Source organism: Notolepis coatsorum, assembly GCF_963971535.1.
Source record: "Notolepis coatsorum genome assembly, chromosome: 15".
In the NCBI taxonomy this organism is placed as follows: domain Eukaryota; kingdom Metazoa; phylum Chordata; class Actinopteri; order Aulopiformes; family Paralepididae; genus Notolepis; species Notolepis coatsorum.
Window position 1 is genome coordinate 17,430,683 of NC_140179.1, and position 109,588 is coordinate 17,540,270.

Consider the following 109,588-nt stretch of genomic DNA (forward strand, 5'->3'; position numbering starts at 1 on the left):
TGCTGGGGCAGAGCGGCAGTCAGTCTAGTGCGGGGGACCTTGACCTTTGACCTGTGGCTGTTGGTTGTTTGTTTCCTGTTCCCCACACCTGTTTTTATACACCTGTTTTATACACCCGTTTTTATACACCTGCTTTTATACACCTGCTTTTATTTTATCACGTTTTTATTATTATTACTGGTCGAATTTTTATCATACGCTTACTTTTTAATTCATGATACGGACATAATAATTGTGAACGACTGAGAAACTGTCTGTCTGTACAGTATATGTGTATTGTGTGAGCTACGAGATACCCTGAATTTCCCCAAGGGGATGAATAAAGTATCTATCTATCTATCTATCTATCTGGGTTTAGGGTCTCTTTGTGTCAGGTCCTCTACAGAGACATCAGGGACACCTCACTCCTGTTCGATGGAACACAACATCATGGCTTTCATTAGGATAGAGCAGCGGTTCTCACCCAAATTGCATTGGCAAGATAAAATATATATATATTTTTTTATGTTCTGGCAACATATTTTGGCTGTATAAAGGTGTTACGGTTAGGCATTATAATAGTGGACAGACGAACCCAGGAGCAGACCAGCAGAGGAGAGACGAAGACAAAAGTTGACTAAATGCTGAAAAGTGAGCAATGCTCCTTTAATGTTGGAACGAGTAGCTTACAAACAAAAAGAGAGGGCAAGTCTCCAAACGTGCTACTTGCCCTACAAAACATAAATACAAATAACTAATTATATCCTCCGTGACAAGGAGCGATAGATACTTCGACAAGACAGATTAAGCTACTTACAAACAAAGATCAGTGGGCGGCTAACAAGCAAACAAACACAAGACAGGAACCAGGAACATAGTGTAATGACGCAACAGGGAAGACAGGAACACAGGCATATATACAGACACTGATTGACACAGGAGGGTAATTAGGTGATTAGACTCAGCTGGGGAGACAGAGTGACACAGAACATTACCAGGTTGAAATATAAATACACACAAAACCAACACAGATAGGGAAGACATTAGACCAGGGAGTGTAACATCACAGACATCAAATGTAAATGTACAGACAACAGATTGATAAGAATCACATGAAACACATTAATAAATAAAGACAAGAGCTGCACCACCTGAATTAGTCCACAGGATGGCACAGCAATCTGGGGAGCGTTACATAAAGGTGTATTTGTAACCGATGGTTTAGCTTGCGTTGTATTCTGGTGTACTGTCAATAATCAAGCAGGACTGGATCTCAGGTTGTTTATTCACCCTGTGAAAACCCAAATAACACAGGAATTAATGTCTTGTCTTATCCTTTTTGGCCACAAGATGGCGCCTTGGTTCTTAGATTCTCTTCAACCAGAGAGAAACTCCACTTTAATTCACATTGAAATAGCACATTGAGTGAATAATACAACTCAATACCAAAAATAATACAATATGGGTCACTCATCCATCTGTTAAAACAGATACAAAATAATACAATATGGGTCACTCATCCATCTGTTAAAACAGATACAAAATAATACAATATGGGTCACTCATCCATCTGTTAAAACAGATACAAAATAATACAATATGCCAATAATAAGTTTGACTCATTACCTATTAAACAAATACATTAAAATAATAAACAAAACCATTGATAAGATTCAATCTTTACCTGTGAAAACCCAAATAACACAGGAATTAATGTCTTGTCTTATCCTTTTTGGCCACAAGATGGCGCCTTGGTTCTTAGATTCTAATGGGAAGACATGCAACAGGTCAGGGTTGAAGCCTACTCAATGTGTTACACAGAAAAGATCGTCACTTCTAAATAACTCCACAGAAAGTGCACAAAAGTTACTCTTCACCATAGGTAGTTAATGTATATAATCTGGTTCATTGCCCAGCAACTTATCCATACATTTACACCACAATAATGCTCTTTTAACCCAAAGATATGTCTAGAACCACAGAGCAGTCCTTACCTCTTAACAACCAGAGAGAAACTGGCGCGAGAGGGACGCACGCTCAGAAATGAGAGACGCGAGGGGAAATACGTCACTTCGGCAGGAAGTGACGATGTTTCAAAACAAAATACTTTTGATAATAAAATAATAATAATAAACAAAACAATGAAAAAAGGGTGTTTTGGCGAAATTCACAAGTAGGACATATTAACCTGTTACATATTGATAGTTGTAATGAAATGTTCTAATAAATATGCATGATCAAGTTCAACAACGTGTGCTTTTATTTTGATATTCCTTAATTCCACGTTGAAATTACATGGTACATTAACACATTCAGCGCCAATCACGACTATAGTCGGGTTATCTCGCCAGCGGTTGAGCACCAGAACCCGACTATACTCGGGTTTTCATAGTTCGTTTTTTCTTTTATTCGCTTTTAATATTCTATACAGTCTCACGGACCTCGGTGTATCATTGGGACTCATTCTGAGACCTCGAGAGTGCAATGCCGGCCGAATCCTGCTAGGTGGCAGTATCACCTACCCTTTGAAAACGTATTTCACACTGTGTGTTACATTTTATATGGTCCGGGTGGAGAATGGGACCCGGGCAAGTGAAACGCTTCATTCGAGCCACTTGGAACACGTCCAGCATACTTGATGCATAGTTTGTCCCATTTCATGTCAGGGACCCGATGGACATCAATACTGGAAATCGCGATCAGACAATTAGAATATTCAGCGCTCCATAACTCAGCTTCCAGGAATTAGCCCGGATCACTCTGAAACTATACAATATTCACCACGGGATAACACGCAAATGTTGGACGAGAGATAGTGACTGTCAAATGAGCCATAGTATTGTCTCTGTAACTGAGGGGTACAATTCCCTGACTGTATTAATCAAGTATGGTATCATTAAACCACTACCGTCTTATGTACATTATACTGGCCATACCGTACACAAGTATATGATGAGAACACTTCCCCACAATGAATCGGTTCTACACAAAGTTGTCTTTAAGTATTTATTAGCAGCAAGAATACATAATATACTTTAATCGAATGCACTTGTAAGGCAAAGGAATGTGCGTAGGCAAATCAATAATGAATGTCCATTCTCATATTACGCATGAGATAAGAATACAACCTGAATACTAGGAATTATATCTAGGGGATACTGGTAGGGGGGTTCCTACCGGTTGTAAGCCAGCAGGGGGAGCAAATGTTCGAATGCAAAGTCTGGTTCCACAGGGACTCAATAAGCTCCTGCGAGGGAAGACGGTATATTACTCCCTGCTCGGCAGACGAAAGGCAGCTGTAATCCCAGTGTGCGCGCAGCACAGGTGGAAGCCGGTCAGCCTCTCCAATAGAGACGGGCTCGAGTGATGTCCTCACGGGCAGGTCCCACAGCAGTGGGTGTTGACGATTCTTCTCCGCTCTAACAGCCTGGTCCAAAGCAATAATAATAATCCAGTCGGAAAGGGGCTCCGCATTCACCGGTGCAGATCCTCCGGTGCGCGGTACTCCACACCAACCAAGTTGAACTTGACGTTACTCAACCAAGCTCTGATACTCCACTATCCTATTCGCACGCGGCTATAAGTGCTCTATTTAGACACACAATTGCTCACTTCACTTGGTCTTTGACTCGTGATGAAGGCTTTTACTAGTAAGGAGCGAACGATACGTTGAACAAACGTATTAGGATAAAAACAAGACTCTATTTTGGGGCAATACGGACCCACTTCACCGCACGTTGCATAGTGGGTGAGGCTTCACTTGGGTAACTCGAACTCGAACTGACTGCGGACTGAACTACTTCTGTATTCACCTGCGCCATATTTATATGTTGGGGGAACAAACTAGTACCAGCCTTATTCCTGTCTCGTAGTCCTGGGCAGAACCGGGCATGTTGAGACAAGCCTTGACGGTAGCTTTGAACTCGACTCTGGGGGTAAGACACTGGCGCTGGTGGCACGCCATCCAATAAGAGAACGAAATATTATGGTCTGTAGTAGGTTAAAGGGATATTCCGTGTATATGTACAAAGAATACACAAGGGATATCAAACGATATACAAATATTATGCAATATATATCAATCAATAAATACATATATTCGGTTTAATCTGACCCTTTGTAACAGCCGCCTCCTAATTAGTCCCACCTAATTAGCTAAGCAGAGACAGATTAACCGCACTGTCCACTACTCAATGTCCGTTGTGAGGGTAGGCAGTTCACAAAGTCAGGGGTCATGGTCGTCATTAAGCGAGTCGGGGAGCCTTGGCGACTCTATCAGCCTCGCCACGGGTCGGTTGTATGTCCGCCCTTGGCCGAGCACTTCTGCCACTCTGACCTTTCCGTCGGCACCAGTGGTCACTTTGCTTACGCGGCCGGCCGGCCACGCAGCTCGGGGTAGTGACTGGTCTATGGTCATGACGACTGGACGGGATGAAGGGGGGCTTAGGAGGAAGCGGGCCTGAGACTGCTTTGATCTGTGCTTGGCTGTGCCTCCTCCTCCTCCGTCTGTTTCTCTTGTTTGCTCTGTACCCCGTCTGAGGAGGGGCCGGTCCCGGCCGCCCCGTCAAGGAGTCGCTTGGGGTGCTGGGTTCGAGGTCAGCTACGTCTGAAGCGCAGCTGAGGGGGGTGGAGTTCCGAACTCCCTCTGGTGCCCACGGTTCTCTCACGGGCCTCTCGCTTAATGTCAATAGCCTCTGCTGTACGAGGGAGTGGCCGGTGTCGCTCGCCTTTGTGTGTAGGCAGCGTGTAGACGTGGGTTGACTGTCAAGTCCGTAGAGGGGGCCCTGGAGCGTCCATCCCAGTCGGGTCTGAACCGCGACTGGGCATCCTTTGGGTTCGATGTGGGCCGCCTCAATTGGGAGAATGAGGTCCGCATGGTCGGAGCCGATGAGCAGGGTCGGTGTGGCGCCGTCGATAAGCGGTATAGGTAGTTGACGTAGGTGCACATACTTAGCCATCAGCTGTGGGATGGGGTAGGTGTACTGAGACAGGCCTATGTCGTGGCTGGTGAAGACGTTGGTTATACTATACTGCTTCTCGGGCTGGTCCACCGCTGCTATCTTGAAGGAGACCCTTTCACCTTTTATGGTCTTCTGGTCCCTTCTGATGGTGCGTATGGTCATGGTATCTTTGACACCCCGCAGGCCCAACTGGGCTGCTGCGGAAGCGAGGAGGAGAGTCTTTTCAGACCCATCGTCCAGGACGGCGTAAGTGTCCAGGACCTTGTCCTCGTAGCTCAGGAGCACTCTGACCACTTTGAGGAGCACTCGGGGGGTCCCGCTATGCTGGTCAATGTGGAGCACTCCTGTTGGTCGGTTGCCTTGGACCTTCTGGTGGGCTCCGCACCGTGCTGCGCGGTAAGCGGCGCCCGCCTGGGCCGCCACTGCGCGGTAAGCGGCGCCCGCCTGGGCCGCCTCACGCCACTGGTCAACTTGGACGGGGTTCAGTGTCTTATATTCGGCACACTGTGCCAGCCAGTGTCCGCCGTCGCAGTAGGTACAGTAGGGAGCGGTCTGGTGGCTCTTCGGTACTGGTGCCACCGCCTCGGCATGGTACATTACCGCGACGGGCCCACTCTGTTGTCCTGGCTGACGCCTGTTGATGTCATGCAGGACCTCCAAGTGGGTGCCACCGCACCTGCTGCACTTCTTCTTCAAGCGGCACTCAGCTGCTAGGTGGCTGCGCACGCAGCGGAAGCAGCGGCGGTGGTCCTTGATCCACTGACTCACCTCGTCCGTGGTCAGCTTCCCGAAAGTGTCGCATTGGTACAGCCGATGTTCTCCCTCACAGTACTGGCACTCAATCTTCCACTGGTCCTCTTTCGTCGAGGGGGTGTGGTGGTTCTTGTGCTGCGGTACTGATTCGGCTTGGTGCATAACGGTCACCAACCGGCGGTTATCCGTTGATCCCCGAGGTCCGAGTCTTGGGCTTGGTCCACTCCATACGAACGTGTCGAGTCGTAGGTTACTGACCTCCCTGGCGAGGAACTCAGATAGGTCTAGGAGGGATGCCTCTGGACCGTTGGGGTCGCGGTAGTCTCTCTGCCGCCGAAAACGCTCTTGTCGGGCGGGAGGGAGCTTCTCTAGTATCCTCTCTACATTAGAGTTAGCGTACAGTTCATAGATCCCCTTTTCCTTTTGGGACCCCAGCATCCCTACCAGGGACTGTACCTTGATAGCGAGGTCATCTAATGCTCTGTTGTCTCTGGCTGGGGGGAGACGGTCAATGTCTCTTATCTCCTGTATCACGTAGTCCCATATGCGTCCATAACGTTGGTCGAGGGCTACTAGAGCCGCGGTGTATGGGGTAGTAGAGCTGGAATATGCCAGCGCTATATTGTGCGCTCTGGGCACCTTCAGGTGCTTGAGTAGGATAGCATACTTGTACGGTTCATCTGGTACGTCGGACAGCATAGTCTCTAGGCTCTGTGTACTGTGCTCTGTTCTCGTGTGTGAAGTCCGGGAACGTCGGTGTGCCAAGGTACGATGCCATGGATGACTGGCACATCGGTGAGCGTTGGGGGAGAGGCCTCCTAGGCGAGTCTCCTCTTACGTGTTGTCTTGGGCTGGTACTTGGTGGGTACCAAGGGCCGGGTACCCAGGTGCTGTTCCTCGGGGCTGGCGGTGCGTCAAACTCACCCGTGAGTTGAGTCGGGGGTTTGTAGCGCAGGGCCTCGGGACTGACGTCTGGGCTGTACTGAACCTCCTCGTCCAGAGTAGGTTGCTGCTGGTCGGGGCTGTACTGGGCCTCCTGGTCCAGAGTACGTTGCTGCTGGTCGGCTTGACATTCCTCCTCTTCCTCTTCCTCTTCCTCTGCTAGGACCTGGAGTCTTCTGTTCAGTCTCTCGGCGTGGTCCGGTTCTTCCCGGTTGCTGGGTCTCGTATGGACCGGCCGGGGAGGGGGTTCGGAGACGTGGACAGGAGCCTCCTGTTGGCGGGGTCCCGGGTCGCTTGGTCGGGTAGGGGAATGCGTCCTTGACCCTTGTCGTGACGATCTCCGGGAGCTCCGTGCGGAGAGAGGGGGTGTCGCCATGGCAACCAGTTTGTCCATCAGCTCCGCCTGCAGCCGGTCGCGCTCTGCCTCGCGCTGGGCATGGGCTGCGTCGCGCGCTGCTTCGCGCTGGGCATTGGCGGCGTCGCGCTGCGCATTGGCGCTGGCCTGGGCAGCGTCGCGCTGTGCGTTGGCGGCGTCGCGCTGGGCATTGGCGCTGGCATGGGCGGCGTGGAGCTGTGCATTTGCGACGTCGCGCTGTGCATTGGCGGCGGCGTGCTGTGCATCGGCGCGGCTTCTTTCAATGTTCTCTTCCGTCTGAAGGCGTCTGGTCTCCAGTCTTATGCGGTCGTCTTCACTCCTTTGTTGCGCCTGGAAGCGCTCTCGCTCGGCTGCAAAATGTTCGCGCTCGCACGTCTGTTGCGCTTGAAGTCGATCGCGTTCGGTGGAGGCTGCCAGGGTGGCGATGAGTGCCTGCGCCAGCATCTTGTCCGCCTCGCTGGGGGAAGACGCCGTTCGAGGCGATCGGCTCCCGGCAGTACTTGTTGGAGATCCGTTCTCCTGTCGCGTACCGAGGAGATCCATCTCCTGGGTGCGCGTCTCTTCTTGTGGTGGGTCGGGTTCCATCCCGGGAGGGCTTTCTTTATCCTGGAGCTCTCCGGGGACTACCTCGTCGACGTTGTCTGGGGGTAAAGTCATGTCATGTCCCTCCTGGTCCCCCCCGTGAGCTTGGTCAGTTACGTTAGAACCCACTGGGGTCTCTACTGGCGGGGTAGCCTGGTCGGTAGGGTTGGACATAATTTTACTATCCGCTTTAGTTATTTTATCCGCATTTAACTTCCCTTTAAAGCTAGGTATTGGACTGACAGTGTATGCCTCTAGATAGGGAGGTGGCTGTCGTCTGCGCTGCGGGCGTTCTAGCTCGGGAGAACCGTTTGTGGAGTGTTCATCATCGGCCATGTTAATATTAATATTATATTACGCTAATTCTTATCCGGCTCGAAGGACCAATTGTAACTGAGGGGTACAATTCCCTGACTGTATTAATCAAGTATGGTATCATTAAACCACTACCGTCTTATGTACATTATACTGGCCATACCGTACACGAGTATATGATGAGAACACTTCCCCACAATGAATCGGTTCTACACAAAGTTGTCTTTAAGTATTTATTAGCAGCAAGAATACATAATATACTTTAATCGAATGCACTTGTAAGGCAAAGGAATGTGCGTAGGCAAATCAATAATGAATGTCCATTCTCATATTACGCATGAGATAAGAATACAACCTGAATACTAGGAATTATATCTAGGGGATACTGGTAGGGGGGTTCCTACCGGTTGTAAGCCAGCAGGGGGAGCAAATGTTCGAATGCAAAGTCTGGTTCCACAGGGACTCAATAAGCTCCTGCGAGGGGAGACGGTATATTACTCCCTGCTCGGCAGACGAAAGGCAGCTGTAATCCCAGTGTGCGCGCAGCACAGGTGGAAGCCGGTCAGCCTCTCCAATAGAGACGGGCTCGAGTGATGTCCTCACAGGCAGGTCCCACAGCAGTGGGTGTTGACGATTCTTCTCCGCTCTAACAGCCTGGTCCAAAGCAATAATAATAATCCAGTCGGAAAGGGGCTCCGCATTCACCGGTGCAGATCCTCCGGTGCGCGGTACTCCACACCAACCAAGTTGAACTTGACGTTACTCAACCAAGCTCTGATACTCCACTATCCTATTCGCACGCGGCTATAAGTGCTCTATTTAGACACACAATTGCTCACTTCACTTGGTCTTTGACTCGTGATGAAGGCTTTTACTAGTAAGGAGCGAACGATACGTTGAACAAACGTATTAGGATAAAAACAAGACTCTATTTTGGGGCAATACGGACCCACTTCACCGCACGTTGCATAGTGGGTGAGGCTTCACTTGGGTAACTCGAACTCGAACTGACTGCGGACTGAACTACTTCTGTATTCACCTGCGCCATATTTATATGTTGGGGGAACAAACTAGTACCAGCCTTATTCCTGTCTCGTAGTCCTGGGCAGAACCGGGCATGTTGAGACAAGCCTTGACGGTAGCTTTGAACTCGACTCTGGGGGTAAGACACTGGCGCTGGTGGCACGCCATCCAATAAGAGAACGAAATATTATGGTCTGTAGTAGGTTAAAGGGATATTCCGTGTATATGTACAAAGAATACACAAGGGATATCAAACGATATACAAATATTATGCAATATATATCAATCAATAAATACATATATTCGGTTTAATCTGACCCTTTGTAACAGTCTCCATAGCTAGAATATAGAATATAGATATAGCTCTGCAAACATTGTGACGCACAGTGAAAATGCCTATATTTTAATGCCTGGCCCATTGACTACAGGGATGGGGATAATCGATGGAGCTGAATGAGTTAATACTAAATAAATTAAATAAGTAATCTGGCAACCCAAATTTGGTCCTTCCGCATGCGCACTAGTGCTTGGTAAGCTGTATGCCCCTCAAGCCGCTCCCAACAAGCTGTAAGCATTTCTAGGACCCTAGTTTTTTTATTATATATATTTTTTATTATATTTATCTTTGGGCTTTCTGTATTTTTTCACCCATCCCAATTTAGTTGTTATGCCAATTTCCTTCCTGGTTGTTGCGCGCATTGCCCCACTATCGGCCTGGGGAGGGTGTAGAACTACCACATGCCTCCTATACATCGGCAGTCGGCAGCCGCTTCTTTTCACCTGACAGCGAGGAGTTTCACTGGGGGAACGTAACTGGAGGTTTGCGCTATTTCCCGCTAACACTGCCAATTATGTTAGGGACGACTGACCAAGCCGGAGGTACCGCTGACAGCTGGATTCCATCCAGAGTCTCTGCGGTGGTAGGCGAGTGCTTAGTCCACTGCGCTACCCAGCCGCACCTTATTATAACTTTTTTGTTGTTTTTCATAAATCTATATTTCAAACTGTCAACATACACAGACAATATAAAATAAACACAATATCAAGCACATACACATGAAAGAGAAAAAACAAAAAGCAGTGACAAACAGAAAAAGACAACAAAGACCAAACGAATCTGGTCAAATAAAAACATTAAATAGAAATAAACATGTGAGTCTACTGTATGACAATAGGTTCAATTCAAAACTATTGCATACATGCTTTTTGGTTTTGTGAGGTAGAAATCCTTGACACATATTGTTCCATTTCCTTCATGAATACAAAGAATGTTGTCTTTTTGTTACTAAATGTACATGTGGAATTTGACAAGAAGTCAAATTAGATTCAATAGGGAAAATGCATTCTCATCTTTGTCACTAGTCATAGCAACCAAATATTTCCATAGTACAAAGTGAAATATGAGAACATTTTCTCAACTATAAAAGTATTAACATCTTTCCACAGTTCATATGTAAAATTACATCTATGTCACTCTTTAACCTTTGTAAGAAATGTTTCAAACATTTATTTTCCCTTATTTGGAACTTTTGTGGTGAGGACCAAACTTTTTACAGTCAATATTGCTAACAAACTTACTCCAATGAAATGTTGCTGTAGGCATAGTGACCATGTTGTCCTGAAACAAAGTCCCTTTGACCTTTGTGCACTGCAAATGCACATGGTAATGCCTTTAATCACACAACCTTAATGACACAGGTGAAACACTATAAATACACCATGAATATATTGAATCACACAACCTTAATGACACAGGTGAAACACTATAAATACACCATGAATATATTGAATCACACAACCTTAATCACACAACCTTAATGACACAGGTGAAACACTATAAATACACCATGAATATATTGAATCACACAACCTTAATGACACAGGTGAAACATTATAAATACACCATGAATATATTCAATCACACAACCTTAATGACACAGGTGAAACACTATAAATACACCATGAATATATTGAATCACACAACCTTAATGACACCGGTGAAACATTATAAATACACCATGAATATATTGAATCACACAACCTTAATGACACATGTGAAAGCCAAAATTATGGGAACTGCACTTAATTCTCCAGAGTCAGACCAGAAGATAGAGACCAACATCACGTCTTCTCCAGAGTCAGACTAGAAGATAGATACCAGCATCACGTCTTCTCCAGAGTCAGACTAGAAGATAGATACTAACATTACGTCTTCTCCAGAGTCAGTGTCTCTAAATGTGTCTCTGAAATGTGTCTCTAGATGTGTCTCTGAAATGTGTCTCTAAATGTGTCTCTGAAATGTGTCTCTAAATGTGTCTCTAAATGTGTCTCTAAATGTGTCCCTGAAATGTGTCTCTAAATGTGTCTCTAAATGTGTCTCTGAAATTTGTCTCTGAAATGTGTCTCTAAATGTGTCTCTAAATGTGTCTCTGAAATTTGTCTCTGAAATGTGTCTCTAAATGTGTCTCTGTGTTACTTAATGTTTATCATTACTGTATAGGCTACTTAATGTTTATCATTACTGTATAGGCTACTTAATGTTTATCATTACTGTATAGGTTACTTAATGTTTATCATTACTGTACTGTATAGGCTACTTAATGTTTATCATTACTGTATAGGCTACTTAATGTTTATCATTACTGTATAGGTTACTTAATGTTTATCATTACTGTACTGTATAGGCTACTTGATTGATTTGTATTATTATTATCTCTAGTATTATTCTGCATGTTACTCTACTACAGTAGTACATTCAGTACAGTCCACTGTACCTCCTTCCTGAAGCCTATTCATCTATTATCCTGTTCGTGTACAGTAGCCAAGAGCCGACCAGTTTCAACATGTATATTTTGATAAAGTAGATAAACTGAAGTGATTCATTATTAATTATGATTCTCATTGCCGGATTGTGTTGATTGAACCATTAAAAGTGGTAATTCCAACAAAATTTCCTCTGAGCTTTTCCATGTATTAAAATACTGACTCCCCAAAACACACTTCTAGTACGGATACAAAGAAATGTACTCAATAAAAAAAACAAATATACCCAAAATTTCATTATGGTTTATTCTTTCAGGGTACATAGAGAGGATGCTTTATAGACAACAATAATTAGAACCATCTGAAATAATTACATTAATAATAATCATATCTCAATATGATAAACAAATAGTACTGTTAAGATGTTAAGACAGGTCATCAATGATGCACACATCTGTACACAATACTGACTTGGCCAACAAGGAGACAGGCACTCGCTTTCTCATCATCATCTTCATCATCATCATAATCACAGCCACCATGAATCGCCATCACATTAGAACCTACAGCTACTGGAGATGCACTACCTTCCTCATCATCATCTGCATCATCATCATCACAGACACCGTACATCTTCATCACATTAGAACCTATAGCTACTGGAGATGCACTAGCTTCACGTCGCTCTGCTATGTCGTCAATGTGACCATAATGGAAATAAACATTGAAAGGAGGCATTCAAAACAATGTCAATAACTGCTGTGTACATCGACGATGGGTTGACCGTCTCTTAAAGGGGCGACCGTCACTTAAAGGCGCGACCTACCTCCACATTTTACACGTCTGTAATTTCTGTTCATCACTTTTCACAATATGGGGAAATGTTTTTAATTGTCCGTCAGCTAGCCAAAAACTGTTCCGTTAGCATTGTATCAATGGAGAACTGCATTGAAGGGGACATTAGGCTGGACTCCACCCAGACATCAGACCGAGACATCTGGGTACTTTGGCCACACCCACTTTTTGGGGAAAACACACACTGTTCCTATTAACCTCCATAGGCTCCATTGTATTTGTTCTGTATAAAAACTGTGGGCAGAACACTTAGATTGTTTGAAATGTTTGTTTTGTTACTGCATCAAGTCAACTAGTTCCTTTCCAACACTGGCCTCCATTGAGTTTCACACCACTGTGAAAAGTTAGGATTGCTCCGTTTTCAGTCTTTCTCCGTGTAGCTCAGCTCGTATTTCTCTCTCTAATGACTATTTCTGGGCGTTGGTGGTCTTCAGTGTGATTTATAGACATGTATTTAGTAGTTTTCAGTCTGATTTATAGTTGTAGTTTATGAACAAACACCATCTAATCCCTGTTTATTCCCCTGAGTTGTTTCCCCCCCAAAAGGGGCGTGGCTCAACCAAAATAGAGGCGTGAACATCAAGATTCAGTGCGGATGCCGTAATGGCGGTCTGATGTATACCCGTGCAATATGGCCCAATGTGTTTTCCAACAAAAAACACAAATTGTACTCTACATTAGGCTTACTGGACATCATTTGTTGATCAACATGAATGTAAACATGTAAATATAATTTGTACATATTTATAGACGGGAGTCCTAGTTAGGCGTTATTAATATTTGGATATTAACAGATTTTAGCCATCGTCAGACAAGAGAACAGAAATGTGGGTGGATTTAAGTAACATGCAGGCACTAAATGACATGTCTCTGTCTAAAACATTTCCCTGCTTCTTTACAAAATCACATTATTCGGGCGTAGAACATTTCGAGCTGAAAGTCCATAAAAACTGATAGAAGCAAACAGGACATTGCAAATGGTTGGGATTTAATGACATGCAGGACTCTTCTCCCTCTCTGGCAAACATCCCATCAGCAAAGATCCCTCATCTAGAGGAAATGTTCAATACGGCTGGAAAACTGACCCTGTCATTTCACAGCATGGAGCTGAAGAGGCAGATCCATCTAGAGCAGAGTGTCTGTGTTTCTGTCTGTGTTTCTGTCTGTCCCCATGAAAGTCGACCGACCACAGCTACGCAACGTCAATCACACTTCCACACGACGTCGATACATAGCTGTCGCTAGCCGTCTGGTTAAGCCACTAAAGCACCACACAACTACCTAAGCAACCCATGTGGTATTTGCTGCTATACCAAGTAAAGATGCAAAAGAAAGCCAAGCTATGCGATTGACAATGAATTGAAACACGTTTGTGAATCAGAATGTGTGTGCTTGTGTTACAGAATGTCACGTTAGCCTGCTGGTGCTAACGTTAGCAGCTAGCACCCACCATCAAGCTACCACTACAAGCTAATGTTGCCTCCCCAGCCTGTGTCTTTGCTGCAATATGGACGAATAAAGCGTGGCGCGTCCATGGTTCTGAAACAACAGCGTTGAAACAACAGCATTGAAACAACAATGTTGAATTCAGGTGTGCTGTAGATTATCAACGTTAGCAGCTTACATTAGCCAAGCTAACGGTATCGACGGTTGATAATGTTATCAACGTTAGCAGCTTACATTAGCCAAGCTAATGGCATCGACGGTTGATAATGTTATCAACGTTAGCAGCTTACATTAGCCAAGCTAACGGTATAGACGGTTGATAATGTTATCAACGTTAGCAGCTTACATTAGCCAAGCTAACGGTATTGACGGTTGATAATGTTTGCAACGTTAGCAACAGGCTGTTCACTTTATGCGAGGAGGCTTTGCAGCTACACTGTGTGTCCTAGCTAGAGGGAGCCGGGACAATATGGCTGACATCTGTCCAGGAGAGGAGAGTGTGACGTCACCTGTTCAGGAGAGGGGAGTGTGACGTCACCTGTCCAGGAGAGGGGAGTGTGACGTCACCTGTCCAGGAGAGGGGATTGTGACGTCACCTGTCCAGGAGAGGGGAGTGTGACGTCACCTGTCCAGGAGAGGGGAGTGTGACGTCACTGTGAAGAGAATCGTGCTATTTTGTGCTTCCGAGATTCACCAGATCTCAAATGACTCGACACGGACGGCGCTCACTCCGCCTCCATGTGGACGAAGATGAGACGGTTTGTGAGCGGTGGCGGTGGCGCTGAGCAGGAACAGCGGTCGATCTATGAAGTCACACTTATTATTGCTATGGCTCTGTCTAAATGCATGAAAACTAGTTTCTCCTATAAGCCAGCGACTGCATAAACAAGATTCCTTATCTTTAATAGTGGTCATTATCTTTAATAGTGGTCATTGTTAGTAGAACTATCTTTCCATTGGCAGTACTATCAAATCTGAACGGAAAATACACTAAGGTTCTGTGAGAGTCCTGGGTAGCGATACAGACACAGTGTGGCTGTATGGCATTGTGGATGGACTGTGCATTGTTGTTTTGGTGGCGGCTGATACAAGCGTAACTGTCTCTGGCCTTGGGAGAGTATATTGTATATATATCTACTAACTGTGTGTATGTGTGTGTGTGTGTGTGTGTGTGTGTGTGTGTGTGTTCATATGGATTGTGCTTGTCGTGACACAATCTCTCCTGGCGCCCCTCCTCCTCCTCCGGTCCGGACTGCTGTTGGTCGGCTCGATGGGGTTCTCGGTCCAGGCGAGGACTGTCTATTTTTTGAGGTTGGCCAACAGGTCACTGAACACGTTGAGGAACAGGTGCACGTGGTGCTCCTTGAAGACCAGCGCTGGGCGGAAGCGGATCGAGCGATCCCCACAGCCGCCCAGGAGCACGCCTGCCGTGACCAGAGAGAGAGAGGGGGGGACGTCAGTACATTACATTACACTGTAGTGTCATCATGCAGCACAAGTACAGTACCACGGAAATAAGTCTGGCATCCAACCAGAGTGCAAATGTAACGGTAAAGTGCAACAGCAATATACAATGTAGCAAGTGATTAAACATGATATATATATATATACTGTATATATAACAAGCTTGTGGTACTATATGTTAAACTGATGTATGTACAGTATAATTATGCTATACAGTGATACAGTTATAAATAGGTATACAGGTGCAGCTCAATAAATTAGAATATCGTGGAAAAGTCAATATATTTCGCTGTATTGATGCAGTAATGTGTGCAAAAGGAGCCCCAACCAAGTAGTGAGTGAACATACATGAACATACTTTTCATAAGGCCGACATTTCAATATAATAAAAAAATAATGATTGGTCTTATGTATTGAAATGTTTCACTTTGTGTGTAATGAATCTATAATCTATGAGAGTTTCGCTTTTTAAATTGAATTACTGAAATAAAATTGTCCACGATATTCTAATTTATTGAGCTGCATCTGTATAAGGTGGAACAGGTCATGTTGGCCAGTGGTATAACTATTAAGAGTAGGTATGGGATATATGCAGATATAGTACAGTATGTGTACGTTCTTCATGTTCTCTGCTCCCTCTGCCTGGAATGGACTTCAAAAAACGTTGAAAATAAAATAAATAAAATAAATAAAATAAATAAAATAAATAAAATAAATAAAATAAATAAAATAAATAAAATAAATAAAATAAATAAAATAAATCAAATAAATCAAATAAATCAAATAAATCAAATAAATAAAATAAATAAAATAAATAAAATAAATAAAATAAATAAAATAAATAAAATAAATAAAATAAATAACAAATAACAAATAATAAATAAATAAATAAATAAATAAATAACAAATAAAATAAATAAATAAATAAATAAAATAAAAAAATCACAACTAAACTTTGCCGCCTCACCGGTACCGACATGTCATATCTGGGCACTTGGCCCAAGGACTATCACTACCATATCTGATTTTAAAGTTCAAATTAAGGGCATTTTAAAGAATGAGATGGGAGAATGTCGATGCTTCACTGCATAACGTGGTGTTATATTTTATATTTTTAACTTGACCTTCTCTGCCCAGCGGAGCCTCACCTTCCATCCTCTTTCTGCCTTTTTACCCTGCCCTCCAATCTCCCCCAATCCCATTCAATCTTGTTTGCTGCAGCTCAGATGTATCCCCTTGTTGCCCCACTTTGCCTTTTATGTCTCTGTCTGTGTTTTGTGTATTTGTATGTTTGTTTTTGTTTTGCTGCCATTTTGGCCAGGTCTTGCTCGAAAAAGAGATCTTTGATCTCAAGTGACTACCTGGTAAAATAAATATATATATACAGATATAGTACAGTATGTATACATGTACAGTGTGTGAACAGGGATATATGCAGATATAGTACAGTATGTATACATGTACAGTGTGTGGACAGGGATATATGCAGATATAGTACAGTATGTATACATGTACAGTGTGTGAACAGGGATATATGCAGATATAGTACAGTATGTATACATGTACAGTGTGTGAACAGGGATATATGCAGATATAGTACAGTATGTATACATGTACAGTGTGTGGACAGGGATATATGCAGATATAGTACAGTATGTATACATGTACAGTGTCTGAACAGGGATATATGCAGATATAGTACATTAGGTATGTAATATATATGTACAGTGTGTGAACAGGGATATATACAGATATAGTACATTAGGTATGTAATATATATGTACAGTGTGTGAACAGGGATATATACAGATATAGTACATGCAGGTATGTATACCTGTACAGTGTGTCAACAGGGATATATGCAGATATATGCAACAGTTGTAGATACATATTATGTATGTTATATACAGTATAATATAATAATCGTATGTATAATTGTAATAACAGGTATGTGACAACATGGTGGGGTCTACATGTTGTGACTACATGGTTCTCACCCTTGTCCCTGGCCTTCTGGATGATGGAGTTACGTGTCGGGTCGTCGCAGATGTCGATGGCACAGAAGGTCCCCTGGCCTCGAGCTCGACTGAGCAGGCCCGGGTACTGAGCCTGGAAGCAGAGAGGGAGCAGGGTGAGAGCACGCACACACACACACACGCATATACACACACAACACACACACACACACACACACACATACTAGGGCTGTCCCCGACTAAGGATTTGGATGGTCGACTATGATTGGCCAAAATGTGCTGTTAGTCGACTATTGGTAAAAAAAAAAAAAAAAAAGTATAATTACATTTTTTATTTATTTTTTTTATCATTCCATTTGGGCTGTGGGGGGTGCTTAATGTCTGAAGGAGTCGACTGAAGGCTTCTTGTCCTCTGCAAAAGCATGCAATTGGTCCACTGATGGATACATCTTGATATTTGTCTAGTCTAGTGTGTTCTTTCAGTGCCTCTGTGCCTGTTTTCGTAGGCAGTTAGCCTCTGGTATGCGTGCCATTAGCGTTAGCCACGCTTCTAGGCCTCTTTTCTTTTGGAAAGAATGATAAAAAAAAATTAAAACAAATAATTTAATTTTTTTTTATTCAACTAAGAGGTTGGCAGTCGACTACGGCTCCTTTCGACCGATTAGTCGACTAATCAACTAATAGGGGTCAGCCCTAACACACACACAACATGTATGGCTTTTATCCATTGTGCCATAATACCTGGCAGGACAACAACCTAAAGATTGATTCTCTCATAACCTTTACAGTTTAGAACCATCATCACAAACCACCCGTTTCAGAGTTTTTTTTTAGCTTTAATTGTGTTTTATTTGATTTGTTCAGATTTTCCAACTGGGAGGTTCCGAATTTGAATGGAATGTGGGATAAACCAACTATTACCCCTAAACATTAACCATTACCCCTAACCACTAACCATTACCCCTAACCATTAACCATTACCCCTAACCATTAACCATTAACCCTAACCATTAACCATTACCCCTAACCATTAACCATTACCCCTAACCATTAACCATTAACCATTACCCCTAACCATTAACCATTAACCATTAACCATTAACCTCTAACCATTAACCATTAACCATTACCCCTAACCATTAACCATTAACCATTAACCATTAACCATTACCCCTAACCATTAACCATTACCCCTAACCATTAACCATTACCCCTAACCCCTAACCATTAACCATTACCCCTAACCATTAACCCTAACCATTAACCATTACCCCTAACCATTAACCATTAACCATTACCCCTAACCATTATCCATTAACCATGATCCCTAACCATTAACCCCTAACCATTAACCATTACCCCTAACCCCTAACCATTACCCCTAACCATTAACCCTAACCATTAACCATTACCCATTAACCTCTAACCATTAACCCCTACAATAACTCTGTCCCTGCAGCAAGGCCTACCTGTAGGTCATACAGTCCCTGTAACAAGGCCTACCTGTAGGTCACACAGTCCCTGTAGCAAGGCCTTCCTGTAGGTCATACAGTCCCTGTAGCAAGGCCTACCTGTAGGTCACACAGTCCCTGTAGCAAGGCCTACCTGTAGGTCATACAGTCCCTGTAGCAAGGCCTACCTGTAGGTCACACAGTCCCTGTAGCAAGGCCTTCCTGTAGGTCACACAGTCCCTGTAGCAAGGCCTACCTGTAGGTCATACAGTCCCTGTAGCAAGGCCTACCTGTAGGTCACACAGTCCCTGTAGCAAGGCCTTCCTGTAGGTCATAGAGTCCCTGTAGCAAGGCCTACCTGTAGGTCACACAGTCCCTGTAGCAAGGCCTTCCTGTAGGTCACACAGTCCCTGTAGAAAGGCCTACCTGTAGATCATATATAGACCATGTAGCAAGGCCTACCTGTAGGTCACACAGTCCCTGTAGCAAGGCCTTCCTGTAGGTCATACAGTCCCTGTAGCAAGGCCTACCTGTAGATCATATATAGACCATGTAGCAAGGCCTACCTGTAGGTCATACAGTCCCTGTAGCAAGACCTACCTGTAGGTAATATATAGACCATGCAGCAAGGCCTTCCTGTAGGTCATACAGTCCCTGTAGCAAGGCCTTCCTGTAGGTCATAGAGTCCCTGTAGCAAGGCCTACCTGTAGGTTATAGACTCCCTGTAGCAAGGCCTTCCTGTAGGTCATAGGGTCCCTGTAGCAAGGCCTTCCTGTAGATCATACAGTCCCTGTAGCAAGGCCTACCTGTAGGTCACACAGTCCCTGTAGCAAGGCCTTCCTGTAGGTCACACAGTACCTGGCCTGTAGCAAGGCCTTCCTGTAGGTCATAGGGTCCCTGTAGCAAGGCCTACCTGTAGGTCATATAGTCCCTGTAGCAAGGCCTTCCTGTAGGTCATAGAGTCCCTGTAGCAAGGCCTACCTGTAGGTCATAGAGTCCCTGTAGCAAGGCCTACCTGTAGATCATACAGTCCCTGTAGCAAGGCCTTCCTGTAGTTCATACAGTCCCTGTAGCAAGGCCTACCTGTAGGTCATATAGTCCCTGTAGCAAGGCCTACCTGTAGGTCATATAGTCCCTGTAGCAAGGCCTTCCTGTAGATCATACAGTCCCTGTAGCAAGGCCTACCTGTAGGTCATATAGTCCCTGTAGCAAGGCCTTCCTGTAGGTCATAGAGTCCCTGTAGCAAGCCCTACCTGTAGGTCATAGAGTCCCTGTAGCAAGGCCTACCTGTAGATCATACAGTTCCTGTAGCAAGGCCTACCTGTAGGTCATAGAGTCCCTGTAGCAAGCCCTACCTGTAGGTCATAGAGTCCCTGTAGCAAGGCCTACCTGTAGATCATAGAGTCCCTGTAGCAAGGCCTACCTGTAGGTCATAGAGTCCCTGTAGCAAGGCCTACCTGTAGGTCATAGAGTCCCTGTAGCAAGGCCTACCTGTAGGTCATAGAGTCCCTGTAGCAAGGCCTACCTGTAGGTCATAGAGTCCCTGTAGCAAGGCCTACCTGTAGGTCATAGAGTCCCTGTAGCAAGGCCTACCTGTAGGTCATAGAGTCCCTGTAGCAAGGCCTACCTGTAGGTCATAGAGTCCCTGTAGCAAGGCCTACCTGTAGGTCATAGAGTCCCTGTAGCAAGGCCTTCCCAGAGCGAGTCACTTGCTCCAGGAGGTTCTCTCTGCGAATCACGTTCAGGACCTCAGCCAGGAACAGGTTCTTTGAAGGGTCACCCATCCACGTGTTGAAGATACGATAGGGCTAGAGTACACAAAACACACACACACACGTGGTAAACAACATGAAAGTGTGATTGTCCTACTGACCGTGACCAGCAGGGGTCGACATTTCCTACATAAATAAGATGCTTGATAACAGCAAAGTGGTCCTTGAAGAAGAGTTCAGCTCGTTTCATCATACTGCATCATACTGCATCATACTTATTTTTTTTATTTGATTTTTTTACTTTTCCTCCTCCTTTTTTCTGTATTTTTCTCTCATCCCAATTTAGTCGTTATGCCAATCCCCCCCCCCCCTTCCTGGTCATTGCGCGCATTTGCCCCCCACTTGCCGGTCTAGGGAGCCCTGAAGTCTATCACATGTCTCCTCCGATACATGTGGAGGCAGCCAGCCGCTTCTTTTCACCTGGCAGCAAGGACTCTCATTGGGTGAGTGTAACGCGTGGGAGGATCACACTACATTTACATTACATTTACATTTAGTAATTTAGCTGACGCTTTTTTTCCAAAGCGACTTACAGGTTCTGTACGACAAATCATCAGGAAGGGCACAACTCTATCAGCTGAGTAACAATGTTCATCAAAGTGTTGAGTGCTACAGTGTAGGTTAGTTTATAAGGACAAGTGCACGACAGTACGGTTAGTTAGGGTTAGATATCTTTTTATTTCAGATAACCCAGATCCCTTACTCGCTGAGTCATAGGAGTCGCTGTTTACAACGACCAGGACCCACCCCACCGGCTTTCCACCCGCTGACACTGTCAATTGTGTCAGTATGGACGACCAACCAAGCCGGAGGTACCGCGGCAGCCGGATTCGATCCCACTGTCCCACTGGTGGTAGAAAGACGCTTAGTCTGCTGCGCTACCCGGCTGCCCTCATACTGCATCATACTTCATCATAAATAATAATAATAATAAAACATTTTATTTATAAAGCGCTTTTAAAAAACCCAAAGACGCTGACACATGAGCAAGACAAATGAACCGAGAAACAAAGAACCACAGGGAATCATACTACATGTCACAAGGTCCCAACACTCAGGTGGGTCGAGGTCCCAGTTTGCCAGTAGGTTCATTGAACCCTGAGCAATGAAGAACCTTATGAGAAGGGTTAGGGTTAGAGGTTAGAGGTCACCTCACCTTATCTGCCTTGAGCTCGTCTCTGTGGAAGTAGCCTCCCGTCAGCAGCTTCTTGCTGAAGGACACGATGTCCGCCGGGTCCTCCGCCCCCCAGTGCTCATGAGCCCAGAACTTTCCTGTACTGCCCCCCCCGGTCTGGACCTCATCCACATGGAACGCACTGCCATGCTAGAGAGAGAGAGAGAGAGAGAGAGAGAGAGAGAGAGAGAGAGAGAGAGAGAGAGAGAGAGAGAGAGAGAGAGAGAGAGAGAGAGAGAGAGAGAGAGAGAGAGAGAGAGACCTTGGTTAGGGACCTTGGTTAGGGACCTTGGTTAGGGACCTTGGTTAGGGACCTTGGTTAGGGACCTTGGTTAGGGGCCTTGGTTGGGGACCTTGGTTGGGGACCTTGGTTGGGGGCCTTGGTTAAGGACCTTGGTTAAGGACCTTGGTTAAGGACCTTGGTTAAGGACCTTGACTGTTGATGTGAGGATGAGTCCTACCTTGCGGGTGATGTGAGGATGAGTCCTACCTTGCGGGTGATGTGAGGATGAGTCCTACCTTGCGGGCGATGTGTGGATGAGTCCTACCTTGCGGGTGATGTGAGGATGAGTCCTACCTTGCGGGCGATGTGTGGATGAGTCCTACCTTGCGGGTGATGTGAGGATGAGTCCTACCTTGCGGGCGATGTGAGGATGAGTCCTACCTTGCGGGCGATGTGTGGATGAGTCCTACCTTGCGGGTGATGTGAGGATGAGTCCTACCTTGCGGGCGATGTGAGGATGAGTCCTACCTTGCGGGCGATGTGAGGATGAGTCCTACCTTGCGGGTGATGTGAGGATGAGTCCTACCTTGCGGGCGATGTGAGGATGAGTCCTACCTTGCGGGTGATGTGAGGATGAGTCCTACCTTGCGGGTGATGTGAGGATGAGTCCTACCTTGCGGGTGATGTGAGGATGAGTCCTACCTTGCGGGCGATGTGAGGATGAGTCCTACCTTGCGGGCGATGTGTGGATGAGTCCTACCTTGCGGGCGATGTGTGGATGAGTCCTACCTTGCGGGCAATGTTGCGCAGGCTCTTGAAGAATTCGGGGGAGGCGTGGTTGTCGCCCCCCTCGGCCTGGATGGGCTCGATCACGATACCGGCTACAGGTCGTCCCTTCTGCCTCCACCTCACGATCAGGTCCTCCACCTGAGGGGGGGGCGGAGTTACATCACACTCAGATACACACACACACACTCAGATACACACACACACTCAGATACACACACACACCTCCTCCAGGCAGAGCCCCCCCCCCCCCTCACCTCCTCCAGGCAGCGCCCCTCCTCCTGGGCGTTCTCCCTGGCGAACTGGTCCAGCGGGTACTGGAGTCTGGGGAAGGGGGCGATGGGCCAATCAAACGAGGGCACGTCCAGCTTGTGGATGGCCTTGGAGTGTGTCGTTGCCAGGCAACCTTAAAGAGGCGAGAGGGCGTTGTGTTGATGTAGCGTGCTCAAGGGGGTGGAAAGTAACAAAGTACTTTTACTCAAACACTACAAAGTACACAGAGGCCCTTAACACTTTGGGCGCCAGCAGATCTAGCCATCTTTGTACCTACTGCGCCACCGCTCTAAGAGATAGGGATTTTCACTGTGCGTGGCGGTGTTTGCAGGGCTATATCTATATTCTATATTATAGCTATGGAGACAATACTATGGCTCATTTGACATTAACTATACATCGTTCGACATGTGAAAAATAATAAAACTTTTCATGTATACATACGTTTGCGTGTTATACCGTGGTGAATATTGTATAGTTTCAGAGCGATCCTGGCTAATTCCTGAAAACGGCGCAATGGAGCGATATGTGAATTTTGCTACAAGCGTTGGCGTTGCTCGCCTGGACAGGCTACTATTTCCAAATCAACTGTATATAATAGGTATTATGTTTCATCATGAATGCATGAAAGGGGGGGTCGTTTTTTAATGCTTTGATCGTCAGCAACGGCATACGTTTTGGAGTATGTTACATATGATCGTTGCGATCGATGTGAAATCATGGTTGGATCAAAATAGGATTGATGTCATATAGTCCTTACCTTTACTAGGAGGTATCCCAAAAAGAATATACCAATTGTCTGATCGCGATTTCCAGTATTGGTGTTCATCGGGTCCCCGACATAATCCGGCACAACACATGCATTGAGGCGCCATGGACGCGTTCCAATGTGATCGGGGTGAACCGCTAGGCTTGCCTGGACCAAAATTCTCAGCCCGGAGGAAATTAGATGTAACACCCAGTGTGAAAAAAGGTTTCAAAGGGTGGGCGATACTGCCACCTAGCAGGATGCGGCCGGTATTGCACTCTAGTGATCGCAGAATGATTTCCTATGGTAACACCGAGGTCCGTGACATTGCATAGAATAAAAAAATCGAGTAAAAGAAAAAACGATGAAAACCCGACTATACTCGGGTATGGCGCTCAACCGCTGGCGAGATAACCCGATTATCATCGGGTATGGCGCTGAATGAGTTAAGGAACATAGTTTTATGCGGGGTTCCATGTTTCTCCATGAGGTCAGTGGATGTAAACAGCTGAATGTAAAGGGCTGAATATAGGGTGCAGCTCTATGTGTCTCTAGTGAGGTCTATGTGTGTCATCTATGTGTCTCTAGTGAGGTCTATGTGTCTCTATGTGAGGTCTATGTGTCTCTATGTGTCTCTATGTGAGGTCTATGTGTCTCTATGTGAGGTCTATGTGTCTCTATGTGAGGTCTATGTGTCTCTATGTGAGGTCTATGTGAGGTATAGAGGTCTATGTGAGGTATAGAGGTCTATGTGAGGTCTATGTGAGGTATAGAGGTCTATGTGAGGTATAGAGGTCTATGTGAGGTCTATGTGTCTCTATGTGAGGTCTATGTGAGGTATAGAGGTCTATGTGAGGTCTATGTGAGGTATAGAGGTCTATGTGAGGTCTATGTGTCTCTATGTGAGGTCTATGAGAGGTATAGAGGTCTATGTGAGGTATATGTGTCTCTATGAGAGGTATAGAGGTCTATGAGAGGTCTATGAGAGGTATATGTGAGGTATATGTGTCTCTATGAGAAGTCTATGTGAGGTATAGAGGTCTATGTGAGGTCTATGAGAGGTCTATGTGAGGTATATGTGTCTCTATGAGAGGTCTATGTGAGGTATATGTGAGGTATAGAGGTCTATGAGAGGTCTATGTGAGGTATAGAGGTCTATGTGAGGTATAGAGGTCTATGTGAGCAGCATGTCTCACCCAGGGTCCTCCCATGGAAGGCTCCCATGAAGGAGAGAATACTGAGATCTGGACAACCAGGCGTCTGAGAGAGAGAGAGAGAGAGAGAGAGAGAGAGAGAGAGAGAGACAGAGGGACAGAGGCAGCGAGAGAGAGAGAGAGGAGAGGGGGAGAGAGAGAAGGAGAAACATGTGTTACATGAGCTCTGCTTGCTTTGCTTGTACTTTTAGTCATTTTAGATTGAGAGAGAATGAAGTAATTTGTAGAACAATGTAAAGACAAGCTCAACAGCAACTATACAGTGTTAAAAAAGAAAGAAAACAAAACAAAAGAAGTGGAAGCTAGCAGCTGCAGTTGAAACAGAAACAGCTAAGCTAATCTTGGACCTTGGAAGCTAGCAGTGGATGCTAACAACAAACTGCAGACTTTTGGAGCTAACAGTGGATGCTAACTGTGAACTTTGGAAGCAAGCAGTGGATGATAACAACTAGCTTTGGATCCAGATTCAGATAAGTGAGACAATTGGAAGCTAACCAGGGATACAAACACTAGCAGTTGAAATCATATACTGTGTCTGTATGTGAACTGTGAACCTTGGAAGCTAATAGTTGCAGCTGAAACAGTTAAGCTAGGAGTGACAGCTAACAGTGGGTGCTAGCAGGAGCAGTTGGAAAGCAACATGAGTGACCTACAGGCACGTTGGAACTTTAAATCGGTAGGGGGTGCAGCCTTTGAGCCGCCGCGGGGGGGTCGCCAGATGATAATTAAAAAAATATATATATATATATATTTTGCAGTCAGGCCACTGAACTTAGAAGCAGGCCAGGCCAGTGTTTCTAGTTGCACCAGCGCAATAGTTAGATAACCTAGGTGGGGAACAACCAGGAGATCACTACAACTCACACAAGTTGGAGAACTATCTCTCTCTCTCTTGCTCTCACACACACACAAAGGGTGATTGGTGGAGGCGGGACACTTACAAAAAACTGCTAATCATTGACACATGCTAGCCTGTAATAATCCCCCCCAGAAAAACCTACTTTGCATTTGATATATTGCAAATATATGCCATCACACACACTGGCATTTAAAGGGTTAGAATTATAAAATGAATATGTGGTGTTATGATCAGGGCTGAAGTTGAATAAAATATTGTAGGCCTATTTATCAATTACAAAAAAAATGAAAATCCATAAAAATCTGTGTTGTTGCTAATCATACATATGCTAGCCTGTTTTTTAACAATAATTTGTGATGCCATCACAAACACTGGCATTTAAAGGGTACAAATAAAAAAAATCCTGCACCAGAATGCAGGAAATGAAGTCTTTGTAACAAAAAAAATCCTGGTGGGGGACCCCCAGACCCCCTGCTTAAAAAGTGGCCTGACTGGGGCTATATTTTGCACTATATTTCCTGGCCTGAATGATTTCAACCAGTCCGGCCCTGGTTAAAAGCCTCCAATGCTTATTAGTGTGTGTGTGTTTGAACGTTTGCATGTTTCAACCATACATTTCCATTTATTAAAAAAAAAAAAAATTCTGAGCTTCCAAGTTGTCATCGGCGAACTGTATATTACACGAGAATTGTGACATCAGTGGTTCCGTCAGCGCTCAAGCCAAAGAATGGGCTTTTGGATGCTTTGCCTCTAATTTGTCGCTGAATATCATGGGCAAACAGCTGTAAGATTTCGTTTAGGATGTTGTTGGACATCCAGTTGTCTCTCTTTTGGAGCCAATTCTTCAACTCGGGATCAGACTCGGTGCGCACTCTTTCCATCATGAGCTGCCATAACACCCCATCCCTATTTGCATCACCCCTCAGTGGAAGCCCCTGGCGCCCGAGGGGGGGTATAGGGGAACAGACTCAGTTAACTCTTCAATACCTGAAGCTGAGGCTGAACCTGTCGTCTCTGTCTCTCTCTGACGTTTATCAGATTTAGTGGGACTGTCACTGGGACCGGTGGGACGTTTAGAAAAGAAATCTGATATTTTTCTTTTCTGCGAGTGAGACATTCTGTGGTAGCCAGCAAAGTCTGACTACTAGCTCAAATGGACTGACTGCGCAAGCACTGTATCACAGTAGCTCAGTGGTTCGTGGCGCGTGGGAAGGGCGGGAGACGGGAGGTGAATACAATTAGTTGTTTCACCTGTCATTCAATCAGTCTGTGACAGTCTGTCATCACTCGAAAATCTACTCTGCTGCAATCTTGTCGGTTTTACACGTATGATTGTGTACGTACAGTAGTGTAATGAATGAATGAAAACTTTATTTAACAGATTGGAGAATGGCTACAATACAGTACGGCTCAATACACACAATATTAAAATGGTGAAGTGCTTTGAGCAGGATAAACTTATAATATACAGTGTTACAGTTATACAGTTACAGTATATAATATACAAATATATAAATACTGTCATAAAAAAAAACATTAAAAAAAATGATTTTTTTAATTATTTTTTTTGCAATAACTGAGGGGGGGTGCTGCAGCACCCCCCGCACCCCCCCTTCCAACGTGCCTGGTGACCTAATTAACATACACTACCCACCAGAAATAAAAAATTACACAGAGAGGAGTACTTACAAACTGGAGCTTCTTAACCCTTTCACTGCCACACGACAGCCGGTTAACCCTTTACTATCACACAACCGACGGCGATGCTCCATCATTAGCATCATTAGCATGATGGAGCATCTCCGTCGGTTGTGTGATAGTAAAGGGCTAACCTTCTGTATTGTCACAGTGAAAGGGTTAACCGGCTGTCGTGTGGCAGTGAAAGGGTTAAGGGACAACCAGAAACCCTCTTTGCTGATCTTTTTAAAAACGGAGAAATTAGTACTTATTTTCTATACGGAAAGACCTGAAATTTGGCACAGAGCCATTGCCAACCTCCACCCTTCAGTGGCAAAAAAGGGCAACAAAGAATATTGGCAGTTAAAGATCTCAGACCTAGAGGACCCTGACGCGTGAATACTTTCGGCAGCCAACATGCCCTTCCGCGTTGCTCTGACGCGCTCCTCAGCCAGGCAGGAATACTAAACTCCGCTTAATGCAATTTATACAAATGGAAGTATTGATTACGCCGTAACGAATCATTAAAAAAATATACCGTTAACTGGAATATGTTGTTTCTTTACACATATGTTGGATTATGTAATTGGTTTGTCATGACAAACCAATAAAAAATCACGAATTAACCGGTGGCTACAACAACACACAGTAACTACATGCATCATTGTTTACAATGAACGGTGGCGTTAATCGAAAAGACTAACCTAAAGTTAGTTGTTCACCAACAATCTACAGACACAAACAAACACAGAACCGGACTGTTATATTAAATTAATTGATTGCTGTTTAACGCATCCGTGTCCAGTCCTTTCGATTAACGCCACCGTTCATTGTAACTGAAAGCTGGAGTGAAGGGCTGATCACACCCATTTTCAAGAACAGAGACAAATATGATCCCAACAATTACAGAGGCATCTGTGTTAGTAGTAATCTGGGGAAATTATTTGGCAGCATCCTAAATTCAAGAATTATAGATTTCCTCAGTGAGCACAATGTCTTAAGCAAAAGTCTAATTGGATTCCTCCCAAACTATAGAACAGCTGACCACATTTTCACCCTACACACACTAATCGATAAATATGTAAATCAAAATAAAGGAAAAATTCATGCATGCTTTGTCGATTTCCAGAAAGCTTTTGACTCAGTCTGGCATAAGGGTTTACTTTTTAAATTAATAGAAAGTGGTATAAGGGGAAAGTCCTTTGATGTTATTAAATCCATATATGAAAATAACAAATTGGCTGTCAAAATTGGAGATAAACACACAGACTTCTTCCCACAAGGCAGAGGGGTGAAGCAAGGCTGCAACCTCAGCCCCACACTGTTCAATATCTATATGAATGAACTGGCATTATTATTAGAACAGTCAGCAGCACCTGGTCTCACTCTCAGATACAGAAATGAAGTGTCTCTTACTAGAGAAGGTCTTCAGCAAAGTTTGGACATTCTTCATCAGTACTGTCAGACCTGGGCCCTGACAGTGAATATGAAGAATTATGACCTTCCAAAAAAGATCCCAGTTACAGAGAAATTACCCAGAATTCAAAATAGGTGGGACCCAAATAGAACAAACAAATAGCTATACATATCTAGGTTTACAAATCAGTTCCACTGGAAATTTCTGTTCAGCTGTAAAGGAACTCGAAGGAGAAAGCAAAAAGGGCTTTCTATGCCATCAAGCGTTCAGTTCAAATCCAAATTCCAATCAGGACATGGCTCAAAATATTTAAATCAGTTATAGAATCGATTGCACTGTACGGCAGTGAGGTATGGGGCCCTTTATTAGTAACGGATTGGGCAAAATGGGACAAAAATCCAATTGAGATCCTGCATGTAGAGTTCTGCAAAACAATTCTCCGGGTACAAAGGAAAAGTCCAAACTCTGCATGCAGGGCTGAATTAGGACAATATCCGTTACTCATAAATATGCAAAAAATATCAATTAAATTCTGGAGCCATATTAAAAACAGTGACCCCGCCTGCTATCGTCATAAAGCCCTGGCCTGCCAAGAGCTGGACCTACAAAGGAGCCCCTTTTGAAACTTGCTGACATCTCACACTCTGACATCACAAACCCTAGCCAGCCTCAGAAGATTAGACCTAACCAAATTATAACCAAAGAAAAAGATAAATACATTACTTATTGGAATAAACTCACACAATCACAACACAAATTAGAAACATATTTGGCCCTAAACAGACTGTGTAATACTGTGGCAGACTACCTCAGCACAGTAACTGATAAGAATCTAAGAAAGACTCTGACAATGTACAGACTGAGTGACCATGGTTTGGCGATAGAGAAGGGCAGACACAGACAGACCTGGCTGCCCAGAGAGGAGAGGCTGTGCTGTCTTTGTGATGAGGGAGCCGTAGAGACAGCATTACACTTCCTAACACAATGTGAAAATTACAGAAATATTAGGGAGGAATTCTTTCCAAAATGTTTAATAATTTTCCCAGAATTCCAAAGTATGACAGAAGTGCAGAAATTGCCATTCCTCCTGGGGAACAGAAAGAATGTGCAGTTTTAGCTGCAAACTATGTCAATTCATGTCACAAGAAAAGGGACAACCAGTAGGACCCATATACTGTATATATATACATGTACCATGTTTTACTCACTGCACCATCTCCTGTATTTATTTGATCTTATATTGTTATGTTGTTTGTTGTTTATGTCATAATTGTGCTTTGGCAACATTTGTGAAATTTCATGCCAATAAAGCTTTTTAAATTGAATTGAATTGAATTGAGAGAGAGAGAGAGAGAGAGAGAGAGAGAGAGAGGGGGGGGGGGAGAGAGACAGAGACACAAAGAGAGAGAGACATACACAGAGAGAGAGGGGGAGAGAGAGAGAGAGGGGGGAGAGAGAGATACACAGAGAGAGACAGACAGAGCGAGAGAGAGAGAGAGAGAGAGAGAGAGAGAGAGAGAGAGAGAGAGAGAGAGAGAGAGAGAGACTGTTAGTATTAAGACTCGTTCACCTGGTTGATCATGCAGGAGCTGATGTCCTCTTCAGAAGGCGTGTTGTGACCCCTCTCCTTGTTCTGCACACACGCACACGCACACGCACACACACACACACACACACACACACACACACACACACACACACACACACACACGTCACAACTTCTACGTTTTCTGAATTCCATGGATTATTGGTGGATAACGTATGAATGGATTCCTTTCCAATAGCATTACATAGCAGCTGTAAATATGACCTTTGACCTTTAATAAGCACTAACTAGATCTAAAGAGGTCCTTTTGCTCGTCTGGATTCACTCAGGAGGCAGCCATGTGAGCGGCGCGGCGCGGGGAGCGGAGGGGGCGGTTTTGACGTGAGCGAGGAGTGGGTTTTAAAATGGGTCGGCGCGACATCCGGAGCGAGAGTTCTCCTCCGCTCCAATCCACTCCAGGCCGCTCACAGTGGTTTAACACTGATGTAATATACATGTAGTACAATGCCAAAGCAACAGATGGCGATGTACAAACATGAAGGCCATTTTCAACCAATGAGAAGGGTGAACCTGTGATATCCTGTTCAGGCTTTGTCACTCACATCCTGTTAGAATTTTTTAATTTTTTTTGACGCCATTGTTGTTGTCGTTAGCTTACATGCTAACGTTAATGGCAGCGACCATAGCAGTGTGGCTAGGCTAGCTATCATCGCTTAATAGAGCTAGTGAATGGATAAACAACGTTATTTAACATTGCAGAATTGGTACAATTACAATGCGGCTCAATACAAACAATTGTTAAGGGGCCCAGGGGGTGCAGACTGTTGTAGTTTGGTCAAATCAAGCTAATTTACATCATGCTCCAAAAAACATATTCTGCTGAGCGGGCCTGGAGCGCAGAGCGCTTGATGCGCAAATGAAGGTGAGCGCTGAGCGAGCGCTGATCGGCTTTGGGGGGGGGGGACAACATGAGCGAATGAGAGCGGAACTCAGCCGTCTAGAGCGAAGAGCGGATTTCTCTGCCGCTCCGCGCCGCTCACATGCTCTGGTACCGTATCGATTCCCATGCAGGTAAAAAGAAACATGTTCAGGGCTCGGTGTCCCGAACAGACCCACACGTAGGCCAGATGCAAGCCGCATTTTACAATAAACCTCCTTGGGGCTGCTTAAATTTCTTTATTATTATAATCGCAAATGTTATCGCAATCGCAATATCTGTCAGAAAATCGCAATTAGATTATTTCCCAAAATCGTGCAGCCCTAGACTGCAGACAGACAGATCTAGCGTTTAGACAGAACATGTGAACTCTTTACAGAACATGTGAACAGACAGAACATGTGAACAGACAGAACATGTGAACACACAGAACATGTGAACACACAGAACATGTGAACAGACAGAACATGTGAACACACAGAACATGTGAACTCTTTACAGAACATGTGAACACACAGAACATGTGAACACACAGAACATGTGAACACACAGAACATGTGAACTCTTTACAGAACATGTGAACACACAGAACATATGACCTCTTTACAGAACATGTGAACTCTTTACAGAACATGTGAACATACAGAACATGTGAACACACAGAACATGTGAACACACAGAACATGTGAACATACTCACCCTGTACCAGATGAACATGGCTTTGAATGCATTCTCATTAGAGCAAGAGCCACATGCCATGGTCTGCACACGGGTCATACCACTAGGAGCCACCTAGGAGAGGAGAGGAGGAGAGAGGAGAGGACAGGGGGAGAGGAGAGGAGGAGAGGGGAGGAGAGGGGAGGGAGAGGAGGGGAGAGGAGAGGAGAAGAGAGGGGAGGAAGAGGAAAGGGAGAGGAGAGAGGAGGGAGAGCAGAGGAGAGGGGAGGAGAGGAGGAGAGAAGAGGAGAGGAGAGGGGAGGAGAGGGGGAGAGAGGAGGAGATGGGAGGAGAGGAGAGAAGAGGAGAGGGGAGGGCAGGAGAGAGGAGAGGAGAGGGGAGGAGAGGGGAGGGAGAGGAGAGGGGAGGAGAGAGGAGAGGAGAGAGGAGAGGGGAGGAGAGGGGATGGAGAGGAGAGGGAGAGAGGAGGAGAGCAGAGGAGAGAGGAGAGGGGAGAGAGGAGAGAAGAGGGGAGAGAGGAGAGGGGGAGGGAGCGGAAGGGGAGGAGAGTGGAGGAGAGAGGAGAGGGGAGGGCAGGAGAGAGGAGAGAGGAGAGGGGGGAGGAGAGGAGAGGGGAGGGAGAGGAGAGGGGAGGAGAGAGGAGAGGAGAGAGGAGAGGGGATGAGAGGAGAGGGGAGGGAGAGGAGAGGGAGAGAGGAGGAGAGCAGAGGAGAGGAGAGAGGGGGAGAGGAGAGGGGAGAGAGGAGGAGAGGGGGAGGAGAGGAGAAGTGAGGAGAGACAAGAGGAGAGGAGAGGGGAGGAGAGAGGAGAGGAGAGACAAGGAGAGGAGAGGGGAGGAGAGGAGAGGAGGAGAGAAGAGGGGAGGAGAAGTGAGGAGAGGAGAGACAAGAGGAGATGAGAGGGGAGGAGAAGTGAGGAGAGTAGAGACAAGAGGAGAGGAGAGGAGAGAGGAGGAGAGGCAAGAGGAGAGGCAGAGGAGAGGAGAGGATGGAGGAGAGTTCGAGACAAGAGGAGAGGGGGGAAGAAAAGATGAGATGAGATGAGAGAAGAGAAGAGGGGAGGAGAGTGGAGAGAAGAGGAGAGAGGAGGGAAGATGTGAAGGGAGAGGAGGAATGTAGATAGAGGAAGAAAAGAGAGGGGAGCAGAGAATGGATGGAGTGGTAGAAGAGGGTTAAAACATGGTTATTATGTTTTTTTTATTATTATGGAGAAACACTATTCTCCTCTCTCTCTCTCTACAGACAATATTCTCCTCTCTCTCTCTCTCTCTACAGACAATATTCTCCTCTCTCTCTCTCTCTCTCTCTCTCTCTCTCTCTCTCTCTCTCTCTCTCTCTCTCTCTCTCTCTCTCTCTCTCTCTCTCAGAATCTCTCTGTATCTCTCTCTCTCTCTCTGGGGCACAGGAAGAACATACTGACTGAACTGTCCTCAGGAAGAACATACTGACTGAACTGTCCTGAGACACAGGAAGCACATACTGACTGAACTGTCCTGGGGCACAGGAAGAACATACTGACTGAACTGTCCTGGGGCACAGGAAGAACATACTGACTGAACTGTCCTCAGGAAGAACATACTGACTGAACTGTCCCTGGGGCACAGGAAGAACATTCCCCTCTGCATGCCTAGTCTAGGGCATGTTGGATGTAGAGTGTGTCACCACTTCTTGTCACCTAGATATTTCCCAGTCTATCCAGGGGACTCAAACCGACAACCTCCTGGTCGTGGGACTGCGGCATCTATTATGATTGTGTGTTACGTGTTTGAACCCTTTCACTGCCACACGGCAGAAGGTCCGCGGAGCTAATGATGCTAATGATGGAGCATCGCCGTCGGTTGTGTGATAGTAAAGGGCTAACCTTCTGTATTGTCACACTGTCACAGTGAAAGGGTTAACCCGCTGTCGTGTGGCAGTGAAAGGGTTAAAGGCTCAGTGTGTTTGATGCAGGTTGGGTGTTTAATGCAGGCTGGGTGTTTGATGCAGGTTGGGTGTTTGATGCAGGCTGGGTGTTTGATGCAGGTTGGGTGTTTGATGCAGGTTGGGTGTTTGATGCAGGTTGGGTGTTTGATGCAGGTTGGGTGTTTGATGCACGTTGGGTGTTTGATGCAGGTTGGGTGTTTGATGCAGGTTGGGTGTTTGATGCAGGCTGGGTGTTTGATGCAGGTTGGGTGTTTGATGCAGGTTGGGTGTTTGATGCACGTTGGGTGTTTGATGCAGGCTGGGTGTTTGATGCAGGTTGGGTGTTTGATGCAGGTTGGGTGTTTGATGCACGTTGGGTGTTTGATGAAGGTTGGGTGTTTGATGCACGTTGGGTGTTTTCTAACCGAGATCAGGCTTTCTGTCAGCTGGTCAGGAAAACTCTCTGGAGGCAGGATGCCAAGGGCTGGACGGTTCACAAGGTGCTCTGAGAGAGAGAGAGAGAGAGAGAGAGAGAGAGAGAGAGAGAGAGAGAGAGAGAGGAGAGAGAGAGAGAGAGAGAGGAGAGAGATACATGAGATGTTGGTTGTGCTGCATGGCCAGATGAATCCTAGGAGATCATCTCTCAACTCAATCTGTTTAGTCAGAAAACAACACAAGGTAAGAGTGTGGCAGGAAAACACATAAACACATATACCCACAGGTCTGCAAAACACACACAAGCATGCACGCACACACACAAGCATGCACGCACACACACACAAGCATGCATGCACACACACAAGCACGCACGCACGCACACACACACACAAGCACGCACACACACAAGCACGCACACACACACACAAGCATGCACACACACACACAAGCATGCACACACACAAGCATGCACACACACAAGCATGCACACACACAAGCATGCACACACACAAGCACGCACACACACAAGCGCGCACACACACCTTTCCAGCTGACTGGCTGTGAGTGAAATTGGATAACGTTGTTCTCGCTATAAATAATTAAATTGATCGACGCTCTCGTGGGTTGGATGACTTACCAGATTGTTGGGATTGGTCATCACTTTCAAGAGGGCGGGATGATTGTATCCTGAGAGAGTGAGAGAGAGAAGAGAGAGAGAGAGAGAGAGAGAGAGAGAGAGAGAGAGAGAGAGAGAGAGATAGAGACAGAGAGGCAGAGAGAGAGAATAAGGAAGATAGAGAGAGAAATAGAGAGAGAGAGACAATAAGGGAGAAAGAGCAGAATAAAAGCATGTGAATATGGAGATGGATGCTATTTCATTACTTAGCTTCACAAGGAGAACAGATCCATTAACTCTTGAACAGACAGGGGCTGTTAGTAGAGAAGTAGGAAGCCTCTATCTAACATGTAACAGGATGTTAGTAGAGAAGTAGGAAGCCTCTATCTAACATGTCTAAGGATGTTAGTAGAGAAGTAGGAAGCCTCTATCTAACATGTCTAAGGATGTCTACCTGCAGAACCCACAGGAATGAAGACGGGCATGGTTACACACCGTTAACCCGTTCTCTGCCATGCAACTGAACACCTGTGCCTGTACCTGAGCTTACATAGCCATCTTACATAAAAGCTCTGCAGTGCAGTACCCGCTCACAACAGCAGAGGGCACTGGCCTCAATGAAAACATGGGTAACCCCGGCTTGAGAAGCATTGTGTCACTTGACAACCAGAGCCTTGGGAACAAGAGGCCGTAGTTTAGAGTCACAAGTAAATCACAAAGACTTAACACTCGAGTCCCAGGCCCAGTCCCAGGTCCAGTCTCAGGTCAGGTCCAGTCCCAGGTCCAGTCTCAGATCAGGTCCCAGGTTAAATGACAGGTCAAGACCGATGAGTCTCAAGTCAACACCCAGTGAAGAAACCTTGTGTTTAGTTGAATAACTTGTTTACCAGGAATTATAGTTTTTTCAACATGGAAAGTGTTTTGATCCTCCATGTGAAATGTGGTGCCAATACACCTTTTCCTCAGTGAGTTAGAAATATGAACTATCCCTTTAAGTACTGGGACAAAATTATCTTCAACAGGGTGCCCAGTTTCAACTTAACGTCATTACTGTCCTCACTGTGTTCTCAGTAGAGTGGGTGGTCCAAGAGTTCCCTTCTAGAACCAAAGGCATTGAGTCCATTGTGTTTCAATTAGCTACTTCATGGGAAAATGCCAACATTCATGTTTACCAACCTTCAAGCAGTCATTACAAAGGCTTAAAGGAGAATGCCACCCATTTTAACAATTCACTTAAACTGTCTCGGGACAGTTCAGTCAGTATGTTCTTCCTGTGCCCCAGGACAGTTCAGTCAGTATTAGTGAACAAGTACCACTCCCTCCTAAAGCTAGAAGTCAGAGAGAGAGCGAACCCTCCCTCTGTGATGGAACTGGGATGTCAAATCCGGGGGGGCTCTGACTTTATGAGACCACTTGGCTCCTCTAACCACTTGGCTCCTCTAACCACTTGGCTCCTCTAACCTCTTGGCTCCTCTAACCACTTGGCTGCTCTAACCTCTTGGCTCCTCTAACCACTTGGCTCCTCTAACCACTTGGCTGCTCTAACCTCTTGGCTGCTCTAACCACTTGGCTCCTCTAACCACTTGGCTGCTCTAACCTCTTGGCTGCTCTAACCTCTTGGCTGCTCTAACCACTTGGCTGCTCTAACCACTTGGCTCCTCTAACCACTTGGCTCCTCTAACCACTTGGCTGCTCTAACCTCTTGGCTCCTCTAACCACTTGGCTGCTCTAACCTCTTGGCTCCTCTAACCACTTGGCTCCTCTAACCACTTGGCTGCTCTAACCTCTTGGCTGCTCTAACCACTTGGCTCCTCTAACCACTTGGCTGCTCTAACCTCTTGGCTGCTCTAACCTCTTGGCTGCTCTAACCACTTGGCTGCTCTAACCTCTTGGCTGCTCTAACCACTTGGCTCCTCTAACCACTTGGCTCCTCTAACCACTTGGCTGCTCTAACCACTTGGCTGCTCTAACCTCTTGGCTCCTCTAACCACTTGGCTCCTCTAACCACTTGGCTCCTCTAACCACTTGGCTCCTCTAACCACTTGGCTCCTCTAACCACTTGGCTGCTCTAACCACTTGGCTCCTCTAACCACTTGGCTGCTCTAACCTCTTGGCTGCTCTAACCTCTTGGCTGTTCTAACCACTTGGCTGCTCTAACCACTTAGACTGATCACTTGCGTTGCTCTAGAGCAGGGGTTCCCAAACTTTTCAGGCCGTGACCCCCAAATAACGGTGTCAGAGAGCCGCGACCCCCACTATTATAGGAGGTAAAAAAAAATAGAAAATAGAAAATAAAAATTATAATATTTTATTTTTATTTTTTATAAATGGAAATGTATGGTTGAAACATGCAAACGTTCAAACGCACACACACTAATAAGCATTGGAGGCTTTTAACCAGGGCCGGACTGGGGAAATCATTCAGGCCAGGAAATATACCTCCCTCATCTTTCTCTGCCGAAGACTTTGCGATCTTCTTTGAGGAAAAAGTGGAGAACATCCGCAGCTCCTTCTCCCAACCCCCACCCATTCCAAATGCTGAATCGAGAACCTCATCCTTCACTCTGTCATCTTTCTCTCCCATTACAGAAGCAGAGACCCTGACACTGGTAACGTCAAACCGTCCGACTACTTGCCAGCTGGACCAGCTACCCTCCCCACTCCTCCAGACCATAGCACCAGACATCCTCCCATTCCTAACTGCAACCATCAACTCCTCACTCAACTCGGGGGTGGTCCCCACCTCCCTAAAACAAGCCAGAGTCATGCCGCTCATAAAAAAACCAACCCTGAACCCTACCGTCATAGGCAACTACCGTCCTGTCTCTCTTCTCTCCTTCCTTTCTAAAACACTTGAACGTGCTGTATCCAACCAACTTACTACTTATCTCTTACAGAATGACCTCCTAGACCCTAATCAGTCAGGCTTCAGGACTGGTCACTCCACAGAGACAGCCCTCATTGCGGTCACAGAGGCACTTCACTTAGCAAAAGCGAAAGGCCTCTCCTCTGTCCTGATTCTCCTAGATCTATCTGCAGCCTTCGACACAGTCAACCACCAGATCCTCCTTGCGGCCCTCGCAGGAATGGGAGTGGCTGGCTCTGCGCTGACATGGCTGTCATCATACCTCAATGACCGCTCCTACCAAGTGTCATGGAGAGGGACCCTGTCGGCCACCCGCCCCCTGCGGACGGGTGTCCCCCAGGGCTCGGTTTTAGGACCCCTTCTCTTCTCCCTCTACACTAAATCACTGGGTAACATTATCACGTCTCATGGCTTCTCCTACCATTGTTATGCAGACGATACTCAACTCTTCCTCTCCTTCCCTCCCTCAGATATCCACGTCTCTGTGCGGATCTCGGCCTGTCTGTCCGACATCTCAGCCTGGATGACGTCCAACCACCTCAAACTGAACCTAAGCAAAACAGAATTGCTCCACCTGCCGGCCAAATCCTCCCCCCTAACCGACCTTTCAATCACAGTCGAGAATGCAGCTGTGACTGCGTCCCCGACCGCCAAGAACCTTGGTGTTGTCCTCGACGACCAGTTGAACTTCTCTGCTCACATCGCAGCGACGACCAGAACCTGCCGATTCCTCCTGAGCAACGTCAGAAGGATACGCCCCTTCCTGACAAAAGAAGCCACCCAACTCCTCGTCCAATCAACAGTCATCTCCCGCCTCGACTACTGCAATGCACTGCTCGCTGGCCTCCCGGCCACTGCCACTAAGCCTCTTCAACTCATTCAGAACGCAGCGGCCCGCCTGATCTCAAACCTACCGAAGTCGGCCCATGTCACCCCACTTCTTAGGGACCTGCACTGGCTCCCCATTGCTGCACGAATCCGCTTCAAGGCCCTCGACCTAGCATACCGTGCGGCAAAGGGAACTGCTCCCGCCTACCTCCGGTCAATGGTCTCTAACTACACACCCTCAAGACCCCTACACTCTGCATCTTCTGGCCGCCTCAGACCTACTCCTATCCAAGCTCCGGGAGGGTCATCAAAGAGAAGTCGCCTATTCTCAGTCCTTGCCCCACAATGGTGGAATGAACTACCCACCCCAGTTAGGACAGCCGAATCACGTCCAATCTTTCGCCGTCGACTAAAGACGCACTTCTTCAACCATTATCTGAATAAAAAAAAAGAAAAAAAAAAAAAAAATCTAACCCTAACTAACCGTACTGTCATGCACTTGTCCTAATAAACTAACCTACACTGTAGCACTCAACACTTTGATGAACATTGTTGCTCAGCTGATAGAGTTGTGCCCTTCCTGATGGCTTGTCGTACAGAACTTTTAGCTAAATGACTAAATGTAAATGTAATGTATATAGTGCAAAATATAGCCCCAGTCAGGCCACTTTTTAAGCAGGGGGTCTGGGGGTCCCCCACCAGGAAATTTTCTGTTACAAAGACTTAATTTCCTGCATTCTATTACAGGCTAGCATGTGTCAATGATTAGCAACAACAGTTTTTTGTAAGGGTCCCGCCTCCACCAATCACATGCGGCTCACTTTGTGTGTGTGTGAGAGCAAGAGAGAGAGAGAGAGAGATAGTTCTCCAACTTGTGTGAGTTGCAGTGATCTCCTGGTTGTTCCCCACCTAGGTTATCTAACTATTGCGCTGCTGCAACTAGAAACACTGGCCTGGCCTGCTTCTAAGTTCAGTGGCCTGACTGCATACATTATTATTATTATATATTTTTGAAATTCTTACTTTTAATTAAAAAAGATATATAAATGTTTTTTGTTTTTGTTTTGGGAAATCATCTGGCGACCCCCCCTCGGCGGCTCGTGACCCCAACTCCATGACGGATCCATATGCAGATGTTCTAGGGTTAGGGTTAACCCTACTGATCCACATGCAGATGTTTTAGGGTTAGGGTCAGGGTTAACCCTACTGATCCACATGCAGATGTTTTAGGGTTAGGGTCAGGGTTAACCCTACTGATCCACATGCAGATGTTCTAGGGTTAGGGTTAACCCTACTGATCCACATGCAGATGTTTTAGGGTCAGGGTTAACCCTACTGATCCACATGCAGATGTTTTAGGGTTAGGGTCAGGGTTAACCCTACTGATCCAACAGAACGTAGTGCTCACCAATGGGGATGGAGGAGATCTGAGTGTAGACGTCCAGCATGCGGTTTCCGTCCACGTCCACCAGGTAGTTGCCCCTGCTCTCCTCGTAGTTGCAGAAGAAGTGGACGGCGCCCACGTTCTGCGGAGACACGCGGGACACTGGAGTGAGAAGAGGACTTAGCAGCTTGGAATGTAGACACATTATGTTGGGTTGACAATTCAACTGAACATATATATTTCACAAATGTTTCCCCTCTATTAATTCCCCCGAGATGTGTGGTGATGTTTGGTGATGTTTGGTGATGTTTGGTGATGTTTGGTGATGTGTGGTGATGTTTGGTGATGTGTGGTGATGTTTGGTGATGTTTGGTGATGTGTGGTGGGGGGATGAGTCTATGGTGATGTTTGGTGGGGGGATGAGTCTATGGTGATGTTTGGTGGGGGGATGAGTCTATGGTGATGTTTGGTGGGGGATGAGTCTATGGTGATGTTTGGTGGGGGGATGAGTCTATGGTTGGACGTGGTGATGTTTGGTGGGGGGTGAGTCTATGGCTGGACGTGGTGATGTTTGGTGGGGGGATGAGTCTATGGTGATGTTTGGTGGGGGGATGAGTCTATGGCTGGATGTGGTGATGTTTGGTGGGGGATGAGTCTATGGCTGGACGTGGTGATGTTTGGTGGGGGGATGAGTCTATGGTGATGTTTGGTGGGGGGATGAGTCTATGGCTGGACGTGGTGGTGTTTGGTGGGGGGATGAGTCTATGGCTGGACGTGGTGATGTTTGGTGGGGGGATGAGTCTATGGTGATGTTTGGTGGGGGGATGAGTCTATGGCTGGACGTGGTGGTGTTTGGTGGGGGATGAGTCTATGGTGATGTTTGGTGGGGGGATGAGTCTATGGTGATGTTTGGTGGGGGGATGAGTCTATGGCTGGACGTGGTGATGTTTGGTGGGGGGATGAGTCTATGGTGATGTTTGGTGGGAGATGAGTCTATGGTGATGTTTGGTGGGGGGATGAGTCTATGGTGATGTTTGGTGGGGGGATGAGTCTATGGCTGGACGTGGTGATGTTTGGTGGGGGGATGAGTCTATGGTGATGTTTGGTGGGGGGATGAGTCTATGGCTGGACGTGGTGGTGTTTGGTGGGGGATGAGTCTATGGTGATGTTTGGTGGGGGGATGAGTCTATGGTGATGTTTGGTGGGGGGATGAGTCTATGGCTGGACGTGGTGATGTTTGGTGGGGAGATGAGTCTATGGTGATGTTTGGTGGGGGATGAGTCTATGGTGATGTTTGGTGGGGGGATGAGTCTATGGTGATGTTTGGTGGGGGATGAGTCTATGGTGATGTTTGGTGGGGGGATGAGTCTATGGTGATGTTTGGTGGGGGGATGAGTCTATGATTGGACGTGGTGATGTTTGGTGGGGGGATGAGTCTATGGCTGGACGTGGTGATGTTTGGTGGGGGGATGAGTCTATGGTGATGTTTGGTGGGGGGATGAGTCTATGGCTGGACGTGGTGATGTTTGGTGGGGGGATGAGTCTATGGTGATGTTTGGTGGGGGGATGAGTCTATGGCTGGACGTGGTGATGTTTGGTGGGGGGATGAGTCTATGGTGATGTTTGGTGGGGGGATGAGTCTATGGTGATGTTTGGTGGGGGGATGAGTCTATGGTGATGTTTGGTGGGGGGATGAGTCTATGGTGATGTTTGGTGGGGGGATGAGTCTATGGCTGGACGTGCTCCTCATAAATGGTGCATTTATATTATATCTCTTTTATCCAAAGCGCTTCACAACTTGTGCCTCACATTCACCGTTTGCTGCTCTGCCCCCTAGTGGTGACTCACTGTTTGCTGCTCTGCCCCCTAGTGGTGACTCACTGTTAGCTGCTCTGCCAACTCACTCAACTCACGGGCCATAAGCTTCACATCTATGACACTCTGCCCGTATCGACCGATACTGAATGCCCGCCAATTTACTTCCCTAAGCGCTATATATACACACTATCCAGACCATAAGTAGATAGGAGCACTATGGCGTCCATTAGGACCCCCCCCCAGGGCTTCACAGTAACTACTACATGGAGACATGCGTGTTGCTCTAACATACATGGAGACATGCGTGTTGCTCTAACATACATGGAGACATGCGTGTTGCTCTAACATACATGGAGACATGCGTGTTGCTCTAACATACATGGAGACATGCGTGTTGCTCTAACATACATGGAGACATGCGTGTTGCTCTAACATACATGGAGACATGCGTGTTGCTATAACATACATGGAGACATGCGTGTTGCTCTAACATACATGGAGACATGCGTGTTGCTCTAACATACATGGAGACATGCGTGTTGCTCTAACATACATGGAGACATGCGTGTTGCTCTAACATACATGGAGACATGCGTGTAGCTCTAACATACATGGAGACATGCGTGTTGCTCTAACATACATGGAGACATGCGTGTTGCTCTAACATACATGGAGACATGCGTGTTGCTCTAACATACATGGAGACATGCGTGTTGCTCTAACATACATGGAGACATGCGTGTTGCTCTAACATACATGGAGACATGCGTGTTGCTCTAACATACATGGAGACATGCGTGTAGCTCTAACATACATGGAGACATGCGTGTTGCTCTAACATACATGGAGACATGCGTGTAGCTCTAACATACATGGAGACATGCGTGTTGCTCTAACATACATGGAGACATGCGTGTTGCTCTAACATACATGGAGACATGCGTGTTGCTCTAACATACATGGAGACATGTGTGTTGCTCTAACATACATGGAGACATGCGTGTAGCTCTAACATACATGGAGACATGCGTGTTGCTCTAACATACATGGAGACATGCGTGTAGCTCTAACATACATGGAGACATGCGTGTTGCTCTAACATACATGGAGACATGCGTGTTGCTCTAACATACATGGAGACATGCGTGTAGCTCTAACATACATGGAGACATGCGTGTTGCTCTAACATACATGGAGACATGCGTGTTGCTCTAACATACATGGAGACATGCGTGTTGCTCTAACATACATGGAGACATGCGTGTTGCTCTAACATACATGGAGACATGCGTGTTGCTCTAACATACATGGAGACATGCGTGTTGCTCTAACATACATGGAGACATGCGTGTTGTCCATTTAAGGCCTATATGGACAATGGTCCTCATTCTCGAACGTGTTCGTTAGTGCCTTGGTAAATATATTGGTAAAAATGTCATACCAATCCTCCGGATTCCTGAACGCGTGAAGCGGTCTCCGTAACTCGTCAAAATCTTCGCAACTGGCCCCGCCAGCTCCTTATAAGGCGAATGAGGCGTGTGCAAAACAGCAGAGGTTTGGCATTGCCCGCCTGCACCATGCTGGTCCATTAAACAGGGAGCCGGAAGTGATTTGCGACTGATCTCAAAATGAGATTAGGTTCAAATGTATTGTTATTATACAGTACAATACATCATCCAACCATAGTGGATAAATAAATGCTCCATAAATAAATAAATGCGTGGAGAAACGGCCGAGCACACACACACACACACACACACACGCGCGCGCACACGCACACACACACACGCACACACACACACACACACACACACACAGTATAATTATCATTATAATTATTTAATTCCACGGATGTCTGTAGAGCCATGTCAAGAGCCAATCGTGCAGTCGTACCTGACCTCTCTCCCACAAGGTGACCTCTCTCTGACCTCTCTCTGACCTCTCTCCCACAAGGTGACCTCTCTCTGACCTCTCTCCCACAAGGTGACCTCTCTCTGACCTCTCTCCCACAAGGTGACCTCTCTCTGACCTCTCTCCCACAAGGTGACCTCTCTCTGACCTCTCTCCCACAAGGTGACCTCTCTCTGACCTCTCTCCCACAAGGTGACCTCTCTCTGACCTCTCTCCCACAAGGTGACCTCTCTCTGACCTCTCTCCCACAAGGTGACTTCTCTCTCTGACCTCTCTCCCACAAGGTGACCTCTCTCCCACAAGGTGACCTCTCTCTGACCTCTCTCCCACAAGGTGACCTCTCTCTGACCTCTCTCCCACAAGGTGACCTCTCTCTGACCTCTCTCCCACAAGGTGACCTCTCTCCCACAAGGTGACCGTGACTTCCTCCTGCGACCGTGACTTCCTGCTGCAACCGTGACTTCCTGCTGCGACCGTGACTTCCTGCTGCGACCGTGACTTCCTGCTGCGACCGTGACTTCCTGCTGCGACCGTGACTTCCTGCTGCGACCGTGACTTCCTGCTGCGACCGTGACTTCCTGCTGCGACCGTGACTTCCTGCTGCGACCGTGAATTCCTGCTGCGACCGTGACTTCCTGCTGCGACCGTGACTTCCTGCTGCGACCGTGACTTCCTGCTGCGACCGTGACTTCCTGCTGCGACCGTGACTTCCTGCTGCGACCGTGACTTCCTGCTGCGACCGTGACTTCCTTCATTCAGAGTGACGCTTTGTAATGAAGTACTAGTGGGTAGGGAACCAACTGGGAAAGTGCCTCAGAAAGTAATCAGAAGGTTAGACAGTGTCTCAGGAGGTAGAGCAGGTCGTCTGGTAATCAGAAGGTTAGGGTTAGACGGTGTCTCAGGAGGTAGAGCGGCCATCTGGTAATCAGAAGGTTCCCGGTTCAATTCCAGCCTCTCCCGGCAGCGTGTCAAGGTGTCCTAGAGCAAGACACTTAATACATCAAGTGCCGTCCAGCAGGGGGCACTGTGGGCCATCAGTGCCAACGCTCTGTTCAATGAGATAAATGCCGGTGTTTTGCAGTGCTAAACCTATATTACATATTATAGCTATGGATCTAATAACGCTGTCGATTGTCAGTGAGTTTCTTCCGGTCAACATGCCAAGAAACAGATAATTTTTTTCATCAATACATTTCCGTTTTATACCGTGGTGAACACGAGCATAGTTCCAGAGCTATTCTGTGTAATCCCAGGAAACGCAGTCAAAACAGCGTTTATCTGCATTTCATTTTAAATCGTTTAATTTCTCGCCTGATTATTGAATCGATCTGAAATCAATGCTAGATTATCGGTATTATGTTTCATCATGCATCCACGAAAGGGTGTGTGTGGGGGGGGGGGGGTACTAAGCTTCGAGCGCCACCAACGGCAAACGCTACACAGTACATTACAGACACAACCTGCGATTGCGGCGAAAAAATCATCATAACATATAGTCCTTACCTTGTCTCTGATGTACTGCAAAAAGAATAATCCAATTATCTGATCGCCATTCCAAATATTCATCGCAATCGTTTGTCCGACGTTATCCAGCATTGCAGATGATCTGGCGGGCGGGGACCCTCGTCGAGGCAACTGTGGTGACCGCTTGTCTTGCCGGAGTGTTTAGAACCCGCCCCCACGCCGCAGCTCGGCCAAGAAAACAAACCACATCGTTTCAAATGGAGTGCAATGGCGGCCGCAAGGCGTTAGTATTGGCCATTCAGGACAGCCTACACAAGGTGCCTCGATTGATTATGAATTGCAATAGCGAATAAAAGAAATAACGAAACAGAAACGTAGATCTACATTTCTGGCACTCAACCGCTGGGCCACAGAAACGTAGATCTACGTTAACGGCACCCAATGTGTTAACCCCTAATTGCTCCAGATGAGCAGGTCGGCACCTTGCATGGTCACCTCTGCTGTCGGTGTGTGAATGTGTGAGTGAATGGGTGAATGTGAGGCATAAATTGTAAAACACTTTGGATAAAAGCTTGATATAAATGCACCTTTTACCTTTGACCATTTACCTCTCATAGAAGCACACACGCTGCTTACCTGGATCTCGCCCAGTTGTTTGGTCAGCTCCTAGGGGAAAGAGAGAGAGAAAGAGAGGATGTTACTAGGTACAAGGCACATAGTGTCCTGTTCTATAAGAGCTGGGATGTGTGTGTGTGTGTGTGTGTGTGTGTGTGTGTGTGTGTGTGTGTGTGTGTGTGTGTGTGTGTGTGTGTGTGTGTGTGTGTGTGTTACCTTGGACCGTGGCCCAGGGACCTCTGTCTTCATGGAAGGCCCATCGTACTCAAACTCCACCTGGGTCTGAGGGGCCGCCTTGCTGACATACCTGCAACCTGGGAGCAGAGATTGATTGATTGATTGATTGAAAACTTTAATGAACAGATTGCAGAATGGGTACAGTACAGTACGGCTCAATACACACAATTGTTAACACATCGAGTGCCACGGACGCTTTTTGTTGTTAGTTCATGCCGACCTTTGAGTGCCCCAGACGCTATAAAGCGTTTTTTTATTTTTTTTTTTACTTTATTTTTTAGCGTTTATCGCTTTTCTGGTCAAGCATGACCGACAGATACAGGGTGAAACGGGATATAGAGCAGGGGAAGACATTCTGGCAAATGACGGCGGGTCCGGGAATCGAACTCGGAGTCCACCAGATCCGTGACGCATCACGGTTTTCCCCGACGCAGAAATAGCGCCGAGATATGCGGTGAGCTATTGGAGCCCCCCTGTTGTTTATTTTTTTTATTGGCGATTTGAATTCATATTTCATCAATCGAGCCTCGGGTTAGTGCTGCAGAGTCTCTCTGAGCTCAATTGGGAAGATACCGCCCCCTATCGTCTCTCCCTGTGTAACTGCACCCCATTACTTTAGACTGATGCAGGGGGAGTGGTCAGTTTGCTCATTTAACTTTTCCGTCAAGCCAACTGAAGAGACCACGTGATCGCCGGCCATCAGAACAGCGTGGATTATGTATTTACAGTACCAACACTGTAATCAATAAGCGTGATCGATATTTGGAATGGCGATCAGGAATTGGAATAATCTTTTGGATAACATCTGATCTCAGGTAAGGAATTTATTTTACCAGTCTTAGGATAATCAGACCTGTTTTCACAGAAATATAAGCTTTTGCCCTATGCGTGTGTGTGTGTGTGTGCGCGGTGATCGCTGATGAGGAAATGAGACAATATATTTTTCAGCCCGCCTCTATAGCGTGCATAAGTAGATACATTTGAAAGTGCGCATGCGTCGCCTGAGACGGCCGCTGCTGCAGATCGCTCTACCAGTTTTGTACTTTTTGTCAAGTTCTACGTCTTTATTGTACATATTCTTTTTACCTGGACACTAGTCCTTATTTATTTAAGTCGTGCCCTTCTAGACATGCAGTTTAGAATAGTTTTAGAAAAGTTTTTGTCCATCTGGCTGATGGGGGAACTACTCTTTCAACTCTCGAGCGGACAACAGCTGACCGGAGCGTCCTTTGTTTACACAAGAGATCAGCTGTTGTCGCTATGCAACCAGCCGGCGCGCTGCAACCAGCTAACCAACCCGGAGTTATCAAACATATTCCCGGAGGAGATACTAAGGACTAACGGTGGCTTTCGGGGATGTCGAGGAAGAGGGCGACGTGCGAGACAGAAGAGGGCTGAAGCAAGGAGAGAGAGAGAAGGAGATATAAACCATATCTCCCCTCCGTCGTCATGGGCAACGTGAGGTCTCTGGCAAATAAGATGGATGAGCTGGCCGTGCTTACCGGCAGTCAGAAGGAATACCGTGAGTGTAGCATTATGTGTTTTTCTGAGACATGGTTGCACACAGATATTCCCGATAGCAATGTCTCTATAGACGGGTTTCAGATTGTGCGCTCTGATCGCAACAGCGGGAGCGGCAAGCGAAAAGGAGGGGGGCTTGCTTTATTTATTAATAAGAAATGGTGTAACCCCAGCCATATTACGATCAAAGAGCGACACTGTGACCCGGATATAGAGATGTTAGCTGTAGGACTCAGACCATATTATTTGCCAAGAGAAATCCCCCACGTTATCATGATGGCCGTTTACATCCCCCCCTCTGCAAACCCGACGGCCCCGTGTGACGTCATCCACGGCGCAATTGCACGTTTAACCATGTTAAACTGGACAAATCACTACCAAACTTCAAACAATATGTCAGCTGCCACACCAGGGAGAACAGGACCCTGGACCTGCTGTATGCTAACATCAAGGAAGCATACAGCTCCTCACCACTACCACAGCTGGGCCGGTTGGACCACAACCTGGTTCACCTCAACCCCTGTTATGTGCCTCTGGTCAGAAGACAGCCTGCGACCAAAATAACTGTAAGAAGGTCGGAGGAGGCTCAAGAGGCACTACAGGGCTGCTTTGAGGTCACAGACTGGAAGGCACTGTGTGAGCCCCACGGAGAGGACATTGATGGGCTCACAGAGTGCATCACAGACTACATCAACTTTTGTGTGGACTCCAATGTTCCATCTAGGACTGTTACCTGCTACCCAAATTACAAGCCATGGGTCACTAAGGACATCAAAGCCCTTCTGAACGAGAAGAAGAGGGCTTTCAACGCAGGAAACAGGGAGGAGGTCAAAAGAGTTCAGGGGCGTCTGAGAATTAAACTCAGAGAGGGCAAAGATAATTATAGGAGGAAGTTGGAAGGGCAGCTGGAGAACAATAACATCAAGCAAGTGTGGTCTGGAATGCAGACAATAACCGGCATCAAACCAGCGGGGGGAAGGGGAGTGGATGGAGACGTGGACCGGGCTAATGAGCTAAACCTGTTTTACAACAGGTTTGACACAGCGGCCCCGGCAAGTCTGCCCCCCCCCCCCCCCCCCCCTACCGACACTTCAGTTGCCCTGCTCACCCCCACACCTCTCAGCCCTTCAACTCGAGCTACCCCCCCCCCCCCCTCCATCCCCCCAACTGCCCACGCCCCCTCATCTCTGGTGCAGCCTGTCTGCCCCCCGCGGCTTGAAGACCCGCTCACCCCCCCCCCCCCCAACACCTGAGATCCCCACAGCATGGCTCTCTGCAGACCAGGTGAGTACACAGCTGAGCAAGTTACACGCAGGCAAGGCTGCAGGTCCTGATGGGGTGAGCCCAAAGGTACTCAAAACCTGTGCCTCTCAGCTGTGTGATGTGCTCCAGTTCATATTCTGAGGCTGCAGAGAGTCCCGACACTGTGGAAAACCTCCTGTGTGGTCCCTGTCCCCAAGTGCCCGCGTCCCAGCACGTCCAAGGACTACAGGCCGGTGGCTCTAACCTCTCATATAATGAAGACCATGGAGAGGTTAGTCCTGGAGCAACTCCGCCCGGTGACCAAACCCCACCTAGACCCACTCCAGTTCGCCTACCAGCCCCGATATTTTAAACAATATAATGAATTAAAGTTTTGTTTTATTTGTCACATATAAGGTACATGTACATTACAGTGAAACACTTGGTTCTGTATGAGCTTCATGAGATTGTGCTTCATACATTTTAAAAATTTTCTTTTTTGCAGGCATGATGACTTGACGTGTTTGGTGTCCGTGTCGGACTGAGTGCGATACGGGGAGCGCGTAGACGTCTTGGCTGGAAATATGGCCAGACAAAATTCTGGCCAATGATTCGGGAACAGAACAAAGAATTACGACTTGCACAAGCTCACCTATGGCGTGACACATGTGAAACGTGGCCAAGGAATAAAGGAAAGGAAAGGAACCCCCCCCCAACAAAACCAGCCCTGTCCATCTGCCTCCGGGGACTCAGACCAATTTGACCACCAGTCAAACTCAGCGGAACCAGATCCGACCGGATTGGCAGTAGATCATTGATTGGCCGGTGCAGCCTGGAGCGATCACTCCCCTCGGCCAGAAGTCACCGTTATCAGTCTCCTGGATGTGTGTCACTGTGTTCCGGGGGTCTATGTGTAGCGTGTGTTTCCAGACCCTGTCTCACTGTCTAGTAGGGGTGTAACTAGGAACGTCCGATATTATCGGCCGATATTGGCATTAAAATGTGATATCGGAAATTATCTGTATAAATTTTTTTTTTTTTTTTTTTTAACCTTTATTTAACCTTTATTTACCCAGGCAAGCAAGTAAGAACAAATTATGATTTTATTTATTGTCAAAAGTATGCATAATATTGTGTTAATTCCACAACAAGAGATATGTAATGTTAATTACCTGAAAAAACCCTGCATATATCGGTATCGGTTGATATAGGTATCGGAAATTAAGAGTTGGACAATATTGGTAAACGTTTTTTGAAGTCACGGTTCGCTGCGGGTTTTCGGTACAGTGGGGGAAAGTTTGGCTGTAGTGTGCAGTAACTAATTGTACTTGTAGGGCTGTCAACGAATATTCTATATTGAAATTAATAATCGACTTGTAAAAAAATTAAAATAATAATTATTATTATATTAGATTGTGAAAAAAACAGCCCCCGGTGGGCGGTCGTTAGTGGTTAACATACCGTTGTGTTCGTTCGGTACACAGCCGTTCGGTACGGATACGTGTACCTTTACACCCCTACTGTCTAGCTCCTGCAGTTCTATGTGTAGCGTGTGATTCCAGACCCTGCCTCACTGTCTAGCTCCTGCAGTTCTATGTGTAGCGTGTGATTCCAGACCCTGCCTCACTGTCTAGCTCCTGCAGTTCTTTTTTTTTTTATATTTTTATTTTTTGCACAAATCTCTCCAACATTCCAAACATCTCTTTCCACATCATCATATTCATTTTCCAGGATTTGCCTTTTTCTTTTTTGTAAGAACATACAAAACATGTAAAGGACTCATACAAATACATTAATAACTGACATGGAAAATAAAAAAAGACTTACGAAAAAAGAAACATACTATACTATACATTATGCGTATACATTCCTGATATATATACCTTGCATGTAGACCGAACTACCTTCGAGCAGGTATGTGCTGCATCCTCTATCGGGATGCCACCCTTCTCCATATTGCATGTGAGAGAAAGCGCCCCAGACATATGCAGTTGTGCATGATAACATGCATGCACGCATGTCTCCGACACATGTATGTGGGTACGTGTATCACGTAAGCATGAATGAATGAATGAATGAATGAATGAATGAATGAAAACTTTATTTAACAGATTGCAGAATGGGTACAATACAGTACGGCTCAATACATACAATTGTTAAGGGGATGCAGACCTGAGAAAGACGTTTGTCTTGTTTCCATCAGGGTCCCCCATGTGTGCATGTGTGTACATGCCTCATATGTGTGTGTGTGCATCTTCCTGGTATGTGACTGTACTCCTATCTCTTGTGTGTGTTTAGCTCCTGCAGTTCTATGTGTAGCGTGTGATTCCAGACCCTGCCTCACTGTCTAGCTCCTGCAGTTCTATGTGTAGCGTGTGTTTCCAGACCATGTCTCCCTGTCTAGCTCCTGCAGTTCTATGTGTAGCGTGTGTTTCCAGCCCCTGTCTCACTGTCTAGCTCCTGCAGTTCTATGTGTAGTGTGACTTGCTATACAAACCAGCTCATCGTCTTTAGAAAGACATTAGAATGAACTAGAACACTAAATCTAAATCAGCTAAATCAGCAAGCTAGCAGAACACACACACGCACGCGCACACGCACATGCACACACATGCACGCACACACACACACAGTGAGAAGCTAGCAGTGTCCTTGTTGCCTGAGAGTGACTTGAAGTGAGTGAGCATCACAGACTACATCAACTTTTGTGTGGACTCCAATGTTCCATCTAGGACTGTTACCTGCTACCCAAATTACAAGCCATGGGTCACTAAGGACATCAAAGCCCTTCTGAACGAGAAGAAGAGGGCTTTCAACGCAGGAAACAGGGAGGAGGTCAAAAGAGTTCAGGGGCGTCTGAGAATTAAACTCAGAGAGGGCAAAGATAATTATAGGAGGAAGTTGGAAGGGCAGCTGGAGAACAATAACATCAAGCAAGTGTGGTCTGGAATGCAGACAATAACCGGCATCAAACCAGCGGGGGGAAGGGGAGTGGACGGAGACGTGGACCGGGCTAATGAGCTAAACCTGTTTTACAACAGGTTTGACACAGCGGCCCCGGCAAGTCTGCCCCCCCCCCCCCCCCCCCCCTACCGACACTTCAGTTGCCCTGCTCACCCCCACACCTCTCAGCCCTTCAACTCGAGCTACCCCCCCCCCCCCCTCCATCTCCAAGTTTGGCTGTAGTGTGCAGTAACTAATTGTACTTGTAGGGCTGTCAACGAATATTCTATATTGAAATTAATAATCGACTTGTAAAAAAATTTAAATAATAATTATTATTATATTAGATTGTGAAAAAAACAGCCCCCGGTGGGCGGTCGTTAGTGGTTAACATACCGTTGTGTTCGTTCGGTACACAGCCGTTCGGTACGGATACGTGTACCTTTACACCCCTACTGTCTAGCTCCTGCAGTTCTATGTGTAGCGTGTGATTCCAGACCCTGCCTCACTGTCTAGCTCCTGCAGTTCTATGTGTAGCGTGTGATTCCAGACCCTGCCTCACTGTCTAGCTCCTGCAGTTATTTATTTTTTTTATATTTTTATTTTTTGCACAAATCTCTCCAACATTCCAAACATCTCTTTCCACATCATCATATTCATTTTCCAGGATTTGCCTTTTTCTTTTTTGTAAGAACATACAAAACATGTAAAGGACTCATACAAATACATTAATAACTGACATGGAAAATAAAAAAAGACTTACGAAAAAAGAAACATACTATACTATACATTATGCGTATACATTCCTGATATATATACCTTGCATGTAGACCGAACTACCTTCGAGCAGGTATGTGCTGCATCCTCTATCGGGGTGTATAGCAAGTAGTGTGACTTGCTATACAAACCAGCTCATCGTCTTTAGAAAGACATTAGAATGAACTAGAACACTAAATCTAAATCAGCTAAATCAGCAAGCTAGCAGAACACACACACGCACGCGCACACGCACATGCACACACATGCACGCACACACACACACAGTGAGAAGCTAGCAGTGTCCTTGTTGCCTGAGAGTGACTTGAAGAGGCTGTGAGTCATGTATACACCTAGAACCACATAAACCAGAAGCTAACAGAGCAGCAGTATAGAACCACATAAACCAGAAGCTAACAGAGCAGCAGTATAGAACCACACAAACCAGAAGCTAACTGAGCAGCAGTATAGAACCACACAAACCAGAAGCTAACAGAGCAGCAGTATAGAACCACACAAACCAGAAGCTAACAGAGCAGCAGTATAGAACCACACAAACCAGAAGCTAACAGAGCAGCAGTATAGAACCACACAAACCAGAAGCTAACAGAGCAGCAGTATAGAACCACACAAACCAGAAGCTAACAGAGCAACAGTATAGAACCACACAAACCAGAAGCTGTGTTAAGCATCACGCTGCTGGGAGGAGCCGGAATCGTACCGGGGACATTCTGATTACCAGACGACCAGCTCTAACTCCTGAGACACTGTCTAACACTAACCTTCAGGTTACCAGATGAGCACTCTGCCTCCTGAGACTGATGTAACGTGGTTGTCTCTCTGATGTCTTGTCTGTCTGTCTGTCTCTGCTGTAACATGGTTGTCTCTCTGATGTCTGTATGTCTGTCTCTGCTGTAACATGGCTGTCTCTCTGATGTCTTGTCTGTATGTCTGTCTGTCTCTGCTGTAACATGGTTGTCTCTCTGATGTCTTGTCTGTATGTCTGTCTCTGCTGTAACATGGTTGTCTCTCTGATGTCTTGTCTGTATGTCTGTCTCTGCTGTAACATGGTTGTCTCTCTGATGTCTTGTCTGTATGTCTGTCTCTGCTGTAACGTGGTTGTCTCTCTGATGTCTTGTCTGTCTGTCTGTCTGTCTCTGCTGTAACATGGTTGTCTCTCTGATGTCTTGTCTGTATGTCTGTCTCTGCTGTAACATGGTTGTCTCTCTGATGCTTGTCTGTATGTCTGTCTCTGCTGTAACATGGTTGTCTTGTCTCTCTGATGTCTTGTCTGTATGTCTGTCTGTCTCTGCTGTAACATGGTTGTCTCTCTGATGTCTTGTCTGTATGTCTGTCTCTGCTGTAACATGGTTGGCTCTCTGATGCTTGTCTGTATGTCTGTCTCTGCTGTAACATGGTTGTCTCTCTGATGCTTGTCTGTATGTCTGTCTCTGCTGTAACATGGTTGTCTTGTCTCTCTGATGTCTTGTCTGTATGTCTGTCTCTGCTGTAACATGGTTGTCTTGTCTCTCTGATGTCTTGTCTGTATGTCTGTCTCTGCTGTAACATGGTTGTCTTGTCTCTCTGATGTCTTGTCTGTATGTCTGTCTCTGCTGTAACATGGTTGTCTCTCTGATGTCTTGTCTGTATGTCTGTCTCTGCTGTAACATGGTTGTCTCTGATGTCTCGTCTGTATGTCTGTTTGTTCTGTAACATGGTTGTCTTGTGTTTTCTTTTTGTAACAAAGTGCTGTGTGTTTTCCGATACAAAACACATTTCTGCACCAACAGATAATAAAGAATTATCGTATCTTAAGATAAGGCAAGGTCTTATCAAAGGGGGTCCACAGCTTAATGTGGGAATGAGTCTGGGGGTCCTCGACATGAACGAGTTTGACAACCATTGGTTTAAAACGCAACTTTAAAGGGACACTTTACCAAAAGAGAACACTGATTTATTTTGCACATAATCTCACACACATCCAAAAACTCTAAACAGTTTTGCACATTTAGTTTGACAGTTATTGAGAGTAAATGCGTTTGAATATGGCCACCAGCGATGTCATGAATCCTTGTGTCGTGTTAATTACAGCTCAATTAAATGATAAGGCAGCAGTTCCCTATAGACCAGGTGTTGCTATTTTTTCATCCACATAATTTCATGGAGCTGTAATTAACAACACATGGATGTCCCAGAAGACAGAATGATCACTGGTGGCCATATTCAAACTTTAATTCAAAATGTACTTGTCAAACTAAATTATTGTGCGCCAAACTGTTTTGGATGTGTGTGAGATTATGTGCAAAATAGATCGGCAGGTTGTTTTTTGGTGAAGTGTCCCTTTAAGTCAAAAGCACTAAGAAAAGATTAAATTCAAAAAGAGCTTATAGTACCTGGTACCGCAAGACGCAAGTTCTGCTGGAGGGAGAGAGCCAGTGGACGACCGAGCATGGAGGACGCCATGGCACCACCGGAGAGAGAGAGAGGGAGAGGGAGAGGGAGAGAGGGAGAGACAGAGAGAAAGACAGACAAGAGAGGGGCAGCGATGGTCCGCGACGTCTGTCTTCACCACGTCACCTGGGGAGACAGTGAGAGATAAGTCAATGATATATCATGAAGTAGAGAGAGAGAAAGGGAGAGAGAGAGGGAGAGAGAGACAGAGAGGGAGAGGAGAGCTTTAGACTTTAGACCCGAGAGAAGGAGAGTGAATGAACACTGAATTCATTGAAACAAACCAGTCAGAATTGCAGCCACAATCTTGAGTCATATTTGTTCCACAGCGTCTAGTCTGAAATTTGCATCTGAATTTCGTTCCGACTGCACAGGCTCACGCACCACTGCCAGGTATACGATAACTAGCATTATTTGTACAATAAAAGCGACTCGCTTGTTACAGGCAGATAAACAGAGAGGTATAGAGGCTGATAGAATGATAACAGGACTGAAACAGAGGTATAGAGGCTGCTAGAGTGAGAACAGGACTGAAACAGAGAGGTATAGAGGCTGATAGAATGAGAACAGGACTGAAACAGAGAGGTATAGAGGCTGATAGAATGAGAACAGGACTGAAACAGAGGTATAGAGGCTGCTAGAATGATAACAGGACTGAAACAGAGGTATAGAGGCTGCTAGAATGAGAACAGGACTGAAACAGAGGTATAGAGGCTGCTAGAGTGAGAACAGGACTGAAACAGAGAGGTATAGAGGCTGCTAGAATGAGAACAGGACTGAAACAGAGAGGTATAGAGGCTGCTAGAATGAGAACAGGACTGAAACAGAGGTATAGAGGCTGATAGAATGATAACAGGACTGAAACAGAGGTATAGAGGCTGCTAGAGTGAGAACAGGACTGAAACAGAGAGGTATAGAGGCTGATAGAATGAGAACAGGACTGAAACAGAGAGGTATAGAGGCTGATAGAATGAGAACAGAACTGAAACAGAGGTGTAGAGGCTGCTAGAATGATAACAGGACTGAAACAGAGGTATAGAGGCTGCTAGAATGAGAACAGGACTGAAACAGAGGTATAGAGGCTGCTAGAGTGAGAACAGGACTGAAACAGAGAGGTATAGAGGCTGCTAGAATGAGAACAGGACTGAAACAGAGAGGTATAGAGGCTGCTAGAATGAGAACAGGACTGAAACAGAGAGGTATAGAGGCTGCTAGAATGAGAACAGGACTGAAATTGTGAGGATTCGCCTGTTCCCTGGACCTTTAATTCCCTGTCTCCTCACCTCACCAGCCCCCACCCTTGCGATGATTTACTCTCCTCTACTCTTCACCAGCCCCCACCCTTGGACTTTCTTGTTCCTCTATCTTCACACACCTGTTGGGAGTTTGCAATCTGCTCGGGAAGAGTACTTAGGTTGCAGACTCCCCTCCAGTCCTGGTCGGGTCATTCTTGTTACTACAATCTACTGCCGCGTCTCCGGCGTGAGACGTCGTGCCACCCCGCTACATCACCACCTGTCGCCGTTTGCCTGGAGTGGGACGCCGTCTACGCTCTCTAATTCTCTACGGGAGGTTTCCCAGTGTTCCCACTCCAGACGTCAAGCCGGCGCGCATTGCTTCCTATTTCCACGGGAGGATGCGTCTCTTCGCCCGGGTCCCCTGGGACCCCTGTGTTCTGCGCTGCCCGTCTGCAGCATCGGAGGAGGATCTCCGTGCCAGGCCTCCACGGTCGGGCCCCTGGCCCCGTGCCAGGCCTCCGCCGTCGGGCCCCTGTTCCCGTGCCAGGCCTCCGCCGTCGGAACCCTGTTCCTCATCCCTGTAAGCAGCTCTGGCCCTCGCCCTGTCCAAGGCCTTACCCTGTTCTCTGTCCCTGTCTCCAGCCCGCCTCTCCGGGCCTCTGTCCCTGTCCCCCTCTCCAGTGCCCCTGGGCCTGGTCCTTGACTTTTAGCCCTGGCCCTGTCCCTTGCCTTAGTCCCTTAGCCTGTTCGCCTCTTAAAGGCACAGTGCCACATTTTTTCCTTATTTTCTTTGACTCTAGTGTTTTTGTGTTCTCCCTTAAAGGGACTGTGCCGCCTTTTGTTATGTAAGAAATAAATGCCCTGTTTTGGCTTACTCTCATACCTGTCTTGTGTTGTGCGATTGGGGTCGGTTACAAACCATAACAGAAATAGAGAGGTATAGAGACTGATAGAATGAGAACAGGACTGAAACAGAGAGGTATAGAGGCTGCTAGAATGAGAACAGGACTGACACAGAGAGGTATAGAGGCTGCTAGAATGAGAACAGGACTGAAACAGAGAGGTATAGAGGTTGCTAGAATGAGAACAGGACAGAAACAGAGAGGTATAGAGGCTGCTAGAATGAGAACAGGACTGAAACAGAGCAGTATAGAGGCTGCTAGAATGAGAACAGGACTGAAACAGAGAGTTATAGAGGCTGATAGAATGAGAACAGGACTGAAACAGAGAGGTATAGAGGCTGCTAGAATGAGAACAGGACAGAAACAGAGTTATAGATGCTGCTAGAATAAGAACAGGACTGAAACAGAGAGGTATAGAGGCTGCTAGAATGAGAACAGGACTGAAACAGATATTCTCTTTTACACTACATGTGTGTTCTGTTGAAGATCTACCTGTATGTATCACATATAATTCAACCATAAAAGATGTGTCTTCATAAATATCTGCACTGATTACTTATGCATGCGCTTGCAATGTGGCCCATTATTCATGCTCACTGACATATCTGCATACATACACGCATGCATGTCAGCACCACGGCCAGCTACGCTAACCTTATGTGGGTCAACCATAATATGTCGACGGCCATTTTATGTACATTTACTTTAACAATCCGACTCGGCCTCAGTTAACTGGCAACGACCCGGGCCCTTTTAAGGACGATTTGCCCACCAGTGGAACATGGAACTTTGCGAGCCTCTAGCGGCTTAGGTCTGCATTTTTATACAACATATTATATATCCAATTAAAGCCCTAATGGTTGGCGTTTGAATGCCACCTCACTCGACAAGATCCGTTCAGCGGTTCTCGAGTTACATGCCAATATGTCAGGTGTGCGACTTTGTACACGCAAGCATCAGATTACCACCCCCTGGCTCCCGTGGCTCTGGAACTGTCAATCATTCGCCGATTACGAGAGTTATTGGAAAGGGTTGTAGCCAATGAGTGTAGCTTTCCAATGATACCCGATGTGGGGGTGTGCGATTCAGGGATCTTGGTGAAAAGTGACAAGCGAAAAGCCGAAGTAAAAGATACACAGAATGCATTGCCGGAAATGGATTACTGGAGAACTTTTGTACACAGTTTACCAAAATCGCTCTCAATCACCCATTTCTGAACGGATTTTTATGAAATTTGGAAATTTTATGAAATTTCAGGCTATGGACCTGCAGTGTTTTCCAGCTTATACATTTTTTTTTATCTTATATTTTTGGATATTGCAACTACTACAGAAAAACGTGAGTACACAAGTTCAACTCAAGTTCAGCCCTATGTTACTGTGCTTTACGTATAAAGTATACAGATACACTTTGCAAAAAAAGTATGCAGTCCTCAAAAACAAAAACAAAAATGGCCACTTTTCTGGGTGTCTATTAAGATGTGAATGTAATGTGGCTGTTGTACTTGGTGGTATCTGTAGCAGTACTGCAGTGCCAGTAGTCATACTTGTAGTATCAGCAGTAGTACTTGAGGTATCAGCAGTAGTACTTGTAGTATCAGTAATACTTGTAGTATAAGTAGTGGTTCTTGTTGTGTTAGTAATAGTTTTTGTATAATTAGTAGTACTTGAGGTATGTGTGTGTGTGTGTGTGTGTGTGTGTGTGTGTGTGTGTGTGTGTGTGTGTGTGTGTGTGTGTGTGTGTGTGTGTGTGCAGGCTGGATTACATTACATCATGAGGGAAGCAAAAGTCATCCGAGGACACTAGAGAGTGTGTGGGTGGAGCGAGAGAGAGAGAGAGAGATAGAGACATAGGAGAGACAGAGAGAGAGACAGAGACAGATACAGAGAGAGAGAGAGAGAGAGAGAGAGATACAGAGACAGATACAGAGAGAGAGAGAGAGAGAGACAGAGAGAGAGACAGAGACAGATACAGAGAGAGAGAGAGAGAGAGAGAGGGAGAGAGAGAGACAGAGAGAGTGCGGACTGGTAGCTCAATAGCACTGTCATGAATGCCACTATTAAGTCAAGATTTATGATTGATTATCGGCAGCCGGCGTCCAACGTCCAAAATATATTGCCGGGTGTACGATATGAAAGCAAGACTGTTCTGGGTGAACAGACTTAAAACAAGTAGGTATATTACTGTTCTGGGTGAGCAGACTTAAAACAAGTAGGTATATTACTGTTTTAGACTTAAAACAAGTAGGTATATTACTGTTCTAGACTTAAAACAAGTAGGTATATTACTGTTCTAGACTTAAAACAAGTAGATATATTACTGTTCTGGGGGAACAGACTTAAAACAAGTAGGTATATTACTGTTCTGGGTGAACAGACTTAAAACAAGTAGGTATATTACTGTTCTGGGTGAGCAGACTTAAAAGATAAGATAAGATAAGATAAGATATTCCTTTATTGATCCCCTTGCGGAAATTCAGGCATCATAGCAGCATGGGGGGGAGGGGGGAGGGGTACAGGTAGTAAAACAACACAGTATACAGGTAGTAAAAGACAACACAGGCAGTGTAAACAATTTGATCAATATGGTCAATATAATTTACTATCTGACTAGCTGAGGAATATTCACATTATTCACAGTGTCACATGAGGTGCAGTATGCAAGAGGTAGTGTTATAATAATTTACTATCTACTGAGTATACATTAATCAAAGTACCAGGGTAGTCTACTTTGTCCCCCTTGGGTTCCTATAAGTCCCAGGTCAATGTCTGGTAGCAGTCGCTGTCGCTGCCCCCTGTTGTGGGGCCTGGAGGCTGCTAGTCGCTGCCCACTGTTGTGGAGCCTGATGGCCGCTGGTATGAAGGACTGTCCGAGGCGGTTAGTTGAGTGTCGGGGGGGGATGAGTCTGTGGCTGAACGAGCTTCTCATCTTGACTAGCTCGTCGTAGAGGGGGTGGTAGGGGTTCTCCATGATGGCATCCAGCTTCCTTATCATCCCCCTCTCTACCATCACCTCAAGTCTAGGTAGCTCGACTCCCACCACGGAGCTAGCCTTCCTCACCAGCTTGTTGAGCTTGTTGGTGTCCCTTGAGTTGATGTAGCCTCCCCAGCATGCCACAGCATAGAAGAGGATGCTGGCCACAACAGACTGGTAAAAAGACTGCAGCAGTTTGTTGCACACATTGAAGGACCTGAGTCTCCTCAGGAAGAACAGCCTGCTCTGTCCCTTCCTGTAGAGGGCCTCTGTGTTGTCCGACCAGTCCAGTTTATTGTTCAGGTGTACCCCAAGGAACTTGTATGAGTCCACCATCTCCACATCCACCCCTCGGATGGAGATGGGAATCGGGGGGGGCCTCTTCTTGCCCCTCCGGAAGTCCACCACCAGCTCCTTGGTCTTACTGGTGTTGAGTTGGAGGTGGTTGCTGTCGCTCCACCCCACGAAGCTCTCCACCAGGGCTCTGTACTCCTCCTCATCATCGTCGGTGATGTAGCTTACGATGGAGGAGTCGTCTGAGAACTTCTGCAGGTGGCACCCGCTGGAGTTGCGGCAGAAGTCTGAGGTGTAGAGGGTGAAGAGGAAGGGTGACAGCACAGTTCCCTGGGGGGCGCCGGTGTTGCTCACCAGTACGTCAGACTGACTGTCCTTTAGTCTGACGTACTGTGGCCTCTCAGTGAGGTAGTCCTTGATCCAGGCCACCAAGCAGTGCTCCAGCTGCATCGCAGAGAGCTTCTCCGCTAGCAGTGACGGCTGGATGGTGTTGAAGGCGCTGGATAAATCAAAGAACATGATCCTCACTGAGCTGCGCGGCTTCTCCAGGTGCGTGTACGCTCTGTGGAGCATGTAGATGATGGCATCCTCCACCCCGATGTTTGCCTGGTATGCAAACTGCAGGGGGTCGAGGGAGTCACGCACCAGGGGCTTGAGGTGTTGCAGGACCAGTCTCTCAAACGTCTTCATGACGTGTGACGTCAGAGCGACTGGCCTGTAGTCGTTGGGGGTGCTGGGACGTCCCTTCTTGGGCACCGGGACAATGCAGGAGGTCTTCCAGAGCTGGGGCACCCTCTCCAGCCTCAGGGAGAGGTTGAAAAGATGCTGGAGCGGTGCTGCCAGCTGCTCTGCACATACCTTGAGCACCCTGGGATTGGTGTTGTCCGGTCCTCTGGCCTTGTTTACATTAATTTTGGAGAGCTGCCTACTGACCTGACTGGTTGTGATCGTCAGGGTTGGGGGTGGTGGGCAGTCTGCTGGTGTTGGGGGTGGGGTGCCGTTGCTGATGGGTGTGGGGGGGTGGGGGGTGGGGGGGCTGCTTTGTAGGTGTGATCTGGTGCTGGTGTCGATGGGTGGGGGGAGGGGTGTGGGGAGGCCACTCTGGTCAAAGCGGTTGAAAAACGAGTTGAACTCGTTTGCACGCTCTGGAGGGCCCTCCACAGCTGTGCCCTGCTGTTTGAAACCAGTGATCTTCCTAACCCCCGCCCACACCTCCCTGGTGTTGTTGGCCTGTAGTCTGCCCTCCAGTCTGTCCTTGTAGCTGACCTTGGCTGCCCTTAGCTCTTTTTTGAGCTCCCTTTGGACAGCCCTGGCCTGCTCAGTGTCCCCTGCCATGAAGGCCCTCTTTTTCCTGTTTAGCAGGTGTTTAATGTCCTTGCTAATCCAGGGTTTATTGTTTGAGAAGCAGCGTACCCTCTTTGTGGGTACGATGCTCTCCTCACAGAACCTGATGTAGTCTGTGATGCAGTGGGATAGTCCATCAATGTCATCACCGTAAGCCCTCTCAAACATATCCCAGTCTGTCGACCTGAAACACTCCTGTAGCTCCTCCTCGACGTCGTCAGACCACTGTGGGACAGACATGGTGGTCGGAGGCTGTCTCTTAATGAGAGGCGTGTATGTGGATACAAGCCTCACAAGGTTGTGGTCTGACTGGCCGAGGGGGGGCAGGGAAGTCGCACTGAAAGCCTCCTTCACGTTAGCATACAGGAGGTCCAGAGTTTTGTCTCCCCTGGTTTTGCAGGTGACATACTGGGTGAAGTTTGTCAGGGTCTTGTTCAGTCTGACATGGTTGAAGTCCCCATTGATAAAAATAAATGCATCCGGGTGTTTTGTCTGAAGCGCCGCGACGGTGGAGTGTATGACGTCACTCGCCTGCGCCGCCGCCGCGCTGGGAGGGATGTAAACAGTGAGAGCCAGGACGTGTGTTATTTCTCGCGGTAAATAGTATGGCCGCAGACTCAGTGCCAATAGTTCAATGTCGGGGGAACAGATACGTTCCTTAATGGTGATGTGCCCCGGGTGGCACCATTTGGAGTTCACAAAACAAGTAGGTATATTACTGTTCTGGGTGAGCAGACTTAAAACAAGTAGGTATATTACTGTTCTAGACTTCTGGGTGAGCACTGTATAGATAGTGTAGAGATACAGTATATATGAGATACAGTGTATATGAGATACAGTGTATATGAGATACAGTATATATGAGATACAGTGTATATGAGATACAGTATATATGAGATACAGTGTATAGATACAGTATGTCTGTCTGTCCTGGGGCTCTTATTATTTGCATGAGTTATATTTGAATGCAGTTCACTGCATTCTGTCTGATGACATCAAGTGAGGATAGGGACTGGAGCGTACACACACACACACACACACGCACACACACAGCACCATATCCCTCCAACTGTGTGTAGTATCAAAAGGCCAGTCACACACGAGCCATACGCAAGTGAAGACTACAACGAAAGATCCAAGATGAAGTGTGTCTTGCTCCCAGCGACAGTACAAACACAGGTTATAGGTAATCCTTCAAGCACCCAGAGAACACAGGTTATAGCTCCTTCAAGCACCCAGAGAACACAGGTTATAGGTCCTTCAAGCACCCAGAGAACACAGGTAGGTGCTCCTTCAAGCACCCAGAGAACACAGGTTATAGCTCCTTCAAGCACCCAGAGAACACAGGTTATAGCTCCTTCAAGCACCCAGAGAACACAGGTTATAGCTCCTTCAAGCACCCAGAGAACACAGGTTATAGCTCCTTCAAGCACCTGATGATAACAACAACAACATACTAGAAACGCTACGTTGACCAGTTACCAACACAAGGCAACACTACACAATAATAACACTACACAATAATAACACTACACAATAATAACACTACACAATAATAACACTACACAATAATAACACTACATAATAATAACAACACTACACAATAATAACACTACACAATAATAACACTAAACAATAATAACACTACACAATAATAACACTACACAATAATAACACTAAACAATAATAACACTACACAATAATAACACTACACAATAATAACACTACACAATAATAACACTAAACAATAATAACACTACACAATAATAACACTACACAATAATAACACTACACAATAATAACACTAAACAATAATAACGGCAGAACAGGCACACTTCTGTCATTGCAGAAAAATGTCATTCACCAAAAGAAACGACACAAGCTTCTAAAGAACGAATAAGACAAAGACACCAAAGAGAAGAGAGAGATGGAGAAGAGAGATGAAGAAAGATAAAGAAACAAAGAATAATGAAGAAAGATGCAGGAGCAGCTGCCCTTCTCCCCCTCCTCTCTTCCCCTCTCCCTCCGCTCTTCTCCAACCCTCTCCCTCCTCTCATCTCCCTCCTCTCCTCTCTTCACCCCTCTCTCCTCTCCTCATCTCCATCCTCTCCCCTACTCTCCTCCTCTTCTCTTCCCCTCCTCCCTATTCTCCCCTCCCCTACTCTCCTCTCTTCTCCCCTCCTCTCTTCTCCTCCCCTTCTCTCCCTCCTCTCTTCTCCCTCCTCTCTTCTCCCTCCTCTCTTCTCCCTCCTCTCTCTCCTCTCCTCCTCTCTGCTCCCCTCCTCTCCTCCCTCCTCTCTTCTCCCTCCTCTCTTCTCCCTCCTCTCTCTCCTCTCCTCTCTCTCATCTTCCCTCTCCTGATGAGGGGGTGCCCCCCACAAACAGTTATGCAATCCTGGCGGTGGGAACAAGAATATTCCTCCATTGAGAGCCCCGTGCGCACGGTACACACACACACACACACACACGCACACACACACACACACACACACACACACACACACACACACACACACACTACAACCCCCCCCCCACCTTTCTCAAGCAACCCCTCCGTCCGACTGGATGAAACTGGTTCTGAATGAGTGTTACACAAGGCTGCGTCTACATATGCCCTGAGGGGGGTGGAGAGAGAGAAAGAGGCAGAGAGAGAGAGAAAGAGGCAGAGAGAGAGAGAGAGGCAGAGAGAGAGAGAGAGAGAGAGAGAGAGACAGAGAGAGAGAGATAGAGAGAGAGAGAGAGAGAGAGAGAGAGAGAGAGAGAGAGAGAGAGAGAGAGAGAGAGAGAGAGAGAGAGAGAGAGAGAGAGAGAGAGAGACATTGCGACCAAGTGATGAGGTGGGGGTGGGGGGGGTTGTACTGGTTCAACTGGACTGGACTCGCAGGAGGAAGTGATGCTCATCGTCTCTGCATCACACTGCAGTTAGTAGAGTCAGCTGTAGCTGGAGATCCAGTTTACCAGCTAGGAGGACCTCAGGCCTCTAAGAGATCCAGTTTACCAGCTAGGAGGACCTCAGGCCTCTAAGATATCCAGTTTACCAGCTAGGAGGACGTCAGGCCTCTAAGAGATCCAGTTTACCAGCTAGGAGGACGTCAGGCCTCTAAGAGATCCATTTAACCAGCTAGGAGGACCTCAGGCCTCTAAGAGATCCATTTAACCAGCTAGGAGGACCTCAGGCCTCTAAGAGATCCAGTTTACCAGCTAGGAGGACGTCAGGCCTCTAAGAGATCCAGTTTACCAGCTAGGAGGACGTCAGGCCTCTAAGAGATCCAGTTTACCAGCTAGGAGGACGTCAGGCCTCGAAGAGATCCAGTTTACCAGCTAGGAGGACGTCAGGCCTCTAAGAGATCCAGTTTACCAGCTAGGAGGACGTCAGGCCTCTAAGAGATCCAGTTTACCAGCTAGGAGGACGTCAGGCCTCTAAGAGATCCAGTTTACCAGCTAGGAGGACGTCAGGCCTCTAAGAGATCCAGTTTACCAGCTAGGAGGACCTCAGGCCTCTAAGAGATCCATTTTACCAGCTAGGAGGACCTCAGGCCTCTAATAGATCCATTTAACCAGCTAGGAGGACCTCAGGCCTCTAAGAGATCCAGTTTACCAGCTAGGAGGACCTCAGGCCTCTAAGAGATCCATTTAACCAGCTAGGAGGACCTCAGGCCTCTAAGAGATCCAGTTTACCAGCTAGGAGGACCTCATGCCTCTAAGAGATCCATTTAACCAGCTAGGAGGACCTCAGGCCTCTAAGAGATCCAGTTTACCAGCTAGGAGGACCTCAGGCCTCTAAGAGATCCAGTTTACCAGCTAGGAGGACGTCAGGCCTCTAAGAGATCCAGTTTACCAGCTAGGAGGACGTCAGGCCTCTAAGAGATCCAGTTTACCAGCTAGGAGGACCTCAGGCCTCTAAGAGATCCAGTTTACCAGCTAGGAGGACCTCAGGCCTCTAAGAGATCCAGTTTACCAGCTAGGAGGACCTCAGGCCTCTAAGAGATCCAGTTTACCAGCTAGGAGGACCTCAGGCCTCTAAGAGATCCAGTTTACCAGCTAGGAGGACCTCAGGCCTCTAAGAGATCCAGTTTACCAGCTAGGAGGACCTCAGGCCTCTAAGAGATCCATTTTACCAACTAGGAGGACCTTGTGCCTTTATTGGCGCTTTTCCACTGCATGGTACCTACTCGACTCGACTCTACTCTACTTTTCGGTTTTCCTTTGCCGAAATTTGCAGATGGTACCTGGTACCGGGTACTTTTTTTTAGTACCTGCTTTGTCGAGGTTCCAAGCGGGTAGAAGAGGTACCAAAAAGTTACGTGAAAAACTGAAGACCACTGATTGGTCAGAAGAGAGAATCATCACTCTGTTATCATTGTGCTACACGGGGGACGTCCTGCATAGCGTCGCTAGCACTAAACATTAGCATTCATTATTTGTTTGCAGCGAGAACAAAGTGCAATAAACAACAAAAGGTACATTCACAGGGTATTCTGCCTCATTTATTGATGGAACAAAACCAACAGCAACACAATTTAACACCAAGAACAAAGAGTTTCACAAAAAGATCTCAAATTTTGTTAGCTTATGTGACTGGGATTTCCCATTATAACCGTTAGCATTGCGGCTAGCGTACATTAGATAATAAGGCACTGGTTTCATAGCTAGCTTCGATATGTCTGTGTGTGTCACGTTGAAGATGAACGACCAGCTATGACAAATTCACTCATAATTCATAATTATTATTAATTTACATATATATATATATATATATATATATATATATATATATATATATATATATATATATATATATATATATATATATATATATATATATATAATTTTTTTTAATTGACAGCTCTGAGCAGGCCTGCACTGCAGTAATGACTGCAGTAATATTCGTGCAGAATAACTTCACAGGTTGACCCAATGTTAAATAAATAATAAATAATAGCCAATCAAAATAGGCTTAATCTAAGCACGGTCTGTGCAGTTAAACTCTTGCCATTGAATGGAGGATTGAATGATTGACAGCCTTGACAATCCAATAATACACGGAGGATGAATGATTGGCAGCCTTTGAAATTTAATCAGAGTCTGCCTGGTAAAAATACCTGCGGAACTGCAGCTGGACTGGCTTCAGTGTTCTAGTTAAAGTTGTGTTCCATCATCTCATGTGTGCAATTTGCCTGAAGAACATTAATTTGCCTAATATAATCATTCATATTTTAAGATCTTTATTCACTTGTTCACTTATTGTTGTGCACTGCATCGTTTACTTGGATGATATATATATATATTTTTTATCTCAGTTGAAGACTAGTGTAGTTGTAGTTGACGTGAACGTGCCATCTTAGACTGTGAAGGCAAGCTAACTTGTAGCTAGCTACTAGCTTAGCAAGCTAGTAGTTTACAGTACACACAGTAGGCTAAATTTAGAGCCATATGAAATCCGCGATCACGGAATCGCGGACGGAATCGCGGAATTGAGCAATAAAAATGGAATCAACTGTAAATAAAAAAAATATAAAAAAATATATATATATTTTTTTATTATTATTATTATTATTATTATTATTATTATTATTATTATTATTATTATTATTATTATTATTATTATTATTATTATTATTATTATTATTATTATTATTATTATTATTATTATTATTATTATTATTATTATTATTATTATTATTATTATTATTATGTTGTGGGACTTGTACAGCACTTTGTTCAACTTTGTCAGTGCTGTAAAGTTTAAACCCTTTTAAATCTTAGACAAACAAAACACTTTGCTTTCATGAAATATTGTAAGCCGTCATTTGAGGCTTTATAAAAGCAGCACAATGAACACAAATCTGTCAGTGCCGAGTCCGACCTCATCTTAAATAACAAACAGCATTGCTTGTTGTAATTAACAAAGAGAGGCAGAGTTGATTTTGCAAAAAAATATATACATATCATTTATATTTCTATATTTTTTAATAATCAAATTTTATTTTCATATTCGAATCCCATGCCCATCGAACGAAGCTTCGAAGTATTTAAGACAGCCCTATTAAATGGACTGTTATATCTTATTAAATTGTGGACATTTATTCATTCCCACTTATTAGACACTATTTCTGATGGTAAAATGAGCGTACAAAGCAAAATACAGAATTCTGAAATATTAAAACGGAAAAAACGGAATTTGGAAAAAAATATAATGGAATTTGGAAAAAAATTTAACGGATTTCATATGGCTCTAGCTAAATTAAACTTTGCGCCAACATTAGGACCGAAGTATAAACCAGCAACTGAGCAACATGAAGAAGTGGACTTATGCACCTGGATCAGAAAAAAGTAAGTTGTAGTGTTTGTAAAACGAAAGCCTGCTTAGCCTTGATGCTAACGTTAGCTAACTGTTTAGAGAACAATACTTGTAGTAGACTTGATTAAGGGATTGAAACGTTGTTAACTTGGCTATGTCACATATAAACACAATGTAATGTATCACGTTGGCTGCTGGCTGCTAATGCAGCCTGCAGATAATATTTGCATGTGCACTGTGTTAGTGTAAATTAATTAATGTTGCCGCTAGCTTGTGGCTAGGCTAGCGTACTTTGCGGATGGCTAACGTTAGCCAGCCAAATTGTTTAGAGACTTGATTAAGGGATTGAAACGTTGTTAACTTGGCTATGTCACATATAAACACAATGTAATGTATCACGTTGGCTGCTGGCTGCTAATGCATGAAGAAGTGGGCAGGAGCCTATCTCCTGTTCCGTAGCGTGAGGCAGCTTGATGTACAAGTACACCCCTTGGACATGACGCTAGTATGTCGCAAGGACTTCCGCCCAAACCAATCCTTGATGCTGAGTGTCAAGCAGGGAGGCTATCGGTACCATTTTTAAATAGTCTTTGGTATGACTCGGCCGGGGCTTGAACTCCCAGCCTCCCGAACTCAGGGCGGACACTCTACCCACGAGGCCACTGAGCCGGTACTATGAAACTATGGGTTCTATGAAAGGCGCTATATACATTTGATCTATTATTATTATTATTATTATTATTATTATTATTATTATTATTATTATTATTATTATTATTATTATTATTATTATTATTATTATTATTAAAAACATAACTAGTGGCAGTAAGACAGCCATGGCTTCTCTCTTACAGACATTAAAAACATAACTAGTGGCAGTAAGACAGTCATGGCTTCTCTCTTACAACATTAAAAACATAACTAGTGGCAGTAAGACAGTCATGGCTTCTCTCTTACAACATTAAAAACATAACTAGTGGCAGTAAGACAGTCATGGCTTCTCTCTTACAACATTAAAAACATAACTAGTGACAGTAAGACAGTCATGGCTTCTCTCTACAGACATTAAAAACATAACTAGTGACAGTAAGACAGTCATGGCTTCTCTCTTACAGACATTAAAAACATAACTAGTGGCAGTAAGACAGCCATGGCTTCTCTCTTACAGACAGTGTTGTGTGTTGTGTGTGTTTTGGGTCAGACAGAGTCCTCAGATGTGATGTAACAACAACACCACCATCATGAATTTCCCCAAGGGGATTAATAAAGGAATATCTTATCTTATCTTATCTTACCACCACCACCACCAGCAGCAGCAGACATGGCTTGGAGCCGTCGGGTGCTTAGAGATATAAGACTAATTGCATCATGACTCACTCACACAGACCGGGTGACGAAAGCTCCTCTATGACACCAGTCATCATCATCATCATCATCATCATCATCATCATCATCATCATCATCATCTCCCAGAGCGAGACGTGGTGATACACTAACCTACATCGAGGGGTACATTACATGCTGCCATAAGGGGTAACAGCACTGAGGGGTAACAGCACTGAGGGGTAACAGCAGCACTGAGGGGTAACAGCAGCACTGAGGGGTAACAGCACTGAGGGGTAACAGCAGCACTGAGGGGTAACAGCACTGAGGGGTAACAGCAGCACTGAGGGGTAACAGCAGCACTGAGGGGTAACAGCAGCACTGAGGGGTAACAGCACTGAGGGGTAACAGCAGCACTGAGGGGTAACAGCACAGTCTCATCAGGAAACGTAAACAAAATACCATGTTTATAGTAACAAGGATACGGATGCATGAAGGAGAGGAGTCACAGCCCCCAGTCTCAGTCTCTCTCTCTCTCTCTCTCTCTCTCTCTCTCTCTCTCTCTCTCTCTCTCTCTCTCTCTCTCTCTCTCTCTCTCTCTCTCTCTCTCTCTCTCTCTCTCTCTCTCTTCTGTGTGGGTTGATGGCGTGCGACCCGGCTGGTTGAACCACACGCTGGCAACTGTATTTCATTGTTGTGTTTGGCTGAGCTGTTAGCTCACGTTAGCCTAATGTTTTTTGCTACGCAGGCTACAGTGGCTGGCGTCCTTTGGGTGGATGGGGGGCCGCTGGGTGGATGGGGATGCTTTGTTTTTGCCAGGCAATAGGTTGATACCTGTAGCATTTTCACTGTTGGCGCGCAATATGTAACAAATTACCATAGGATTAATGAGTAGCTTGATTATGTTCATGGTGTATAGGTGCTCTCTATGTATATATATGTATCCTTGTACACCCGGGGGCCTTGCCCACTATCTACTATCTTCATATGTGCTGTGAGAACGTTCGATTAACTTTTTGTCTTCACTATTTTTGTTATTTTAAGACTCCGAAACATCACTAAACTCCGTTCCTCACTCACCCTGGCAGATTCCGAGAAACTCGTCCACGCTTTTGTTTCCTCCAGGCTGGACTATTGCAATGCACTCCTCATCGGGATCCCTAGTAAAAGCATTAAAAAACTGCAAACCATCCAGAATGTCGCTGCTAGGATCCTGATGAGGGTGCGCAAATATGATCACATCACCCCCACCCTCAGATCCCTTCACTGGCTCCCCGTGGAACACAGGATTGAGTACAAGGTCTCCCTCCTCACTCACCAGTGCATACACGGTGGTGCCCCTGTCTATCTCAAGGAACTCCTCACCCCCAGTCCTCCTCACACTCCCTCCGCTCCGGCACAGCCTACCTCCTCAAAGCCCCCAGGACTAAGCTGAACACCATGGGCGATCGAGCCTTCTGCTCTGCCGCACCCAGACTATGGAATGCTCTCCCCATCCACCTGAGAGCACCACAATCCGTCGTGGCTTTTAAAAGGGGCCTAAAACATTTCTTTTTAACAAGGCTTTTGTCTGAATTTTTCTTTTACTTTTATTTGTTACTTCTATTCATTTTATTATTATTTTATTTTACTTTTACGTTCTTCCATTTCATTGGTTGTTTTATTCATTTTAATTGTTTTTATTCATTTTAATTGTTTTATTCATTTAACTTTTTGTCTATATCTCCTGTAGCACTCTGAGATTCTCGTGAATATAAAGTGCGGTACAAATTGAATCTATTATTATTATTATTAGTGGGAGTTTTGACTCATTAAGTCAGAGGGGGAGTGGGGGGAGGGGCGTCTGCATGAATCTATGATCCCAATGGGAATTAATGTGTATTTGATCTGTAGCGGATTAGTCAGTGGGGTTAAGGGGATGTGTAAGTATAGAAGGTTAACCCATAAGGTGGGTAAGTATAGAAGGTTAACCCATAAGGTTGACAGGGTAGGATACAGATATAGAGCATTTTGTTATTGTGGGTTTTTGTGTTCCATGTATTACTGTTTTGTGTCAGTACCTGAACTGGTACCTGGGTAATTGTTCTTCATCCAGTGTTATGGGTATATTACAGATGGACCGCACCTCTCGGGACCGGCACTCCTCAACCCTTGCTTGGCTGCTTTGGTATGTTGGCATATACACCAGTGTCCTGGGTCTGCTGAGGAGGAAAGGAATAGACTTAGCTCTTCTTAACGAGACCCACCTCAGGGGGACTGGCGAACCGGTTCTACCATGTAATATCCTCCTCCTCCGCGAGCAACAAAACCAGATGTGTCACTATTGTGACAAGACGTCATTTGGATATCAAGGTGTTGGATGTTTGGGCTGATACAGAGGGGAGGATAACAATGGCAAAAGTTGAATACTCTAACAGGAAAATCACACAAATTTGGTTGTATGCTTCGAACACATTTGATGCAGATTTTTATAAAACAGTCACCGGGATAATGTTGGAACTCCATGACTGCGACTTTATTGTGGGGGGGGGGGGGGGGGCGGGGGCGATTTTAATACGTGTTGGGACTCAACGGTGGACAGATCCGGAACCTCAGAGAAACATGATCAAAAGCAATCCTCCGCTGCCCTTCGGGCCTGGGCCTGTGATACTGGTCTTACTGACCTATGGCGCCTAGTTAACCCTACCTTAAATGAATTAATGAGTTTATTTGACAATATATAAAATAACACGTGACAGAAGCACAGTCTGGAAATACTGCCAAGGATGGACACAAAAAAGCTCAGAGCTTATTTGTATAGCTTACTCAGACTATTCCTGCCTCTCTGCCAGACACAAGACTTTTCCAGGACTCACTACTTATTCTCTTCTCCCAATCTATTCGACAGCTTTGATGTCTCGCTATTACCCATGGCCCTCTCTGATCATAAAGGTATTTCTTTCACAGCATCGTTTTGGTAAACTGACCACAAGGCCCCCAGATGGCGATTTTATTCATATTTACTAAAAAAACGAAGACTTTTGTACAGAATTCAGGGAAAAAACTTGCTGAATTTGTGAGATTTAATATTGACACAGTAAAATAACCTAGAATTTTATGGAACTCAATGAAGGGTTTTATCAGAAGTCATACCACACTTTTCGCTTCCAACTTACGTAAAGCATGGTTAAATAAACTTGAAAACGTTTAAACCGTGTATTCTGACCTGTACACTTCATTACAATCTAACTACAATGAACAAATGAATATTGAATACACAACGGAAAGTCGTTAAAAAACAGTGTAATACACAGTTACAACCTGTTGGTAGACAGACATGCAGGTGTATCTGTTAAATACACCAGTAGTACTGCTGTACAGCAGTGTAATACACAGTTACAACCTGTTGGTAGACAGACATGCAGGTGTATCTGTTAAATACACCAGTAGTACTGCTGTACAGCAGTGTAATACACAGTTACAACCTGTTGGTAGACAGACATGCAGGTGTATCTGTTAAATACACCAGTAGTACTGCTGTACAGCAGTGTAATACACAGTTACAACCTGTTGGTAGACAGACATGCAGGTGTATCTGTTAAATACACCAGTAGTACTGCTGTACAGCAGTGTAATACACAGTTACAACCTGTTGGTAGACAGACATGCAGGTGTATCTGTTAAATACACCAGTAGTACTGCTGTACAGCAGTGTAATACAGACAGTGTCTGTTTAGTTAGTGCTGCAGAACAGTCTTCTCTGAATATGACCCATTAGAGGGTTAACAGCCTGTCATCACGCTGCTGGTCTATAATCTGTCACCCTGGCAACAGAGCAGGGAGCGAGGGAGAGGGGAACTACAGACATGGTGTGTGTGTGTGTGTGTGTGTGTGTGTGTGTGTGTGTGTGTGTGTGTGTGTGCATGTGTGTGTGTGTATGCATGTGTGCATGTGTGTGTGTGTGTGTGTGTGTGTGTGTGTGCACATAACACAACAGTAGGAGGAAATGGAAGAGTGCAAGTAAAGACCAAATGGGAATGTCTAGAAAGAGACTAGAGCTAAAGAATGATAGCAGATTAGTGTGTGTGTGTGTGCACATGTGTGTGTGTGTGTGTGTGTATGTTTGGCAGCAGATGATGCAAGAGCAGAAAAGGGCGAGAGAGGAACAAGAGAACGAGCCAAAAACATAGTAATGGGGGTCACCGTCAGACTCTCTCCACGGCAATTGAAATATCCACCTCCGGTTGCCACGGCGACGGGAACGAGGAATCAAACAGCCCCATTGTAAACATTCGCTGCATGGGGACTCGTCTGTTTCCAAACTCCAGGAGCGTAAAGTACTGCTGAGCATCTGGACTTCTATAAGTACTGAGTGTCTTCTATAAGTACTGAGTGTCTTCTATAAGTACTGAGTGACTTCTATAAGTACTGAGTGTCTTCTATAAGTACTGAGTGTCTTCTATAAGTACTGAGTGACTTCTATAAGTACTGAGTGACTTCTATAAGTACTGAGTGTTTTCTATAAGTACTGAGTGTCTTCTATAAGTACTGAGTGACTTCTATAAGTACTGAGTGACTTCTATAAGTACTGAGTGACTTCTATAAGTACTGAGTGTCTTCTATAAGTACTGCTGAGTGACTTCTATAAGTACTGAGTGTCTTCTATAAGTACTGAGTGACTTCTATAAGTACTGAGTGACTTCTATAAGTACTGAGTGACTTCTATAAGTACTGAGTGACTTCTATAAGTACTGCTGAGTGACTTCTATAAGTACTGAGTGTCTTCTATAAGTACTGCTGAGTGACTTCTATAAGTACTGAGTGTCTTCTATAAGTACTGAGTGACTTATATAAGTACTGAGTGACTTCTATAAGTACTGAGTGACTTCTATAAGTACTGAGTGACTTCTATAAGTACTGAGTGACTTCTATAAGTACTGAGTGACTTCTATAAGTACTGCTGAGTGACTTCTATAAGTACTGAGTGTCTTCTATAAGTACTGAGTGTCTTCTATAAGTACTGAGTGACTTCTATAAGTACTGCTGAGTGACTTCTATAAGTACTGAGTGACTTCTATAAGTACTGAGTGACTTCTATAAGTACTGAGTGACTTCTATAAGTACTGAGTGACTTCTATAAGTACTGCATATATCACATTTAATCACGTGTTACATTGTATATGACTGTTGCACTTTACTGTAACCTTTGCACTCTGGTTGGATGCCACTTGTTCTCGTTATGCTGTGATGACAATACATTTTAATTTAATCTAAATTACACCTTGCTGTAAGGAGGTTACTTCAATCTTTATGAAGGAGGACAGATCAATCAGCCTCTGTTTAATAAATAATCTCAATAAATAAACCAGTTCTATGAACCTGAACTTCGCATCTTCTCGGACCATGGAAGCTCAGACCTTTGAAACCATAAACTATTGGCGACTGTATAAACTATTTATACTGGCTTGAGTGTGTGCATCAACTGATAGTGAATTAATTAATTAGTTACCAGTGTGACAACCACATACCTCCTACAGGTTAGTTAAGGGATATACATGTGTGTGTGTGTGTGTGTGTGTGTGTGTGTGTGTGTGTGTGTGTGTGTGTGTGTGTGTGTGTGTGTGTGTGTGTGTGTGTGTGTGTGTGTGTGTGTGTGTGTGTGTGTGTGTGTGTTAGGGAATCCGTTGTGTCAAATATAGTGTGGTGGAGAAAGAGGGTAGAGCAATTGTCTCGGGATCACCTCAGGGGTGTCTGGGGGGGTCGCTGTTCTGACTAGTTGCCTTCCCACCCCACTGATTTGATTATCCTCTCTACATAGTGGTAAGTGGCTTTAAATATGGCTTCCATTGTTAAATATGTTATATCCTTCAATGGAGTTATTGGATCAGTGTACAAAGGAACACTTGGTAAAGATTTCTGAGCACTTTAAGATTGAGGTGACTGATAAACGTTTGAAAGAAGATATGAAAGTATTTTTGAGAGATGCATTGGTGGAAATGGGGATTTTGTTTGTTGATGTCATTTCACCTACAGTGACCCCTGACGTTTTGACCTTTGAACAGCAAAAGGAGTTGTTAGTTCTTAAAATGGAACATGAGGAAAGAGGTATGGAACATGAGGAAAAAATGGAAAGAATTAAAGTCCAATCACTGTTGGAGATGGAAAACATTAAGTTGAAGCAAATAATTGAGGGAAGAATGTCCTCCGGGGTCACTGGTCAGGAAGAAAATAACTAATGTGGGATCTAACCGGCAACTGCTTCCCCAGTTCACAGAAAAGGATCCAGACCTGTTTTATTCTTTGTTTGAGCGGGTGGCAAATGCCCAAAAGTGGTCTGATGAGGAGTGCACTTTGTTGTTGCAGTGTGTCCTCACAGGAAATGCACAAGAGGCCTATGTTTCTTTGACTGTAGCAGACAGTAAAGTATGAGACAATTAAGACTACAGTGTTGCATGCATGATATGAGTTGGTCCCTGAAGCATATCTGCAACGTTTCAGGAATTGGGAAAAGAAGGAGCACCAGACTCATGTTGAATTTGTCCGTTGATCTGGTTGTTCAGTTTAATCGATGGTGTTCTGCGTCAGAGGTTAGAACTTTTCAAGAACAGTCAGATTTAGTAATACTGGAGCAAATAAAAAACTGCGTGCCAGATAGTATTGCTACTTACATAAACAAACGAAAAGTTAAAACTCTGCAAGAAGCAGCAATGTTGGCTGATGAATAGTCTAATTCCTAAAGGTACATTTGCCGAAGCAAGTGGTAATGTGCAGCATAATAGGTTTTCTGCACAGACGTTTTGGGTCAAAGGTGGAATCTGCTTATTCCAGGCCTGAACATAATTCTTGGAAGAAAAATGATTATAGTATGAGTTGTAATTACTGCCAGCGCAAAGGACACTGGACAAGTGAATGTCCTGCGCTTAAAGATAAAGCAAGGTTTTTTGGCAGGGCGCAAGTGCTGCTTTGGCTACCCATGTTTCCTCACTCCAGTTAGCGTTCCAAACTAACTCTGTGTGAGTCCGAAAACAAAGGGGATTATGCAGCATTTATTTCAGAGGGTTATGCGTCCATATCTGGAAAGGAGAAAGTGGCAGTTAAAATATTGAGAGATACTGGCGCGCTGCATACGTTTGTCTACGACTGTTCTTCCATTCACCTCTGATAGACACGGGAGATGTAATTTTGATGCAGGGTATGGGTATGAATATTATTCCAGTACCGGTGTATAGAATGGAGATAGTCTGTGGGTTGAGAGGTGATGGTAGGAGTGCGCAGAGAGTTGGTGTCTCCTGTGGGGGACATGGAAAATGCAGCTCAAGGTTATTTTGTGAAAAATTATGTCCTGTTGCAAAAATGGTGTGCACAGGGAGACAACTTTGTGGGTAACCCGATTGTGCAGATTGTGGTGCCTATTAAGTTCAGAGAAACTGTCATGAAAGCGGCACATAATGATGTAGCTGGTCACATGGGTGTTCAGAAAACATACACTTGGATCCTTAATCACTTCTTTTGGCCACAAATGAAAAAGGAATCATCTGCTTTCATTAAAACTTGCCACACCTGTCAGCTGACGGGTAAGCCCAATCAGTCATTAAGTTTGGCACCACTGTGTCCTATTCCAGCTTTGGATCAGCCATTTTAGTATTTAGTTATGTAGGTCCGCTGCCGCCCTCAAAGTCTGGTAGCTAATATTGTGGATAAACGGGGCTACCGTGGACAGGGTGAGCAGCTTTAAGTACCTGGGGGTCCACATCTCAGAGGACCTGACATGGACAACACACATAGACTCAGTCGTAAAGAAGGCGAAGCAGCGCCTCTACCACCTGAGACAGTTAAGGAAGTTCAGAGTATCACTACCACCCCTGCAGGTCTTATATAACAAGAGGTGCAAATCCAGAGCCTGCAGAATAATGAAAGACCCTCACCACCCCAACAACAGCCTGTTCAAGCTGCCAAGTCAAGTCAAGAGTTTTATTTGTCACAGCATACAAGTATACAATGAAATGCGGGGGGTCTTGCCCGCAACAATTGTGCATAATACAATAATAATAATATAATAAGAATCCAATAGAACGACATTGTGCAATAATACAAGTAATCAAAGTAGGGCATATCGGTATATGTACATGAGTTTTTTACAGAGCATGGTAGGACATGCTAGGTCCTGTGATAGTGCAATACACTGTTAGCTACAGATGAGGCACTGGGTCTTTACAGATGAATCTTTTCAGAATCAGGTCCCTTCTGCCACTCCTATGTCACTTCGATGTCACTTTAGAACTAGCACTAGGTGTAAATTTTCTGCAGTAAACAAAGCGAGGGTACTTAACTTAAGTGCTTAAGTTCATTTTCTGCAGTAAACAAAGCGAGGGTACTTAACTTAAGTGCTTCCCCAGGGAGGGGGTCAGGGGCTACTGCCCTCAGACCCCCAAGATAATTTTTATATGGGCAGTCTGACTTGGGCTACTGTACCATATATTAGTGTTGCAATGCATGATAAATAAACAGTGAAAAAAGCTAAGAAATTGGATGGGGCTGAGACATTTGGGACGAATAAAAATGTAACGTTAGCTCTCAGAACGATAGCAGTTCGCCCGCAGCATCCTAGTGCTAGTAACGTTAGCTCTCAGAACGGTAGCAGTTCGCCTGCAGCATCCTAGTGCTAGTAACGTTAGCTCTCAGAACGGTAGCAGTTAGCCCGCAGCATCCTAGTGCTAGTAACGTTAGCTCTCAGAACGGTAGCAGTTAGCCTGCAGCATCCTAGTACTGCTAACGTTAGCTCTCAGAACGGTAGCAGTTCGCCCGCAGCATCCTAGTGCTAGTAACGTTAGCTCTCAGAATGGTAGCAGTTCGCCCGCAGCATCCTAGTACTGCTAACGTTAGCTCTCAGAACGGTAGCAGTTAGCCCGCAGCATCCTAGTACTAGTAACGTTAGCTCTCAGAACGGTAGCAGTTCGCCCGCAGCATCCTAGTGCTAGTAACGTTAGCTCTCAGAACGGTAGCAGTTCGCCCGCAGCATCCTAGTGCTAGTAACGTTAGCTCTCAGAACGGTAGCAGTTAGCCCGCAGCATCCTAGTGCTAGTAACGTTAGCTCTCAGAACGGTAGCAGTTAACCTGCAGCATCCTAGTACTGCTAACGTTAGCTCTCAGAACGGTAGCAGTTCGCCCGCAGCATCCTAGTGCTAGTAACGTTAGCTCTCAGAACGGTAGCAGTTCGCCCGCAGCATCCTAGTACTGCTAACGTTAGCTCTCAGAACGGTAGCAGTTAGCCCGCAGCATCCTAGTGCTAGTAACGTTAGCTCTCAGAATGGTAGCAGTTAGCCCACAGCATCCTAGTACTGCTAACGTTAGCTCTCAGAACGGTAGCAGTTCGCCCGCAGCATCCTAGTGCTAGTAACGTTAGCTCTCAGAACGGTATTTGTTAGCCCGCAGCATCCTAGTACTGCTAACGTTAGCTCTCAGAACGGTAGCCACTAGCCAGTTAGCCCGCAGCACCAGCAACGGTAAGCGTGTCTTATTTAATTTCCACCACTGAAGCGGGTTTCCCCCTATCGATTGCGTCCTCCTGTGTGTAGACAACCAGCTCTGCGTGTGCTCGCTCCACTACAGTGAGGACTGGTCTCGCCCTCTGCTGGCGCGTGCTGTGTGTGCACTACAACCAAAACTCTGTTTCAGTGTAATAGAAACTGAAACGCATCTGTGATTTTGACGGTATTGATTTTCAATACCGTCGGGATTTCTAAATACCCTGGTATACCGTAATACCGTCACACCGCTCAAGCCTTACGGAAGAACCGGAAGTTAGGAACCGGTTCCTATTAGAACCGGTTTTCGGTGCCCAACCCTAATAGTAAATAGATGGATATAGCAAGATAGCATAAGGACACATAGTATAACTGTAGATTGTATAGTATAGTATTGTATCGTAGTGTACATAAGACCCAGTGCCTCATCCGTAGCTAACATTGTATTGCACTATCACAGGACCTTAGCATGTCTTTACCATGCTTTTTGTAAATGTATGTACATTATACATATTATGTCTTATTCTTATTACTTGTATTATTGCACCAATGTCTTATTTTATTACTTGTATTATTGCACAATCGCTACGGGCATGATCACCCGCATTTCACTGTATGCTTGTATGCCGTGACAAATAAAACTCTTGACTTGACTTGAATAGCAAAGTGTCTTTCAAATACCACCTGAGAATGCACTACTTAATTATGTGAGAAAAATATATATTTTTTTTATCTACTTTTTCTCCCATTTTCTATTTTTCTCCCATCCCAATTTCATATCGTCCAATTCTACCCTCCCCTATCTCGAACGCTGTTAGGCCATGCCTCCCACAAGCCGGCTGCAATGTGGACTAAGCCCCCCCTCCGGTACTCGAGGAAGCAGAAGTCGCATCTTTTCACCTGCACAGCGCGATCTCTCAGCGTCGGGGGTCTGCGTTTGGAGGGCACACCGCCCCCGTCGCTTCCTGATTCTGCTGCGCAGGCGCACCAATCGACCTGTAGGAGTCACTGTCCACAACGTCCGATCCCCACCCATCAGCTTCCCACCCCCTAATACTGCCAATTGTATTAGTATGAACGACCAGCCAAGCTGATAGCAATGCGGAGAGCTGGGCTCGAACCCAGCGTCTCCTGCATTGGTGGTGAGCGCCTTGCCCACTGCACCACCTAGCCGCCTAGTGAGCAAAATATTCTGATGTTTATAATGATGTCTACAATGTTTTACTGTTTTTAGATTATCATTGTTAACTCTTTCAGTGCCCACCACAACATAACACGTGAATTCTGAATTAATATTTCATCAACCGAGTCTCTCGTTGGTAAACCAGCCCCATCAGGAGCTCAGATGTGAAAAAAGCGCCCCCTATCGTCTCCCAGATGGTAATGCACCCTTTTGGAATGGACTCAATGAAAATGGATGAGAAAAGAAAAATCCGGAATCCACATTTTACTTTTCAGGCATGTAACCCGAGCCGATTGCAGTCATTCTGGTCCCTCAGAACAGTGTGGAATATGTGTTTCGAGCACCCAGCGTTGGATCAATAAAAGCGATCGATTTTTGGAATGGCGATCAGGAATTGGAATGATCTTTTTGGAGAACATCTGATCTAAGGTAAGGAATCTATTTTACAAGTCTTGGGATAATCAGAGTTGTATTCGCTGAGCTCTCAGCGTTCGCCCTATGTGTGTGTGTGTGTGTGGGCGATGGCTTTGAGGAAATCAGAGAATCGATTTTTCAGATCGCCTATATAGCGTGCATACATACACATACAGGGAGCGAAATTAACTTTTTGACTCACCGGCCAGTGGCGGGTAGATGGGAAGAGTCTACCCGCCAAGCATATTTCTTACCTGCCAAATTTTTTTTGATTAAAAAAAAATATATATATATATTTTATATAAAAAAATTTTTTTAAATAAAATATATATTATATAATCATACTTGTAGTTGTATTATCTGCGAGACATCGCCACCACGCAATAAGTCAAAATGCTTGCTATCTGCAAACAGCTCCACTGTCTGTGTGTATACTTGAGTAGCCTCCAGCTCCAGCAAGGATTCTCCGGCCCTGCAGCTAGACCCTATATTCAGCTAGACCCTACATTCAGCATGCAAGGATTCTCCGGCGATGCAGCTGGACCCTATTTTTTAACGTTACGGTTATTTTGTCAAATCACATTCAACATGCCCTCAGCTAGAATACGCATTCAATCAATGTTATAAGACATTGATATCAGGAGCTATCTGTAGCTACTGCTAGCCCGGTAGATAACGTTAAGACAATTTAGTTTACTGGGACAGATCGATCTAAGTGAGCTAGCTAACGCGAGCTAGCTAACGAGGGAACGGAGCGAGGTATTATGCAGCTCATGGAGGTCCGATCTAGACTAGAGCAGACTGCTACCATTCTGAGAGCTTAACGTTAGCACTAGAGCTGCGGGCGAGCTGCTACCATTCTGAGAGCTTAACGTTAGCACTAGAGCTGCGGGCGAGCTGCTACCATTCTGAGAGCTTAACGTTAGCACTAGATGCTACCATTCTGAGAGCTTAACGTTAGCAGTGGCACTAGAGCTGCGGGCCGCTCTGTGTTGATACGAGCAGAAGCCAATAGTATCGCCCGGCTGGGCGGATATGACTCGTTGCCACGTTTTTTTTTCAAAATAAGAATATCATACGAACCGAATGCTGCTAACTGCCGGAGCCATCGATATTATGACTCTAGCTGCGCTTGGGCCGGAAATGAGACCCGCACAGATTTTCAAAATAAGAGTATCGGTATGAACTACACGTCCACACGCCACACGGCGGGCAGGGCTCTCAGTGGCAAGCGCCAAAGGTAAAAACTGAGCGCCCCTGGCGGGCGGCGGGCTTTAATTTCGCCCCCTGTACACATATACTATCGATAATCTAGCGTTTATTTGAAAACGATTCATAAATAGGCAGAAAAATTACAACGTTTTGTGTATTCTAGAATATTCCAGTACAGGGCGTTTATTATGGAATCTTTTTATTTTCCTTGAAAACTAGGGCTTTTCAAAATGCTATAAAACGAAAATGAACCGCTAAAAAAACAATCCGCTTCGACAATGTTGACTGGAAAATGAGTCATTGATAAGCGACGGGCAGATTAGACACATAGCCATAATTTAAACATAGATTAGGTGTTATTAACGCTAACATTGAAGTGGATGCTGGGCATTCAAGCACTTAATCGTGCGCCCCCTGCTGGCACTGAAAGTGTTAATTAAGTGAATTGTGATTGTCATATGTATCTCATGTATTGTTATGTTTTGTGTTTTTGTTGTCTTTCTGTGTGGACCCCAGGAAGACTATCTCGCCACTTAGGTGGCAGCTAATGGGGATCATTTTAAACGATAAACTATATGCTGTATTATTGCAATGTGTTACAGAGTAACATAATATTATATACTGTATTATTGTAACATGTTACAGAGTAACATAAAGTTATATGTATTATTGTAACGTGTTACAGAGTGTTCATGTAGTTTAGACAGTTAATTACTTTATGTAGTTTAGACAGTTAATTGCAAACATTTCCCTAGAAATCTACTATTTCCCTGATTAAACTCTTAAGCCCTAGCCATATTTTCTAGTAAATGAAGTAATGAAGTAAATTAATTGCTCCACTTCTACTAGGTTTGAGTAAATTGTAATGAACCAAAGAAGAATATACATTTTCTTTGACGGTGAATAACACCATGCTAAAATTTACCAGACATGAGAAATTGCCACAGAAATTGTACATTCTTGAGATCACGTGTACAAAAGATCTAAGCAAATTAATAAAGGGCAGATGATTAGACAGGTTTTGTAGATACAGTACTGAATTCTGCCATCTGGATACATGCAATTTGAAATATTATTATAGAATATAGAATATCAGGCCTATAAATGACCTTATTATGGCCAAGTCCCACATCTATGGATCGGGCCAAATCTCCCCTTTCTAATGGCAGAATTCAATCTAGATTTAGTATCACCAGGCGCCCCTGACAGTGCAGCAAAAACCGTGAATGAAATCTACTGTAACTATAATGTAGATTTCTCCGCCATTTATCATCAGATTGCAACGCCGTTTTTTGCTAGACGTTCACAGAAAGGTAGAGAAACTCCATAAGTTAAAAAACAAACAAGGTCCCTAAATCAAACACACCTTCAGTGACAAAGTCCCTAAATCAAACACACCTTCAGACTTGACAAAGTCCCTAAATCAAACACACCTTCAGACTTGACAGTCCCAAAATCAAACACACCTTCAGACTCGACAAAGTCCCTAAATCAAACACACCTTCAGACATGACAAAGTCCCTAAATCAAACACACCTTCAGACATGACAAAGTCCCTAAATCAAATACACCTTCAGACATAACAAAGTCCCTAAATCAAACACACCTTCAGACATGACAAAGTCCCTAAATCAAACACACCTTCAGACATGACAAAGTCCCTAAATCAAACACACCTTCAAACTCGACAAAGTCCCTAAATCAAACACACCTTCAGACTCGAAAAAGTCCCTAAATCAAACAGACCTTCAGACTCGAAAAAGTCCCTAAATCAAACACCCATTCAGACTCGACACAGTCCCTAAATCAAACACCCCTTCAGACTCGACAAAGTAAAAGTAGTGTTAATTTGACAACATTTTTTGTTAGTTTTGACAAGACTTGTTCTTGACTTCTTTTCACTGTGAAGTAGTTGTAGAAACAGGTTCTGAGAGGGAGGGGACACCAGACCAGTGTCTTTTATCTCCCATGATGCTCTAGAAACAGGTTCTGAGAGGGAGGGGACACCAGACCAGTGTCTTTTATCTCCCATGATGCTCTAGAAACAGGTTCTGAGAGGGAGGGGACACCAGACCAGTGTCTGTTATCTCCCATGATGCTCCAGAAACAGGTTCTGAGAGGGAGGGGACACCAGACCAGTGTCTGTTATCTCCCATGATGCTCCAGAAACAGGTTCTGAGAGGGAGGGGACACCAGACCAGTGTCTGTTATCTCCCATGATGCTCCAGAAACAGGTTCCGACAGGGAGGGGACACCAGACCAGTGTCTGTTATCTCCCATGATGCTCCAGAAACAGGTTCTGAGAGGGAGGGGACACCAGACCAGTGTCTGTTATCTCCCATGATGCTCCAGAAACAGGTTCTGAGAGGGAGGGGACACCAGACCAGTGTCTGTTATCTCCCATGATGCTCCAGAAACAGGTTCTGAGAGGGAGGGGACACCAGACCAGTGTCTGTTATCTCCCATGATGCTCCAGAAACAGGTTCTGAGAGGGAGGGGACACCAGACCAGTGTCTGTTATCTGTGACATCATGTCTTGAATACTTGAGAGACACGTCAGAGATGAAGACATTCCAGGCTGAGATAAGGCAACACTACATAATGGAAACCAAAGGTTCGACATGCGTCTCATTGATTCTCATCGTGATTCTCTTCATGAGTTCACGTTCAGGTTCATCTGGAAAGGTTGCAGTTGACAAAGTTCAGCGGATGAAAGAACAAGATATTTAATTTAGAGTCGAGACATCGCAGTAAACTGCTGATGGACTCTGGAAGGGAGAATATCTGTTGTTAGGAAGAGACAGAGGGCTTTAATGAACCACACTACTCAGACTGTTGTGTCACCATGGCTACAGAGAGGTGTATCAAACTGTTGTGTCACCATGGTTACAGAGAGGTGTATCACACTGTTGTGTCACCATGGCTACAGAGAGGTGTATCAAACTGTTGTGTCACCATGGCTACAGAGAGGTGTATCAGACTGTTGTGTCACCATGGTTACAGAGAGGTGTATCAAACTGTTGTGTCACCATGGTTACAGAGAGGTGTATCACACTGTTGTGTCACCATGGCTACAGAGAGGTGTATCACACTGTTGTGTCACCATGGCTACAGAGAGGTGTATCGAACACTGGAGCTCAGTAGCAGAGAAAGAGAGAGAGATACAAAAAGGGAGAGAGAGAGAGATACAGAAAGGGAGAGAGAGATACAGAAAGGGAGAGAGAGATACAGAAAGGGAGAGAGAGAGATATAGAAAGGGAGAGAGAGAGAGAGAGAGAGAGAGAGAGAGAAAGAGAGCGAGCGAGAGAGATAGATAGATACAGTGAGATACAGAGAGAGATACAGAGTGAGATACAGAGAAAGAGAGGCAGAGAGAGAGAGACAGAGAGGGGGGTCTTCCATCTGATTATTTTCTTTTTACATATCGCCCAGCCCTAAAAAAGTACAACTTTCTGTTAGATCTGAGGAAGACACGCATCATTGTCAAGGACACCTCTCATCCCTGTCTGCCCTCCTCCCCTCCGGGAGGCGCTACAGGAACCTCCGCTGCAGGTCAAGCAGACTCAGGAACAGCTTCTTTCCCTCAGCCGTCATCTCTCTGAACTCTATGCCATGTTGACAGCCCCCCCCCCCCCCCCCCCCTACCACATAAACTCTGACTCCATTGCCTACATCCTAGGCTCTGTTACCCGACTCTGAACTCTGTTGCCTATTTATACCTAGTTATACCTAACTACTGCTTCACTGACTGCCCATATACTCTGTATGATAGCATGTACAACAGTGCTGTATATACAGCATATTTACATTTATATTACTGCATGTATATATAGTATACCCATATTTATCTGAATATACCCGCATATAACCCCTCATATACTTGCTGTACACCTGCACGTAAATGGTAAATGGTAAATGGCTGCATTTTTATATAGCGCTTTTATCCAAAACGCTTTACAATTTGTTCCTCACATTTTACCCATTCGGTCACACATTCACACACCGACGGCGGAGGCAACCATGCAAGGTGCTAACCTGCTCATCGGGAGCAGTTAGGGGTTAAGTATCTTGCTCAAGGACACATCGACACGCTGCCCGGGAGGAGAGGGAATCGAACTGGGAACCTCCGGATTACCAGACGACTGCTCTACCTCCTGAGCCACTGGTCACAGGATCAGTGGACCAATTGCATGCTTTCGCAGAGGACAAGAAGCCTTCAGTCGACTCCTTCAGACATTAAGCACCCGCCACAGAAAAAATATACAATAATAATTGAAACTTTTTCTTTTCTTTTATTATTCTGGGGTCTATCGGCAGATTTCGGCCAATCAAAGTCGACTATACAAATCCTTAGTTGAGGTCAGCCCTACCACAAACTGATAAATCCACACAGAGCACAAACTCGTCCCTCCATGTCTTCCATGTCCGTGAAAGATTACTTGAGTCCACTGCAGGCACAACGTTTGTGGTGGTCTTAATCCTTCCATATCGCGGGAAACGTAATAGCTAGCGCGTATGCTAATATGCTAACAATCTCTTCCCTTCCGCGGAACTGTTGCTGCTCATGATACTTCGCCGGCTAGGTTCACTACCATGTCTGTCCTTATACAGATGAAGATACTGTCACCATGTTTTAGTCTGTCCTTATATACAGAGAAAGCTGTCACCATGTTTTAGTCTGTCCTTATATACAGATGAAGATACTGTCACCATGTTTTAGTCTGTCCTTATATACAGAGGAAGCTGTCACCATGTTTTAGTCTGTCCTTATATACAGATGAAGATACTGTCACCATGTTTTAGTCTGTCCTTACTCCTTATATACAGATGAAGCTGTCACCATGTTTTAGTCTGTCCTTATATACAGATGAAGATACTGTCACCATGTTTTAGTCTGTCCTTATATACAGAGGAAGCTGTCACCATGTTTTAGTCTGTCCTTATATACAGATGAAGATACTGTCACCATGTTTTAGTCTGTCCTTACTCCTTATATACAGATGAAGATACTGTCACCAAGTTTTAGTCTGTCCTTATATACAGATGAAGCTGTCACCATGTTTTAGTCTGTCCTTATATACAGATGAAGATACTGTCACCATGTTTTAGTCTGTCCTTATATACAGATGAAGCTGTCACCATGTCACCATTAGCTCAGAAAGAACTGTACGCACAGCGTCAAAAATCATCGGCTGTGATCTCCCCTCTGTGGCCTCCATTTATGCCACACAAATCAGGCGGAAAGGGGAGAAGGTGATCAGGGACCCTTCTCACCCTGCTTATGACCCCTTTAACCCCCTTCCCTCTGGCAGAAGACTCCAAAGTCTCAGGTGCAGGTCAGGACATCCCGTTTTAAAAACAGTACATATCCCGAGGCTGTCCGTCACCTGAACTCAAGTACAAATGTACAGGCACTTTGCACCACAAGGGCTAGCACCAGCCGACAGGCACTTTAACACTTTGAATGCCACTCACGGCTTTTCTCTGGTTATTACCTCCCGGGTTGAATGCCCATCACGAGAATATTCGTTTTATTCGCTTTTATTTTTTTTATTAGCGATCTGAAATCATATTGCATCAAGCGAGCCTACCGTTGGAGATCCAGTCACCCCAGGCTCTCATATGTGAAAAAAGCGCCCCCTATCGTCTCCCAGATGGTAAATCACCCTTTTGGATTGGACTCAATGAAAGTGAATGGGAGAAAGGATTTCTGACTCCACATTTTACTTCTCACTCACGCAGCCGGCATCGACCGGCATCACTCCGGAGCCTGAAGAGCAGCGGGGATTATGTGTTCTACTGTATACACGGTTGATCAATACAATGATCGATTTTTTCGAATGGTGATCAGGAATTGGAATAATCCATTTGGATACCATCTGATCTCAGGTAAGGAATCTATGTTATCAGTCTTGGGATAATCAGACTCGTTTTCACGGATATAAGCGTTTCCCCTATATGTGATATAGCTGTTTTGACTGTAAAAGCCATCAGGAAATAAGAGCAGCGATTATCAGCGAGCGGCACGAGCGTGCGCACACATATACTATCGATTATCTAGCGTTTATTTGAAAACGATTCATAAATAGGCCGACAAATGACAACGTTCTAGAATATTCCAGTAAAAGGCGATTATCATCGAATGAGTTGTTTTTTCCGCGAAAACTAGTGATTTTCAAAATGCTATCAAACGGAAATGAAGCGATAAAAAAACAATCTGCTTTGACAATGTTGACTGGAAAATGAGTCTTTGATAAGCAACGGGCAGATTAGACACATAGCCATAATTTAAAACATAGATTAGGCGATATTAACGTTAACATTGGAGTGGATTTGGGCATTCAAGGGGGTAAAAAGGAAAACACGGATTGGCTCTCAAAGTGTTAAGGCATTATGCACTTTAAACTGGAACACTGAGCTATTTATTTTAGGTACTGTAGCATTTTTTTCTTTTTAATTGTTTGTGTAAAACTTTTATTGTGGGGATTGTATTGCATGTATTCTTGTGTTTTTATATTGTATGTTTTTATAATGTATGTACTGTATGTGCACCAAGACAAATCCCAATCAACCATGTGTTGAAATGGCAATAAAGTTTTCTATTCTATATATAACACAACTCTGTACATACCTCTGATTAGCACTACATTCAGTACTAATTTGTACATTGTATGTTACTATTGCACTTTAATGCTACATTTGCACTCTGGTTGGATGCCAAACTTATTTTCATTGCTCTGTACTTGTGCTGCATGATGACAATACGTAATAATAATAATAATAATAATAATAATAATAATAATAATAATAATAATAATAATAATAATAATAATAATAATAATAATAATAATAACTTTATTTGTATAGCACTTTTGTAAGGTAAGGTAAGGTACATTTTATTTGTATAGCGCTTTTCCAGATTAAAATCACAAAGTGCTTTACAGGCAGTAAAAGGTTAATCAGAATAGAATAATCACACATGTTACATCACATACAAGATTGTAGAATACTTCAAAATAAATAAATTAAAATATAATCACATATACACACATGTTATACCACATACATGATCAATTAAAAGCCTGACTGTATAAGAAGGTTTTTAGACCTTGTTTAAAAGACTCCACACTAATAGCAGACCTGGTTTCATAAGGTAGCTGATTCCATAGCTTGGGTGCTACGACTGAAAAAGCCCGGTCACCCTTGGTTTTTAGTTTGGTCCATGGGACGACAAGCTCTCCTTGGTCGGAGGAGCGGAGAGTCCTATTTGGGCAGTAAGGGGTTATAAGCTCAGCAATGTAGCTTGGGGCTTCACCTTTTAAAGCCTTGTAGGTGGTGAGCGCAATTTTAAAATCAATCCTGTATTTTACAGGTAGCCAATGTAGTGTGGCTAATACAGGGGTAATGTGTTCTCTGCGTTTGGTTCTGGTTAACAATCTGGCGGCCGCATTCTGAATGATTTGAAGTTTAGCCAAAGCTGCTTTGTCAAGGCAAGTGAACAGAGAATTACAGTAGTCAATTCGTGAAGAAATAAAAACATGGATAACCTGTTCAAGACAGTGATATGGGATATTGGGGCGTAATTTTGCAATATTTCTTAGTTGGAAAAAACAAGACCGGGTTAGTGACTTTAGGTGGTCATTTTGTAATGTAATCTAATGACCTGGGCTGGAAGGAACTCATGTCACTGGCTGCAATAAGCCTCTGAATTCAAGCATACTGTCACTTGCACATCCAGCTCTCACTAAACACGTTCACAGTCTGTCAGACAGAGCCTCTTCCTCACACCCTGCTCCCTGGTGATGATGATGACGACGGCAGCCAATGCTACTATCATGGCTCTGAGGAATCGCATCTAAATTGGTGCTAGTATTCTATTGCACAACATTGTGTTGCTATTAGATAGGCGGCTACATATAACTGGTTCTGGCTGGATCTGCATGGCGCACGAAGACAAGACAGATCCGTGTCAACTTGGGGAGTACCGTTAGACTACTAATAATAATAAGAGGCGGTCCTTTCACAACTCTTATTACACTAGCGCTGCTCAACATCGCTCAGCTGCTATTCGGGAGGAGAGGGGAGGGGAGGGGGAATCATATCTATGCATCTGTATGGGCCGAATACTATCTATGCATCTGTATGGGCCGAATAATATCTATGCATCTGTATGGGCTGAATAATATCTATGCATCTGTATGGGCTGAATAATATCTATGCATCTGTATGGGCCGAATCATATCTATGCATCTGTATGGGCCGAATAATATCTATGCATCTGTATGGGCAGAATAATATCTATGCATCTGTATGGGCAATCGCAACTGCGCGCAGGGCATGGTTATTTATCGCGCAATTGCGCGATTCTTCGGCCCATACAGATGCACATATAGATAGTCGGTGAACAGAAAAAGTAACCCTACTCACTTCCGCCGAATATCCCAGAGACAGGACCCCGTGTCTGGATCACGGACAATGTAAACAAGGTGTCTTGGATCACGGGAGAATGTAAACAACAGCCAGAGGACGGCGAGGTGCGGGTTGCGCCACAACAAGGAGCTTCTGGCAGGGGATCGATCAGCGGCCTGGCGTCGCCTGGGAGGAGTGGGCGGGGCTTCTGTCCCAGCTGAGCTCGGCTCCTCCAATGGGATGAGCCGAAGCCACCGAGGGGAACCAGCGACGGACCAATCAGGTGTCTGATCGTTTCGAGTTCATCTTTGATTGATTGAAAACTTTATTACCAGATTGCAGAATGGGTACAATACAGTACAGCTCAATACACACAATTGTTAAGGGGATGCAGACCAGAGAAAGACTTTCGTCTTGTTTACATCAGGGTCCCCCCCATTTTCAATTCATAATGACATTTATCATGACATACATTTACATTTAGTCATTTAGCTGATGCTTTTATCCAAAGCGACTTAGTTACAAGTTCTGTACGACAAGACAGCAAGAAGGGTACAACTCTTATCAGCTGAGTAAAAATGTTCATCAAAGTGTTGCGTGTTACAGTGTAGGTTAGTTTATTAGGACAAGTGCATGACAGTAAGGTTAGTCAGGGTTAGATTTTTTTTTATTTTTTTTTATCATTTCATTTCACATACATGACATACAGATAGACAGTACTGTTACATCTATACATTTATATATATATATATATATATATTATGTTATCAGGCGTGCGTGTGTGTGTGTGTGTGTGTGTGTGTGTGTGTGTGCGAGCGGGTGATACAGTTGTACAGCCCTGGCCTATTTGTATGATCTATTCTATTCTATTCTATTAATGCTTCTATTTTTAATTTAGTTTATATTCCATTTGATTGTATTCTACCTTTTTATTTTATTCTACCGTAATGTCGCACCAAACGATCACGTCAAATTCCTTTTTTGTGTAAACCACTTGGCAATACATACCTTTCCGATTCTGATACAGAGAGAGAGCTGTGACAGACACTACGATATGATTGTTTTATTATAACGAGCTGTGTCGTCAAATAGTCCTCCTATAATCTCAAGTGACCAAAGCACCTCAAAGGCGCTAAAAATAAAATTACAAACATCTCAAAACAAACTGGTCAGACTACTGCTTGACCTTACTCCTAGAACCCACCTCACCCCTGCCCACTTTGACAACCTATAGATGGCTTAGAGTAGACGACAGAGTAAATCAACTTGCAATGGGCCTGGTCCAAAGGCGTATCTCCCACGGGGGACATTGGAATGTGTCCCCCGCATTTTTTCAGAATGCAGTTATGTCCCCCCCCCTTCTGACTACCTGTCCTATTATTATGCAAAGAGGAGTAGATGGGGGTCGCATTCTTGCCCTTGCCTAGAGCTAAACCAGCAGCAGTGACGACACCAGCAGTGTGTGTGTGTGCAGTGGTGTGTTCCTGAAATCAACTGGGAGTGCACTCGCTATTTGCATAGCGCCGGTCGTCAGGTGTGTTAAATACGACCGGCGCTATTGATATGCAAATAGCGAGTACTTATCTGGGCTTGCACTTAGTAGTTAGGAGCACTTAGGAGTTCAAAAGTGCGTTCATTCTCAGCACTCTGTTATAACGGCGTTCAAAGATGTGCCAGATTTCATATGTATTTCAGCCGAAAACCCAGTTAAAATACACCGTAAACAGGCTTTAAAATTATGTGGAAAACCAACCGATCTGGCAACGCGCCTGTCAACCCCTGCTACGTCATCAGACTCATCACAACAACAGCTGAATCTGCGTCTGCGAGCAGAAGCCCAGCAGCAGGTCGAGAGCAGCACTCGCTCAGAGAACTCTACCTCTTGACGTCGGTGCTTGGGGATTTAAAATAGTTTAGCGTTAAAGTCAGTACTGACTCAGACGGAAACAATCTAACGTTTGTCTGTAAACTTTGTCCACCCGGTTTGAAGAAGCAAGTCCCCACATCGACGCGACCGCGACGACGTCGACAGCAACATTGAGAATATGCAAACGTCCTGTTTTAGTTTTCATAATAAAGACAATTCAAGCAAAGTTGTTCCTCATGTTTTTGAAAATATACTGTAGAGATGAAAGCTGCAGTGTGGACTGAATGCGCGGTGGCAAAGCGTTATGGAAATGCCAGTATTCTGATTGCTGTCTGTGTGGTTCAATATTTAAAAAAAATAATAGTTTGCAGCAACGTATTGAAAAAAGAACTAACAAAATGGGCCGTTCAATATCTCCTTTAAATATGTTCGAAATGTCAAACAGACCTGGGTACCTACAGGCTACAGTCTATCACTACTTTTGGGAATCTAAGTGTTTATCCAGGTTCTGGGGCCAAGTGATTGATTGATTGAACACTTTATTAACATATTGCAGAATGGGTACAGTATAGTACAGCTCAGTCATGAATTGAAAATGGGGGACCCTGATGTAAACAAGACGAAAGTCTTTCTCTGGTCTGCATCCCCTTAACAATTGTATGTATTGAGCTGTACTGTATCAGGGTCCCCCATTTTCAATTAATCAGGACATACATGACATACAGATAGACAGTACTGCTACATCTATACATTTATGACATACCAGATTTGCAAATACAGTACTGTTTGTGATACAAAAAAGATACAAAAAAATGCGGTATTGCACCCCTGGTATTTAAAAAAAAATCTAGGTAGAGAGGGGGGGGGCCCCCCCGCTATCCCCCCCCCCAGCGACGTCACTCGCCACGCCCACAAATCTGTCCCCCGCACACCTGGAGAGAGAGTTACGCCACTGGCCTGGTCTACAAGATACACTACACGACCAAGGTACCCATGTACATGTCAAAATACTTCCCAAAGGTCAGTGAATACCACGATCACAACACCAGAGGGAGCTCCACAAATCATGTTAAACCCAGATTCGGCTCAAACAAGGGACTAAACACGTTTCGCAATTATGCCACATCAATGTGGAATGCCATACCCAAAGCTGTAAAGGAATGTGAACCCACTTTCAAAACCACTCTCAAAGAACACCTACGGGAGACTGCAATTCGAAACTGGCCCCTGTAAATGTCCTAACCCAACCCCCTCCAATGTACAGTAAATTACCAAGTATGGTTTTGTCAATATTCCAATGTACAATGTATTTTGCTTGTACAGTTGTACAGTGTCCCCCACCCACCCACCCCTCCTACCCAACCCCCCCTGTTCTGTTGGACACGTGTGTTGTGGGTTCAGGTTCTACACAGAACACATCCTGATCTGCAGTCAGCTGGACGGAACACATCCTGATCTGCAGTCAGCTGGACAGAACACATCCTGATCTGCAGTCAGCTGGACGGAACACATCCTGATCTGCAGTCAGCTGGACGGAACACATATCCTGATCTGGGCATCATGATCTGTCCGTAAACCCGGACCGCAAAACACATGTCAACATCATCACAATTACCACCATATACACACATTAATCAAACTGTGGTTTCCAATGAAGATACATCGAAATACTGGAAGAACACATGTGATCACACAGCTACTACTCGCGTTAAGACGAATATCCATGCAGCTGTTTTTGTTTACCTTTCTGTGTAACAGGCTCTCCTGATACAGTCCAGCAGGAGACGGTCGCTGTTGACAAGCAGGTCAGTCGAGCAGGAAAGGGTTGTTATTATTAGTCCCGCAGCCAGGTCGGTAAAGACAGGAGCAATCCTTGATGATCTGTTCTCCAGAGACACGCTGGTTTTACAGATCATCTGTGATCATTCTGCATGTAGTGGAGAGAGAGGACTATCCTGGAAGCTGCTCTGTGTCATGTCGCCCCCTGGCGACCGACGAGGGGAACTACACGTACAAGTGTTTTTGACTGTCAATCTGGGGTGTATTCACATCATATACAATGGCCGATGTCATCCAACCTTATTTGCTATACAATAAACACACATCAAGGATTGCTCCTGTCTTTACCGACCTGGCTGCGGGACTAATAATAACAACCCTTTCCTGCTCGACTGACCTGCTTGTCAACAGCGACCGTCTCCTGCTGGACTGTATCAGGAGAGCCTGTTACACAGAAAGGTAAACAAAAACAGCTGCATGGATATTCGTCTTAACGCGAGTAGTAGCTGTGTGATCACATGTGTTCTTCCAGTATTTCGATGTATCTTCATTGGAAACCACAGTTTGATTAATGTGTGTATATGGTGGTAATTGTGATGATGTTGACATGTGTTTTGCGGTCCGGGTTTACGGACAGATCATGATGCCCAGATCAGGATATGTGTTCCGTCCAGCTGACTGCAGATCAGGATGTGTTCCGTCCAGCTGACTGCAGATCAGGATGTGTTCTGTCCAGCTGACTGCAGATCAGGATGTGTTCCGTCCAGCTGACTGCAGATCAGGATGTGTTCTGTGTAAAAAAAGTAGTTCCCAAAAATAAAAAAAAAGAGAAGTTGCCTCCATGTGGAAGTAGCTCGGAAGTGCATCCAACTGTTCTCAGTAAGACATCCAACAAACTAACACATCCAACTGTCTCTCAACTAAGACATCCAACAAACTAACACATCCAACTGTCTTTCAACTAAGACATCCAACAAACGAACACATCCAACATCCAATTCTGCATTCTTTATGTCTGTAATGATTGTGTCCTGCACTTTTTTCGATAGTAATGAAATTATTTAGTTTTGAGTTTGAGGACTTAGGTAGTGCACCTTCCTTTTGCTTTCAATAAGCCTTTGCAGAACTGGATCATAACGTGCCATAAGTTCTATGGTAGATATATAAATTACCATTATCTATCAACTATTTTCTCTCTGTGACCTTGGAAAGCAGAGTTGCAAGAGGCCAGTGTTAGTGTAACATCAGTTATTCTGGTTAGGACCTCGGTCCAAAACCTAGCCCACCTCTCGCCCACCTCTCTCTTAAACTCAGATGATATTTGCGCATCAATGGTCAGATTATGTTTCCGCGTATCATAAACGACATGCTGCCAAATGAGAGCAAGAGAATTCATGTTCTTTAATCTTTTTAGAGAGACCCTGCCAATAATTTATTCCTAGTCTCCACGCTTGGTGGAGGTGATGGGCAGACGGTCTGTCACCGAACAGCCATCACAAAAGCACCTACCCTTCCCATCCCTTTTGAAGGGCCCTTCAGGTTTGCATGGCCCGTTATTGAGAATGTACCGTTTAACGTTTCTAGTATTGAGAGCCGATGTGCGCGCAGTCTAGATTTTAGTGTTGGACTTTGCGCAGAAGAATGCCAGGAGACGTGCTCGTATAAAACAATAGGCCTACTACAATAGAAAGCAGCTCCTGACTGCATCCTCTATGTAGCCTATAGGATGTGTTCGTTTGTTTGTTTTTTTGTAGGCTACTTTTCTTTTATACAGAATGTTATGTTATGTGAACCGTTCCGTTGTGTGAACTCAAATTATGATATGGCTATAACCAATGTTCCCTCTAATTATTTTTTGGTCTGAGCAAACACTCAAACCTCCTGAGCAGACATCAGCAACTACTGAGCAACATACGTCACCTGCCGATTAACCGGTTAGTTGATAAGCGGCGGTTTGTAAAAAATCTGAGAATCTTAATTTCCCTTAATGTCGAACATAAAAATATATACATTTTGCTGATACACAGAGAAATAATACAAAAAGGCATATTATATTCCTTAATCAAATATTTATTTGACCATTGATTGACGATACAGAGCATAGTTCTTACTTTGGCTGGGTTGGCGGCTGCGGTGTGAGTCGTGTCACTAACTTTTGTCTTTTTAGGAGGCTGACTAGTCATTATTTTATTAAGTGAATTATAATGCGACTTCAAGGGTGACCATATTGTGCTTTTTAAAGAGGACACTCTGCCTTCAGCCTCAAGATACTTAATCAAAGTTTACTCAAAGATGCCTTATCATTATAATATATTTAAAGTATACCTCCTCTGTATGGATATAAAATTATTGTTTATATTATTTTATATAACAAAATAATATCTCTCTATAACCAAAGTTACTCAACATGCTGTATTATGCCTAAAGTAATCTATCTGACAAATCTCAAGAAAATAACTAAATCAACCTATGACAAAATAATATATATTTTCAAGTCTTACTGGACAAAATAAATAACAAGAAAAATATGATGTAATGTTCTAAATAATACCTGTTCTGTATTAGAAAATCCAGCTTTAAAAAATATATCTTTATCTTTTCAATGTAATGTAAATTATAAAACAGTAACCTCACAAAGATACTAATTTAAAAGTGCAGTATGCAGTTTGAGATTTGTTGCAATTAGTGTACTAAACTAATTTATTACACACATAATCCTTAAAATGATTGTATCATAAGCATCTTATCAAACCAAAACATCATTTTGAGGCATCAAAATAGTTTTCAATTATTTTCTTTCTCTCTCTGTATAGCTGCATTCTTCAATCAATTCGGTCAACTTTGCCATCAAACTCTCGCCTCGCACTGCTCGCATTACTGTTTGTAATGTTTTGCTGTGTCCATGTGCGCTTTGAGATCGCCAGCACCTTTATTAGACACATAAACATATGGTCAAGCTTTGCACGCGTTGCACTCCGCTTCCAATTAGTCTCGACCGGGATGATAAATTGGAAATTTTCTCTGCAGTTCATCTGTAATGTACATTTTCGTGTTTGCATTGTGAGGAGCCAGCAATGCTGGTCGGATCTGTCCACTTCCTCATCTGTTGTGTGTGTCTGTGTGAGCGTGCAGTAGCGCTGCCCACAAAGCACTGAAAGCGGGGCTTCTCTTGGTAACGTCACACGCAACAGGTTACCGTTAGGGATGTCCCGATCACATTTTTTTGCTCCCGATCCGATCCCGATCATGTGATTTTGAGTATCTACCAATACCGATCTTTCCCGATCCGATCAAATATATATATATTATATATTTTTTTTATTTCTTTTTGTATCCCAATTTCTCACATTAAATTCACCCTGAATGTTGACGTTATCCAGGTGAAAAGTTAACTTCATTCAAGCAAGGCATTGCAATCCTTGACATAAATCAAAGGAAATGCATTTGGGTCTGAGAGTGTGGCTGGTCTGCCGTTCTGCAGCTGGATTTTGTTTTGGCAAAATTCTTCTGCTCTGTGACAATAAATAAATGAATGATGATATGCAATTTAAAACCAAAACTAAGGCCTCAGTATGAGTTTAAGACGTGAACATGGTCATGTTTGTTGAATAAAAAAAAAGAAAAAAAAAAACAGATTTTATTTTTTTGTGCGATTGATTTCAGATATGGGCGGGAGCGTTTTTCCATGTGCGCGCGCGCACGGGCGCACCTTAGGGGGGACATTGGCTATAACGTTCTACAATACCTTCACCAACCAACCTACATCTCTGGTATGGAGAGGACCCAGCCTGTCTCCAGTGTGCAGCCCCAGCAACCCTCAAACACATCTTAGTGGGTTGCAAGACCAGTCTAACTCAAGGAAGATACACCTGGCGCCATAACCAGGTACTGAAGTGCTTGGCTGCCGAACTTGAGAACAAGAGAGTAACCACCAACGCCATGCCTCTAAATGCCCAAACTACCTTCCCACGGAAAACAACCTTCATCCGGGAAGGGGAGAAACGGCGGACCAAGCCGTCACCTCCGAACTCAGGCCCACTGAACGCAGCCCGGGATTGGGAAATGCGGGTAGACCTCAGCCAGAGGCTTACCTTCCCATCTGAAATTGCAGCGACCAACCTGCGCCCAGACCTGGTCCTCTGGTCCAAATCTTGCCGGCGTGTCTTCATCGTTGAGCTGACGGTCCCATGGGAGGAAGCCATCGATGAGGCATTTGAACGGAAGAGGCTGCGATATGCCAACTTAGCAGCTGAAGCAGAGGGGCGGGGCTGGAACGTGAAGGTGTGGCCAGTGGAGGTGGGCTGCAGAGGCTTTGTAGCCAGTTCCACCACAAGACTCCTGAAGGAAGTAGGGATCAGAGGACAGGCCCAACGAAAGGCAATCAAAGAACTTGCCACTGCAGCAGAACGGAGCAGTCACTGGTTGTGGCTGAAACGTAGAGACGCATCATGGGCTGCTAAATGAACACGTGGTGCCACCGTGCGACACACACCCAGGCCTGATCAGCCTGTGGTGGGCCAACCTCGGCAGAGGGTGTATTGTGATAAATGGCCGAAACACCCAATGAGGTCGGGGAACACAACTGAAGATGTGTCGTACTGGTGATCATCACGTGATCATTGCCAAATTCCACCCCACTCCAACCTCATTCAATTGTTGTGCTGAATATTTAGGGATCTTTAACAACTAGTCCTATTAAGAATCCATGTTACAACAAATACTGTAAGGGTTCACCTGTCCCTGGACCTTTCTCCCCTTTCCATCCTCCTCAACAGCCCCCACCCTTGCACAGACTTTCCACTACTCCTCAACAGCCCCCACCTTTGCACAGACTTTTCCCAGCCCCTCATTCTGTACCTCCCCCTGCCGGATCTTTGTTGTCTCTACTCCTCATTCACTTGCACTTCATCAGGTTATCTGTATTTATGTGTTTTCTCCCCTTAGTGTTAACCCTTCCGCTGTGTCTGTTACCCTGTGTGCTCCCGTGCTTTTGTTAGATGTTTATTCTTGGCTTTAGTGTTGTCTCCAATGTGTTTTAGTCTTGTGTTTTCCTGTAGCCCTGTGTGTTAGTTCTGCTTTTCCCTCATGTGCGTCTCGTTTTGCTAATTGCCCTGCTGTCTCTCTAGTGTTAATTGTTCCCCCTATATCTGGTGTGTGTTCCCTACTCTTGTTGTCGGTTCATTGTTTCGGTTCCATATTTGAGATCCACGTCCTTGTTCATGTGCTGTTCTCCTGTGTTCATAGTAAGTTTCCCAGTGTCAATTTGTTTGTTCCACCATTCTTTGTTTTGTATTTTGCCCTCTGCCAGTCTTAGCTGAGCTATTCCTTGTTTTGTTTTGCTGCTGCCTTTGAAGTATTTTTGTTACACTTCACCCCTGGCTCCAAGTGTCTCGAATTAAAGGAGCAGTGCTCATATTTGACAATCTACATCTACCTCTCCCTCGTCTCTGTTTGCGTTTGGGTCCTCTGTCAACACAATCCCTAACAAATACAAAGCCACTTGTTTGTATTTGTCAATGATGCCTGAAAAAATAAACATTTAAAAAAAAGCTTTAAGTGGCCGCAATGTCTTTCCCATGTCACTCTCTTATTGATTTATGGGAGGGGGCGTGGCCCCATGGTCCGACCTGCGGGGGAGCCACTGGTATTTACCATGTGGAGACATTTAAAAAAATTTATTAGACATTTGCGTTTTCTAAGCAGATATATACTCAGAATTATTTTTGCCAAACCACTGCTGTCTGGGAGTCTGATTTCACGTCACCTGGGCACCTTTCTAACGTCAATACGAATACATCCAATGTGACGTTAGTAGCTACTGGAGCGACAGGGCGCGCTTTCATTGAGTGAAGTGGATATTATCAGATAGTATGAATGTTGTTGTTTACATGTTGCGTTCATGTATCCCCTCCCTACTAGGGATGCACGATAATTATCGGGCCGATAATTATCGGGCCGATATCAGCAATTATGACGTCATCCCGATAAACTCGATAACGTTATTGATAGCTCCGATAACATATAATAAATCTTTTGGTTAAAAGAAATCCGGTGTGGGTGGATTTGGATGAAGGGCGCTTGTTTTTATTATAGCCTCCTCCCGTTTTGCCAGTACTGTGGTAAAACTGATAGCGTGTGGTTTAGGAACAGGGAGTTTTTCACAAATCCAGCGCTCCCTTTCTTGGCTGTGACGTAGTCACGTTACATTCGGAGACAGACAGTCGATCTGCCAATTACGTCCCACGGCTTGCACCCACCTCTTCTTCTTACCACCAATCAGAAGCTCTCGTTCGTTTATTTACCTCCGGATTGTCAGCCATTACTCTACTCGGAGCTAACGTTATCTCCCCGCCAGCCACATTGACAAGTACCAGCGCTTATACATTACTGGCAAATGTCTTGTTGCACTTGTGGCAACGAGCGTTGTCAGCATCGACTTTAGTAAAATAGACCCAGACTTTTGAACATTTCGTTCTGTCCGCCATTATGAGAGCAGAGCTGTCTGTACTCGGCAGCGCAGCACCCGTGTGAGTGAGTGTGTGTGTTTGTGTGAGTGAGTGTGTGTGTGTGTGTGTGTGGGAGGGGAAGAGAGGAGAGAGCAGGCAGCCCGCTTCCCGCGCAGGCAGAGACACAGAGGCAGGAGAGATATAGACAACGGCTAACAAGATTAGTTTGCGACGTTTAAATTCCTAAAAAAAAAACTCCATAATTTCTCGAGTACCGATAGCAGTACCAATGACGTCGGAGCTTATAAATACAAAAAAATAAAAAAAATTTGATAAAAAAAAAATATATATATATATTATACAGTTAAAAAAATATTATAATACAATAAATATCGGTTATCGGTATCGGCTTGAGGAGCATAAAGTTATCGGTATCGGTGTCAAAAAATCAATATCGTGCATCCCTACTCCCTACTTCCCATTTTTCCATGTGGAATGCACCTGATTGGATAAATTACTGAAAATTGGTGCTCTAGTGCGACATCTAGTCGCTGAATGTTATCGATAGCAATTTTAAATACATAAATAAAAGTATTATTTATTTTTACTCTCATTATTCTTTGCTTAGAATAAAATACAGACTTTGAAGACAGTAAAAAAACAAACAAACAAACAAACAAACAAGAGCCATAACTATGTCTCCCATTTCTTGAGAAAACAAATATTTATTGATGGTTGTTGTCGGGCGGAAGAACCATAGTCATGCACATACAATGAGGGGAGGAGCCTCCTTTTTTTCTCCTTTCTTTCTGTTTTTCTTTTTTTTCCTTTTTTTTTTTTTTTTAAAACCACAACACCTACTGGAAGCAGAGATTGTATAAAGTAGTTTCACGGAGTGATATGTTATAGGCAAAGCTTGAGGTTTACGAGTTTCAACTAATCTGACTCGATGGAACGCACACATCACCCACAGAGGAAGGCGTGAGCACCAGAGGCTATTGCCTTTTTTTTTTTTTTATAATAATAATAATAATGAATGTGTTGCATTTTAATGTTTATGCTTTTTTAAATTCCTTATAAATACAAAAAGGAGATATGTGACAAACACAGCTAATTGGGAAGAGTACTTGTAAACAGAAGGAGGGTAGAGGAAGTGGCTAGCTAGCTAAACAGAAGGAGGGCAGAGGAAGTGGCTAGCTAAACAGAAGGAGGACAGAGGAAGTGGCTAGCTAGCTCAACAGAAGGAGGACAGAGGAAGTGGCTAGCTAGCTAAACAGAAGGAGGGTAGAGGAAGTGGCTAGCTAGCTAAACAGAAGGAGGGTAGAGGAAGTGGCTAGCTAAACAGAAGGAGGGTAGAGGAAGTGGCTAGCTAGCTAAACAGAGGGAGGGTAGAGGAAGTGGCTAGCTAGCTAAACAGAGGGAGGGTAGAGGAAGTGGCTAGCTAGCTAAACAGAAGGAGGGTAGAGGAAGTGGCTAGCTAGCTAAACAGAAGGAGGACAGAGGAAGTGGCTAGCTAAACAGAAGGAGGGTAGAGGAAGTGGCTAGCTAGCTAAACAGAAAGAGGGTAGAGGAAGTGGCTAGCTAAACCGAAGGAGGGTAGAGGAAGTGGCTAGCTAGCTAAACAGAAGGAGGGCAGAGGAAGTGGCTAGCTAAACAGAAGGAGGACAGAGGAAGTGGCTAGCTAGCTAAACAGAAGGAGGGCAGAGGAAGTGGCTAGCTAGCTAAACAGAAGGAGGGTAGAGGAAGTGGCTAGCTAGCTAAACAGAAGGAGGCCAGAGGAAGTGGCTAGCTAGCTAAACAGAAGGAGGGTAGAGGAAGTGGCTAGCTAGCTAAACTGAAGGAGGGTAGAGGAAGTGGCTAGCTAAACAGAAGGAGGGTAGAGGAAGTGGCTAGCTAAACAGAAGGAGGGTAGAGGAAGTGGCTAGCTAGCTAAACAGAAGGAGGGTAGAGGAAGTGGCTAGCTAAACAGATGGAGGGCAGAGGAAGTGGCTAGCTAGCTAGCTTGCGGTGTAGCCCTGGCCTCGTCTCTCCTCTGGCCCACATAGCTCTCTCTCAAATCCACCACAGCTGTATTTAATTATATCCTATTTACATCATAGATTTATCCTGTTCACAAATCATATAATATCTCTCATATTTCTTGAATTTCTTGAAACAGTTAATTTTCAAAGTGTAAAGGCTGAGTTCTAGAAAATAACAATACAAAGGATGTCACAGAATGATACAGAAAAAAACAAACAGAAGAAAAAACAAATCGATCAAAGACAAATTGCAGAACAAGAGAAAATAAGAAGAAAGGGTTGTTGGTTCCAGCACTGATGTTTGTGCAAAATAGTACATTACTTGCAAAGAGAGAATATAAATCTGGATATGATTTGGTAGAAAATGAGACAGCTCTCTCTAACAATTGGTCTACACCCTAAATCTAAAACGTTATACCGTTGTGTATTTTTCATATAAGAGAACACTGCACAGCTCAAATATAATACACCGTTGGTTTGTTATAATTTCACACCCGCCCCCCCCTCCCACCCACCCACTCATCAACTTTCATCTGGTACAAATAATTATTGTCATATTATTTTTCAGAAACTAAAGAAAAGAAAAGAAAAATATAGACGGTGGCGTTTGACACCGTTTTTTTAAATTATTTTTATTTTTATATATTTTTTTTTATCTCTCCCGTAATATAAAAGTCAGCAATTATATCAATCAATATACTTGAAGTTTATATAAAAAACATCTGCTTTTTGGATGGCTGACACTAGGGTTTGGACTAAGCGATTACCGGTACTGTTTTTCTTCTTCATGTGAAACCTGACTGCACACGCGGACACCAGATCTCTGCATGTCCTTCTGATCCTTTGGCTTGGAGTGATACGAGAAGAATCTAGTCAACAAGTCAACAGCCTCAGGAGCTTGCTGACGACTAACACCATTCACAGAAACAATAGATGCTCTCGCTCCTCCTTCCTACTCTCAGCAGCTCAGAGGGGATCTTATCCCGTTTACTACCACCCAAACCTGTTTACTACCACTAACCTGTTTACTACCACTAACCTGTTTACTACCATTAACCTGTTCTGTTTACTACCACTAACCTGTTTACTACCACTAACCTGTTTACTACCACTAATCTGTTTACTACCACTAACCTGTTTACTACCACTCCAAACCCCCATTAGCCCTCCCGAGGAAATCCAACGTGTCTTACCGACAGAGGAAGCACCAGGAAGCTGAGAGTAAATTAAACCATAAACCAAAAGGACACTTGACTCTATCGTCACGTAAAACACTCAAAATGTGACTCATGACTTATCTTACAGGAGTTCTATACAAGCCCTAGCAATTTAAATCCCTAATTTAAATGTTTTATTTTTTAATTTTCTTTGTTTCCTAATTATTATTCTAGCAGCTTTTCTATAGTACCACAGAAAAAACCTATACAGTCGACAATCTAGGTTTAAATCTTTAGAAATAAAAAACCCACAATATCAAAATACACAGCACAAAATATCTGAGGTATAAGATGAAAAATATCAGTTGTATTCATATTCATGTTGTTGTTGTTGTTGTTTGTTGTTGTCGTCATCGTCGCCATCGCTGCACCTCTCTTGTAGGAAATGTTAAAATGACTATTGCAATACCCAGGCCTCGGAAATATCTCTCTCTCTCTCTCTCTCACGCTCACTCACTCACTCGCTCGCTCGCTCACTCACTCGCACGCAAACTCTTTCTTTCTCTGCCCTGTGGTCAGGTGGTGTGTGGGGGTGTACAGGTGGCGGGGTGGCTGCGGGGGTGCTGCGGGCCCGGCGGGGCGGTCAGTAGGGGGCAAAGCGGCTGTACCCTCCCCGGTAGATACCGGCCTGGAGAGAGGACAACAGCAGCCCCACCTCGTCGGTGTGACTCCGAGCTTTGGCATCTGTCAGTGGGGCGAACGCGTTCTGGAACACACATACACATGCACGCACAAAAACACGACACAACGCAGAGGACAAGGACGACAGGAGGGTGCACAGGAGGAGGCACACGGGACAACACTCGGGGAAAACACAGACACACACACAAACGCATCTGTTAGCCTCCCTCAGCCCTGCTGCGTCCGCACGTCTGTCCAGACACACACTGCTTTGTTTCAACGTTACCATTAGTTCTCCTCATTTTGACGTTAGATGGCGACCATCATGCAGCGAGCGCGCCGGGACGCGTCATGCCAGGGGAACATGCCGACAGCTTCTTGGAAATAAAATGCAGTTAATATAAACCAAAGAAAATACAAGTGAGATGATGAAACCAAAACACGAGTGCTGGTGGTGAAATGAATGAATGAGTCGTTTGTTTTGAAGATGAGTCGTTTGTTTTGTAGCTAAGTCATTTGTTTTGAAGCAGAGTTGTTTGTTTTGAAGCTGAGTTGTTTGTTTTGTAGCTGAGTCATTTGTTTTGAAGCAGAGTCGTTTGTTTTGAAGCTGAGTCGTTTGTTTTGTAGCTGAGTCATTTGTTTTGAAGCAGAGTCGTTTGTTTTGAAGCTGAGTCGTTTATTTTATTTTTATTATTATTATTTTTTCTTCTCTGTTTTCTCCCCGTCCCAATTTAGTCGTTGTGCCAATTCCCCCCCTCCCCTACCTGGTTGTTGTGTGCATGGTCTCCTACTGGTCGGTACAAGGGAACCCTGAAGTCATCCGCACGCTTCCTCCGACACGTGCGGCGACAGCCAGTGGCTCTCTTTTCACCTGGCAGCTAGGACTCTCATTGGTGAAGTGTAACGCATGGGAGGTCACGCTGCCTTCATCAATTCCTGCCTTTCGCTGAGCAGGCGCCCAGACCTGACCTGTAGGCGTCGCTGTCCACAACGCCAGATTACCACCCACGACTTCCCTCCCCCGAACCCAGCCAAACGAGTTAGTATGACGATCAGCCCAAGCCTCAAGCAATGCTGACTCCGGGAGTCGAGACCGCAGCCTCTTGCATTGGTGACGAGCACAATCTCCGCTACGCCACCTGACCGCCTTGAGTCTTTGTTTTTGTGGCTTACATCATGCCGGTGTACTTTGGAGAATGTTGGACCTAAGCTCTATGTTCTACTCACTGATTATGTCGTGGACAGAGTCCTTTCTCAGTCCATGTTGTGACTTCATACTGGATACCTAAATGTACATTGAGGTATACTTTGGGGAACTTTGAGGTTCTTTTGGGTATTTTGTGATACTTTGTGGTATTTTAGGGTATACTTTGGGGTACTTTGTGGTACTTTGGGGTATTTTGTGGTACTTTGTGGTATTTTGTGGTACTTTGGGGTATTTTGGGGTAACTTTGGGTATTGTATTTGGTGGTTGTATTCTATTACTACTACTACTACTACTACTAATACTACTACTGCTGCTGCTACTACTACTACTACTTGTGAGGATTGGTTAATTCCCCGCCACAGGCTTCTTAAGGTACTGTGATGATTGGTCCGTTCCCCGCCACACGCTCCGCTCCTTTAAGGTACTGTGTTGATTGGTGCATTCCCCGCCACACGCTCCGCTCCTTTAAGGTGCTGTGTTGATTGGTGCATTCCCCGCCACACGCTTTTGGAGCAAGTATCAATTCCAGCGCGCACCTGTCATAGTTTTTTATTAGCGCCCCAGAGGCTTTTTATACTGGGACTTCCCTTCAATCGATGTCGGGTCGTTTTGGAATACAACTGCTTTTGCCTGCTTTTTCCCCGTTGCTATGCCTCGTCTTCTTTCCCTCCAGGACTTTCTGTGGAGATCCGCTGATGAGAACCTTGTTCCCCGTTTGGAGCTGCGCCTCGTTTACCCGCTTTACGCGTTTGCGTTTGGGTGAGTTGGAACCAAACCCCTCTGGATTATTCTGTCTGTGTGACGAACACCGAAGATTATCATTTTTGCTTGCACTGGACTCAGTTGAAGTGTGTGTTTTGAAGAGACACTGAAGATATCATTTCTGTTTGCACTAAACTCAGCTAACTTGTGTGTTGTGGAGAACACTGAAGATTGTTACTGTTCATTGGTTCTGGACACAGCTAAGGGAGGAGGGAACCACACTGCCTCTGTGTTTCGTTGGACTGTTATTGATATCTCTCTCTCTCTCCGTTTTCCACCTCGAGTTAAAGCTGGGAGTATCTGCAGAGCCGCTACAACGTCAAATACCGATTCCCCACCGCTATCACCAGGAGGATCTGCAGAGCCGCAGAGAACTCTGCCGATGGCAGTCTCCCTTGTTGTTTCATAATTGTTACTTTACCCCTTTTGTGACTCTGTAAATAAATACGCCCTAGTATTTGGTAAACTCTCAACTCCCTGTCTGTGCCGTGCGATTGAGGTCGGTTCAAACCCTAACACTACTGCTACTACTACTACTGCTACTACTACTACTACTACTACTACTACTACTACTACTACTACTACTACTACTACTACTACTACTACTACTATTACTGGCCTGGTGGCTTAGTGGCCTGGTGACCTGGTGGCTTGGTGGCCTGGTGGCTTAGTGGCCTGGTGGCCTGGTCGTTTGGTGGCCTGGTGGCTTAGTGGCCTGGTGGCTTAGTGGCTTAGTGGCCTGGTGGCCTGGTGGCTTAGTGGCCTGGTGGCTTAGTGGCCTGGTGCCTTAGTGGCTTAGTGGCCTGGTGGCCTGGTGACTTAGTGGCCTGGTGACCTGGTGGCTTGGTGGCCTGGTGGCTTAGTGGCCTGGTGGCCTGGTGGCTTAGTGGCCTGGTGGCCTGGTGGCTTAGTGGCCTGGTGGCTTAGTGGCCTGGTGGCCTGGTGGCTTAGTGGCCTGGTGGCTTAGTGGCCTGGTGGCTTAGTGGCCTAGTGGCCTGGTGACCTGGTGGCTTGGTGGCCTGGTGGCTTGGTGGCCAGGTGGCTTGGTGGCTTAGTGGCCTGGTGGCTTGGTGTCCTGGTGGCATGGTGGCCTGGTGGCTTGGTGGCCTGGTGGCCTGGTGGCTTAGTGGCCTGGTGGCTTAGTGTCTTAGTGGCTTGGTGGCCTGGTGGCTTGGTTGCCTGGTGGCTTGGTGGCCTGGTGGTTTGGTGGCCTGGCGGCTTAGTGGCCTGGTGGCTTAGTGGCCTGGTGTCTTAGTGTCTTAGTGGCCTGGTGGCCTGGTGGCTTAGTGGCCTGGTGGCTTAGTGGTCTGGTGGCTTAGTGGCGTGGTGGCCTGGTGGCTTAGTGGCCTGGTGGCCTGGTGGCTTAGTGGCCTGGTGGCTTAGTGGCTTAGTGGCCTGGTGGCTTAGTGGCTTGGTGGCTTAGTGGCCTGGTGGCTTAGTGGCTTAGTGGCTTGGTGGCTTGGTGGCTTGGTAGCTTGGTGGCTTAGTGGCTTAGTGGCCTGGTGGCTTAGTGGCCTGGTGGCCTGGTGGCTTAGTGGCTTGGTGGCTTGGTGGCTTGGTGGCTTAGTGGCCTGGTGGCTTGGTGGCCTGGTGGCTTAGTGGCTTAGTGGCCTGGTGGCCTGGTGGCTTAGTGGCGTGGTGGCTTAGTGGCCTGGTGGCCTGGTGACCTGGTGGCCTGGTCGCTTGGTGGCTTAGTGGCCTGGTGGCTTGGTGGCCTGGTGGCTCAGTGGCCTGGTGGCTTGGTGGCTTAGTGGCCTGGTGGCTTGGTGGCCTCATTATTTCACACAGGGGAGCAATGAAAGAAATAATATCCTATGCCCCCCATCCCGACTACTACTCTACCTCTCTCCCTCTCTCTCTCTCTCTCTCTCTCTCTCTCTCTCTCTCTCTCTCTCTCTCTCTCTCTCTCTCTCTCTCTCTCTCTCTTTCTCTCTCTCTCAATTCTGTAAAGTTCCTAGGCCTAGGAACCCTACTGTCTTTCTGGAGTTCTTCACCTGGTGGTTGGTATTTGCACTCATTGTTGGTCACTTCTGATTCGCTGTCTCTTCACTGATTGAACTGTCACCACTGGTTGCTGTCACTGGCTGTCACTTTGCCGTCACTGATTGATGCATTGGAATGTCAGGAATGTGACTTTATACTATGTTTCCTTCTTTCCTTGTCAAGTCTTCAGACTGTCCTGCATGCGGAAGGAGTAACCGTTGCTGTTATTATTCTGTTGTATTATATTTAAGCCTTTTCTCTCAGTTGACGCTCGGCGTCTTTCCTATGCTTCCTGCATTGCTCTGTGTTCTTGTATTAAAAGACACCCTATCGGGGAGCTCCAGTAGCTCACCGCATATCTCTGCGCTATTTCGGTGTCGGGGACAACCGTGCGCGTCACGGATCTGGGGTACACGAGTTCGACTCCCGGACTCGCCGTATTTTCTCAGAGTGTCTTCCCCCGATCTATACCCCATTCAACCTGTTTCTGTCGGTCATGCTTGACCAGAAAAAGCGATAAACGCTAAAAGAACCAGCTGTCTGGTCAAAGTTTAAAAAAAAAAAGACACCCTATCGAAGTAAGAGCAAACCACATCTCCATCTCTTTTTATTCCTCAACTATTGGAGGGTCTCTCTGCAGGTGAGGGCTTTGTTGTGGAGTGTGTCTGAGTCGCTTTCTTTTAGGTGATTATAGAATTTAAATGCTCTTTTTTGGATTTAGATAATTAGTGGGTATCTTCCTAGTTCTGCTCTGCATGCATTATTTGGTGTTTTCAGTTGGGTGCGGAGAATGGATTTGCTAAATTCTGCATGCAGAGTCTCAATTGGGTCCCATTTGGTGAAGTCTTGGTTTGCACGTGGGCCCCAGACTTCGCAACCATACAGGGAAATGGGTTCTATGATGGAGTCTAATATTTTGAGCCAGATTTTGATTGGAATGTCTAGCTTGATGTTTTTTGATAGCATAAAAAGCCCTTCTAGCTTTGTCTCTCAGGTCGTTCACAGCTCAGTTGAAGTTCCCTGTAATAATAATAATCATAATAGATTACATTTATATAGCGCCTTTCATAGAACCCAAGGTCGCTTCACAATCAGACAAAAAATAGGGCTAGGGAAATAGGGGGAAAAAGGGGGATGAGCGAAGGTAAGGGATAATGGATAATGGACCTAATCTAATCTAAACTAACTGATGGGGAAAAGCCTTGGTGAAGAGGTGTGTTTTTAGAGCAGATTTGAAGGTGTCCAGGGTTGGGGCGTTGTAGCACTGATGTTTAGGCCGAGATAGGTGTAGTTTTTTGTGTGTTCTAGGGCAATTGTGTCTAGGAGGAATTTGTGTTTGTGTTGTTCTAGGCTGGGCCTTTTTTGGAATATCATAACATTAGTTTTGGTTAGATTTACTGTCAGTGCC

The 109,588-nt window shown here is 45.1% G+C and overlaps 2 protein-coding genes across 2 annotated transcripts in view; both read right to left on the reverse strand.

The window, feature by feature from the left end:
• Positions 1–12,009: 12,009 nt before the first annotated feature.
• On the reverse strand, positions 12,010–90,373 carry abat (4-aminobutyrate aminotransferase). The gene is given in 18 exon segments (XM_084330296.1): positions 12,010–15,419; positions 17,457–17,568; positions 20,548–20,694; positions 21,815–21,982; positions 22,845–22,982; positions 23,099–23,247; positions 25,059–25,122; positions 30,600–30,662; positions 32,212–32,304; positions 34,517–34,590; positions 34,593–34,596; positions 35,167–35,216; positions 40,248–40,365; positions 46,053–46,082; positions 46,248–46,345; positions 55,124–55,307; positions 71,617–71,757; positions 90,296–90,373. Coding segments are annotated over 16 exon segments (1,503 nt in total). The 5' UTR covers positions 55,194–55,307; positions 71,617–71,757; positions 90,296–90,373; the 3' UTR covers positions 12,010–15,294.
• A 12,667-nt stretch (positions 90,374–103,040) lies between these two features.
• rbfox1 (RNA binding fox-1 homolog 1) overlaps positions 103,041–109,588 on the reverse strand; it is a gene marked incomplete at its 5' end in the record, with an annotated part of 220,593 nt that continues 214,045 nt past the window's right edge. Inside the window, 1 exon segment of the mRNA XM_084330289.1 lies at positions 103,041–104,313. Within this exon segment, the coding sequence (XP_084186415.1) occupies positions 104,191–104,313 (123 nt within the window). The 3' untranslated portion in view covers positions 103,041–104,190.